The 144,179-nt window shown below is 43.8% G+C and overlaps 4 protein-coding genes and 1 pseudogene across 6 annotated transcripts; 3 read left to right on the forward strand and 2 right to left on the reverse strand.

Moving 5' to 3' along the window:
* The first annotated feature begins 1,828 nt into the window (after positions 1 to 1,828).
* RGS16 (regulator of G protein signaling 16) lies at positions 1,829 to 7,990 on the forward strand. 2 transcript variants are annotated; one of them, XM_012735661.2, is made up of 5 exons: positions 1,829 to 2,002; positions 2,841 to 2,951; positions 3,874 to 3,938; positions 4,219 to 4,385; positions 6,133 to 7,990. In XM_012735661.2, the coding sequence occupies exons 1-5, from the start codon at positions 1,959 to 1,961 to the stop codon at positions 6,352 to 6,354; spliced, it is 609 nt and encodes a 202-aa protein (XP_012591115.2). In that variant the 5' UTR covers positions 1,829 to 1,958; the 3' UTR covers positions 6,355 to 7,990. The 2 variants fall into 2 exon arrangements, with proteins under 2 accessions (XP_012591115.2, XP_012591124.2); XM_012735670.2 differs by having other exon boundaries at positions 3,877 to 3,938.
* Positions 7,991 to 15,632: 7,642 nt separating this feature from the next.
* On the forward strand, positions 15,633 to 33,093 carry RNASEL (ribonuclease L). 2 transcript variants are annotated; one of them, XM_012735644.3, is made up of 7 exons: positions 15,637 to 15,785; positions 22,860 to 24,476; positions 26,782 to 26,867; positions 28,142 to 28,347; positions 28,668 to 28,800; positions 31,075 to 31,211; positions 31,895 to 33,093. In XM_012735644.3, the coding sequence occupies exons 2-7, from the start codon at positions 22,997 to 22,999 to the stop codon at positions 32,091 to 32,093; spliced, it is 2,241 nt and encodes a 746-aa protein (XP_012591098.2). In that variant the 5' UTR covers positions 15,637 to 15,785; positions 22,860 to 22,996; the 3' UTR covers positions 32,094 to 33,093. The 2 variants fall into 2 exon arrangements, with proteins under 2 accessions (XP_012591104.2, XP_012591098.2); XM_012735650.2 differs by lacking the exons at positions 31,075 to 31,211; positions 31,895 to 33,093 and adding an exon at positions 29,873 to 31,068 and having other exon boundaries at positions 15,633 to 15,785.
* A 13,240-nt stretch (positions 33,094 to 46,333) lies between these two features.
* Positions 46,334 to 111,239, reverse strand: RGSL1 (regulator of G protein signaling like 1). Its single transcript, XM_075996997.1, has 22 exons — positions 111,227 to 111,239; positions 108,865 to 108,947; positions 105,407 to 105,481; positions 104,021 to 104,150; positions 96,332 to 96,436; positions 95,161 to 95,322; positions 93,029 to 93,996; positions 87,464 to 87,526; positions 86,625 to 86,847; positions 83,595 to 83,702; positions 77,557 to 77,662; positions 72,381 to 72,574; positions 70,757 to 70,874; positions 69,311 to 69,428; positions 67,339 to 67,465; positions 57,437 to 57,614; positions 52,821 to 52,959; positions 52,454 to 52,578; positions 50,528 to 50,637; positions 48,467 to 48,559; positions 47,306 to 47,372; positions 46,334 to 46,373 (listed from the first exon to the last, which is right to left on the reverse strand). The coding sequence occupies exons 1-22, from the start codon at positions 111,237 to 111,239 to the stop codon at positions 46,334 to 46,336; spliced, it is 3,345 nt and encodes a 1,114-aa protein (XP_075853112.1).
* A 1,562-nt stretch (positions 111,240 to 112,801) lies between these two features.
* LOC105855560 (RNA-binding protein EWS-like) lies at positions 112,802 to 114,518 on the forward strand (annotated as a pseudogene).
* A 3,795-nt stretch (positions 114,519 to 118,313) lies between these two features.
* On the reverse strand, positions 118,314 to 119,096 carry LOC105854967 (transmembrane epididymal protein 1A-like). Its single transcript, XM_012735613.2, has one exon. It carries the CDS (start codon positions 119,094 to 119,096, stop codon positions 118,314 to 118,316), a length of 783 nt encoding a protein of 260 aa, XP_012591067.2.
* Positions 119,097 to 144,179: the final 25,083 nt, after the last annotated feature.

Here is a 144,179-nt window from a genome sequence, read left to right on the forward strand (position 1 = left end):
CAAACTCCTGGGCTCAAGCGATCCTTCTGCCTCAGCCTCCCGAGTAGCTGGGACTACAGGCATAAGCCACCACTCCCGGCTAATTTTTTGTTACTATTTTTAATTGACTGGCTAATTTTTTTTCTATTTTTAGTAGCGACGGGGTCTCGCTCTTACTCAGGCTGGTCTCGAACTCCTGACCTCAAGCGATCCTCCCGCCTCAGCCTCCCAGAGTGCCAGGATTACAGGTGTGAGCCTCCCTGCCCAGCCTGTTTTTCTTTATTGTCTAGTAATGCCAGGATCCCCATTAATTAGAATGAGAAGCTAACATTTACTGGCTGCTGATTATGTGTTGAGCACTGTTCTCACTTTACATGTCATCGCGGATGCTGTAGCATGCCCTGCAGATCCCCTCTTTGGGACTGCGGCTGTCATCTCCCAGCGTGTTGTCTGCTATAGGCTCTCTCCAGGAGTCACTCTTGACAAAGGGAGCTGCCCGGCTTAAGGTTAGGCCATCTTTTGGGGGCAGCTGCTTCAGCACTAAGGCCGGTCTCCATGCTTCAAAGGGAGGCGGCTCTGAAAGGCCAGCTGTGCCCCAGAGCATCCATCCTCTGGGGCCGGCTGGGTCTCTGTTGAAATGGCACAGCCTTCAGCTCCTCCCTGTGCCCAAGCCTGATTGCTTTCCCTCCCTCTCAGTTCCAAGAACTCTCCCTGCATGCAAGTCTCTGCCTCAGAGTCTGTTTCCTGGGGAACTTAAACTGAGCATTTACTTACTTAATCCTCACAACGACATTATGAAAAAAGTGAATCAGTGTTCTCTTCCTAGAGACCAGGAAATTGAGGCATGGAAAGGGTAAGAGGTTTGCCACGGTCTCCCATCAGTAACTGGCAGAGCCATGACTTCAAACCTGAGAATCTAGCTCCAGACCCTGTGCTCTTAACCTCACATGCACCTCTTATTAGCAGTCCCAGGGGGTGCTGGGGGAGCCTCTGTGGGAAGGTGAGGAGGGAGGCAGAGTATTTATAACCTTCATCTCAGAGCTGGCGACCTTGAGCTAGCACCTGCTTAAACCCAGGATCATTCGCCAGCTACAGAGATGGAGGGATTCTAACTTTTTTTTTTTTTTTGGCGGTGGAAAAAAAGCATGGTATATTGATATTTGAATTCTGGCACCAACACTTACTGATTGGATATATTTAAGCAATTGATTTACCTGAGGCTTAGGTTATGCACCCGGCACACAATAGGTGCTCAATAAAATCGTCACCTTCTCCCCATGTCTGCTATTTCCAGCTCTGATCTTGTGCAAGTCTCTTCAGCTTTCTGATTCTCAGTTTCCCTCAACTATAAAATGATGAAGAGGATGCTGAAGAGCTTACTCAGCCCTGTGTACACCGGGGTAGGAGCACCGTAAACGGCGGTAGTTGTCAGTAATCATGACGCCGTTTCGCCGAGTTGCACCCTGTGCTCCTGTCCTTCGCCACCCACCAGGCTCAGATTTCCCTGTGACTGACACCCCGTGAGCCTCCCAGGCCCACCGCCCCCGCGCAAACCCTCCTGACACCGCTGTGTCGGTTTCCTGCTTTTGCTCGAGGTCGGCGGGGATTTTTTCCTACTAAACTGGGTGTGCACGTCCTGTCTCGGAGCCACTTCTCTGTCGCTTCTGCGTCCCCAGGCCGGCGGCGGCGCGGGGGAGGGGGCAGCCCCGCGGGGCTCGGGCCCCAGCCGGGAGCGTCTCGCCCCGCCCCGTCGGGCTCCGGGCCCCGCCTCCGCCCTCCGATTGGTCAGCGGCGACGGCCCGCCCCGCCCCCTCCGAGGGGATAAAAGCCGCCGCAGCGCCGGCTCGGCGCGTGCAGCCTTGCAAACCGTGTCGCGGTCTCCGAGCTCCCCGCCTGCTGCCGCTCCTCGCTTCCTAGCGCTCAGCCCACCGGAGCCCGCCACCATCCTCCCCACGACGTGCTGCCCGGCGCCCGCAGCCATGTGCCGCACGCTGGCCGCCTTCCCCACCACCTGCCTGGAGAGGTAAGAGCAGCTTGTCCCGCTGCCCGGAGAAAGAGTCCAAGTCCCACCAACTCTTAGACAGTGCGGCTGGCGGTTTGGGAGCCAGAGTGGGCAGGGGGATGGGGCGCTAGAGACTTGAGTGGAGAAGTAAGAGGCCAACTGGGTGCCCCGTGCTCAGATACCTGGGGCAAAGAGAAGGGAAGCAGGGGGCCGGCTTCTTGCTGCTGTCCCCATCCTCTGACAAACTGACGTCTTTCTCAGTGACCTGCTGAAGACCTGGCCGCAGGAAGACCAGGTTGGCATCTCCAGGCAGAACTGAGTGTGTCTGTTTCTTAAGCACTCGGCTTTCATTCCACAGCCCAGAGCTTGGAGCATGGCCTCTTCTGCCCCTGGGAAGGCAGGGAGATGTTTTTTTGGGGTCCCACTGGTGAGGGTGTACCCACTTCCCAAGGGGAACAGCTTCCAGTCCTTACTGGAGCTGGTGGCTGGGGATGAGAAGGTAAAAATGAAGCAGGACTCAGTTTCCACACAGTTCCAGAAATACTCCTGACAAGGCTAGAGGATGATGGTCTGCCCTCTGCTAATTCAACAGGCACAAAGACACACCTGTGTGACTTAAGTAGGAAAACGCCTATCTACGTAGTGCCGAAAACTCAGGAAGTGTAAGATCTACCAAGGCACAGCTCAAAAATTGCTTTTGTTGCTTGGGGGTTGATGATACTAGTGAGAGAAGCAGGGTTTGGGCCTTGGGAAGTTGGGGTGGTCCCAGCCAGAGCTCTCCTGGGACCCCATAGACTTCTGCACACTGGCACTGCTGAGTAAACAGAGAGTCCCTTCATGCTCATGATTTGTCTTTCAGAGCCAAAGAGTTCAAGACACGCCTGGGCATCTTTCTCCACAAATCAGAGGTGGGCTCTGATACTGGGAGTGTTGGCAAGTTGGAGTGGGGCAGCAAACACAGCAAAGCCGGGTAAGTTCTGCCGACCAGCCCAGGGCTTCTAAAGGGGAGTGAGCCAGATCTAGGAAAGGAGTCATGAGAAGGAAAATACAAGGAGAAAATAAAGCATGCTAGGCGGACCTTGGCGACCCCTTCCTGGAGGTTTTAGTGGGACGAGTTGCCGGTCTGCTGTGGCTGCTTGGTTCATGGGTGAGTGGGTAGGTGGCTCCAGGGCTCTAAGTTCACCAGCAGATGATGGCACACAGGACATGAACGTCTAGTTACCAGAGTCCCATCTGGAGATGTCATTGCAAAGGCATCCAGGGGTAGGACAGGGTCCAAGATTTGAAGTTTTATTAATGACTCCACTTCCATTAGCATACCCCCTGCCTAGAAGCCCTTTCATATTGAGCACAAAGGGGGGCCAGGCTCTGGGCTTATGGGTAGGTATAATATCTATTTATGAGGCTCTTATTTCCTTAGGGAGGTATACAGAACAAAGTTCTGAGAGTCAAAGGAATAGAAGCAATTTTTGGACAGAGAAGAGACAGCTTTAGAGATATTGACTGAGCACTAAAGGGTCCTAGGCTTCAGTTTCTGGTTGCGGAATTGTCTTCTAGAACTACGGTCTCCAACCCTTGGGCCACGGCTGCACATCACCACCTGTGCTCCGCACCCCCCCCCCACCCCACAGTCCATGGAAAAATTGTCTTCCATGAAACTGGTCCCTGATGCCAAAAAGCTTGGGGACCACTGTTCTAGAAAACACCACTGCTGACTCTAACCCCAACGAAGAGTTTGAGGAGTCAGCTTCAGAAATCACCAAGCAAGCCTTTGTGTGAATTACGCAGCTTCAGGGTTCTGGCTAGGATTCGTGCTATGCTTTGGTTTGTTGATTTTTTTTTTTAATTGTAAAATCTTGGCTTACTCTTTTTCTTTCTTCTTCTTTTTTTAGTAGAAATTTTTCAGAAGATGTGCTGGGGTGGAAAGAGTCGTTCGACCTGCTGCTGAGCAGTAAAAGTGAGTAGGAGCCTGTTGTGTCTGTCTGTGGGTGGCACGTGTGTACTCATGTGCTTTGCAGCCAGCCAGGGATGCTGAAAGCATGAGCAAATAATAGTATAGTGGTAACAATAATGATCCCCTGCTGTGCCAGCCTCTATTAGAATACAAAGGCCGGTCCTCGTGCAAGAAAATGATGTTCTAAAAATACAGCCATTAACTGCAATAGCTGTCCTTTCTTCTGTTATTCCCTGCTGTCCCCGAGTCTGACCTGTTTCCTCCCCTCTCTCCACCACTGCAGATGGGGTGGCTGCCTTCCACGCTTTCCTGAAGACAGAGTTCAGCGAGGAGAACCTGGAGTTCTGGCTGGCCTGTGAGGAGTTCAAGAAGATCCGATCGGCCACCAAGCTGGCCTCCAGGGCTCAGCGGATCTTTGAGGAGTTCATTTGCAGCGAAGCCCCTAAAGAGGTGAGAGCCCAGTATGTTCCAGGAGTCTTCCAGACCCTGCCTGCTCCTTCCCCGCTGAGAGTCAGGAACAATGGGGAGTGAACAGGGAAGGACCGGGTTGGAAGTAGAGTGGCATTATTTGGCACAGGGGCTAGCGGGCTTCTGTGGCCAGAGACTAGGAAGGCCAGGCTCTGTGCCACTCCTGGGTTCTGTTACCCTCAGACTTACTACGGGGCGAGAGATAGGTTGACAGGATTGGGGGCTTCTGTCCATACCCACCTTTGTAAAGCTTTTTAGAAGTTCAGCCCACTTGCCAGCTGGGTAGACAAGGTCATCATGGGGATGTTATGTAACCTGGCTGGGTCCCCTGGCTTACCTGCTGCAGGCCTGCAGGTCTGTGTCCGGGAACGCTTTAGCAAGTCAGCTTTTCCTCCCGCTGCCTCCGCACGCCAGCGGCATTTGATAAGCACGGCGCCACCTGGTGGAGAGAGGAAAGTAATGACTTGCTTTTGTACTTTTGTATTTTGTTTCCTGACCATTGTTATTTATTCCACCTTATTCCATAAAAATATATCGAGCACCAGTTACGTTCAAGGCACAGTTATAGTCCCTCGGGATATAGCAGTGAACAAAACAAAGTCCCTGCCCTAATGGAACTTGTATACTCTAACGGGAGAAGATGCCCATAGCCCATTAAACAAATGCATGCCTGGTGATGCTCTGATCAAAATAAAGCAGGAAATGAGAGATAAGGAGTACCAGAGGTGTGGCTGGGGAGGAGACGAGGTCTTCCCATTTTATAAAGAGAAGTCAGGAGTGGGCTATTGGATACAGTGACATGGAGCAGAGATATGAAAGAATTAAGGAGGGAAGAACATTCTAACACAGGAAATAGCAAGTGCAAAGGCCAGAGCATGCTGTCATAGTCAAAGGACAGCAAGTGGGCCCCTGTGGAACAGAGTGAGAGCAGGAGGTGAGGTCAGACAGATGACAGAAGGCCAGGTGTGGGCCCAGCATGCACATTGGCTTCTCCTCTGAGAAGACAATAGAGGTGCTACCTATTTTGTTTTGTTTTTTGGGGGGAGCGAGGGGACAGAGTCTCGCTCTGTTGCCCCAGCTAACGTGCAGTAGTGTCATCACAGCATCATAGCTCACAGCAATCCCAAACTCTCCTGGGCTCCAGTGATTCTCCCGCCTCAGCCTCCCGAGTAGCTGGGACTATAGGAACAAACAAGCATGCCTGGCTAATTTTTTTTTTGTAGAGATGGGGTGTTGCTCTTGCTCAGGCTGGTCTCGAACTCCTGAGCTCAAGCGATCCTGCCACCTCGGCCTCCCAGGATGCTAGGATTACAGGCGTGAGCCACTGTGCCTGGCCCTGACTTGGGTTTTAAAGGCGCGCTCTAGCTACTGGGTGGAGAACAGACCACAGGTCATAGAAGTAGCAGAGAGACCAGTTAGGAGGCGGTGGCACAAATCCAGGAGAGAGATGCTGGTGCCTTGCACCAGCATTGCTATGGAAGGGGCGAAAAGTCAGAGGTGAAAACATTCTTAATACATGCTCATGCTAATTCTCAGAGAGTGGAGGACAGACATTGGATGAGATTGGGGACAGGCCCAGATTGGAAAAGCTAGTTACTGATGGACTCAGGACACCCCAGGTTCTTGATGCCCCCCCCTCACCTGCCAGCCTGCCCTCCCTTATCCACCACCAACCCCCCACCCCACTCACCTTCCTCCCCCTCACCGTGTGCTCGCTCTCTGCCCACAGGTGAACATAGACCATGAGACCCGGGAGCTGACGAGGAGCAACCTGCAGGCTGCCACAGCCGCGTGCTTCGACGTGGCTCAGGGGAAAACACGCACCCTAATGGAGAAGGACTCCTACCCACGCTTCCTGAAGTCCCCTGCGTACCGGGACCTGGCTGCCCAAGCCTCGGCTGCCCCCGCCTCGCTGTCTGGCAGCAGCCTGGCTGAGCCCTCACACACCTGAGCCTCCGTGCGTGAGGAGGCCAGCGAGAAGAGAGGTCGAGTCACCCTTCCCTGAGGGGCCGCCCCCGTGTGGGAGGCAGGCTCCGCAAAGCACGTGCAAGAGGACAGTGCAGGACGATGCCGCCCCAGCAGCCTGTTTGGAAAGCACCAGCCTCCCTTCAGATACCGTGGGACCCGACGCCATGTGCCCGAGGAGGAGGTCCCCCGCTCCCGGGCTCTGTGGATTAGGGCTGACGGCAGGGGTGAGGGGCTCTCCAGGGAAAACAATGGGGTGCAGGAGTTAGCGCGTGTCCTCTCCGGGGAAGGAAATGTTCCAGGGTGGCTTAGGAAACATGCGGATAAAGGGAAACTTGGAGAGGGGGAAGACCCACCCAGATCAGCCGTTTGACCTGTTGATCAGTTGTCACATCCTGTTTTCCTAATTCCCAGACAGTCTGGGCAGGGAAGGGATGAGGGTGGGGAGCCTTTCCCCTCTGCCCTCCTCCCCTGCTTCAGGGCTGCCCCAGCATCCCTTAGCCTGTACCTCTTACCACCCTGTGTGTCCAGCTTTGCAATCTTGTCCAGGCCAGCAAGCCCATGGGACTCTTGCCCCAGATGAGATTGTCATAGCTCAGACACCAGCCCGTGTGCGGAGAGCCCTTGAGAGGGGCCATCGTGCTCGTGTGAGATTGCCGCTCCTGGTGCCCTCCCGCAGGTGGCCCTGACCCTGCGTTTGCAGCGGGGTCTGCCTGCAAGCAGGCCCACCCAGGGGCTCCTGCTGGGTGTGGCCTGTCTGGGCTCTGCGCTGTCCTTGAACGTGGGGCCTGTGAGCAGCCGGGGGTGGGGGCAGGGAGGCCCTCGGAGCAGCTGTCCAGCTCTGGAGCCCAGCAGCGAGGAACGAGGGAGAAAAGAATCGTAGGAAACTGATCTCTCAGCAGTTCCTGAAAGTCCTACTGAAATTGAGCCAGTATTTTTTGTGGGTGTGAGAACAGGGAAAAAGAGGTGCCCCAGGATGGAAGGGGAGCCCGTGTTCCTTTCCTGCAGACAGGAGCTGCACCGCCGGGGTGTTGGCAGAGATGGGGCAGGGACCACGGTGGCCCTGGGACAGACTGGAGAAGCTGGGAGTGAAGCTGGGGGAGAGGCTGCTGGGAGGGGCGGGACGGGGGAGTCAGAACCTGCCTGTCACCTCGGGGCATCACCAGCTGCGTCCCAGGGAGCGACCCACAGCTGGGGAGGTGAATGGCCCGGGCCAGCCCCTCACGGCGGCCCATGTCGTCAACACTGTTCTCTGCACTGTGTGCTCCTCCGGGAGAAAACTATTTAAGTATATTGTATTGTTTTGTGCTGATTGTCACGACATATTATTTTTGTTATTGTTGGCGGTGCTGTTGCTGTTATTTATTATTGCGAGTCCGGTTTGCCTCCGTGGAGAAGCACGGCAGGCGCTGCAGCCCGGCTGTCCCTGTCTCCACCAGACTCTACCTCTGAACGCCCGGGACCTCTCAGAGCCTGTCAGGGACTCCTCACTGTTCAAATATTTATTTATTGTTGACAAATGGAGCTGGTTTCCTAGATATGGATGGTGTATGCAGTCACCCTTTCCCTGTTTCAGCATGTTATATTCTTGTAAAATAAAATAAAAAAAGCCTCAAAGAGGACATCCTGTCTCCAAGGGCTGTGTGGTCGGGGGAGGAGGGCAGAGGGAAGTGCTAGGGACAGACTGGGGAGGGGCCCCAGCTCCGGGAATTCCACAGGACAAGGGGGGCAGCTTCAGGGCGGAGGCCGTGCACAGGGGAAAGGAGGGAAGGGGACGGGTTCTCACTGTGGCCGCGTGATGGTGACTTCCCTTAGCTGGCGGCAGCCCAGCTGGGGCCTGGCCTGGGCTCAGCCCACTGTCACTTCAGCGCCCGTCATCCTTTGTCCACCTGGCCGGGACTCGCACGAGGCATCTGTCTGTCTGCAACAGGGAACAGCTTCGTGCCTCTTGGTCAAGTAGCCGGACATGATCGGTTAGGGGGTGACTTCTGTGGCATTTTCACTTTTGTCTGTTTTCAATTTGCATTAGTACTCTTTTATAATTTCATTTAAATCCAAGAAATTATCCTTTTATGATTTTGGAGAGGGCTCTGGGATGAGGTGCACGAAGCCGCTGTGTACAGCAGGTGGCTCCATTCCACGGGCTGAGGGGAGAGGCTGAGCTGTGCTCGAAGGCGCTGGGGATAGCTTTGCAAGCATCAGAATCTGTTCTTCCCCCGCCAATTGCCTGTTGGTTCTCCTTTCTCATCCTACCAATCCCTCTCATTTTCCCCCTTAATAACCACTACTTAAAACAACTCTCTCTTCTTAGGTATATATATGCAGATCTGGAGCCGGCAGAGACTCCTTAAATATTGATCTTTATTTCTCCCCCTATTGTAAAGTGATCAGACTTGAGGAACACTGGGTAGAAAACGCCACAGAATCCCACCCTAAGCCCAGATCTAAGGGATGACTGCGGTGCGTTATGCCGGGAGGGATCCTGAGTTGAAGGGCCTGGGAAGGAAGATGGGGACAAGCACTGTGGCAGGCCCTGACCCCATTTAGTCCTTGAAACGGCTCTGCATCATCCTGGAATAGATGGCAGGGAGGGACATGCCTAGGACAGCCGGTTTGAGAGTGAGTGGCGCAGAGGAGATCTGAACTCGGTTGTGCCATGGGGGTGTCCAGTCTGCAAGAGAGGGGTGGAGGGATGAGACTGATGGGGGAAGAAGGGAGAACCCAGGGATCCAGGAGGGGATCAACACTCTCCCTTTCTTGCGCCTTTTCTTCCATTATTATGCCTTTTAATGTGCATTTATTGAGCGCATTTAATACAAATCAGATCCAAATGGGTGGAGTCCAGCTTCTCGTCCCCAGTGTCCCTGAGACTTCCTCAAAGGAGTTTCTCCTGGTCTCCAATCTGGGCCATCGTGACTGTCTCCCTGGCCTTGCTACCGCTGCCTCTCCCTGCAGCAGCTCATTTTCCACACTGCGCCAGTTTCCGTCCACGAAGCACCCGATCTGAGCCCTTCACAGCCACGTTAAAACCCTTCAGTGGTCCGCTTCGGACTCTAGGCTCGAGTCCAGCTCCTTCCATGACCCACAGGGCTCTCTCTGACCTGCCCAGGTGCCCCTCCGGGCTCACCCCCCGCTCAGACACCTTCACTCTCGGCCTCCTCCTTCCTGCTGTCTGCGTAGCCGCACGCGCTGTGCTCTCTGCGTAGAATGCCCTTTTTTGCTCTCTCTCCCTCTCTCTCTCTCTTTTTTTTTTTTTTTAAATTGAGGGATGTAGGGTGACAAGGAGAATGTCAACTTTCAAAATGCAGCAAAAATATCATCTCCTCCATGAAGCCTTCCCAGACATGGCTGTACAGAGTTCATCGCTTCCGACTTGCGTGATTCCCAGACACACTGTTCTCACTTTGAGGACAGCACGTGTGGACAGTAGCATGTGTCACATGCGCCTTAACTAACGTCTTCCTGGCTCTTTCTCTCCCAATACACTGAGCTCCTCAAGGTCAGGGGCCATAGTACTCGTGTTGGTGAGATGGAGGAACACAGCACAGCACAGCAGCTCCCAGCCCTGGCCGTGCAGTTGCGATTTGGGGTCAGAATCTGGGAATTCGCCTTGGGAAGTTATTGACGTCTGAGTTTCAGTCTTCTCATCTGTAAAATGAGGATAGTAAGAGTGCAGGGAACACTGAATGAAATAGAAGTGTTGGGCACGATGTTGATGGCCCAGAATATTAGCTATTATTATTATTATCTGATTCTCAATACTTACCACAGTGCCTTGTATACAGTCAACATCAGTCAAGAACTAGTTTTTGACTTTTTGAGTAAAATGGCAGAACCAAATTAACTCAGGATTCCAAATCTATTTTCTTTTAAGTAGGGTACAGTTGTTTCAATGCCATATTTTGTCTGATGCCAAGAGCATTCCAGAATTTCAGATGAAGAAATGGAAAGTTGAGGGCATTATGTGAGCCAGTGTAGCGCAGGGACGACAGGATTCACACAAACCCAAATCAGCCAGCGCTGTTGTCTAACAGATACCATTGCCTCGGTAAGACCGGGGAAGGCACCTCAACTCTCACCCTCTACTGCCTCCCTGTGGCCATTTCAGGCAATGCAAGCTTTTTCCTTGGCATTGCTTGACGTTCAATCATATTTAAAGTTTGGCTTCTACCTTTGGAATTATATCCAATGGCTATATTTGTTTTACTGTATTTTTGTTTCTTAATGCACTTCAATAAATGTGAAATTTTAATATAAATGAAAATTATTAACATAGCTGCTAAAACAGCCCAGTGGGCATAGGAGTTAATCCAAGATTTCTTTAGGGGCATGAAATTTCTTTACGGGCATGAAATTACCTTTAAAAATTGAAACTCTTAGGTAAAGAGAAAAAGGTGTCATGGCCTGTTACTTTGCTGGCCTCAAGGTAATTTACTGTCATCGAATCCTTTAAATTGGTTCAGTTATTCGAATCACTTTAAGGAAGAAAAGAAAGATTTGAAATTTAAATAACTGAGGTATGATCCTAAGGGTAAGAGTTGTAAGGCAGTTAGGTGCTGGGTAATGGAGTTTGTGTCTTCATCGTTTAGAAAAGATATCTCTTGACTTACAATGTTGGCGATTTTCAATCTTTGATCAGGAACCTGGAGAATGATTTAATTTAAACTTTGAGAAAAGCAATAATGTGTGGATTAATCTTATATTTGCAATGGGTTCCCACATAAGGGGCAGTTCTGTGCTGGAGAGTAGAATTGCCTAAGCTAATTCCATCTTGCAATTTGAAAGGGCAGCTTCACGGACAGCATGGTGTAACGGTGCGGTTGGCAGGGTCAGAAGTTAGGTAACTGAAGTTAGTCCCATCTCTGCTAGTTGTTAGCTGAGTAATCATCAGCATATTAGTTGACTTCTCAGAGCCTCACTTTTTTTTTGTAACATGCGAATAACAATAATATTGGCTTCATAGGACTTTCCTGATGAGAATGAGAACATTTATGAAAAGGATTTATCATGGTGCTTGACAGTAAGTGTTCAAGAAGTGTATTTCTTGTATTTCTACTTGTATGTGGCAGGCACTGTTCTGCGTACTTCACATATATTAATTTTTGCAATCCTTATAGCATTCCTAGAAGGTAGCTACTATTATTATCCTCTGTGTTTCACAGATGTAGAAATCATGGCCCAGAAAGTTTAGGTAAATTGCCCAAAGAGCTAGCAAGTAGCTGTGTCCATCAGCTATTGCTGCATAGCAAAACATCCCAAACCACTCTCACATTACTGATGTGAGAACATCAATCCTATGCTTGATTCAATGTGACCCCATGACTTCTCACCAAGATCCAAGAAGGGCTTTTGTAAGTAAAATTGCAATTTATTCCTGAGCTTAGAGTAAATCCCTGCAGTCTTAGAGTCTTTCTGGTCAAAGGAAGGAAAAGTTGAGGACATTGCTTAATTCTAACATCTTGGGTGGGGGAAGGATGGAGCCAGAGTGAAGGCGGGAGATGTCCTTACATTTTGCCTTTCCCTTGGTTTCTCTCTCCATGTTCCCAGCCTAGGATTTCCGCCTCCTCCTGGGAAGCTTGATGATTCCTTCTTCAGAGTGTGGACCTCTGGACCCAGCTGGTGATCTGGGTGTCTTTTCGGGCAGATTGATCTCTCCTCCTGCCTGGACAGTAGTCATAGTCCACCTGTCTCTTGGGCCAACCCCTCCTGATTCTCCTGATCCAAGATGGTCTGGGGGTGATTGTGGTTCCTGTGTTGTGCTTGTTCCTCAAACTGACCCCTTCCACATATACATGTCCCTAGGAAGGGGACTGGTGCCAGGTGCCCCTCCTCTTGTGCTTGCTTGTGTGATACGACAACTGTAACTGGCCACCGCAAACAAGGTTTTGAACTAATAAATTGCTGTGTTTCCTTTGTGGGGGGTTAGTTTTTACCCTTTTTGCTGTGACCTTCACCCAGAGTTAAGTTCCCTGTTTAATAACGTGATAGTCATCCACCTCTGTTATTTGTTGCATCTCTGATTCTTGTGTTGATCATTTGAAGTTTTATTACATCTGTGACTATTATTATAAGTCGCCTCAAATCCTTTTTGGGAGTGGGTTTTGAGAGCCATAAAAATGTAATGAACCAGTGCCAGCCTGCCTCTGAAGAATCCGTCAGAAAGATCTGCCGAGGGAACCCAGCCTGGAGTCATTTAAAACTCTCCCGCAGGAAGGCAGTCTCAGGGTGAGTGAGGGAACTGATATTTAATTTTCTAAAATGATTAATTCAGACCAGTTGGATTTTGTTCAAATGGAGCTTGTTCCCATGTACAAAACCATCATCTGCTTTGGAACTATGTCTTAACCCTAAGTATGTAATGGAGAGAAAACAAACAAATAAAAATTTAGGAAAATAGCTCTGGCAGCTAGTCTGTCATGCTCCTACTGAGCAGAAGCAACTCCACAGACTGTCAACAATAATTAGACGAGGCCAGCCTGCGGCCATGGTGGAACGAGACAAAAATGAGGCCACTTCTTGATGAGGCCTGAACATGAGGCAAAGACACAAATGCAAACTCCTCCCTCTCTCGGCTGACAGGAGGGATGGCTGTTTCTTTCCCAGTGACAGCTCTAGCTCCACTCCGCTCCTCCCGATCCCTAGATCATCAGATTGCTCTGCTTCTCGACAGCACCCAATTGAGAACGAACCTCTATTTCCTCATACCCTCCCCAAAATCACCTAAAACGAACCCCAAACCCTGACTCGGTACAAGATTATACACCAAGATTATTAATCTTGATATAACAGGATTACGCCTTGTTATTGTCAATTATACCAAGCCCCCTGACTTCCTCTTATAAGATACTTTGCAGTTCCTGCGGTGGGTTCTCCCTCCCTGGGGTAGGTTAGTGCACCTAACTTTGTTTCGCTACAGGTGTGCTCCTGCCCAGAAGTCTTTACCAAATCACCTGTTCAGGACAAACTAACAGCCACTGCTACTTCTACATGACTGCCCCGCTCTGGGCCACCGTTGGCTCTCAGCGGGGTTATCCATTAGCTCCCTAACTTCCTGCCCAACTTCTGCCTTTGCTTCCAAACTCCAGATTCTTTTTAGGGCAGCACTGATAATGATGCCTTCCCCAAAATAATTCAGATCACGTTACTCCTCTGCCCCCACTCTCCAATGGCTGCCATCTTGTTCAGCGTAGAAGCCAGAGCCCTTACCGTGGGTCCTAAGGCCCTACGTGACCTGGACTTCCTCTTGCCATCTCCCCTCACCCACTCTGCTCCAGCCTCACTGGCCTCCCTGCTGCTCCTGGATCACGCCAGGCATGCTCCCGCCTCAGGGCCTTTGCACTTGCTGTTCCCTCTGATGACTGTGCCTTAGATGCAGACGTTTGCAAAGTTCCTTCTGCATCTTCCCCAAACCGTTGCTCAAATGTCACCTTCTGAAGGAGGCCCTCCCCCCGACAATCCTCATCCTAGCACTTTCAACCTGCCTTATTCTATTTTATTATCCTCTGTAGATTTTTCACCATAAAACATATTATATGATTTATTAACTGTGCTCATCGTCTGGCTTCCGCGAGAATGAAGGCAGGCATCTTTCTCTGTGTTGTTCAGTGACATAGCCCAAACTCCTAGGATAGAGCGAGTTACTTAAGCGTTTTAAGCCTCAGCTTCCTCATCTATAAAATGGGGGAAAAAACAGTACCTACCTCACGAGGACTAGAATATATGATTTAACATATCTAAACTGCTCAGAACAGATCCTGGAGCCGGGAAAAGAGCTATATAAATGTTTGCTATTTTTAACAGCATCGACACACAGCATCATCGTTCTTGCCATTATTATTAGTTCAGGTGGCGAAGTAGCACAGGCCAAGATGTAGAGGCGGGAGGCAGTGTGGCGTGACCGGGAACCGGAGGGTGGCAGTGGCGATGTCCATGCAGGGGAGGGACAGTCGGGGACTCTACCATCACCTGAAGTCATATGGTGGGTTTTCCGTTGTTTATGATCTATTTCCGCCTACTGAGATGCAAGCTCCACGAACTCCACGAAGAACTTGGGTGGTAAATCACCGTATCCCAAGCTTTTAGAACAGTCACTGGTAACACAGTGGGTGCTCCGTAAATATTAATTGAATGAATCATTGGTTAAGGATTTTGAACTTTGTCCTGAAAACCATGGTGAATCAATGATGCAGGATGGAACAGTAGATGAGGGCCAGGAAGCAAATCATCAGTTTCCCAAAATACACAGGTCTAGAGCAGTCATCCCTTTGCAGATGAAAGCAGGGGGCTTGGGGTGGGGACGAGGATGAGGGGAGGCCTCCAGGTGGCAGTGTCATTCGTGGAGATGGAGAAGATGGGAGGAGGGGCAGATTAGGGAGAGACGAGGTTTCTGTTTGGGGCATGTTCAAGTTGTGTGGGTCTGAACTCAACAGAGAGGCGAGAGGGGAGGCCTGGGGGTCAGCACGATGGAAGGGGTGGTAGAGGCCCCGGGTCTGGATGGCATGGTGCAGGTGACCGCCGTGTGCCCGTGCACCACCGGCCAGTCACAGCTCGCTCTGAGCTTTGTCTCCCTGGCGATACTGGACACTCCTTGGGGATGGGAACACCCTCCCTGCGGCGTGAACACCCTCCCTGCGGCGTGCCGCACACAGTACCCGGCAGTGCCGGGCACAACTGCACAGCTCGGTGCTGGGAAGATGGTCAAGAGCAGAGCTTCTACAGCAGAACGGAGCTTCACAGCCAAGTTCCAGGAGAGAACGAGGCTCAACACGGTTAAACCACCTCCCTGAGGTCACGCAGCTAGACAGCTACACGGTCGCAGTGCTGGCTGCAGGAGGGGTGGGAGTGGGGACTCCAGTCTGCCAGTCCCTCCCGTTCTGCCCAGGCCACATCGCCTGGGGGCAGCGAGTCCAGCCAGCTCACATGGCTGGCAGGGCTCTGAGCGCACTTAGCTTGTGCGAGCTAATTCTCATAATTGTCTCATAACTTTTAACTGGGACCGTGCAGCGTGTAAAGCATAGTGTCTGGCACAAAGCAGGTGCCCAATAAGTGTTTACTTTCCCTTCCTGTCTCCTAAGAAGACAGGGGATTTGGCATGACACAGGAAGTACGGAAGAGTGACTGCAAAAAGGCAGAGAGGATCCCCGTGGTCAGATTCGACACTGGCGTTGAGACAGTCGCTCTCCCCGGGGGCGTGCCTGCTTCTGCCCATGTTGGTAACGGCCGTCAGGCTGTGGGTGTGTGGCCACCTGCCCTCCGCTCGCCTTCCTCACTTCCTCTTCCTCCTTCTCCCCCTCCTCCCGGCGGCGCAGCCCGCCCTGCAGGGCAGAGGCAGAGCAAGGACAGGTCCCCTGCTGGGAACAGCCTTCCCGAGTCTCCCGCAGACAAAGGAAGAACACAGGCGGGGGCTGAGTTGAGAAGGTAAGATGGGCAGAAGGAGAACTGGAAAAACTTGGGAAGTCGTTCTGGAAGAATTTCTGGGCTGTGGACCCGGGCATGCTGGGCGTGGAGGACTGGCAGAGTGGAAGCTGAGCTCGGAGCATGGGCTGCCCTGCGGGCCCTTCCGGGAGCCCTGTCCTCCCAGGATCTGTCACAGTCCAACTTTTATTTTTTCAGTCCCTCTGTTTCCAAGGCAACTCTGGTCACAGGAGAAAGCGAAACTAAAAGCAGGACTTGTCTGATGCAGTGCTTTCGCTGGGGTGTCTAGATTCTCCACTCTGATGTTTTGCTCGGTTTCCTTGACTTTCTTTCCTTCTCTGCTCCTTTATGCCAGCTCGTCACATCTGCTCCTAACTGGGACTGTCTATACAGGGAATTGGTTCCAAGATTTCAATGCCTGGTGATCGTGTTTGTGTTGCACAGTTGGTTAGACCTCGGAGGGTCTAATCAATGAACCCCTGAGGCTTTGAAAATGTCGAAGTGGTGAGATTGCTGGAAGAGGGTTGCTTTGTGAATTGTGTAGTAGATGCAGTTATTTACATGTTCAGGTAACAGTTTGGGGCTGTCTGGTGATTGGATTGGATCTATAATTCTCAGATGTGATTGAGGACAGCTGGACTAAATGTATACCTCCAGCTTCCCTATTTGTGTAGTAACTATAGGCATATGAGTGGGGAGAATAAAATTTGTTAAAAATATTTTTCATAATGGGACATAATTAGCCCTACCATTCATTGAGGGCCTAATATTCACAGCACATTGTGATTTAATGCACTTTACACACATGACCATATTCATTGTGGTCCACATTCGAGGAAGCAGAAAATTTTGAGACTCAACAATCTAAAATTATACATCAGGAAGCAACAATATGAAGTTACACAGTGAGGACCGAACTCTGATCTTTTCTGTTGCCCCCAAATTCCTTTCTAATGGGGGACTGGTGAGTCATGCCTACAAATGATAAGATCTCATTAAATAGGTTTTGTTAATCCAATATAATGTGGTTTACTTCCCAACCTGATTCTAGCATTGCATGAAAGATAGATGATCCTTATCTTAACTCCTTTCTGCTGACTCCTGGTCTTTTAGACATAGCCTAACTCTTGCAGCCAATTGTCAACTAAAGAATCCTTAAACCCACCTATGACTTGTAATGACTTGAGATGTCCCACGTTTTCGGGACAAACCAATACATGCTTTCCATGTATTGATTCATGACTTTACCTATAATTCCTGTCTCCCTAAAATGTATAAAACCAAACTGTAACCCAATTACAGGAAGTCCACTTGTTCAAGGCTTCTTGGGTGTGGCTCTGGGTCATAATCCTCAAATCTGGCTCAGAATAAACCTCTTTAAATTATTTTGCAGGGTGTGGCTTCTTTTCTGTTGGCCACAGCCAGGGGCTCAAACTTATATCTTGTTGAAGTCACAGTCCAAGTTCTTTCCACTCCTTGACTCACAATGGAGTTATATCCTGATAAACCCATAGGAAAATATAGTAAGTTGAAAATGCATTTAATATACTAACCTACTGAACGTCATAGCTTAGCCTAGCTTAACCTGAATGTTCTCAGAACACTTACATTAGCCTACAGTTGGACAAAATCATCTAACACAAAGCCTATTTTATAATAAATTGTTGAATATCCCATGTAATTTACTGAATATTATACTGAAAGTGAAAAACAGAATGGTGGCTTAGTTACTCAAAGTATGGTTTCTACTGAATGTGTATTGCTTTCGTACCATCATAAAATCAAAAAAATGTAAGTGGAACCATGGTAAGTTGGGGATCATCTGTATTTGAATAGGGACACACAGTTGTACAAAGAGAATGTGCAGAGTCACTGAACACAGTGATCAACCTTCTTGGTGATATAAGAAATGCAAATGAACAAAATTCATGAAATACATTTTTCCTATTAAATGAGGATTCCCCCCTAGGAGATACCTATTTCTGGTAAAAGTATGTTTATATGACATTGAAAGAAATTTGTGAACATAGATTGAAAATCCTAAATACAATCATATTCTTTTTTTAAAAGTTTTTTAATTTTTTTTATTTCGGCATATTATGGGGGTACAGATTTTAAGGTTTCAATAAATGCCCATTTCCCCCCCTCCCCCCACAAGTCTGAGTCTCCAGCATGACCATCCCCCAGATGGTGCACATCTCACTCATTATATATGTATATACCCGCCCCCCTCCCCCCTGCCCAATACCCTATTACTGCAGTACCTATGTGACCACTTAGGTGCTGTTCAGTTAATACCAATTTGCTGGTGAGTATATGTGGTGCTTGTTTTTCCATTCTTGGGAAACTTCACTTAATAGTATGGGTTCCAGCTCTAACCAGGAAAATATAAGATGTGCTATATCACCATTGTTTCTTAGAGCTGAATAGTACTCCATGGTATACATATACCACATTTATTAATCCATTCTTAGATTGATGGGCACTTGGGCTGTTTCCACAGCCTTGCAATTATGAATTGTGCTGCTATAAACATTTGAGTGCAGGTGTCTTTTTTGTAGAATGTCATTGGATCTTTTGGGTAGATGCCCAGCAATGGGATTGCTGGATCAAATGGTAGATTCACTTGTATCGCTTTAAGGTATCTCCATATTGCTTTCCACAGAGGTTGAACTAATTTGCAGTCCCACCAGCAGTGTAGGAGTATAGAATTTTTTTTATTTCCATCTTGATTTCTTCATTTATGAAGTAATCATTTAGTAGGAGGTTGTTTAATTTCCACATTTTTGTGTAGAAATGTGAGTTTCTGTTAGGGTTGATTTCTACTTTTATTCCACTGTGATCTGAGAAGGTACATGGTATGATTTCTATTTTTTTTAAATTTCTTGAGATTTACTTTGTGTCCTAGGATATGGTCAATCTTAGAGAATGTCCCGTGAGCTGATGGTAAGAATGTATATTCAGTGGATTTGGGGTAGAATGTCCTGTAGATGTCAGTCAGACCCAGTTGTTCCAAGGTTTTGTTTAAGTCCATCATTTCTTTATTAATTTTCTGTTTGGAGGATCTGTCTTGTGCCGTCAGTGGGGTGTTGAAATCTCCGGTGATTATGGAGTTGCTATTAATCCATTTGCTTAGATCCAGTAAGGTTTGCTTTATGAAACTGGGTGCCCCTAAGTTGGGTGCATATATATTTAAAATTGTTATCACTTCTTGTTGAAGTGTGCCCTTCACCATTATATAATGACCCTCTTTATCTTTCACTACTTTTGTTGGTTTAAAAACTAAATCGTCTGAAATTAGAACTGCCATGCCAGCCTTCTTTTGGCTTTCACTTGCCTAGAATACTGATCTCTACCCTTTTACTTTTAGTCTATATGCATGCTTGCAGGTTAGATGTGTTTCCTGAAGACAGCATATACTTGGCCTGTATTTTCTTATCCATTCAGCCAGCCTATGTGTCTTGAGTGGAGAGTTTAAGCCATTCACATTTATTGAGAGAACTGATAGGTAAGGTAGATTACTGTTCATTTTGTTGGGTTGGATGTTGTTGTTTTGATTTCTCTCTTGAGCCATTGTATTATCTGGCCTTTAATCTTTGGGTTTTGGTTGTTTTTATATTTGTGGGTTTTTATTATGGTGTTCCGTGCATAACACTGTTTTGAGTACTTCTTGTAGGGCTGGTCTTGTCTTGGTGAATTCTCTGAGACTTTGCTTGTCTGAGAATGTCTTTATTTCTCCTTCATATATGAAGCTTAGTTTTGTAGGGAATAAGATTCTAGGCGGGGCATTGTTTTGTTTCAGAAGAGTGAGAATGGGGCCCCAGTCTCTCCTTGCTTGTAAAGTCTCATTAGAGAAGTCTGATGTTATTCGAATTGGCTTTCCCTTGTATGTCACTTGCTTCTTTTGTCTTACAGCTCTTAGAAGGGGCTCTTTAGTTGATATTTTGGTCAGTCTGATGACTGCATGTCCTGACGTCTTCCTGTTTGGATTGAATCTCCCAGGGGTCCTCTGAGCTTCTTGAACTTGTATATCGAGATTTTGAGCAAGGCCTGGGAAATTTTCCTCTATTATATCTTCAAATAGCTTGTCCAACCCTTGGGTGTTGTCTTCTTCCCCTTCTGGTAACCCTATGACCCTCACATTAGGTTTCTTCACATAATCCCACATCTCTTGTGGGATTGTGACTTCAACAATCTCTTGTAGGCTTTGCTCTTTTCTCTTGTTTCTCTGCTCTATCTCTGTGATGGTTTTATTTAGTTGGAGGGTGTTATCTTCAATCTCTGAGATTCTTTCTTCTGTTTGATCTACCCTGTTCTTGAGACTTTCCACTGTATTTTGTAGTTCCCTGAATTGATTCTTCATTTCCAGGAGTTCGGTTAAACTTTTCTTCATTGTGTCTATTTCTTTAGTGAACTTTTGTTCTAGGTCCTGGAGGCTTTTTGTGGTTTCTTTGTGTTGGTTATTGAGTTGTTGTTGCAGGTCGGTGAGTGTTCTTATGATCCACATACGAAATTCCTCTTCTTTCATTTTGGTTGCCTGATTTGGGTTGGTGTCCGTTTCTAGGGGGTTGGTGCTCCTCTTTGGGGGTGTGTTTTCCGTTTGGTTCTTCATATTTCCTGAGTTCTTTCGCTGATTTCTTCCCATGTCGATCAGTTGTTGTTTCTTTCCTTTAGGTTATTGTTTGGGTATTCACACGCCTTGTTTAGTTTCTGAGCCGGTAGGTGGTGTCTGTGGGTGAGATTCGACCACTCCCTGTATAATGAGTCAGTGGGTGCCGTGAAAAGGCTGTGCAGGATGCCGTCCCTGTCAGTAGGTGGCGCTTGCTTGGAGGAACAGGCCATGCTGTTGTTTTTGTGTCCTGTTATCAGCTCTTGTTTTGGGCGGACCTGGGTTGGGTAAGCCTGCCCTCAGGCAACACCAATGCCGTTAGCAGGGGTCAAAGTTCTGTTCTCTGCTTCCAGGAAAAGCTGTCAGGGCGGGGCTGGAATGGTCCCGCTCAGCCAGAAAGTCTGCTTGTGGGGGTGGGGCTGTTTGAGACCCTCAGTCTGGAGCAGGCCTCAACTCCGCAGCTACTCCTGGGCCTCTGCCAGCAGGCCAGACCACACGCCACCAGGCCTCCCCGGATTGTGATGCCGGCGGGGAGGTTCCCTGCGCAGAAACGCTGCCTGGGCTGGGCGCAAGGCCTCCCTTTGGTGGGAGGGTTGCCCTCTAGGATGCTGATCTGCCCCTGGAGGCGCACACACCTCAGCAGGCTGTTCACAAATATCCCTTCTGTGCCCCGGGCAATGCTAGACCTCGGTGCACGGGATCTGGTCTGCAGGTCCGACCTCTGGGTCCCAGAGTTCAAACTGTATCCCCACCAGGGAGAGGAGTTCCGGTCCCAATTCACCCACAGGGAGCCCAAGCTGGTTCTATGTCTCTCAGCCTCTGGGTCGGCACCGTTCTCCTGAGAACACGATGCCAGCAGCACCTGGGAGGGCTGGCGGGTAGGAAGCTCACAGTCTGAGTTCCCCTGAGTCAGCTGTAGGGTCCCAAAAGGGAAGGTCCTGTTCCCTGGAGGTGCCTCTGGCTGGTGGCTGTATTGTCTCTCTGGGCAGCCGCGGGTAGGGTTGGCGGAGGGGAGGAGGAGGCAATATGGTGCCTGCTGCACGGCTCAGGTCTGTGCACGTGGAGGTTCCCCGAGGGATTTGGGAGTCTGGTGCCGCGTCCGCTACATGCTCACCACTAGCTGGCGGCGGCCGTCTCTGGGCTGGTGTCCACACATCTCTCCACCCACTGGGGAGCCCACCAGCAGTCCCAAATGCAGGGGAGGGGAAAGGTGATTTATCCACCTACCCTTCCCAATGGTCTCTGGGCTGCTCCAGCGGTCTCAGATTCCAGTTCTCCTCCTTAGCCTCCTCCCGTAGAGTCTCCCAGGATCTCAGGTACCCCTCTTTCTGGCCCTCGTTTGCTGTATACTTGCCTTCTTGCTTCTTTTTTCTAATTTCTGCTAGAATCTGTCTTTTCTGCAGAGACACTCTTTCTGGCGGTGTTTCTCATCCACCATCTTGATCCTCTTATCTACAATCATATTCTTGACCGATCATTCAGTTCTTTGAGGTCTATCATAAGAAGTCTATCATAAGATCTATCATAGAAAAACAAGCTAAAATAAGCTGCAACAATTGCAAAGATATGGAAACAACCCAAGTGCCCATCAATACGTGAGTGGATTAATAAAATGTGGTATATGTATACCATGGAGTTCTACTCAGCCACAAAAAATAATGGTGATCTAGCACCTCTTGTATTGTCCTGGATAGAGCTGGAGCCCATTCTACTAAGCGAAGTATTCCAAGAATGGAAAAATAAGCACCACATGTACTCACCATCAAATTGGTATTAACTGACTTAACTGACCAACACTTCAGTGCATATATAGTAGTAACATTCATCGGGTGTCAGACAGGTGGGAGGAGAGAGGAGGGGATGGTTGTGGTTTGGATGTGGTGTGCACCATCTGGGGGATGGACATGCTTGAAGCTCTGATTTGGTTGGGGCAAAGGCAATTATGTAACCTAAGCATCTGTACCCCTGTAATATGATGAAATAAAAAATTAAAAATAAATAAATAAATAAGCTGCAACATCATTTAGAAATGTTTAAAAATTTGTAATTAAAAAATCTTGTTTAAAGCTTATTTTTAAATATAATAGTAAGTAGGGAAATGAAACAACTGTATTGTGGCATATTGCACAGTCATTAAAATCTTTAAAAATCTTTGTAATAACATAGGAGATCATTTACAGTATGACATTAAATGAAAAAAGCAGGATACAAAGTTGTACAGTATGAGCCCAACTGTTTAAAAAAATGATAGAAATATGCTCAAATATTAACAGTGGCTATTTCTGGGCAGTGGGACTTATAGAGTAATAATTTTCTTATTTTGAATTGACGTATATTCACAATATTCTATAATTTTAAAGTTCTGTAATAAATAAGTAGATATATTCAGAAAAAGTTGCCAGTAAAATTAATTTCTCTGATTCAAGTGTTTTATCCCTGTTACAAAGCACCTCTCTGTCTGTCTCCAGGCGGAATGCCGGAAGACTGAACATGGTTCCTCCTCACGCTGCTGATCCACAGTCAGATAACTGATTAGATCCCAAGCAGATAGTTTTCATTTTCTCAAAGAAAAGGGAGAAAGTTGCAGCCAGTGGCATTTACCATCATGGAGGCCAAGGGTGGTGACAGTGCCCGGGAGGGACCTGCCTCCTCCCGCAGGAGGACGGCCACCATGGAAGACAACCGCTTGTTGATCAAAGCTGTTGAAGAGGAAGATGTCCAGATGGTCCAGCAACTGCTGGAAAGAGGAGCCGATGCCAATTTCCAGGAGGAGTCAGGGGGCTGGACGGCTCTGCACAACGCAGTGCAAGCCTGCAGGGGGGACATCGTGGGCCTTCTGCTCCGCCACGGTGCGGACCCTTGCCTGAGGAAGTGGAACGGGGCCACTCCCTTCATCGTCGCCGCGATCGTGGGAAACGTGCCGCTGCTCGAGCTTTTCCTCTCCAAGGGAGCAGACGTCAACGAGTGTGATTGTAACGGCTTCACGGCCTTCATGGAAGCCGCCCAGTACGGGTGGGTGGAAGCCTTGAGATTCCTGCACGGGCGCGGCGCGGGCGTGAACGCGAGCAGGAAGCCCAAGGTGGGCCAAGAGCGGCTCAGGAAAGGAGGCGCCACGGCGCTCATGGACGCTGCCGAGGAAGGCCGCCTGGAGGTCGTGAGGGTTCTCCTGGATGAGATGGGGGCAGATGTCCACGCCCGCGACAACATGGGCAGAAATGCCTTGATCCACGCCCTTCTGAGCTCCCGCGATGGCAACGTGGAGGCCATTGCGCGCCTCCTGCTGGACCGTGGGGCCGATGTCAACGCCAGGGGAGAAAGGGGGAAGACGCCCCTGATCCTGGCCGTGGAAAAGAGGCGCGTGGCTGTGGTGCAGATGCTTCTGGAGCGAGAGCACATAGAGATCGACGACACAGACAGCGAGGGCAAGACAGCGCTGCTGATTGCCGTGGAGCTCAAGCTGAGCGACATCGCCGGGCTGCTGTGTGCCCGGGGAGCCAGCACAGGCTGTGGGGACCTGGTCACCATAGCCAAGCGGAATTACGACACTCGCCTCGTGAAGCTTCTCGTCTGCCACGGAGCTACGGAGTGTTTTCGCCCTCCTGCTGCGGACTGGAAGCCTCAGAGCTCACGCTGGGGGGCAGCCCTGAAAACGCTCCACCGAATGTACCGCCCTATGATCGGCAAACTCAAGATCTTCATGGACGAAAGTTATAAAGTCGCTGACACTTCTGAAGGGGGCGTCTACCTGGGGATCTACGAGGAGCGAGAGGTAGCTGTGAAGACGTTCTGTGACGGCAGCGTGCGTGCACAGCAAGAAGTCTCCTGTCTGCAAAGCAGCCGAGAGAACAGTAACTTGGTGACATTCTATGGCAGTGAGAGCCGCAGGGGCTGCTTGTACGTGTGCGTCACCCTCTGTGAAGAGACTCTGGAAGCGCGCTTGGCTGCGCACAGAGGGGAAACTGTGGAAAATGAGGAAGACAAGTTTGCCCGAAACGTCCTCCTATCGATATTCCAGGCTGTTCGAGAACTACACTTGTCGTGTGGGTACACTCACCAGGATCTGCAGCCACGGAACATCTTAATAGGTGAGTTCCCAACCCGCAATTCTCCCTTAGAAATTGTAAGGTCTTTGTTTACAAAAGGAAAAGTTTTCCATTGCATAAAGGAAAGGTCTAGAGTAAATGCGGAGTATTCAATTTGAGGATTGTTACACTGAATTCACAGTTACAGTGCAGTCTCTCCTGCTGCCAATTATAACTGAGTTCCCTTACTCCACACGGAGGCTGGTGCACGCCCGCAGAATGCCAGGGTAACCTCATATGGCCTTAGCAAAATAAAAATATGCAGGTATGTCTTGGATGAAACCAGCTCCAGAAATTTGAAGTCCCAAAGAAATCTGCAAGCCAGAGAATCCTACAGGTGAGCTCCTTCAGCCAAGGTGGCAGTAACTGTGAAACTTAATGGCAAAACTGAGGGCAGAATTGAGGATGTCAGGACAAGATGTGACACAGTGAAAACACAGACTCCAAGGCAGAACATGTCAGAATCCACTGGTCCAAGCCAAAAACAAAATAAATGAAAACAGCATTACAGGAAACAAGCAGAGCTGAGTGCAGAGTCCCAGGAAGCAATATGGCACAGTAGAACGAGCCAGGGCTCCAGCCACAGTTAGGGTGGCTTGAAGCCTAGTCCCCACCATTTTGTGCAATATAATAGCTTTGTAACCTCACACAAGTCACTTGATTCTGTGAGCCTCAGTTTCCTCATTTGAGGCTGATAATGCCTCCTTCATAAGGTTTTATATGAGGTCTAAATGCAGCATATTAAGTAGACAAGTCACCTGGTACATCATAGGTGTTCAGGAAAGGCCAGGTGCTTGTCTAAAGGTCTAAGCAGAGTAGATACCTGATCCATAGACATGCACCGAGATTTAAGCTCGGTATAAGGGAACAGGGCAAAAATGCAGGTGCAGGTATATATATATAGAGAGAACAGTATTTAAGGTCCTGGAAGAGAGAAGTAGGCATATATATATATATATATATATATGAATACAACTGGGATCTGGACTTTAGTTTGAGGACAGGTATGACATTCTTTCCTGGTATTTAGCAGTTTTGCTGGGGAGATTGACCAGGGCCAGAAGGTATGTATCGTTCCATAACGTGAAGCAGAGTATTCAAGATTCAGCCAAGGGTGAGATCTCCCCAGTTCTGCTGATCTTGATTCAAGTATCATATAACACGTTCTAAAGAAAAAAATGACTTGTGTATCATCTGTTCTTTGGACTTCCTGGCATCGTTATCCCATTCTAAAGTTTGAACAATAAATAATTGCTTATACTTCTATCTCAATGCGGTGAGCCTCATACATGCTGCAGAACTCAGTGCCTTGCATCAAACCCTTAAAGTGATGGGACAAGAAAAGAGCAGAAGCTCTGACGACCAGTTCCATCCCTCCTGCCTGTTGGCATCAGCAGAAGAAACTCACACAGCACCAGGGAGTCTCAGCTGCAAAGTTGGGCTTAGAGTAAAAAATCATTTAAGATATGTAGGGAGTGCCAATAGCATGAAAGAGATTCATCATTGAGCAGAAGAAGTTACACCCAGGGAAACACAACTAACTGAATGTGCTAGTTTCCTATGGCTGCTGAAACAAGTTGCCACAGCCATGGTAGCTTAAAGCAACAGAAATTTATTCTCTCACAGGAGGCAGAATTGCAAAATCAGTTCCACTGGCCCCAAATCAGGTGTAGGAGGTGGAGGTGCAGGGGAGAGTCTCTTCCTAGCCTCTTCCAGCTTCTGATGACCAGCTTATGGCCACATCAATTTCTGCCTCCATGTTCACATTGCCTTCTTCTCTTCTGTCATCAAAACTCCTTCTGTCTTATTCATGTAAGGGTACTTGTCATTGTGTTATCAGAGTACTGGGACTACAGGCATGCGCCACCATGCCTGGCTAATTTTTTTCTATATATATTAGTTGGCCAATTAATTTCTATTTATAGCAGAGACAGGGTCTCGCTCTTGCTCAAATTGGTTTCGAACTCCTGACCTCGAGCAATCCGCCCACCTCGGCCTCCCAGAGTGCTAGAGTACTTATCAGAGTACTCTGATAATTGCGTTATCAGAGTACTTATCAGACTCACCCTGATAACCCAGAACTTCCTACCCCTTGGCCTGGAAAAAATAAAATAAAAAGTCCTGCTCTTGGCAGAGACCTACTAGATGGAATGAAACAGTACACACGACAAAGTGTTTTGAGGAATAAATAGCAATACAGACGTAAGGTGATGGATTGTATAGGCTGCTACATGTTTATTTAAATCAATTGGCTCTCACATGGTGGAGAATGAATATTTTCAACACGCCTCTGCAAACTGCCCCTTAGATTCTAAGAATGCTGTTCGCCTGGCAGATTTTGATAAGAGCATCAAGTGGGCTGGAGATCCCCAGGAAATCAAGAGAGATCTGGAGGTAATTGCTACAACCTAGCCTGCTTTCTCTTCTTTCTGCTTCTTTATTCGTTCATTGCCTTATTTCCTATGGCCAATTGGAGGACGTTCCTATTTTAACCAGGAATAAAGGAACTTTCGAGACTTTCCCCCGGTCTTGCTCACTGTCCTCACTTCCCTGTAGACCACAGCATTTCCTTGGGCCTCTCCCACAGCAGAGCTTTGAAGATGAAGAGGAGAAGGTGTGACAGCCTGGGCCAGTGTCGAGCTGGCTGTCCCTGTGGCCCCTTTCTGGATCTCTTTGCATCTCTGTCTTCCTCTGCCAGCTACATAAGTAAATGAATTGAGCACGCCATATCTCTTCTCCAAATACTTCCAGGAGGGATTTTCAAAATATGCCCAGGAGTTATTTTTCTGCCTCTGGACAAAATATTAACAAATGAGATTTCTTTTTCCGCCCCATTCAAGCTTGTGGGCTAAGCTCTGAAGAAGGCCGGTTACTAAGGGCCTCTGAGAACACCTGGGATAAGGCCAATTCCCCTCTGGAAAGAGCCTAAGCATGGCCAGAATGGTTCACACCCTGGAACAGCTGTTGCTCCTGACACCAAGACTGGGCTCTGCAGACCAGAACTCCCAGGCTGACTCTGAACCTGCCAGGGCAGTTCTGTCTTGGAGAGTTCCCCAGTGTGCTGAACTTTGAACCCATGGGCAAGAACTCTCCATCCACGTGTCTGGCCTCTTGGGTTGGTGGCTCCCCATTTTGGCTCTTCCCTGATTCTGGCTAGTGTAGAGAGTTCCTAGGAGGGTCTCCTTCCCCGCCATTCCTTCCTGCCTTGTCCCAGCTCCTGGGGCTGTCACTGTGACCCTCCGGTGACCCAGCCAGTCCTGGACTGGCTCCTTTATCTGCTGCCTGATGTAGCCCCAGACTCAAAGACCCAGTTCCCAGACAGGCTCCTGGTATTCCCCTTGTTTAAAGCATTCTCCCTTTCCCCAATTTATCTATAGTCTATACATACATTTGAGGCCCAGCTCAAATCTCTTTTCCTCCGAGCAGTCTGCCCTGACAACTCTGTCCCAGAATTAGCTCTTGCTCTTTGTAAACCTAACCTGTGTGGACCTTGAAGAGCTCTCTGCAGAAATTTGTATCTTTGCTTCCTAATAAGCCTGCAGACTCACTCCCTAAGATTCTTCCTGCCTTCCATTTGCTTATATCCTGCACCGCACCTTCCAGGGTTACCTGAATAGAGAAATAATTCACAAGCACCTTTGGTTCCATCTGTGGCTTTTGGATTCCAGGCCCTTGGACGGCTGGTCCTATATGTGGTAAAGAAGGAAGACATCTCTTTTGAGAAGCTGAAGGCTCAAAGTAATGAAGAGGTGGTTCTACTTTCCCCGGATGAGGAAACTAAGGACCTCATTCGTCTTCTGTTCCACCCTGGGGAAAACAGGAGGGACTGTCTGAGTGACTTGCTGGGTCACCCCTTCTTTTGGACTTGGGAGAGGTAAGCAAAACGTGAGTGGATATCGCAGGAGGTGGATATGGGCAGGGGTCAGGGCTGGGAATGGGCAGACCCAGCCTTCCCTCTCCGCTTGTCATTTACTGGCTGTGTGTCCTGGGAGAGATGACCTAACCTCTCTGGATTCCGGTTTCCTCTTCTGAAGACTGTTGGGGAGAGGGGGAAGACATGCCTACTTCTCCCGTCATGCAGAATTTTTGAAGATATGGTTTGACTACTTGTATTAAAAATCAAAATCTAATAGTTTTCTGTTTCTGGAAAGAGCCGGAAAGATGGAATGATCATGATAATTCTGTCGCCCTCAGCCGCTATAGGACACTTCGGAATGTGGGAAACGAATCCGACATCAAAATGCGAGTTTCTGAAAGTGAGATCCTCCAACTCCTGGAACTTGGACCATATGAACATTCCAAAAGTTTTGCTAGGTGGACTGAAAAGGTATGAAGAATTCCTATAGCCAAGGGGTTTTTCCAGGAATGAGAATCTGTGTAATGTTTTGTGTTAGTTTTTCTAACTTATTTTATACCTTTGGCTGACCAGGGGCTTAAAAAGGTGATCTTTCTTCCTCCCGCTCCCCGACCCAGGCTCCCTTGGCTCTTACAGGTCTCTACTGCTCTTCTAGGGGGCCAGGTCCTCCCTCCGTCCCTGAGACCTGAGTAAATGCCCATTTGCTCTGTGTACCGCAGAGCAGCCCCTGATAGACTGTGATTCAGCCCAGCTCCTAGGATCCACGTGCAGACCTACATTCTACCTTCTGCAAAGAAAAGATGATCTTTCACATTCCCCCTCTTCAAGAGAAGTTCCACCTAACTTGAACTATATACGGTGAAACTCTACAAAATTAATCACCATCTCAATCTCAATTGGTATTATCAGAGCTTTCACTGTTGTTAATTAACAAACATCCATCAAATGCCAGTGAGATGCTAGGCCCAGGTGAGGCCCTGAGCATCCAAAGCAGAATACAGCACAGTCCCTGTGGGGCAGGGAAACCCGCAGAAAGGATGCTGTGTGATGCATGCTGGCCCCCAGGGACACGTGCAAAGGACTGTGGGAGAATCCACAGCCTTTGACTGAAACCAACAGCTTCTCTATCCTAGGCCTGACCTGGGCCTCGGCTTCTCTCATGCCTCTTTGTTTCCAGTTCTCGCGTTGCTTTCCTCCCCTCATTTGTCTCTCGACCACACAGCACTCTCATAGTTGCTGGTTAAGGTCCATTTTCCTCGCTAGCTTGTAAGTTCCATGAGGGCAGAGACTGCCCGTCCTTTAGCCCGTTACTGTGTCCCTGACCTAGAGTAGGTGGTCGTGACCCTTTGCTAAATGAATGTCTCTAAAACCTCAGCCGAAACTGAGACTTGTAGCAATGGATTTGAAACCAGAGCAGATGACAATGACAGCTAACTGTCACGTAGTGCTTGACTATATGGCAGCCGCAGTCCTTAGGACTTTATGTGAGTTGCCACATTCAGTCCTTGTCACATCCTCTGAGACAGTAATCTATGTTTTGCAGATGGGCAAGCTGAAGCACAGACAATTCTTTCAATCACAGAGAGCCAGTGAGGGTGCGACAGGATTTGAAGCTGGGAAGAATGGCTGCAGATGCCGTGTGCTTAAGCTGCCCCGCTGCACAAAGCTGTTAATAGGATGGTGTCCAGCCCACCAGCTCATTTAATTGCGGAGGCAACTGAGACTCGGAGATGGGACCCGAATTACCCGTGGCTGGATGGCCAGAGATGGGCAGAGCTGGGAAGGAAAATCTGTTTTTGTTTGTTTCCCAATTCATTGGGTCTTTCCCCTAAATTTTATTGACTTATATTGAATTTTGATTGACTTCAAGTTTTACCATTTGGTTCCCATTTCAGACTTTGTTTTCTGGTTGATTTTAGCGACCTGCTCATTTTCAGTTCACGTAGTTTTGTCAGCACATGTCTAGAGCCCCAGTTGTCCGGCGTACACAGCCGCATTTGTTCTTGGCCGCCCCATGCTGAGCACATCCGCGCTGGGTGATTCGGCCAGTGGCGACAGCACCATCACTAGTGTCGGTCTGTCACGGGTTACTCTTCCTAAGTGACCCTCTGGCTCCATGGTTGTTGCATCTTGTTCTCTTAGCCCAAACTCTTTCTAAATATGGGAGTCATCTACAAGGATGACAAGCACAGAGAAAGAGGAAGGCCACGTGAGAGAAGTTCCCTGGGGCACTTAGAGGCAAGGGGCCTCTTGGAAACAGACTTTATGAAAACAAAACCAAACAGACGAAAAACAAGCATGCTCACTTTGGCAACGGCTGCCAGGCCTGGGGTCAGTCTGAACAACCCTCTTTAAGGAGGATTATGCGATCAAGTATGAATTTCAAAGGTGGGCCACAAGGATAAAAATACTGTATAGTACAATGAACAAATTTTCTAGGAGAGTAGTCGAAGATGTTTTTAAACCAGGTTTTAATATATTCAAATTTTTATGAAAATAATTTAGTTGAAAAATAAAGACAAAAATTTACAGTTACTAACACTTCCACTCCCAGACACAATTATAGTTAGCATTTTGCTATACAATATTTATTTCATTCTTTGCTCTCTACTAATTTATTTTAGTAATTAGTGGTGATTGCAACATATATTCATTCAACTTTATACTTTGCCTTTTGGTATTCATAGTCCATCAGTATTTATTCTGTATTGCCACCACATTTTTGTGTCACGTTTTGTTTTTCAGATTGATGAATGTGTTATGAAAAAAATGAATTATTTCTATACAAGAAAAAGAAGACTTCTCTACCAGGACACTGTGGGTGATCTGCTAAAGTTCATTAGGAATATAGGAGAACACATTGATGAAGACACGAATAAAGGGTAAGTATTGTTTTCGTTCCTATAAATCATATGTGAAATGAGAATGATTAAAAAATCTAATTCTAAAATCATATCTGCTATGGAAAGAAGAACATTTATTTTGATGAAAGAAAATTAATTCCTCCCCTATGTTTAGAAAAGGGCTATCATTATAGCCTTAAAATTAATGATGAACATGTCCAGCAGGCTCTCATCTTCGTTTTTAGCTTTTGCTAGAAAAAAGGTAAAACGAATTGACCTGAAGCTAGTGAGTTCTTGGGTAAAGTAACACAGAAGACCTGATGGCCGGGGAAAGTGAATGTTGAGTTATAAAAGTCTCAAAATGCCTCATGTTAGTTAAATCAGCTTTTGCTGCCAAAAATGCTAGGGGCAAACTCACAAAAAAACCCTTGCAATTTGGGGTTCTTCTGGATTTTGGAATTGTACATAGGGAATTATGGCATTGTACTATTTCCATTTGGTGAATGGAAAAACTGAAGTTCAGAAAGATAAAATGGCCAAAGCTTGCACAATTATATTAGCTTAAGAACTGAGTCAGGAGATAAGTCTTGCTATGTCAGATTCCAAAGTCCTTATTCATTCTGCTATAGAAACCAAGAGAGCAAAGAGATCTTTGGAGCCATACGCTGTGAAAGGGGAAAGAAAAATTTGAGACTAGCATGCCAAACTGTGTTTTGTTTCAGGATAAAGTCCATATTGGGAGATCCTTCCCGGTATTTTCAGAAGACATTTCCAGATCTGATGATGTATGTCTATACAAAACTACAGAACACAGAATACAGGAAGCATTTCCCTGAAGCCCACAGTCCAAACCAGCCTGAGTGTGACGGAGATGGCGAGGCCAGCGGGCTGGCCAGCCCAGGTGCTGACTTAGTTGTTTGAGTTCAGGGAGCCACTTAATAGCTGAGGAGTCTTTGCTTGGCCAGTTGCAATTCTATGGGCCTCTTAACTTACGCAGTTGCTCGTGAGGGGTGAGTTGGGTAGCCGATGTGTCACTCCCTGCAGAGTGCATGCCACATGTCTGTAACAAAAGCAGTATGTACCCAGACTACACAAGTTCATTTTTTCAGGGAGAGCTTATGCGTGGAACTGGAGGGCATTCTGCCAAGATTCCCTTGTCAATTGCACTGAAGGAGTGAGTGCCTAGGCCCCTAATGCTGACTGTTTTACAGTGATCTCATGTAATCCTCCCAATGACCTTGCAAAACAGCGTTTATTATCCTCATTTAAGAACTGAGGAACCTGAGACTCAGAGTTTGAGCTACTGGCCCAGGATCATACAACTTGTACAGAGCACTGTATAAATGGGTGTGGTGTTATTGTTACCTCAATTAGCAGCCCTGAGCTCTTCTGTTTAATTTCTTTCTTTTTTTGAGATAGAGTTTCACTTTGTTGCCAAGGTTAGAGTGCAGTGGTGTCATCATAGCTCCCTGCAACCTCCCATTCCTAGGTTCAAGGGATCCTCCTGCCTCAGCTTCCTGAGTAGCTGGGACTGCAGGCATGTGCTACCATGCCTGGCCAATTTTTCTATTTTTAGTAGAGATAGGGTCTCACTCTTGCTCAGGCTGGTCTTGAACTCCTGAGCTCAAGCGATCCTCCAGCCTTGGCCTCCCAGAGTGCTAGGATTACAGGCATGAGCCATCACCGCGAGCCCCAGAGCTCTTCTGGGTGATACCCAAAGGAATATACCAATATACCCCAGGAGACTTATTCATTCATTCATTCAATGCTCATTTATTGAGCACCTAGTATACGTCTAGGCACTAGTTGCATGAATCCCATTCCTTCTAGAACCACTTGCACTGGTTTTCCATGACCTTAAGGCAGTAGTTCTCAACTCAAAATTTGTGAAGCATACTCAATAAAGATTTGAATCATTGTATTAAGTCTGATTTTCTTTGAGTGACATTTTCGTGAGTGACTACTACATTAGAGAGTAGTAGTACATACAATGGAAAATACCCAATAAGTGATTCGTGGGTAAGTTGTAAGAAAGGACATCCTGCTCTCTAAAAGTGGAAAGAAGGAGCTATCTTTGGCCCTCTAATAGTTCTGTAACCATGTGGGCCTTGAGTGTCTTTATAGAGAGAGAAGGAAGGCACTGATTGTTTCCCCTGTGCTTGAATTCTCTGAGAGTTCCTGTTGACACTCCATAAATATTTCTCTTTCAGTTGTCATTACCACAGACATTGTATTGAGCAGGAAGCCCATCTCAGGTACTGTGTGCTGGCACGGGGACTCTGTGCTGGGCTTGTCAAACAGAGGTGGCAGTTACACAGAGAGGAGAGGAGCTTGCCCACCCAGAATGCACCAGATGAGCAACACGGGTGTGCTGACAGCAGCAATGAAGCTGCCGCTTACCGCGCACCCACTGCTCTCCAGCGCCCAGTGCTTTCACACATGGCACCCAGCGACACCCACGACGCTGCTGCAAGATGTGCTTATTCTCGTTTTGTGGAAGAGACAACGGATGCTCAGGAAGGACCGGCAAGTTGCCCAAGTTCACACAGGTAGTGAGAGGAAGAGCCAGGATGTGAACCCAGGTCAGGGAGTCACAGCTCCGGGTGTGGTCTCTCTGGAGAGCCGAAGACAGTGCGTCCAGGCAGGCCAGGCCGGCCACCGCTCGGCTGTATCAGGGCTTCCCCCATTCCACGCCATTGACGCCTGGGAGGTCAAGGTCACCAGTGACCTTCACAGTGGCAAATCCACCGGGTCAGTTTTCTGTCTTTATCAACCTCACAGCTAGAGTTTACTCACCTGGTTACTCCCTTGCTCTTGGAGCTGTCTTCAGCATCCTCAAGTCTGCACTCACCTCCTCTTCCTCCCCTTTGGCTGCTTCTCCACGGTGTCCTTGGCCAGCTCCTTCCCTGCTCAGCCTCTAGGCACCGAGTGCCTCCCACCTAACCCTCACGCAGTTCTCTCTGCCCTTTCTCCCTAGATGATCTCCTTGAACACCATGACGACCGTCACCATAAATGGGCAGGTGATACCCAGGCTGGGAAAGTTAGCTTCCACCTCTCAATATTGCCCTCACCCGCCTAACTGCCTCCACAGTACCAGTCTTGTTTGGCTTTTTTCACCTCCCCTTATCCAATCTATTAACAACTCCAGCTGGTTCTCCACCAAAATAGATCCCAAATCTCTCACAACACTTTTCTCCACTGCCGGGCTCAACCCACCATCATCTCTCATTTGGACTGAAACGTGACCCTCGTAACTGACTTTCCTACTTCCAGGCTTGTCCCCCCAGAGTTAATCCTTCTCACAGTGATCTTTAAAAAATGTAAATGAGGTCAGGGCACGTCCCTGCTTAAAGTCCTCCAATGGCTTCCCATCAGTTAGGGGGAAACCCGAACCGCTTACCATCACGTATGTGAACTGGCCAAGCCAACTACATTGCCTTTCGCCAGCCTGTCTTGCAGGCTTAACCTGCATCCACACTGGCCTCATCTCTGTTCCTCGAGCATGCGGAGACCACCGCCTCTTCAAGCCATTGGTTTTGCAGTTCCTTCTGCCTGGAGTTTCATCCTACCAGACTTGGCATGCTAGTTCCTTCTCATATCCTAGAACTCAGCCATAGCGTCACTTCTTTAGATGGGCCTTCCTTATCCAAAGTTGTTCCCAACTCTCATTTTTGTAAATCGTAGCACTACTCACTATCTGAAATTATCAAGTTGACTCGTTCATGTGTTTTTAAAAAGTCTATCCCTTATCATGCTGAGAACCTAAGTTCCATGATGTCAGTGATGCTATCTCTCTTATCCACCATCATATCCTACCCTCGATATCCTGCACAGTGTCCGGAACAAAGCAGGTTTCAATAAATATTTATTGAGTGGAGAAACAAATACTTCTATGATGGCAACATGTCACTGAGTTGTAATTATCTAGTTATAAGCCTGTGTCTTTCTTTAAAATGTGAGCAACTTGAAGGTCAGGATTGTTTCTTTTTCATTGTGTTTGTCACAGAATAAGTGTTCAAGAAACCTGTTGCATTGAGTCAGTTGGTTACTCCTTCCCAGGGAACTCCAGCATATTAATACGGGCCTCTCAAGGAATGAAGAACTTTAAGAGCCTCATAAAAAATATTTGACAGATGGCATTCCAGGCATGATGGCAGGTGGTAGGAAGGGATATTTGGATGCTTTCTGGTATTCCTCATATCATTTTCACCCTTAAAAGCAGCAGCTCATAGGTCCTTCCTGCTCCCTGGCCTGCGGAGCATCAAGAAGTGCTATATGGCCAGGCCGGTGCCATCGTCCTCTTATTTGAGACAAAAGCTCCACCCCACGTGCTCTGCTCAGTAGTGGGTAGCAGCTGCACCTGTCTCTCCAGCTGGCCTGGGAGGGCACAGGTCGCGGCCCGGTGACTCACACGGGGCCCGGCATGTTATAACTGCATGGGAGACACTTCCTGAATTCACTGGAATTGAGTGGAGCCCTTCAGATGGGATTTTTGCAGGGTTTCTGCTGCAGCTGCAGCCTGGGAGAGGGGTAAGCCTTGGAGGTGAGCCTCAGGTAGCTCTCCCGTCCTCCACCCCTTTCCCTTTAGGACGTGGTGGGGTTTCAAGACGCTTTGAGTAAAAGACAGCAGAATCTCTTTCTGAAGGAGACCCTGGGAAATTCAGTTTTCCTTTTTTCTTTTTCCCCCTGTGGAGATTTTTCTCTCAGGATTGCCTAAGTGCCTAGTACGGTGCCTGGCACACGCCACCCGCTCAATTTTACTTGTTGCTGTTCTTAATCACTGCCACGGACTGACTCGTGTCCCTGCCAAATGCGTACAGTGAAGCCCTCGCCACCAATGCGATGGTGTTTGGAGACAGGGCCTTTGGGACGCGGTCACTGCTCTGCTCTTCTCCTGTCATGGGAAACAGAAATGTTAAAGAAAAGAAATGGTGCAAACTGTCATCTCCTCCTTGGTGTTTTTCATTTGTGTAATCTTTAATTGCTTTACACCCTGTTTGCTTAGACTAAGGCCAAAAGGTGGTGCTAACAACAGGGGAGAAGGGGTGGGGAAAAACAGGAGAATTGGATTTTTTGAGGCTCTAGAAAACCATTAACAGGATAAGATGTTAATGATATTTATTTTTATCATTTTTGAGGAATCACAGATAGTAACATTATTATTGGCCACTGATATCGGCCTATAAAAATTTAACACAAGAATCTTGAAGTGATTTGCTGTCTACAGAAGGGGTGAACCCAAAGCAACGAGAAAACACAAACCCGGAGAATTTCATTCTTTCTGCCTGCTGAGAATTCTCTCTTCTCCTTGAGAATTAGGTATTTTTAAAAATATGGATTTTGAAAATTTGAAATCATCAGGTAGGATTTTGTTTTGCTCTTTGTTAACAGAGACCAAATGACAGTGACTCAAAGTAGAAGGTTTCTGTTTCTTGTATATTAAGGCCTTAGCAGTTTAGCAGTCCAGGAAGTAAAAAGTTATGCCCGTGAGTCAGCGAGAGAACAGTGTTTTTCCACCCTTGGTGTTTAAAATACTAGAGACACCTCAGTAAACAAACAGATGGAAATTGCTGCCCTCATGAGGGCTGGCCTGGGGCAGAGGTGAGGTGGGGAAGCAAACAAACATCTAAAAAGATATAGTATGTCAGAAGGTGATAATAGCCGGGAAGAAAGGTAAGGAGGGTAAGGTGTGGGCGTCAGGGGCATAGATTAAATTTACATGTGGTCAGGCTGACCTCATTAAGAGGGAGCCAATTAAGCAAAAAGTAGAAGGAAGTGAGAGTAGGCTCCAGAGATATTTGAGGGAAAGCAAGCAGAGGGCACAGCCAGTTCAAAGGCCCTGGGGCAGGCTCCTGACTGACCTGCTTGAGGAATGCAAAAGTGTGGCACGTCATATACAGAGTGAGCAAAAGAGAAGCAAGTAGAGGGCAAGACAGAGATGAGTCAGGAAACACGGGAGGGAGGGCCCCATGGCAAACATAAGGGTTTGGGCTTTTCTGGAGGGAGGTGGGAAGCCTTAGTGGAGTATGGGCCTGATGTGACTTAAAGTGGCAAACAATCACGCTGGCTTCTCCGTAAATAGACTGCAGAGGGCAAGAGTAAAAAACAGGGAGATCAGTTAGGACACTATTAAATGGTTCATGCAGAATACTCTGGAAGCCTACACTGGGCAGGGGCAGTGAAGTTGACTTCAAGTGGGTCGAGCCAACAGAATTTGCTGACAGAGTGGGCCATGGCATGAGAGAAAGAGAAGCGTCTAGGACAACTGTCAGCATTTTGGCTCGAGTGGCCAGAAAAATGAGGCTGAATGCATAGAGAAAACAGAAAGGCTCTTGGGGAGCAGGTTTGGGGGGGGTCAAGGGTTTCATTTTTGGACGTTGTAGATGCCACATTCCTAGGACACATGTAAAGGGAGACGTCATATAGGGTTGGATGTGCGTGTCAGGAGTTCAGGGGGAGACAGGCTGGGGATAAATTGATGAGTCAGCAAAGGATAGTGTTAAAAGCCTTGTGATGAGAAATGATTATCAAGAGAATGAGAGTAGGAAGAAAGGAAAGGCAGAAAGAGGAAGAGGAGGGCAGGCCATTACTTCCATCGCCTCTGCTTGCGTCCCTTTGGCGGGAACTTAGCAACGAGTCTTTCCCCAGCTGCAAGGGAGGTTGAGGAGTGGGGTTTCTGCCCGGGGAACCAGGGGCCCGGCTGGAACCTAGGCCCTGGCTGAGGGCTCTTTCTCAACTTCCTAGATCCCCGAAAAGGCCCAAGTCCCTTGTTTCGGGCTTCACGTTGACATTTTTTCTTTACTGCTTCCCAAACCACTCTCCAACTAGGCTTCCCCTGGTTCGGGACACCCAGTGTCCTTGGATTCCTGGGCAGGGCACTCATTGCTGTTGGCATAAGCTGGTGTTCCTCAGCCCCCTCCTCTCTTCTGATCGCAGGGCTCTCTAGAAGCCCGCGTTCCCTCGCCTGTCCGCTGTCCCTTCCGCCGTCACCTCACTCCCTGCACCTCGCCTGGCGGCACAGCCTGGCTGTCCCAGAGGCCCGTGGGCTGGCCTGCCTCCTTGCACAGAGGCCTCGTGGGAGGGGATCGTGTCAGCTTGGGAGGTTGTGGCAAGACTTCTGCTGCGATCAGTCCTCCTCTGAGGAAGGAAATTGGGCCACTGGCCCTGCACTCCCCTGAAGAGACCACACTGGTCTCCTGGGGCCAGCCGTGGAGCCCGGGGGCACTGTGCCGTCTTCACAGGGCTCTTTTTACTGCCGAAATCCTCACCAAGAGCAACACGGAGGGCCTGGAGGAGGATGATCAATGTCCGTTATCCCGAGGAATCGGATAGGGTATCTGTAACCTACCCAGTCTGCGCTATGCGGTGTCTACGGCCTGTTGGGAAGGGAGTTGCACGCTCGCTGTCCCGTCATCAACAGCGGGGAAAGGCCTGCCCCAGTGCACAGGAACTTTTTTCTAGACTTTTAAGCTAGATTCATGATATAGCAACTACTTCTTTGAGCCATTACTATGTGCCAGGCATTCTGCTAGATATTTAAAATATATTTTATTTTGGCCAGGCGCGGTGGCTCACGCCTGTAATCCTAGCACTCTGGGTGGCTGAGGCGGGCAGATTGCTCGAGGTCAGGAGTTCGAGACCAGCCTGAGCAAGAGCGAGACCCCGTCTCTACTATAAATAGAAAGAAATTAATTGGCCAACTAATATATATATAGAAAAAATTAGCCGGGCATGGTGGCACGTGCCTGTAGTCCCAGCTACTCGGGAGGCTGAGGCAGGAGGATCGCTTGAGCCCAGGAGTTTGAGGTTTCTGTGAGCTAGGCTGACGCCACAGCACTCACTCCAGCCTGGGCAGCAAAGCGAGACTGTGTCTCAAAAAATAAAATAAAATAAAACATATTTTATTTTATTCTTGGCTTACTATGCAATAAATGCCATCTTCTTAGTTTTGCAGAGGGGGAACCTGAAGTTCAAAAGGGGGAAATATGCACCCCCGCTCACACAACTGGGCAACGGCAGAGTGGGGATTCTACCTCGGTGTCAGTCCAAAGCATGAGCTCCTATCCTCCAAGTTGGGAGGCCTGTTGGGCTCATGCAGGGCGAGATTCCAGTTGGTGATCAGCAACACAGTCCTGAGCGCCTGGGATTTTAGTGGTCTTGGTTAGAGCTGTTCCAGGGTCCTCTCTCATCTCATGGCAGGGATGTTTTGGAGCCAATACCTTACCTTTGTTTCTCTCTCCCCAAGCCATCAGTTATTTTTCAGCAGCCTCCTGACCCGCCTTTGAGACCTGCCTACTGTAGAAAGTGATGAGTATGAAAATACTATGAGGACACTCAATGTTTCACTCACTTGAAAGGTGTGTCCTATGTGTGGTCACAAATGGAAAGATTCTTTTTGGGGAAATCTTGGCTCAAAGTGAGCAGAACATGCTGCCAGAGTGTTGTCTGAGGGAAACGACTTTTGTGAGACTCCAGACCTCGTGAAAAACTTAACTTCTCTCCAAGAGATTTAAAGGCCAGTGGAAAGTAGACAACCCACAAGAGCTATGGAGGTGATGGAGGTGGTGGAGAAGGTAGAGATGGTGCAGGGGGAGGTGATGGAGGCGGTAGTGGTGGTGGAGATGCTGCAGGTGTTTGAGACCAGCCTGAGCAAGAGCAAGAGCAAGACCCTGTCTCTATAAAAAATAGAAACATTAGCCAGGCGTGGTGGTGTGCACCCGTAGTCCCAGCGACTCAGGAGGCTGAGGCAGGAGGAACGCTTGAGCCCAGGAGTTGGAGGTTTGGAGGTTTTAGTGAGCTATGATGAAGCCATTGCACTGTAGCCTGGGTGACAGTGAGACTTTGTCTCAAAAAACAAAACAAAACAAAAAAACCCGACATGCAGCAGCGTTGCTGTTGCACCACTAGTACCCCACTCAGTCTGCGGTCTATATATATGAGTGCACGTGGAACAGACTTCTGTGTACGCCATATCAACTCAACCCTTAGACAGCCCAGGACGGGGCCACAGGAGGCAGGAGTGGAGAAGGGTAATCCTCCCCCTAAAGCAGATCCTCCCATCATCCCTGCCAGGACCCCTGTCCCAACCCTAGTCCCAGCCCCAATATTGGGCATTCAAATTCCCAAGCCTGTCCCATCATTTTTGTTCGTTTATTTTTGTGGGGCAGGGGAGGGTTGCTGGATCAAATATAGGAAGATGTTCAGTTAAATGTGAATTTCAGATAAACAATGATAATCTTTTTAGTATCAGTATTTCCCATGCAATACCTATGCTAAACAAGTATTTGCTGCTTATCTGAAATTTATATGTAACTAAGTTCCTGTATTTTTATTTGCTAAGCCTGGCAGTCCTACATCTCTTCAGCCTTTTGTCCTACCTGTTCTCACCCCTACCTATTCAAGCCCACATTTTGGCACAAACACAATTCTTCAGGAACAATGACCAGTGAAGACTCCCTGATATTCCTCTGCTATTGAAGTGAATTGTTGAGTCTTCGTGAACAGAATTTCAGCGTGACACCAGGAAGTGTCGCAGATTTTGAAGCCGCTTAGCAGGTGTGGAGTCTGGGCTCTCTCCGCCTCTGAAGCCATGCCCACAGAACGAGGCTGACAACTCCTGCCCCTAATTGTCACACAGCAAGTGTGTAATAGAAGGTGGCTGAAATTTTGAAGTCCGTATCTGTTAGGGGCTCAGGGTGTGCATTTAGAGGGTGCAGGAGGAAGTCTTACTGCTTCCTATGAATACTGAATGTATAATACACAGAAATCCTTCAAAGGACTTACGTGTATATTAGGAACTAAATAGATTTTGTGATATCCTGACCACTCAGCCTCCATGGATCGTGTAGCTTGTTGGAGAAAATGCATTTGGAATTTCCCCAGGAATTAATTCTTCAACTGTACTAGTTGGGGTCAACCACTTCCTTCATGTTCTGGGAAGTTTTGGGGAAAAGGTGGAAAAAGGGGAAACGACTCATGTCACCCAACCCCAACTCCATGCCCAGCCTCACGCTGTGCACTTGGCCTGCACTTTCTCAACGTAGTCCCCAAACAACCCTGGGAGATAGACATTATCAGCTCCATTTCATTCACAGATATGGGACCCAGTGAAGTTAGGGATTTGCTGACGATCATGGATTTGCTAAGGAGAGGAGACGGGATTTAAACCCAGCAGGCCTCGTGGAAAAAACGTGAGGTCTGGAGGGAGGGCAGCAGGTCCTCCTGGTCTGGACTCTGGTGATCATGGCAGGCACAGGTGTCAAAGCCACCAGCCTGTGATCTTGACCCAGGATAAGAGGTATTATACCCACTAACCTCTTGGTCTTATACCAGGAAAGTGACCTGGGAGCCTCTGAGGACCAACCCACTGTTTCCCTACGCCCTCGTCCTGAAGAACAGGAGGGCAGGCGCGCAGGTGCTGAATGCGACATCCTTTATTCTGCCTGATGACCTGCAGCCCCGGGTGAGGTGTTGGGGTGAGGACGGGCACCCCAAAGGGCTGCACACACCGGCTGCCCCCTCCTCTGGGCGACACTTGGATCCATTGGAGGCACTCAAAAAGAGGGACAGACATTTTTTCATACTTCTGCAGACAGAGGGGAGACTGCGCGTCACTCTCTGACACGTGTCTGAACAGGCTCTTCTGCCGGCGGAGGCAGATCTCAGTCTCTCGCTCTTTGTCCCTTCCTCCGCCTCTTTCTGTCACTCTGGTCTGAGCGGGTTGTATGAGATTCCTAGAAAATAAAAAGTTCTTGAAGCGTCGAGGATTTATTGGACTACGCAAAAATTTCCTAAAGAAAAGAACATTTGATATTTCTTCTTTACTGTGGTAATCACAATTTTAGCTGATTGCTGAATTGATTTTCCGGTGATAGCACCGTCTACTCGAATTGAACATAAGGTCAGCAGAGGCATAAACTTCACATGCTGTTTTCTCTGCTACACAGTTCACTTATTCGTGCATTCGGTACGCATTTACAGGGCAACATCACCTGCATGTCGCTGCGCTAGGTATGATGAAAAATAGGACTTGGTCTCTTCCCTGCCAATGCAGATAGCCTAGTAGGTGAGGCACATACGTGAACCAGGGCCTCCAGGAGGGGAGAAGCAGTTCTCAGAAGCAAAGAGGAGAGGGCGAGAGGAGAGAGGAGAAGAGCAGGAGGCATGATGATATCGATGTCGCCAGGTGGAGGGGAGCGGGCAGGGCACTGCAGACCATCATGTTGCTGAAGGATGGAATGCATGGGACAGAGAAAGACCTGAACCTGGAAACCTGGGCTGAGGACAAATTGCCAGCGGCCTTGTATATTCCACTGAGGAATTGAGGCTTTTTCAGGCAAAGAAAAGGAATAAGGGTTTTCACACTGAGGAAGGGAACCGGTCAGATCTGATCTGAGTGTGTGGGATAAAGCAGTGTGTGCCGGGTCTGTGTGGGGAGATCAGGAAGAAGAGGTGGCTTCACAGATCTGGTGACAGAGGACCAGGCGTGGGGAAGGCAGTGCCAGTGGGGACAGACAGGAGAGCCTGGATGCGAGCGACACTTCCAAGGCAGGATGGGCAGGACTTCCTGCTTCTGCAGCTGGAATGTTGAATGAGTGCAGGATGACTCTCAGTTTTCCAGCTTGGAAGGCGAGGTTGATCACAGAAAGGGAACACAGGAGCCGGAGCTGGCGTGGGACACGTTAAATGGCTGCGTCCCAATAGGAAATGCAGACTGTATCAGAGGAGAAGCTGGGTGTCATCCCAAGGGGACAGGGTAGGGTAAGAAGTGCGTGCAATAGTGGGCCCTGGGGAGCACGGACATTTAAGGAAAAGCCAGGGGAAGAGTTAAGAAGACTGAGAAGGGATGGTCAGAAATGTGACAAGAGCAAGAAGAAAGTGGTATTCCCAAGGTTCTAGGAGGCAGGAAATCCATCAGAGCCCAGATTCCGAGTTTACACATCCTTTGCTACGCAAGTTGGTCTAAGGACTGGGGTAGGCAGAAGTCGTGCTGGCCACCCAGGGATGTCCACACTCTCATCCCTAGAACCTGTGACCACGTTACTTACACGGCAAAAGAAATCTGCCGCGTGAAATTAAGGTTAAGGACTTTAAAACAGAAACATTATTCTGGATTATCTGGGTGGGCCCTTACGAGGAGCACTAGGAGGCAGAGGATGATGAAGAAGAGGTGGGAGGAAACGGAAGGATGAGAGGGACTCGCCCAGCATTGCTGGCTGAGGAGGTCCTGAGCCAAGGAACTCAGGTGGCCTCCAGCAGGTGGGAGTGGCCGTCAGCTGACAGCCAGGAGGACAGGGGACCTCAGTCCTACAACTGCAAGGACCGAACTCTGAACGAGCAAGGAAACGATCCGCTCCTGCAGCCTCCAGGAGGGAACGCAGCCCTCCTGACACCTTGGTATCAGCCCAGTGACATCCAGGTCTGACTTCTGACCTCCAGAAGTGTGAAATAATAATTTTGTGTTCTTTTAAGCCTCTAAGTTTCTGGTCACTTGTTAGGTAGCAATAGAAAGCTATATGCTAAAGTAGGGGCTAAAGTAGGCCAGTTTCCTTGCCTGGATTTTCTTGGCCTTTTCCTTAGATGTCAGCACCCCTTATGGATCTATTTTGGGGACTCCTCTTCCTCCCCTCCCATATTTTCTGTCCAAGCTAGACGTAGTACCCAAATCTAATTTCAGGGGAAAGGAAAAAATTAAAGAAAAGATTGCAATTTTGGGGGTTGTAAGCCAACCTTGCCCCCAGCTAAGATTTGTTTGACCTGTAGTGTTAGAAAAAATTTAAATTTCTCATTCTTTTTCTTTCTTTCCTTTGTTCCTTTCTTCCTTCCTTCTTTCCCTCCCTCTTTTCCCTCCTTCTCCTGTTTTTTTTCCTAAGTAGATTCTCTGACAACACTGGGTTGGCTGGCTGGAGCTGACTGTCACTTTGAGACTGTCACCCCTTTGAGACATGTTCTCCAATTCACCACGATCTCCACCCGTTCCTGTTGTCTTTCATGGGCTGCTTTACTCATTTATATAACCTGCCTGTGTTCCATAGGTGACTGACTTTGTGACACTAGCTTAAAGCTGGCATTGGAACATGTTAGATCTGGGGTCTCCTAAGGGAGAGAGAAATCAGAAAATACAATCAACAAGACTCAATAAAAGTTCAGATTTTTTTTTCTAATTCAGGATGGTCCTAGTAAGTGTCATGAGGCCTTTTAAATAACACATTTGTGCATGCTTGCACCCCAGCACATCAGTGCACCCATGGGTGCATGTGAAGAGAGAGACAATTAAGAAGTAAGAAGATGGGGCAAAGGTCTCAGTGGCAAATGAGTCAGTTAGACTCTTTCTTTCCTTAAGTAGGGCCCGACTGCTGCCAGCCGTGGGTTCAGCCACGCCCACTCCAGCGCCAGGGCATTTCCGCATGCGACTCTGCATCAGTGTTTCACTGCTCCTCAGGGATCACCCTGCTGCGGGCCCTCCAGCCTCTGCGGTTGCTTGCATGGGGCTCTTGCCCTGTCCCTTTCTCATCAAGCTCTTTCCTGGGACCTCCATTCCAGTAATTGGGCTCTTCTTCATTATTTTCCTGGGATCTCGCTTTAGTCCTGTGCCTGATTTTTAGGAACTGGGATTTGGTTTCATGTCCACCCTTCCATCTATTAATTGGAGTCCCATTCTGAAGCCCTAGCCCTGTTAGGGGAGGACCTTACATACGCTGATCGCTTCCCTTTCTGGGCCTCTCCCGGGGGGCCACGGGGCTCTCCATAGCTCCTTCCTCAGACCTCCTCTAGTGCTATGTCTGCCCACAGCCCCCTGGATCTCCTGCAGTCCCCGCTGTTCAGGAGCCCTGTTCCGACATTACAACCTTTGCCTTCCTTGTGAAAAGTCTGGGAAGTAAAGGATATCAGCATAGCAGGGAACTTTGGCCAGAAATTTGAAAGGATTCTCCCATAAGCTTTCTAGTCCTTCCTTGCTCTGTAACCCTGAGAGATGATGAGCCAACATGTCCTCCATGTTGGAGGGCTCACTGAGGACATTCTTACTGTTATTTTACTCCTGATTTTTTTCAAAGGACAGTAAATGGGCCTAGTCACTTAAAATGATGACAATGGTTTAAGCCTTCAGGTCAAAAATTCTACAAAGAATTTCTTTATCTACTAATTGGCAAATGAACAGAACTCTAGGGAAGTTCTTTCCTAGATTTCTTTCATGCATAAAGAGATGAATAAATGGGCCAATGTGGTGGCTCATGCCTCAAATCCTAGCACTCTGGGAGGCCAAGGTGGGAGGATTGATTGAGGTCAGGAGTTCCAGATCAGCCTGAGCAAGAGCACGGCCTCATCTCTACTAAAAATAGAAAAAATTAGATGGGTGTCATGGCATATGCCTCTAGTCCTACCTACTTGGGAGGCGGGGGCAGGAGGATCACTTGAGCCCAGGAGTTTGAGGTTGCTGTGAGCTACGATCACACCACAGCGCTATGATGGCAACAGAGCGAGACTCTGTCTCAAAAACAAAAAGTTGCATAGATGGTTACTACAGAACAGGAACAGGACAAAGTATAAGAAGTGGTGTGTTCTAGTCCAGAGTCTGTCATTTACTACCTAGAAATCTTTAAAAAGTCATTTACCTTCTCTGTGTGTCAGTCTCCTCATCATTTATTAAAAATAAATGATTTCCGACATGACTGTTCACAGGGTTCTTTTGAGGACAAACTAAGACAATGGGTGGGAGTCATTGTCCAAATGGCAGATCCGAGCATGAAAAGACCCGTTGGTCACTGCTGATGACAACAGCGCCTTGCTCCCTGGAGTGTTCAAACATCTACACCCATTTGTCATGGGAGTCTCCAACAACCCGAGCTGGGGTTTGCACAAGGCCACACAGCCGCAGAGTGGGACCTAGAGCCCAGGTCTCCTGACCCCACCCCTGCGGAAAGACCATCTCCCATGGGACCCCAGGCTCAGGGAGGGCAGAAGTGCTTCCTTCCGTGCCCTGCCCGAGTCTTACCCATCGCAGTCTGCTCCTGCCTTATGTGGGCTTCCGCCCCATCCCCTTCCTGATCATTCCAGGGGCAGATGGTGCCAGCTGTGGGTTTCATTTCTTACCAGAAAAGGTTCTGTCAGTGTCAGGAGGCCTCGGAGAGATGATTTGCTTCTGTTGGGGGCCTGACTTGATTACTTCCTCTCCTTTTTGATGGTGGGTACTCCTTTGTGCCTGAAAGGAGAGAGAACACCAGTTATCACAATGGCGATGAGGTCTCTAAAGCTGTACTCTCTGCTGGTTTGTGGCTGTCATTTCCTTTAGGGGTGGCAACAGCCCAGACTGAAACCTTTTGCCTTCATGATAGGGCTCCTCACATTCTTAGTCTCACTCTCTTCCCCAGGAGCTTGTAGCCTCGGAAGCCAAGCATTGCCTTTCCAGTGTAAAGAGTTCAGAGAACCTGGTTCGTGTTTTAGGCACTGGCACTGGCAAATGACACGTGGGCGGCTCCAGATCTCTGTTGGAAGGACAGGTCTGCAAGCAGATCTGAGAAGGTGAGATGGCTGGCGGGGAAACCAGGCCTGCCATTCTCAGAGGCTGCTATCTGTAACCTTGGCCTTCAAACAACTCTTTGACACTCCTCCGCTGCAGTTTCCATGACTCCTGGGGATTCTCCTACCTTAGCATCAGTCTTACTCTGATGCTTGTGCAGAAGTGAGTTCGGCTAAATCAGATTTTAACAGGCTCACATTCTTTCTGTTCTTATTGCCAACATCCTGCCAAGCAGAAGAACAGCTCCTTTTTCTTTCTCGCCTTGCACCCCTTACTCTGAAGGGCTAGCATATTTGGGAAGCTGGTATTAAAAAATAGTCTGAGACACTCTTCCACCAGCAATAGCATTCTGCTTGAAGGTGGGTCAGGGACTTCAACTTCCTAAAAGTGCCTTCCTAAAAGTTGGGGGTGAGCAAAGACCTTCATAGAGAAACCCCTCCCTCGCTGCCCCAGCTGCAGGCCCCTCTAGAGCCAGCAAGCTCCATTTCCTGGTTCTACATGCCGAGGAGAGTCAGGATGTGTGGCTAGGTCCTGGGAAGTTCATCCCATCTCCCATGGTGCGCTTGGACATAGCAGCTCTGAACCGAAGATGAGGATTTCTGGCTCATGCCTACCCCTGGACAGGATACAGCTGCATGTTAGAAAGCACAAGTCTTGGCTGGGTAAGGTTGGTTGATGAAGCTAAAGACAAATATACAGAGGAAAACTGTGTCAGAACTCATGATACAGAGAGTCACTGGAGGACCTTCAGCCTGGGGAGGACCATCCCAGGAGGGCTTCCAGGCTCACCTCAAAGGAAGGGGTTGGGAAAGGGAAAGCAGGGATGCCCCAGGGATGTTTGGGAGACCTGGTTTGTATGCTGCAGTTATTTTTTGTCCCAGGAGACATAGCGTCTGGATGCAAAGGCCATGATGTCAACCACACAAAGCAAAGGAAGTAAAATAAGGAGACTAGGCCAGATGAACACTAGAATCACAGACTTTAGGACTGTTTGGACCCTATGGATCATGGGCAGTGTTCCATAATGGCCTCCCCCATTAGGTACCAAGGCAACATATCTAAAGGGATAGGTCAGTCAAGGTGGTGTTTCATGCCTATGAGAAGCAGAAAAAGAGTATTCCCAACATCTTCCCCAAGTAGAAGCTGACAAGTGGGGTCGAAAGGAAAGGTTTGTTTGGAGAGAACATTGGAAGCAAAGGCAAGGTTAGTGCTAGGGAGTGGGGTTGACTTTTCAAGGCTGAAAATGGCAAAGAAAAAGAATATAATATGGCCTCACTATGGGCTTCTAGAACCACAGGGTTTGTTACAGGGATGAGCTCAGTGGCAGGAGCCTCCAGGAAGCAAGAGGTATGGGATGGTACTGTTCAAGCCAGCAGTGGTCTCCGTGGTGGTGGTGGGGGGGTACGGAGTAACAACTGGGACATTATGGTGGTCTCTTAATAAAAATCACACATCATGCCTGGAAATGGACAGGGGAGTCAGCAGAGATATGGAAGAAGCTTAAGCCATCTGCCTTCCAGGGGCTATAAAAGAATCAAGAAGATATAATTATTCAGATGAAAGCTGCACACAGAGCTCTGGAAAAAGGTCAGGAGACCCACTTTTTATCCCCACTCTGTCACTCACAAGCTGTGTGATCTTGAGCAAGTCACTTCACATTTCAGGGGTCTCAACCTACTCACGGTCAATAAGGAGATTCGCCAAGCTGGCCTTAGAGTCACCTCGTAATAGAGTAGTGGCCTTTTGCTATCAATGGAGATCCAACTCCAACTCACAATTTGCGGCTGTACTTGTCCCTCCTTCCCGATGTTGAGGCCACAACCACTCAACACCTCTGAGCAAGGTGAACCTTAAGATGACCTGGTCTCCTAGGGAAAGAAGAAGGAGAGCATTAAAAACCCTTGTGGCAACTCTTGATGAAGTCTTTTTGTTTGTTTGTTTTTTTGTTGTTGGCCAATTAATTTGCTTCAATTTTTAGTAGAGACAGGGTCTCCCTCTTGCTCAGGCTGGTTTTGAACTCCTGACCTCAAGTGATCCTCCCACCTCGGCCTCTCAGAGAGCTAGGATTACAGGCTTATGAAATCTTTCTAAGTGAGCCAGAAAGTTCTTGTGTAACATGCCGTAGATTATAGGATGTTACCTAAATCCAAACCTTTGTATCTGAGGTACTATGGTTTGAACGTCCCCTACAAAACTCATGTTGAAATTTAATTGCCAATGAGATGGTATTAAGAAATGGGGCCATCATGAGATGATAAGGCCATGAGGGCTCTGGTTTCATGAATTGATTAATGTCATTGTCACAGGAGTGGGTTTGTTATTTTGAGAGTGTATTGTTATAGAAGCAAGTTTGGCCCTCTCTCATTCTCTTGTTTGCACTCTTCTTGCCCTTCCACCTTTCACCAGGGATGACACAGCACGAGGGCCATCACCGGATGCTGTCACCATGCTTTTGGACTTCCCAGTCTATAGACCCACGAGCCCAATAAACTTGTCTTATAAATTACCCAGTCTCAGGTATTCTGTCATAGCAGCACAAAATTGACTCAGACATAAGATTAGCGGTCTGAGGCTGAGAGAGGGAAGCAACATGCTCGAGGTTCCTCAGCTCACAGTTGCTGACTCTCCAGGCCTGGAGTCCTGATCCCTTAATTCACGGCATCCTGCGTCTCTCTTCCTCATTTTGACATCAGAAAAAACTGGGGGATTTATTTCCTTGGAGCTCAAAAGCTGGGCACTCTTTGGCTACCACTAAAAATACAATATTATAATTTATGGGACCACCATCATACATGTGGTTCGTCATTGACCAAAAAACACCATTAGGTGCTCCATGACTGTGTGTTTTTATATATATTTCTATAAATGTGTATACACATACATGCACATATTTAATTTTTATATTAATTATGTGATATATAAATAATAAATATATAAATCCCTCCTATTTATACTACAGAGATAACCCTATTATTTTAATCTTTATTTCTAAGTCTTTTTATGCTTTCATAGAAATTATGTATGTATAGAAATATACATATCTATCATATTAAAACTGTACTGTATACCCAGATTTTTATGTTTTCAATTAACACTATAAAATACACGCTTCTCAAACGGAGTTTTATGGGGCGAGTGGAAGCAGGCAGTGAAGCGGGTGTCCGCGTCCCGGTGCCCACCGCGCGGATTGCGACAGGCATGCGCAGCAGTGTCCCCACCGCGCGGACTGCGACAGGCATGTGCACCAGTGTCCCCACCGCGCGGACTGTGACAGGCATGCGCAGCAGTGTCCCCACCGCGCGGACTGCGACAGGCATGCGCAGCAGTGTCCCCACCGCGCGGACTGCGACAGGCATGCGCACCAGTGTCCCCACCGCGCGGACTGCGACAGGCATGCGCACCAGTGTCCCCACCGCGCGGACTGCGACAGGCATGCGCACCAGTGTCCCCACCGCGCGGACTGCGACAGGCATGCGCACCAGTGTCCCCACCGCGCGGACTGCGACAGGCATGCGCACCAGTGTCCCCACCGCGCGGACTGCGACAGGCATGCGCACCAGTGTCCCCACCGCACGGACTGCGAGAGGCATGCGCACCAGTGTCCCGGGAGCTGCAGCGGGAGCCGCAAGCGGGTGGGTTGCCCTCTTGCAGGCACCGCTAGCCACAGATGGTACCTACTTTACCCCGAGTGCACCTGCTTCGCGGAGGGCCAGGTTAATGAGCTGTCCTCTGCGCCAGACCCCTGGGGAGTCTCCAAGCTGGACCTTTGGGCCTTCGCTTTCCCTTCCCAAGTCTCAGCTGCTAGAGAACGGGCAGTGGGTCCTGGCGGGGCTCACCTCCACTCGGATGAGGGTACTTGTACGCAGCCTTGGGAGGACTTCTTTTCTCCTTGACCTTCTTGCCCCTGTACTGTAAGTAAGAGCGCTTTGCCTTCCAGGAACAAAACCTACGAGAAGAACGCTTCTGGTCACAGGGGGGGAACCACCAGTGGAGGGGGCTAGAAAACGAACACAGGGGAAACCGGGTGGGGGCCAGCCCTCACAGAGAGTGTGGGGTGTCCAGCAGAGAAGAGGGGAGCATCATCCTGGCCTTGGAGTACCGCCTGTCGGAGGTTCTTCTTTTGAGGCTCCCGCAACGGCCCAGCATGGGTGGTTTGTTGGGATGTCCTTCTGGAACCACTGAATGGAGTCTGTAAAGAATCTGCTGTCCCTGGGCCTGGGGGAGGGTTAACCCCTGGGGGATGTCCGGGCATCAGACTATGAGATCCTTGTGTAACCCCACCTGGTGCAGCCAGGGCATCTGGCTGGTCCCCTCTCAGGTCCGGATCCTTGCTTTCCATCCTGCCCCTTCCTGACAGCCTTGACCCCTCACCCTCTTCCCAACAGGCTTTTCTCTGGAATAGACCCTGGTTCCTCATGAGAACTCAGACTCGTGTAACCCGAGATAATATATGTGAACACAATTTGCACAACTTACATCTCTTTGTAAGTGCGTAGGAAGGCAAGTAAAGAAATAACTGCATGAGGATCAATCAGGGATCCAAAACTTTCCGAAAGTACCTATACTCTTTCTAAACACGTTTAGGAACAGCTGAACACTGACTTAAGCCAGGAGAAGCGTATGTATCTCAGAGCTCCCTGAGTCTCCTAAAGAGAAATTCTCACATTGAATTTCTATATCTTCCTGGTTAGGAGGACTAGAATTAAGTGCTAGATAATGATTAGTGTTCTAAGGGCTAAATTGCTTATCTTAAACTTAGATTTCTGTATTTATTTTAATTCTGCATCAAATAACCTATTATTTTAGGGATTTTAAAATAAAGGTTGGCAATTGGTAAGCAACCTTTATACACTTCTATCTTAATAATCTGATATTTTTTTTGTGGGAGAGGGGAACAACCCCTGAGAGCTGGAATCACATGATAATCTAAGTATCCTGATTAACCTTGTCTGAGAAAATTGCAGTGTCCTCTGGCCCTTACGATCCAAGGTGTTGCCATTTACCCCGTGGAGGATGTGAGCTGCAGCTATGGTAGACTAGCTAGGGTAGGAATAAATAACCAGCTGGGAGAACTTAAGCCAGTCTCGCAGCTCAAACCTTGACAAGACTGCTTAGGAACCAACCAGTGGCCACAGATTGCATTTGATCTGCAGATATTTTGCTTGTTTCATTTTTGCTTTTTGGCCTTTGCAGGTTCCTCACCATGTTTTAGTCTTGAGTTAGTTGCCACATTTGCCACTTTCACCTTGGGAGAGATGACACAGAATTTTGAACTTCTAGCTCCTCTTGAACATTGATATATGTAGCAACTGTGCCCCCTTAGTGGGAATTGTGGGAATTTGGGCATAACAGAGCAAAAACTCTCTCAGCTTCCTTCCTTCATGAGGCTCCTTAAGCACAAGTAGTTGTGTTAACCTTGGCAGCATTTCTTCCAAAGTGGCTGTGGTTTGCCTTTGACCTTAGGTGAGAATCCCAGGCCTGAGAAAACCTCACATACTTGTTCCAAACAAGCACAAGAAGAGGTGAGGTGGGAAACCAGGCATTCTGGTTCCCAGAAAATGGCACTCTCCTGTCCATTTTCTGATTTAGTATTTAGTGTTCTGTGTGAGGAATAGAGAGTAGTGAGGTGGATAAGAAAATACCATCTTAGTTCCCACACAAAACTGGAAACTATGAAACAAAGGGTTAGAGGAAAAGAGAAAACTCTCTAGAAGGCTGTGTTTTTAACCTGATGTGACATTCATCGAATAAGAGATAGTTACCTTTTCCAGAAGTACATGACAATGGGGAAGATAGCCATGATAGACGGGTGGAAGATGTTGCGATCCAGATGGCCCTCTGCGATGGCAATAAGGATGGCGTCCTTCTGGGACTCAGTGATATTCACCTACCCACAGAGCGGGAGCCTGTTACTGGCAGAGGCTCCAGGGAAGGCAGAAAACCTCTCTTGGCCCCCAGGACCCTTAAGACCACTTCCTTTCCAAAAAGGAGAAGCTTTTCATGGGGTTGCTAAATAAAGGACATCTAATTGGTCCAGTACTTAGGAGTCATCTGACAATTAGCTTTCAGGGTCCCTGTGTGGGAAATGCTTTTGGCTAAAGGACAGAGTGGAGTGGAAGTCCCCCTTACCCTCAGCTTTGGAGGGATGTCAGAATGCAGGAAGAGCTTCATAATAATGTTCATTTTGGACCGCATTAGGACCACATCATTCTCATTGTATGCTCGGTTGACCTGCAGCATGTGAGCCGAACTCACCAACTCGTTAAATCTAAAAAAGAGGTGTTAGGCAGGAAAACAGCAAGGAGAAAATGAAAGCAGTGACTATATAGGGCACCTGGGCCAGGCTTCTTTCTAGCCTAAAAAAGGCAGGGCCAGTTCTGGGCCAGGTTGTGTCTTCATTCATTCAGTTATAATTTATCCACGGGCAAATACTGAGCACCTACCACATGCCAGATAACATGTTAAGTGTGACTTCAGGTGCATTTCTTCACCACAAATGCCCTCATTTATCCTACCCTCCGCTTCTTTACCCATTCTGGCCCTGTAGCATTTTCGCCTCTGCTGACTTCAAGGCCTATGGCATTTCTTGCTCTTTCTTCTTCTGTGATGACCTGAGGTAAGCCCTGAGATGCAGGTAGGCACCACTCATATAGAACATTTTAGGCAATAGGAGGAGGTTTAGACTTTACTCCAGTGGTAATCAGAAGGCACTGGAACATTTTAGGCAGGAGAGTGATATAGGTTGGGTTACATTTTTAATAGGCTACTCTAGTTGCTATTCAAAAAATAGTTTGTAGAGGGCAAGCGAAGAAGCAGAGGTGAGGTAGTGGGAATTGCAGCAGCAGCAGGTGAGGCTGTTCACTCTGACTGCCATCTCTCTCTGCTCCCCTTGCCTCCCCTTTACATATTTTATTAACTGACTAATCCCTACTTACTCTCCAAAATTCAGCTTAGGTGACCTGTCTCCCAAGAAACCATACCTGAGAACCTTCAGTTGTCTAAATGCACTTCCTGTGCCTGATTCTCCTATAGTACCTTATCATCCTGAGACACTTTCTAACTTTTATTTGTGTCTGCCATCCCCGTTAGTTTGTGAGATATTGAAGAATAGAGAGCATGTCTTAGTTGGTTTTTGTATCTCCAGTATCAAATTCAGTGTCCAATAAAAAGTAAGCAATAAAAATAATTGAAAAACCTTTAGCTCAACTAAGAAAAAAGAGAGAAAACCCAAATAAATAAAATCAGAAAGAAAAAAGGAGATATAACACTGAGACCACAGAAATGCAAAGAATAATTGGAGACTATTATGAACTATACTCCAACAAATTGGAAAACCTAGAAGAAATAGATAAATTCCTGGACACATACAACCTACCAAGATTAAACCATGAAGAAATATAAAACCCAAGCAAAAGAATAACAAATAACAAGATCAAAACTATTACAAAAAGTCTCCCATCAAAGAAAAGCCCAGGACCTGATGGCTTCACTGCTGAATTCTAACAAACATTTAATCAAGAACTAATACCAATTCTACTCAAACTATTTTATCAAACTAAGGAGGAGGAACTACTTCAAACCTCATTCTACCAGGCTAGCATTACCCTGATACCAACCAGATAAAGACATAACAAAAAAAAAAAGGAAACTATGGGTCAATATCACTGATGAACATAGATGCAAAAATTCTCAACAAAATACTAGCAAACTGAGTTCAATAACACATTAACCATGATCAAGTGGGATTCATCCCAGGGATGCAAAGATGATTTAACATAGGCAAATCAATAAACATGTTATATCACGTTAATAGAACCAAGAACAAAAACCATATGATCATATCAATAGATGCTGAAAAGGCATTCAATAAAATTCGACATCCCCATGTAATAAAAACCCTCGCTCAATAAACAGGTATAGAAGGACCAGGCCATGAAATAATAAAGGCCATATATGACAAAACCACAGCCAACATCATACTGAACAGGGAAAAATTGAGAGCCTTTCCTCTAAGATCTGTAATAGACTCACTGTCACCACTCTTATTCAATGTAGCACTGGAAGTCCTGGCCAGAACAATTAGGTGAGAAATAAAGGGCATCCAAACTGGAAAGGAAGAAGTCAAATTAGCCTTGTTCATTGGTGACTTGGTATTATATTCAGAAAATCCTAAAGACTTCACCAAAAAACTGTTAGAACTTATAAATGAATTCTGTAAAGTTGCAGGATACAAAATCAACATACAAAAATCATTGGCATTATGTATGCCAATGATGAACAATCTGAAAAAAAAAACAAACTAAGAAAGCAATCTCATTTATAATAGCTACAAAGAACATAAAATACCTAGGAATTAATTTAATCAAAGAAGGATTTACATAAGGAAAATATTAATGAAAGAAATCGAAGAGGACACACACAAAAATAAAAAGATATTTAATGCTCATGGATTGGAAGAATTGTTAAAATGTCAATACTATTCTAAGTAATTTATCAATTCAATGCAAGCCCTATCAAAATTCCAATGACATTCTTCAAATAAATAGGAAAGACAATTCTAAAATGTATATGGAACCACAAAAGACCCAGAATAGCCAAAGCCATCCTGAGCAAAAACCAAAAAACAAAACCACATATCTGGAGGTATCATGCTACCTGACTTTGAAATATACTATAAAGCTATAGTAAGCAAACAAACATAGCACTGGCATAAAAACAGATAAATAGACCAAGAGAACAAAATAGAGAACCTGATATAATTCCATACGTTTACAGTCATCTTATTTTTGACACAGGTGTCAAGAACACACAATGAGAAAGGACAGTCTCATCAATACATGATGCTGGGAAAACTAGATATCCATATGCAGAAGAATGAAACTAGACCCCTATCTCTCGTCATATACAAAAATCAAATCCAAATGGTTTAAAGACTTAAATCTAAAACCTGAAACTATGAAACTATTAGAAGGAAACATAGGGGAAACATTCCCAGACACTGGTTTGGGAAAAGAATTTTTGTATAAAAAATGTAGGCAACAAAAGCAAAAATAGACAAATGGGATCACATCAAGCTAAAAACCTGCACAGCAAAGGAAACAATCAACAGAGTAGACAACTCATAGACTGGGAGAAAATATTTGCAGACTCTCCATCCAGCAAGGGATTAATAACTAGAATATATAAGGAGCTCAAATAGCTCAATAGCACAAAAACAAATAATCCAATTTAAAAATGGGCAAAACATCTGAATAGACATTTTTCAAGAGAAGACATACAAATAACCAACAGGTATAGTTAAAAATGCTCAATTCTCTCTCTCTCTCTCTGAAGATCATAAATCATAAGAGAAATACAAATCAAAACTACAAGGAGATATCATCTCACTCCAGTTAAAAGACTGACAATGACAAATGTTGGTGAGGATGTGGAGAAAGGGGAATCATTGTACGCTGTTGGTGGGAATGTAAATTAGTGCAGCCACTGTGGAAAATAGTATGGTGGTTCTTCAAAAAACTGAATATAGAACTACTATATGATCCAGCAATCCCAATACTGAGTATACATTCAAAGGAAAGGAAATCAGAATATGGAGGAACTATCTGCATTCCCATGTTTATTGCAGCACTATTCAAAATGAATCAATCTAAGTGCACATCAGTGGATGAATGGAAAAAGAAAATGTGTATATATACACAATGGAATATTATTCAGCTATAAAAAAGAATGAAATACTGTCATTTGCAGTAACATGGATAGAACTTGAGGTTGTTGTATTAAGTGAAATAAGCCAAGCACAGAAAGACAAATATCACATGTTCTCACTCAGGTGTGGGAGCTAAAACAGTGGATCTTATGAAGATAGAGAGTAAATTGGTGGTTATCAGAGTCCAAGAAAGGTAGAGGGAAGATGGAGATTAAGAGAGTTTGATAAATGGGTAAAAATATACAGTTAAATAAAAGAAATAATACCTCTTGATAATCCTATGAAAGAATAAAAAAAAAAAAAAGAAATAAGACCTAATGTTCGATAGATCAATAAGGTGACTATAGTTAACAATAATCTACTGTATATTTCTAAATAGCTAGAAGAGAATATGTTTTTAGCACAAAGAAAAATAAAAAATTTAAGGTGATGGATATCCTATTATTCTGATTTTATATTTACACATTATATGAATGTATCAAAATATTACTTGTACCATGAAAATATATACATCTATTATGTACAATTAAGAAAAAATTAATAGATAGCGCTTTGAGTACAACTTATATAAGAAAAATATATGGACCTTTAATTGTAGATTGACTTTGGCTTTATATCAAAAGGCTGACAAGTGAATTGAGTATAAATTAATACATTTTAACTTAAAAATACCTGTTTAACATCATATGCACGTAACTTTTATTATCATTCTTGGCTTTAACTGAAGAACTATTGGTCCAATAGTGCTATATAAGAGGATTTCTTTCATATTTATAAATAAGGGAGAAAAAATGCTCCACTTCCTGAGAATAAGTAGTGCATTTCAACATTGGAAACTCCAGAATACTGAAGAGCTTTTAGGACCCAAAGAAAAGAATGGTGGAAATTGATAGAGTGGCAGCATTCAGTAGAATTTTTAGAAGGAGACCCCTGCTTGGCAGGCCTGAAATCACTGTGCCTCTTACAGCACAAGCCAGTCTTTGCTGGGCAGCACTACGGAATGAAAAGCCACGAGACGTAAGAGAGGTGGGAAACTTACTTCTCCATTTCAGAAAAGAAATATAAATCATTGACTGCAAAGTTAACGATGATGACCCTGTGGCCATATATGCGGCGCTTTATAAGGTTGGCGTCTCCATTCTCTTGTTCTGTATTCCGGACATTTGTGCCGGTTGGGACTGGACGTCCTGGTGTGTTGGATGGCGATGTGGAGAAATCTGAGAGAGAAAGAGGAAGGAATTACAGTCCGGTTTGATCAAGTCACTCTTAAGGCTGTAGCCTTCAACCTGGGCATAACAAAAATGAAGACAGGAAACTGTGGGCCCACCATTTGGGCCTGTTGAAATAGTCCACTCCCTACTATTGGGCTCAGCCTTTTACTTAGATTTGGAGGACTGCTGAAAAAGCCATCTGCTCAGATGGCATGACAACACAGAAAAAAAAAATAAATAATCAACTGAGCAATGAAGGGGATGTTTTCCTGCTACTTGTCTAATGGAAAGATAATCGCACTGCAGTTATGCCAATCCCTAAGGTTTCTGCAGAGACTGTGAAAACTGAATATGCAGATGTGACACTCAATATGGAGTGTGTGGTTCTAAGGATGCTTATTCAATATTTATTGGGGAAGTAATTTAGGAGTATACTGGGAAAGCACACAAAGAAAAAGCCAAAGCATCAAGAGTAAAGAAGTTTATTAAAGAAACTGTGGGTAGAAAGCCAGAGTGGAAAAGAGATAGGAATGAGTAAAGAGGATCATAGAAGGTTCTGGAAGATTTAGATTGTATGTCAGAAAAATAAGATACTTATTTTAGAAAGTTTCTTGACTAGGATATATCCAAAGAAATTTATCCATAGGGATTCAGGTCAGAGAAAAGAAGAGTTTGGGGCTGGCCCTGATAAGTAGACCCTGGTTAATTGGCCTGGCTTAGTTTAAGAAAATTATTTAATCAAGCTCTAGAATTTACCATTCTTCCTGCAAATCTTTATTTTGGAGTCCTGTTCAGAAATTGTTGATGTGGGATTCCTTTTGGCACCATGTTATAATATGTAGGCTAAGAGGGCAACTACACAACTCCATAAATATCTATGACTTGTTATATCTCAGACCTTGTGCTAGGCCCTAGGATTACCACACTGAATAAGACATAGGTCCTTGCCCTACTATCTTTCAATCTCTCTCTGTTTCTCTCTTTGACTTGAGTTTGAAGGATGAAAGAATCAGGATAACAGTAGAAATTGATATAATAATGGCTAGGAATTTTAGGAACAGAGGGTGCTAAGTCCATGATGTGGGTTAATAGTGAGATCCAGTCATATTTGACTTCTTCCTCTTTCCACATCCAATTAGTCACTAAATCTGTTGATTCTATTTTCTAACTATATTTCAGGTATACCCATTATTTGCCTTATTTGCATCTACAGTTGTCCAAAGCATCATCATCTTTCACTTGACTTACTATAAAAACCAGATAACTGTTCTCAGGGTCAGGACTAGGGTAAGGTGACTGAGGTGCTAGGACATAAACTTTAAGGCAGCACTCACTCTCAAAGGGGTACCAGTGCAGAGCTGGCATTTGCATGGCCCTGAGAGTTGGTGCCTCCTTAGCTTTTGTGCCTTACGTGCCTCACTTGCCTTACCCTAGTTCCAGCCCTGCCTGTTCTTCCTCCACTTAAGTTTGTTTCCTTGCAGTACATTCTCTACATTAGGATGATGATTCCAAAACACAAATTGGATATTGTTACAACTCTGATAAAACTTTTTAAAGGACTTTCACTTCTGTCCAAGATAGGGTATCAGGGACTTGACCAGTATCCTCCTGCCTAAAACAATAAAAAAAAATCAGACAAAATATATGAAACAATTGTTTTTAAGACACTGAATATCAGAGGATTAAGGAAAGTGATCACTGAGATTTGGGGAAAAAATGAGGTGGGCCCTATTCTTGCCCCACTTTATCACCTTGGGAAAGGGTCCAGTCTACAGCCCAGGGAGAGAAAACCCAGACAAAGTGTGGTGGACTCTCTGAATTGAAGAGAAGGAGCTGAGAGTACAGAGAGTCCAATGTGACTAGAGTCACAGGACAGAATTCAAAAAGGAGAGAGACAATTCTGGGAATCAGCAGAGAGGCTTCTCAAGTATCAGCAGCGTCCAGACCAGCTCAGGCATGTAAGGAAACTCCCCAAAGCCAGAAGGAGGGTAGATCATCTGAAAGCATTAGAGAATAGTCTTTGGTGCTCACACAGAGCCAGCAAATAGTGCCTGTTTTCACCAGAAGCTGGAAAAACTCATAATTCAGGAGGAATTTGGTAGAATACCCAAAAAGGTTTTATTTCAGTAGTGGAGAATAGCCCTACGGAGAACATGGCTCTGGATCCACCTAACAAGTTATAAAAGCAAGATCCAATAAAAGAAAAAAATGAAACCATTTTCAAGTAACTTAACTGTATCCCAGAACAAAGTCCAGATATATTTTATAGAAATACAAAAATATCCAATACCTAAAAAGATAAAATTCACAATTCCTGGCAACCAAAGATTTACATACACTGAAAGAAGCAAGGAAACATGACCCATAGTGAGAAGCATAGTTGATCAGTGTAGTTGACCTAGAACTGACATAAATATTAGAGTTAGAAGATAAGAACATTCAAATAGTTATTGTAACTGTATCCTATATTTTAAAAAAATCAAGTAGAGACATAGGAGATATTTAAAAACCCACTGAAAGTAAACTTCTGGAGATGAAAACTACAATGACTAAGATGAAAAATACACTGAAAGGGAATAATGGTGAATTAGATATGTCTAAAGAAAAGATTAGTGAACTTGACATAACAATGGAAACTATCATAAATAAAGCATACAGAGTAAAAAAGTATCTGAGAAAACTGAAGCATATCAGTGAACTGTCTGAAAACTTTATTTGGACAAAATGCATGTAATTGGAGTCCATAAAATGGTGACAGAGAGTATTTAGAGAAATAATAACCTAAAATACATACGATGAAAACTACAACCACATAGATCCAAAAAGCTCAACAAACTCAAAGTACAAGAAACATAAAGAAAACCTCACCAAAACATATCGTAATCAAAATTTTCAGAACTAATAATAAAGAAAAAAGTCTTAAAAGCAAAGAAAGAACAACATATTACATATAGAGGAACAAAGATAAAGATCACATCAGATTTCTTGCTGGAAACAATGCAAGAAAGCAGATAGTCCCACATCTTTAAAGCATTAAAAGGTAAAAATCTGTCCATCTAGATTTCTATACTCATGAAAATATCTTTTAAAGATGAAAGCAAAGATACTTTTAGACACACAAAAGATGAAATAATTCATCACTGGCAAATTGCATTACAAGAAATGTTAAAGGAAGTCCTTTAGGCAGAAGAAAAATGTTATCAGAGGAAAATACAAATCTACACAAAGAAATGAAGACTAGCACAAATGGTGGCTTAATGGTAACTATAAATAAAATATATAAATTTTTTAGTTATTTAAATCTCTCTAAAAATTAATTGTATATTTAAACAAAAATAATAACAGTGTGTTGTGGGATTTAAAATATATGTATAAATAAAATGTATGGAAATAATATTATATAGGCCATGAGGGGAAAAATGAAAATATACTATTTTAAGGTTCTTATACTACAGGTTGAATATCCTTTATCTGAAATACTTGGGATCAGAAGTGTTTTTGGATTTTGGATTTTTAAAATATCTACATATACACAATGAGATATCTTAGGGATGGGACTCAAATCTAAGCATGAAATTCATTTATGATTCATATACCCTTTATACACACAGCCTGGAGGTAATTTTATTTTTTCCTTGGGAATAAATTGTGTGTTATGCATATGTGTTTTGACTGCAACCCATCACATAAGATTTGGTGTGGAATTTTCAATTTGTGGCATCATATCAGTGCTCAAAAAGTTTTAGATTTTGGAGCATTTTGGATTGTTGGATTAGGGATGTTCAACCTGTATATGCAAAGTGATACAACAGCACTTGAAGGTAGACTGTGCTACCATGTTTCCCTGAAAATAAGACCTACCCAATAAGCCCTAGCAGGATTTCTAAGTATTTGCGCAATAGAAGCCCTACCCCGAAAATAAGACCTAGTGATGGGCGTGGCTACTCAGCGTATCTGCACAACCCACACACTTCATCGATGAGCGGTAAAGAAGACGAGCAGCCCTTCTCATCTGCCCCATCATGACAGCTACTATCCGTGCTACTATCCCAGAGGTGACCGGAAAGGTGCAGGCTGCTCCACCAACAAGGTTGGCTCCCCTTGTAATGTCCCGGCCATCCTGTGCATGCTGCAAGCTGAGGCTTTGAGGGGAAAATAACACATCCCCTGAAAATAAGCCCTAGGGTGTCTTCTTGAGGAAAAAATTAATATAAGACCCTGTCTTATTTTCGGGGAAACATGGTAAGTTAAAGATGTTTACTATGAACCATAAATCAACCAATAAAATAACAAAATAAAGAGTAATTGCTAATAAGACAACAAAGGAGATAAAATGGAATCGTAAAAAATATTCAGTCCAAACAAAGGCAGCAAAAGAAGGAAAAGAAGAGTAAGTACAGATAGGGTAAATAGAAAACAAGTAGTAAGATAGACTTAAACCTAACCATATCAGTAATCACATAAAATGTAAATGATCTAAATATCCTTATTAAAAGGCTTTAGGTTGTCAGGTTTTTTTTTTTTTTTTTTTTTTTAAGCAAGACCCAACTACATGCTGGCTATAAGAAAAGCACTTTAAATGTAAGGCACAAATAGGTTATAAATGAAGGAATGGAAAAATATATGCATGGTAAAACTAATCTAAAGAAATATGGAGTGACTATTTTATTTTATTTTATAATATTGACTATTTTAATATCAAAGTAAATTTAGAGGAAGGACTATTACCAAAGATAAAGAAGATTTTTTCATAATAATAAATGGGTCAATTAATAGGAGAACATAACACTCCTAAATGCTCATGACCCTCACAACAGAGCTTCAAAATATATAAAGTAAAAATTGATATAACTACAAGGAGAAATAGATAAATCCACAATTATGATTAGATATTTCAATATCCTTTTCTAAAAAATTAATAGCACAAGTAGACTCAAACAACATTATCAGTCAAAATGATCTAACTTTAGAATACTACACTCTCCAATGGCAGAATATGTATGTTTTCCAAGTGCACATGGAAGATTTACAAAGAAAGACCATATTTTGGGCTATAAAATGTGTCAATAAATTTAAAGGGAGTGAGCTCATATAAAGCATGTTCTGTAACTACAATGGAATTAAATTGGAAACAAAAGGAAGATATCTGGTAAATCCATGTTTAGTTTTTATTTGAAAACTAAATAACATACTTTTAGATAACCCATGAGTCAAGGAAGATATCAAAAGGACAATTAGAAAATATTTTGAACTGAATGTAAGTGAAAATACAACCCATCTGAATGTGCAGGATGTCATTAATTTGAGAGAACAACAAAATTGGAATACTTACACCACTTCTTTCCAAACTTTACTATGATGCTATAGTGATCAAGATAGTATCAATGTAAAGATAGACACACATGTCAATGAAACAGAAATATAGAGCACATAAATAGACCCAATTCATATTTGACTATAAAGCTTCTAGAAGAAAATACAGGGGAAAATCTTATTAACCTTGGGTTAGGCAAAGATTCTTAAATAAGGCACAAGGTGCACAAACCTTAGAAGAAAAAACTGATAAAATGAACTTCACCAAAACTAAAAACTTCTCCTCTTCAAAAGACACTGTTAAGAAAATAAAAAAGCAAGCTACCAACTGGGAGAAAATATTGGCAAAACATGTATCCGTCAAAGAATGTAACCAGATTATATAAAGAATTCATATAACTCAATAACAAGATGACAAATAAATCAATTTTTAAAATGGGCAGGAGATTTGGACAGATATTTCACTAAAAATTATAGTATTGGATGGCAAGCAAGCACATGAACAGATGCTCAACACCGTTAGTCATTAGTTAAAATATAAATTGAACTATAATGAGATGGAGTTACATGAACTCTCGAATGGCTAAAATAAAAAAGACTGGTAATACCAAATGTTGGTGAGGATGGTGAGCAACTGAAACTTTTTTACAGTGATGGTGAAAATGCAAAAATGGTACAGCCACTTTGGAAAACGGCCTGTCAATTTCTTATAAAGTTAACATACACTTACCACATAACCCAGCAATTCCGTTCCTAGGTATTTACCCAAGAGAAGTAGCATGCATCCACACAAAGACTTGTACTTTAATATTCATAGAAGCTTTATGCATAATAGCTTCAAAGTGGAAACAACCCACATTATCTATCAATTGGTGAGTGCATAAATCAGGTGTGGGGAACCTGTGGCCTTAAGGCCACATGTGGCCTTCTAAGGTCCTTAAGTGCAGTCTTTTGACTGAATCCAAATTTTACCAGACAAATGCTTTTATTTTTATTAATACATTTTTGTTCATCTTTTTATTCTGTTTTTAAAGCGAACATATTTAAAATACCAAAGAATAAAATAAATTTCAATGAAATAATCCTCCCAGATTGACCAGCACAATTAGAACATTAGCAAGCTATAAGGGCTAAATCGACAGCTGCTACACTCATAATTTAGTTCTGTTAATAACTTCCCCTGCCTGACTGGCACCACTACTGCACGAGGCTGGTTGGTGAGAGTTTATGGGGGTCAAGAATGCTAGTCGGTTATCAGCTTTTGACAATGGTACACTGTGTTTCTGTTTGAGGTGGAATTTGTGAGTAGTTGCACAGTTACACAGTGTTTTTTAATTCTCTTTGCTTAACAGACAGAATTATGTCATCATGTCAAAGAAGACCAAGAGAATGCTGAAGAACACAGATTTTTTTTTACTGAGGATTGGGAATTGCACTATTACCTTGTTTCTGCTAAAGATAAGATGATTTGCTTGCTTTGTGATACTGCAACATCAATGTTAAGGAAATTCAATGCTCATCAGCCTTTTAACATGCATAAGGACCACAAATATTTTAAATTAGAGGGAGAAGCACTAAACGTTGTAATGCAGAAATTAAAAGATGAAAAGCAAAAGCAAAGACAGTTCTTTCAAGCAGCAATAAGACCTGGAAAGAATGCCACTGAAGCAACTTATAAAGTAGCTTATGTACTGGGAAAAAAGGGAAGCCATTCAGTGATGTAGAAATTGTGAAAGAATGCATTGTTGAAGTTGTTGGATGTTTAGACTCCAATAATGTTTCAAAGTACAAGCAACTGCCTCTTTCAAGGCAAACCATAACTGATAGGCGGTATGAATTAGCCTTTAACTTAACAGAACAACTTCATACGATACTTCAAAAGGAAAATATATATTATTCACTCACTTTGGATGAATCAACTGATACTACTGACTTGGCACAGGTTTTACACTTTGTTCAGGTCATAACAAGATTTCCTTTGCTATGAAGTGTTACTTGCTTTGGGCACTCTTGCCAACAGAACACAGGGAATAGATATCTTCAACAACTTTCAAGGTAAATGTTGTGAAGTTGGACTGAGTTTTTGGTTAATTTAGTGTGTGTATGTACAGACAGTGCACCTTCCATGACAGGAAAACATGAAGAATTTATTGCACAGATTGAAATAAAAAGTATTAACAGATCCAGATGCTCTCATTGCTTTTCATTGTTCTTGCATCAACAAAATATCTGCGTTAAAGCTACTATTTTAAGTGCACAAGTTATAAGTATTGTTAACTATATTCATGCAAATGCAACACGGTATTGTCAGTTTTGTAACATGCTGAAGTTGAATGATGAGGTATTCAGTGTGGATTTGCCATGTCATTCTAAATTGTGTTGGCTATTGCAGGGACAGGTGTTGGCCACATTTTATCTCTATGAGGACAAATAGTTAAATTTTATTTATTTATTAATTTTTTTTTTTTGAGACAGAGTCTCACTTTGTTGCCTAGGCTAGAGTGAGTGCCATGGCGTCAGCCTAGCTCACAGCAACCTCAAACTCCTGGCTCAAGCAATCCTTCTGCCTCAGCCTCCCAAGTAGCTGAGACTACAGGCATGCGCCACCATGCCCGGCTAATTTTTTTCTATATGTATTAGTTGGCCAATTAATTTCTTTCTATTTATAGTAGAGACGGGGTCTCGCTCTTGCTCAGGCTGGTTTCGAACTCCTGACCTCGAGCAATCCGCCCTCCTCGGCCTCCCAGAGAGCTAGGATTACAGGCGTGAGCCACCTCGCCCGGCCGAATTTTATGAAGAACAGAATCAGCAACGTGAATTATTGAAAGAAGATTTCTATAAGAATGTAGTATTTCTGAGTGATATCATGCCAAATCAAAACGACTTGAATATTTCTTTGCGAGGTAAAACTAAGTCTATATATGATATGTGGCTAAAAATTCAAGCATTTCGAAAATAGCTATCATTTTTCAAAACACTTCTTCAAAAGGAAATTTCAGATGAACATTTTCCCCAGTTAGTGAAGGTCATTGATGATCAATATGATACATGTGAATCATTTGAAGAATACACAGCTGTTATAGACCTAGTAATCGGAGAATACAATGAATTCACTGACTTGGAGAATCATGACATCACACTCAAATTGGCATTTTGGCCTCACCTAGTTGACATCACCAAGGCACCTAAAGAACTACAGATGGAATTGATTGATCTCTGAGAAGATGAAATTTTAAAGTAATTGTTTGATGCTAAGAAAGATCCAATTGAAATATGGAATAATGCCTTCGGCAGCATGCCCCCAAAATGCTTTCTTATTTTTCAACCACTTATTGCTGCAAATCTGCATTCTCCTACCTAACTCAAATCAAGATGCCCTGAAGGTCACAAATGGCTGATACCCATCTAGAGGATCAACTGAAACCACGGACCTCCATGCTGCAACCAAATATTCAAATGCTTTCCAACAAAGAGCACACACAACAAAGTCATTAAAAGATTAGTTAATTTAAAAATTAACAAATAGTTTTCATTTTTTTTGAAATTATTAAGTACATAGTAGTTAGACTTTTTTGCAAAATAATGTACATTTTTAAGTATATCTGATTGAAGTTTCTTGAATGTGACTTTATTACAGCTAAATGAATGCAAACTTCCAACATGAAAGGGTTCCCTAGTAAATAAATTATGATATGGGACAATGGAATACTACCCAGTAATAAAAAAGAATGAATTACTGATACATACACTACTGTATCTCCAGTGCCTGCCATGTAGTAGATTCTCCAAAAACGTGCTGAGTGAGTGAATTAATGAGTAAAGCAGTTGAATAAATCCATACAATGGACACTTTATGGCAGTCAAAAAAACAAGGCAGATATATGTATACTGACATAAAATGATGTCCAAGATACATTATTTAGTAAAAAAAAAAGCAAGTTATGAATAGAGCATATGGTGTCAATTTTATGGGAAAAAATAAATATTAAGATATATATAGAAAAATAGTCATGAAGTAGGTTTACAAAGCATTAACAAATTTCTCTCTTGAGGGATTTTCACTTCCACACCATATATTCCTGTAATTTTTATTACCTCTTTATTAAAAGTGTGTATTAATTATTAATTATAAGCAGAAAAATTTTAAAATAATTTTTAAAGACAAAATCAAACAACAGAAGGAGATAGTTTTGTAAAATGTGAGATCTCATGGTGCCTTATTAGATTAGACATTCTCTAGGGGTCCCTGAGCAAAGGAAAGCTACTGGGCTTGGCTTTGCAAGCCCTGGGGTTTTTGCTAGGCTCTAGGCTGCCACAGGCATGACATAAATCAATAAGCTTTGCAGCTTCTTATCTGGGCTAACCCTGGTGGCTAAAATATCAACAGGGAATGGTAGTAAACAGGGAAATGACTTACTTTCTCTGTGTTGCAGTTCCAGGTGAAGATAGTCTTCCAATTCCTGGCGCTTACTAGGATTCAACATAAATCTGCGGTACTTGCAAAAGCTCCTGATAAAGCTGGTTATTTTCAGCCAGCCCCTCTTCTGGGGAAAGAAAGAGGAATGTGACACATTCGTTAATATAGCTGCTGTTCACTGAGAGTGTACTATGTACCAAAACTTGGCTTTCATTACATTTCATACTCACAACACCTCTCTAAAGGAACAATCTTTAGTTCCAATTTAAAAGTGAGAAAACTCAGAGCAGAGAGCTTGTAAACCTGCCCCAGATTAAGTAGCTGATGGGTGGAAGATTCTGGCTCCAACCAGGCATAGCTGGGGCCATTGCCCATGTTCCTTCTACCACAATCTTTCAGCAGTGAAGATCTGAGATGCCACAATTGGGAGGGAAAGTGTGAGAGAGAAAAACAGGGAGGAACAGAGGACAGAAATAAGTGCAATTCACAAGAAAGGAATAGTGGCTCAGACAGATTTTGAAATGTTGAAGAAATAAGAAAAAGAGCAAAAGCATTTCTAAGCATTAAAATATATATAAAATTACATGCACCTACTCATACACACACACGCAAATGCATTTTATGTTTCTTCATCTGTTTCTTAATATGTACCCAGTGGCCAATTTCCAGTTTATTTGCCCCTCATGAAATTGACATTTAGAGCCAGAAAGAGTCTTGTTGATTAACTAGCTCAGTTGTCTCAGTCTATAGAGAGGGACCTCAATGTAAGCATGGCTTTAGACAGCCAGCAGGGAAGTACAAAAAGCACTGATTTGGGGTCAGAAACTTTGAGTATGGAGCCTGGCTTCTAATTGTGTAATTTGGGTGAATTTACTTAACCTGTGTCTCAATATCTCTGTGTGTAATATAGAAACCTTCCGATTGCAGTGTGGCTTTGTGATTACATACGGAAACCCCACTGCAGTGCTTGACACAAAGGAGGCATTAAGTATGTGTTGGTTTTCTTTTCTCTTATCTAAGAGCAACCAGAAGGCCTGAAATTAAAACAAAGCGCCCTGGTTCTGGGTACAGTATTCTTTCTAATATTCTGTGTGATAATTCATGGTGCCCCGACATGGAGTTGATTCATATATGAAGAAAATACAGAGGAGAAAGGAGAGAACAACACACTTTCATCCCTGGAGTATTGGATCAATGGGTTTAGGTTTTATTTTTAGAAATATCTTAGTATCATCTCTGAAGTCAAGTAGAGCTGGGCTCAAATTTTTCTGATATTAACCAACTCTAAAACACACTGAGCAAGTGATTATTTAAGGACACATGTATTTTTGTTTTTTCAAACCATATGAGGATACTTTCCTGAGAAACATTCCCGACTCCTCTTTCTTCCTTCTTTTTCTCCTCCTGTGGGAGAAAGAATGAGCTAGATAATTGGTGAATTTGAAAGAAGGAAGTGGACACGCTCTGTTCTCAGCCCTTTGGGATCTGCTTGTCTGTAGGTCGCTTCTTTCGGGTCCGCCCCTTTTCATACGGTAGGAGACTCACCCTGGCATGGGGGGCCCCGAGTTGTTCCTCATGCCAGTGGCTATCTGTGTAAGTTAGTCTAATTTGGATGCAGAGAGAATCAGCAAACCACTTTGTCTCACTGCCAATCCATGTCCTCCAAACTAGCTTTTGGCAGTAAAAAAAAAAAACCTGACATTTCATTCTCCACATATCCAACCTATTACTCCATTGCTTCTAATGACAGGCAGAGAAGAGAGGGACTTCCTCAAATTCCCAGGGCAACAATTTCTCTGAGCCTCAGATTCCCCCTTTGCAAAATAAGGATAGAAAAAACCTACCCTCTAAGAGTAGTTGTTTTGGTGATTAAACAGGCTAACAGTGAAAATCTTTTGTATGGTAGACAATGCCTAGACCACTGTGGTTTTCTTGTCTCTGCTATCTTGTTTTCACTTTCTTCCTCACTGACCTGGGAGACTTGTTGGTGAACTGTTGTTGTCTTCGAGGGCTTCCTGGGTGAAGCAGTTTGTGTATGAGGTTCCACCTCTGGAAGGCGAGGTGGAAACAGTTCTTGGTAATCTTTAAACCTGCCAGAAGGAGACTGATAATATCAAATAAGGCAAAAACCTGGTACATAAAAGATAGCAGTCAAGGTAAACCTACCTCAGCTTTTGGAGGAAGTTTCAGTGGAAATCAGGGAACGGTAAAATAATAAAAAATATTCTTCTTGCTATGTCAATCCTTTGTTAATGTCAGCCTTTCCTTCCTGATCAATACTGTATTGTTCCTTATTAAGGCCAATGAAGAGAAATGTGTGTGTGTGTGTGTGTGTGTGTGTGTGTGTGTGTGTGTGTGTGCATAGTTAGGTTCAGGATAAGTTTGTCTTCTTCACAGAGGCTTGTTGAGAAATATGATTGAGGAATTAATGAAACGTGGCTCATAAAATCATTATTCTATTGTATAACCCAATATTACTATATTAAATACAGAAACAGGAGTTTGCAGGGTTTTGCCCTGAAGGAATGTGTGGACTCAATGGTTCACTTATTAGAGGCTTCTATCATGGGAGCGCTCTCAAATCTCCGGTAGGGATGTTTTACAGGAAGGCTTTCCGGTATCTCAAAATCTATGAGCTTCTCTATGTCTTGAAAGACAAGACAAGGCAAATATGGCCCACAGGATGGGAGCCGGAGACAATGTGTACACTTTGCCTAGAGATGCGCCCCAGTGGTTATACACAACCTGTTTATTAGAGATGGGCTTCCAGCTCTCTCATGTCTGTCTACCTTTAAGTCCACCATAACTAATCAAAGAAATACAGAGTCACTATACCTCTTTTGTTATACCTTTGTTAATTGACAACTACCTCTTATAACTTAGAAGTTAGCCCCTGAAAGACTTTGTACGTGTTTGTTCACCTAGATAGATTAGAAGCCCCTTGAGAGGACTTTTGACCCTAACCCACTACCTGTATCCCCTAGCAACTGCATTCCCTGATATGCAAATATGTTACCCTGGCAACTGGTAATTGATGTCTGTGATTATAAACACCTGTGTGAATCTAACCACATTGCTGGTGTTTATGGAGATACACCAGTCTCCTAAGTACTCCTGCTGTGTTATATCTGATCTTTTTATGTATATATAAAACTATAAACTGTACCTTAGTCTCTGTGTATTCTTTTATTTCTCTCTGTTGCCTATCAATTTCCTTATTCTCTGTGGCAACCCCTATCTTAGGGACTTGGCTCCGTGGGGAGAAGTAGCTAATCTCTCGGGCCTGCCTCAACTACTCCCCTGCAGAGGCTCTGGCGATGAGCTATGGAAATAGATTATGAGACCCTTGATTCATATGATTTTCAGAAGCCAGTGAGCAACTCCAGAGAGAATCCTTGCCTTCGCTGAGCACACTCACCACTTTTCTTCCAGCGATCTCATGACATAGCCCTGGAGCATCAGCAGCATGGTCGTGGTGATTTGACGCATGTGAGCGGTTTCTTTGACCATAGGGACGTCGCACTGCAGCATTTCTTCTAAAAAATGCAAGAGGGAGAGAAAATTTTTGAAGTAGCTGATGTGATGTTTTTTTCATCCTAGAGTCTCACAGCCCCCTATTCTCAATCTGGCTGGACTCCGAGCCCGCCATAATTTGTTTGAAAATCTCCAAAGTGTATTTGGAATGTTATGGGCAAGTGTATTTGTAGATCAAATACTCTCCTGGTTTAGTTCCACTCAAATTTCAAAGATGAGTTCCTAAGGGGAAAGAAAGTTTTAAAGGACTCATTTCTAAAGTTGGTTTGAAATTTTTGATTTAGGGGAAGAGCAGAAGACTGAAGGATTGAAGTTAAATTGCTTGAGCAGATGAGGCATCCAAGATTACAAATGAGTATCACATGGGCAATATGGTTCTCCAGGGTGTTCAGAGACTGTTGTGTTCATTAATGAGACTTGAAAACGAATCAAGGCTAGGATCTGGGTACTCCTCTTTCTCTTTTTTATTTATTTACTTTTTTTCCTGTTTTTTTTTTATTTCAGCATATTATGGGGGTACAGATTTTAAAGTTTCAATAAATGCCCATTCCCCCCCCCACAAGTCTGAGTCGCCTGCATGACCATCCCCCAGATGGTGCACATCTCACTCATCTCTTATAGCTCATTCAAAATGATGTGCAGAGCTACACATTCTGAGACTCAACAAATAAATATTCCTACAAATAAAGATTTGCTAATTTTCCCTCTTTCTTTATTCATAAAATTTATACCCTTATCTTGGTCTAACACAAGCAGAAACCAAACACGCAATAACTCTATCTGTCCACTTGTGGCAAAAGAGGAAGCTCTATCTTCATTGCTTTGCTATAGATTTCTTTGCCCCCACGATGCACTCATGCTCACCCACTTTTGTTTTCATCTAGAATTTAAAGTTAGTACTTTACTTGCAACTTCTGCTTTTGGCCAAGATGAATTTAGATGGGCTATATTTACTGTCCTGCCTTAGGCAAGAAAATAAGACACAACTTATGAAAGATTTTCCAGCCTACGGTTCTCCTTCCCAGTACAGCTCTCTGCAAAATCCATGGGAGGCGGACACTCCACCTTTGCATAGAGCTAACCCTCGCTTTTGTGTCTTACTCCAGCCTAGTTGGTTTGATGGTCAAATGGCTTGAATGGGATTCAAGTTCCACCAGTTGAACAAGTTAACTTCTCTGTGTTTCACTTTCTTTATTAGTAAAATGGAACTATTTATCCATATATTACAGAGATGAAATAACAGTCTACTTTGATAATTAAATAAAATTAATCAGAGGATGTATGGGAAAGTATCTTGCACTTGGCTTCTTTTATTAGTATTAAGATTTTGGATTTATTATTGTTGTTCTCTGCTTTCACCACCCCTCTTAATCTTTGTCTCAATACTCATGTCACCACTGCTCTGTCCTGCTCCCTCTGGGGTCTCACATGAGTCCAGCTATTTCCCAGACTATTTTCCCAAGACACTAAAGGGAGAAGGAAACAGGACTAGGAGAAGGGATGCATACCAGGAGAGAGTTTGCCATGGAAGAAAGTCCTGGTTAAATTTTCCATAAGAGACTTATGAATCCTTTCATTGGTTTCAGTGCTGATCTTGTGTGTGGCTATCAGGAATTGCAACGGGCTTTCAGCCTTCCGTTCTCTGAGGAACTCCCTGAAATACTCCAAGTGCTGTGCATTTAGGAGGACTTCTGCCAAGTTTCTGGAAAACAAGAAAGTATCTTTGGTAGAAAGACAGGGATAATGACTGGATTCTGTTCCAGTTAGGGAATGGGGGAGGGCATCTCCCAGGCTATAGGACCTTTACCCATGTGTGAGATAAATTGGTTAAATCTGTGTATATCTTTGGAGATAAACTTGAATTTTTATGTGTCTTCCTTAAGCTTGGTCCAGTCATTTGACAACCCCAGTGGAGGAGGGGATATTGTATTTTAAAGGGGATAATGCTTTTCAGAGGAACTCTCTTTTACATTATGGATTCAAAACAACTCCTAATTGGCAGTCATTTCTTTGAGGTAAAGGATGACAAATCAGCAGTTATTGACTAACATTTCTAAATTTCCTTTGCTGATTTCTTCTTTCACTGCTCCTTGAATATAAGTATCCCTAATATTTCATCCTCAAACCTCTGTCCTTTTGCCTTATGATTTTACGAGTAATCCATGCCTCCTCTATGTTTTTAATTTTCATTGATATAAGGAAGTGATTTCAAATGTCATTGATATGGTAAAACTATGGTAAAACTATATTAAATATCTGTGGTTCCTATCAGCTTTACTTTGAAATTTCAGCTGACCACCGAACCTCATCTTTATGTCATAGTTATTATTTAAACCTTTCTGCACATATTCACTTGTCCAACTTGTTCTTCCTTTATATACTTATTTCATTAAGTATGTTAGATATAGGTTTTTAATAGATGCCCTTTATCAGGATAAGACAGTTCCCTTTTATGCTAAATATATTGAGAGTTTTTATCATAAATGTGTGATGGATATTGTAAAAGGCTTTTTCTACAACTAGGATAATCATGTGAGTTTCCTCTCCTTATTTTACTGATATGGTATATTATATTAATTGATTTTGGGATGTTAAGCCAATCTTGCATTCTCAAGATAAACTCTACTTGGTCATGTTATACAATCTTTTCTATACGTTATTGAATTTGGTTTGCTAATATTTTGTTGCGAATTTTACATCTAGTAAAAAAGAGAGTATTGATTCTTGGCTTTCTTTTCTTATAATGTGTTTGTCTGGCTTTGGCATCAGGATAATATGGGCCTCCTAGGACAGGTTAGCAAGTGTTCCTTCTTCTTTTCCTCAAAGAGTTCATAGATTATGGATAGTATTTATTCTTTAAATATTTCAGAGAATTCTCCAGTGAAGCCATTTGTGTCTGGGCTTTTCTACATGAGAAAATTTTAGATAATTCAATTTCTTTTCTTATTAAAGATTTATTCACATTTTCTACTTCTCCTTCCATAGGATTCAGTAATTTGGATATTCCAGAAATTTATCTATTGCATATAAGTGTCTAATTTGTTTCTTGCATCTCCTTGTAATCTTATTAATTTCTGTAGAGTCAGTAGTTATATCTCTTCTTTCAGTCCTGATTTTGGTTATCTGTGTCATCTCATTTTTTTTTTTCACTTGGTCAGTATAGCACACAGTTTATCAATTTTGTTGATCTTTACAAAAGAACAACTTGTTTTCATGGATTTTCTCTATTTTTCACTTTACTTTATTCATTTACACTCTTAATAGTTATTATTTATTCCCCTGACTTTAATTTGAATATATCATCCCACCATCTTTGGTCTCTGTTGTTTCTGATGTGAAGTAAATGTTAATCTCATTGCAGTTCCCTTGATTGTGATGAGTCTTTTTCCTCCTGTAGCACTCAAAATTTTTCTCTTAGTTTTTCAACAGTTTAACAATGATGTGTATTAGGTGTGGGTCTCTATGAGTTTCTTCTACTTGGAGTTCATTATATAAGCATATATTCATATGTCTTGAATAAGGGCTTTAATCAAATTAAAGGATTTTAGGAAGGATTAAAGGAATTTAGGAAGTAGCCAACCACTATACATTCAAGAATATTTTCTGCCCCTCTCTCTCTTTTCTCTCCTTCTGAAAGTCCCATTACTTGTGTGCACCTCAGGTCTCTGATGTTCTGTGAATGGTTCTTTTTTTTTTTTCTTCCGACTGGATAACTGTTGAGCTATCTTCAAGCTCACTAATTCTTTTGTTATCTCAAATTTGCTGTTGATTCTCTCTAGTGAATTTTTCATTTCAGTTATTGTACTTTTTAACTTCAGATTTTTATTTGGTTTTATTTTATAATTTCTATCGCATTACTGATATTCTCTAATGGATTAATCATTGTCATCTTGCTTTTCTTTACTTTTTTAAACATGGTTTTCTTTAGTTTGTAGAACATGCTGCTTGGAAGTCATTGGTGAGTCCAATATCTCAGTCATATTCAGAAAGAGTTTCTATTGTCTTCTTTTTTTTTCTCCCTGTGTATGAACCATACTTTCCTGGGACTTGCTTGCTTGCTTATTTTTTTTTGTAGGTATCATAATATTTTGATTTAAAGAAGACATTTTGGATAATATGTTATAGCCATTTTGGAGCATGATTCCACACCCCACCAAAGGTGTGAGAGGTGAAAGGTGTGGATCCTGCTTTAGCCTTCTACAAGTGGCTATCCAGTTTTCCCAGCACCATTTATTGAAAAGGGATTCTTTTCCCCTGTGTATGTTTTTGTCTGCTTTGTCAAAAATTAGATGGCTATATGAGGATAGTTTTATATCAGGATTCTCAGATCTGTTCTACTGGTCAATATTTCTATTTTTGTGCCAATACCAGATTGATTTAATTACTACAGCTTTGTAATATAGTTTGATATCTGGCATACTAATACCTCCCATTATGTTTTTGTTGCCTCAGTAGTTTTATTGTTTGGGGTCTTACATTTAGGTCTTTGATCCATTTGAGTTGATTATTGTATAGGTTGAGAGATAGGATACTAGTTTTAAGTCTTTGATCCATTTTGAGTTGAATTTTGTATAGGGTGAGATTTGGGGTTATAGTTTCATTCTTCTGCATATGGATAATGAGTTTTCCCATCATCATTTACTGAAAAGATTATCCTTTCCTCAGTAAGTATTCTTGGCACCTTTGTCAAAAAAAACAGTTGGCTATTGATAGGTGTATTAATTTCTGGGTTCTCTATTCTGTTTCATTGGTCTATGTGTCTGTTTTTATATCAGTACATGCTGTTTTTGTTACTATAGCTTATAGTATATTTTGAAGTCTGGTAGTGTAATACCTCCAACTTTGTTCTTTTTGTTGAGTATGACTTTGGCTATTTGGGGTCTTTTATGGTTCCATACAGATTTTAGGATTTTTTTCTATTATATTTCTGTGAAGAATGTCATTGGTATTTTGATGGGTGTTGCATTGAATCTGTAGATTGCTTTGGGTAGTATATTTCCAAGTATTTGAATACTACCTTTATATTAATGAGTTATTATTATCTTTGTGTCATTTCTTCCGCTTGTGGGTAGAATTTACCCTATCCACAAAATGTTCCCATTTCTTTCCAATTAAATTCCTACATGTAGTTCAGGGCCCTTTTGGATATTCTAACTTTTCATAATCCTCACTCAAAATTTTTTTCTCCTTCTACAATACTCTCATAGTATAATAATTTTAGCCAATATTTTATCATAACATTTAAAGGTTAGCCTTGTGTTTTATTTAGTTATGTATTAGATTAAGGGCAAAGACTACATTTTATTTTATATCATTAGCACCCACAGAATGTCTGAGACACAGAATATAATCAATAACTGTTTATTACATTGAATGAAGGCTATAGACAAGGTTTAAGAAAATTGCAACTGTAGTAATCCCTAGGCCATTCTGTTGTGGTCTTAACTGAAGTCATGAAACTGGACTATACAACCCTGCATATGTCCTCTAGAATTTTATGATCTTATGAATATGTGATTTAGAAAAGTCTTCTGTGATATTCATGCTCAACTAAATTGAAAAATAGGTATTTCTATAGACATAGAGGAGAACAGTGAGTAGTACCAATGGGAACAGCAAAAGGAATAAATAATTGAACCTCAGGGAGTAATTTCAGTTACTTGAAGGGGAGGAGGAGGAAGATCTATCTAGAGTGTTTAGAAGAGACAGAAGACTTGTCACCCTCAATTAATCTTATCAGTAACTGAAAACATTTTTGTGAGAGTGTTTTTCTATGAAAAATATTCTGCCAGAGACTTTGGCTACCAAATTTGTATGTACTACTATATTATTATCATTTAGAAGAGGACCTTTCATATAGCTAGCCATTAACAGATAATAACTGAATAAAAATGAATAAATGATTGGATGAATGGCATAGCTTATAAGAACATTACAGTCAAGTCAAAAAGGCAGAAAACATACCTAAAAAGTAAAGAGCAGTAAAAAGTAGTACATAGTAAGTGCTTGGTATTATACTTTAGAGATTTAGAGTTTTAGAGGAGAAAGAAGTCAGAGCAAACATAACATTTGGAGAACTTGTTACTTATAGATGACACTTATGCTGTAGTACATAGAAAGAAAGGTGGGCGGGCAACCCTGGAAGAAAAGGCCACAGGGTCCTTGCCTGGTCATGGGAGACTGATGCTCAGATTGGCTATAAGGGGAGAAGGACGTGCAGTAAGGAGCCAGTTAGGAGAGTACCACATTAGTACATAATCCAGAAAACACAAACAGGCAAGGATATGTGTACAAAGATATTTATTGTGATACTATTTATAGCAATAAAAAACTAAAGACTATTAAATGTCTTTAGTTGGTATGTCTAACCATACCCAAGAGTATGGCTAAATAAGTTATGCTACATCCATAATATGGAAGGTGGTAGATCTATACATACTGACATGAAAAAATGTCCATGATAGTTTAAGTTAGAAAATTTATTGTATAATATAGATTGCATGGTGCCAATTTTAGAAAGTAAATAATGATTTAAAATACCAAGTGTGCCTCTGAATATATGTATAACATATAGAAGATGGTCTGAAAACCTACACACAGAAAGATAATTCAGAATGGGACATGTTGAGATTTTAGAAAAGCTTATTCCTAGAGATATTGCTGTAGCCAGATTCTGTATCTTACCTGGGTCTAAGTGAGGGCTTCCTTAAAGTGCTTCTTCTGGAGGGGGGCAATTTCGTTTGTGAGGGTACGTGTTTCTTTGGCTCCTTGATAAATTCTAGTGAAAAATCTTTAAAAAATCATAAATATGGGGAAACACCATGTTAGAAGGAACATAAAGGTACAAAGTGGCCAAGACATTTATCAGACATTAAGTTCATGTGGAAAAACTACTGTCCCTCTCAATAGATGCAGAAAAAGCATTTGACAAAATCCAACACAATTTTATGATAAAAACTCTTAAAACTAGGCATAGATGGGACATACTTTAAAATTATTAAGGTCATATACAATAAACTCACAACCAATATCATACTGAACTGGGAAAAGTTGAAAGCATTCCCATTTAGAACTAGAACCAGACAAGGTTGCCCACTATTTCTACTTCTTCTATTCAACATAGTGCTGGGATTCCTTGCCAGAGCAATCAGATAAGAGAGGACATGCGATACCTTTCACTATAGCATCAAAGAAAATTAAATATTTAGGAATATATTTAATGAAGGAGGTCAGAGATCTATATAGGGAGAACTACAAAACACTGAGAAAAGAAATCGCAGAAGGTGTAAACAGATGGAAAAACCTACTATGCTCATGGATTGGCAGAATCAATATTGCTAAAATGTCCATACTACCTAAAGTCATCTACAGAATTAATGCATTCCCTATCAAAATACTATCATCATTCTTTAAAGATCTAGAAAAAATAATTCTATACTTCGTATGGAACCAGAGAAGATCTCATATAGCCAAAGTGATCTTAAGCAAAAAGAACAAACTGGGAGACATCAGTCTACCAGACTTCAAGCTTTACTACAAGGCTATAGTAATCAAAACAGCACAGCACTAACTAGCACAAGAACAGAGATATAGACCTTTGGAACAGGACCGAGAACCCAGATATAAAACCACCCTCATATTGTCATCTAATCTTCAATAAAGCAGACAAAAAGATACATTGAGGAAAAGAATCTGTATTCAATAAATGGTGCTGGGAAAACTGGATATCCACATGCAGAAGATTGAAACTGGATCCCCACCTCTCACCTCTCACAAAAATCAACTCATGATGGGTAATAGACTTAAACCTAAGGCATGAAACTGTAAGAATTCTAGAAGAAAATGTTGGGAAAACTATTATAGATATTGGCTTAGGGAAAGAATTTATGAAAATCCCCAAAGCAATCACAGTGGCAACAAAAATAAATGGGAACTGATCAAATTAAAAAGCTTCTGCACAGCCATGGAAACTATCATTAGAGTGAATAGACAACCTACAGAATGGGATAATATATTTGCATTCTACATATCCAATAAAGGGCTGATGACGAGAATCTATATGGAACTTAAGAAAATTAACAAGAAAAAATCAAACAACCCCATCAATAAATGGGCAAAGGACATGAAAAGGAACTTTTCAAAAGAAGACAGAACAATGGCCAGCAAACATATAAAAAAGTGCTCAACATCTCTAATCATTAGGGAAATGCAGATAAAAACCACAGTGAGATATCACCTAACTCCAGTGAGAATGCCTTTATCAAAAAGTCCCAAAACAATAAATTCTGGCATGGATATGGAGAGACTGGAACACTCTTACACTGCTGGTGGGACTGAAAATTAGTATAACCCCTGTGGAAAGTAATTTGGGGTATCTCAAAGAGCTAAAAATAGAAGTACCATTTGATGCAGCAATCCCAGTACTAGGCATCTACCCAAAGGAAAAAAAGACATTCTATAATAAAGACACCTGCACTCAAATGTTTATGGCAGCACAATTCACAATTGCAAAGATGTGGAAACAACCCAAGTGCCCATCAGTACATGAGTGGATTAATAAAAGGTGGTATATGTATACCATGGAGTGTTACTCAGCCATAAAAAATGACGAACTACCTCTTGTATTATCCTTGATGAAGCTGGAGCTCATTCTTCTAAGTGAAATATTATAAGAATGGAAAAACAAACACCACATGTACTCACCATCAAGTTGGTACTAATCCATCAAAACTTATGTGCTCATGTGGAACACTCATCGGGTGTCGGGCAGGTGGGTGGGGGGGAGGAGGGAATGGGCAAACTCACACCTAACGGGTTCAGTATGCTCTGTCTGGGGGATGAGCATGCTTGTAGCTCTGACTTGGGCAGTGCAAAGACAATTTATATAACCAAAGCATTTGTACCTCTGTAATGTTCTGAAATTTATAAAAACCGGTATGGAGATTTCTCAAAGTTTTCTATAAGTTAGTTGTTATTTTCAGGATATATATACTCTATCTCTCTTCAATTCCTACCATAAGTTAGGACCAAAAACAGCTCACATTGATGTGGGATGGACAACATATATAGTTACTGTGTTGCCCATTACTGCATTAACTGTCCTGCCCTCTGTCATAATATAATCCAATGGAACCTGAACCATCTAGATATTCTCCAGAACATTATTAATACATTGTCACACACTATCAACAATATTATATAAATTGTACAAGAAGAACAGGAATGCTAAATATTTTGGAAGCCTTGGTAAGATGCATGTTCTCCAAAGGTAAATAAATTCTACCAACATTGAGGAGTCTACCATATCAGTAAAGATTTTAGAATGTAGTGATCTGGTGCATACGTGGACATCTGCTCCAAAATAAAAGACAAATATTACATCTTGCATCTCCCATGATTAAGAAGGAAGCATAACACCTGATAGAATTCTTTGTGTTCTAGAGACAGCATATTTCACCTTTTAAAATACTTCTCTGTACCATATAAGGCTGTCAGCTTTTAGAAGGACCCAGAGTAGGAAAATATTCTTGCAGCAGTTCTAGGCTCTGGTGTTAATAGCCCAGCCATTTAGCCATACCATACAACAGATCCCATGCTCTTAGAAGTATCAGTAGTGTTATAGGTGATGTTTGGAGTTTATGGCAAACCTGAAAAGGAGATTTATGAAATGGATCCCTAAGGTTCTAGAATAAGGCCATGTCATCTGCAGCAGAAAACCACATTGTTCAAAAAGTACTAAGATGTGCTACTGAGCCATGGTAAAGCCAGAGAGCCCGTCCATACGATATCAAGTGAGCATGCTACAGACCTGACCATCCTAAGCTGGGTTCCTCAAGACCACCAAGTCATAGGTGGCCCAACAGTAATCCATCATAAAATGGAAATGGCACATCTGGAATTAGGCACAAGCAGGGCCAGAAGGCACAAGAAACTGCCCAAGCAGGTAATCGGGACACCCATGCCATCTACCACTGTGGCACTGCCGCTGCACTCTCATCACATGTGTGGCTGCTCACACTGATGACCAGCTGACAGAAAAGGAGAAAGGCTGAACTTACTTCATGAGTGGACAGCTCAATATGTGTGTGAAAATTAAAAATACTAAAGCTCCTCTCAGTGGTGATTATGAAAGATAATGGTAAAGGCAAATCTCCCCCGATGGGTAGAACTTTGGGAGTGCACCTGTGCATTCACCGTGTGGAAGAGAAGTGGCCGGAAATAAGAATATACACATACTCATGGGCAGTGGTGAATGGCCTGGCTTGTAAGCCAAGGGCTTGGAAGAAGAAATCTAGAGTACTAGGGACAAGAAGATCTGGGGAGACATACTTGGATAGATCTATGAAAGTAAGCATGAAGTGTGAAGATTTTGGTATTGTATCTTAAAGCTCACCAAAGAACAGCTACTATGAAAGAGGCATTAAACAACTGCAAACAAAATGACTGCCAGTTGATGCCAGCAAGTCTCTGTCATAAGCCACTATACTCAATGAGCTCATTGACAGAACATCTAGTTGGCAAGAATGGAGGCAAGGTATGGACCCAACAGCATGGGCCCCACACTCACCAAGACTGAGTTAGCTACCACGGCTGCCAAACATTCAACTTGTCAGCAACAGAAACAAATGCAGAGCACCACAATACATTAAGATCCCTAATAAAAAGACTTGATGGCATATTGATTACACTGAATCCCTTCCACTCTGGAAGGGGTAGATATTCATCTTAACTAGAACTAATATGTATTCCTACCTGCAAGATCTTAGTCCATATCACTCTCTGGGGGCTTACGAGTATTTGATCCCTGAATGGGATCTCCATACCATTATCTTTGCTCAAGGGATACATTTATAGCTCAGGAGGTGTGGCAGTGGCCAATAGGTCCCACGATGGTGAGATCTACTGGTTCTATTACCACTGACAGCTGCTGGCTTGGTAGAGTGACGGAGCCACTTTTTGAAGGGATAGCTGTGAAACCAGCTTGGAGCTACCAGAATACTGGGGGAAAATGATACCTTGGAAAAATGGGGTATCATCCTCCAGGATAAGTTGAAGACCATTATGAAGCACTGTGTCCCCAGTAGTAGAATACATGGGCCTGGGAACCAAGGAATGAAAGCAAAAATGTTCCATTTGCCATCAGTGTCAGTGACCAACTTAGGGAAATTTGTCATCCTCACAACTTTAAGTTCTGTAGGTCTAGACCAGGGCTGTCCAATAGAAATATAATGTGAGTCACATATATAAGTTTAAATTTTCTAGTAGTCACACTTAGAAAGCTAAAAGGAAAAGGGTGAAATTAATTTTAATTACATTTTATTTAACACATATGTATGTGCCAGTTACACTTCAAGTGCCCAATGGCCACATGGGCTAGTGCCTCCTGTATTAGATAGGATCCTGGTCCCAGAGGCAGAATGCCTCCACCAGGGGACACAGTGGGTGCTCAGTCACTTTAAGCTCCTTATGCCAAGAAGCCAACAGGCAAGCAGAGGAATCACTGTATCAGTGGGGTAATTGACCTTAATCATCAGATCATGAGTTACATAGCAGGGGTTGTGGAAAATTTACTTGCCACTCACTTGCCAAAATCCTTGGCCCAATTTTGATGATAAATTGAGATGTGAAGCAGCCACACTCTGAAAGTCATGATGACCAGGGGCTCAGATAACCTCAGGGATGAGAGCATAGGTCATCCTGCCTGGTAAGCCCCCAAGACCAGCAGAGGTACTAGCTGAGCATAAGGGGAATCTAGGATGGGGACCAGAGGCGGGAGAAGTGGAATATTAGGGTCTCCAGAAAAGGTGTAGTAATGTGGGCCAGCCTTTCTCGAATAAGTTGCCCAGGAAAAGAAACCAACCCAATTCCTGGAGGAGCTGCCCCAAGACGGGGTAAAACTTCTACACAAAGCAAGTAAACAGGAGTGTGTGCTACTGGGCGCTACCCAGACCCGCTCTTCAGGACCAAAGCACTCATTTCTCCAGCTTCCTGGAGTGTTGGCTGCTGGTAGCTCAAAGCTGAGGCCCTCTCTGGGAGTTGCCTCAGCCAAAGGAGACTGCCAGACCCAAGATCATATCTGCCCTAGGGGGCATCCCTTGGCTCACTGAGGGACAATGTGGAAGGGCCATCGAACTCCAGAGTCTCCCATGGGATCTGCTGAGGCCTGTTGTGACTGCTTCACAGTTAAGCATGCACATCTGCCCAATCTTCCCTCCCTCACTACCTTGTAGACAGCATTCCCAAGAACACTCCCTAACCAACATCCGTGCACAAGTCTCAGTCTCCAGGAAACTGAGCAGAAGATGAATCCACATTACTTAAAACCCAGCACTGTACAATGCATCCATGTAACACAAACATTTGTACTTCCTTAATATTTTGAAATTAAAGAAACCCAAGAGTGATAACTAGATAAGAAAGTAGAGATGAATAATCTTTAACCATCATCATCTTAATTCATTCATGATTGCATTTCATTTTCATGATGCCTTTCTGTGGCTCTCTAGGAGAAAAAAAGACAAAGTCTCTGTACTGTAAAGATGGCTATTAAAAAAAATACCAAAAAACCTCAAAAAAGACATAGTCATTACTCCTTAACCATCGCTCCATTTCACACAAAGCAAAATTCCTGTTTTGACTTATGCTTCTTGAGTTTAGAGATTCTCTCTTAGATTTGGAAAAACCCCGTTGCTTCAAATCTATCCCTGTGTTTAAATACTTGCCTACTGGGGGTGCTTTCTCACAATATGTTTTGTAGTCATCACTTATCTTCTCTATGGCCATCTTTGGATTCTTAAAGCAGAGTTCCGAAAAGGACATTTTGCTCATATCTGTGAAGTAAGGACCAACAGAGAGAGAGAGAGTCTAGTTGTCTGGGCTGGGTGTGGTGGCTCACATCTATAATCCCAGCTGCTCATGTCTAGTTGTCTACTCTGGGTTCAAAGATTAATATACCTTTTATCCACAATGACGACAGTGAAACAAAAAAACGAAGATAAAATATTATATAAAAATATTAAAATAAAAAGAATAAATTAAAAAAAATAAGATTAATATACCTTTGTTGAAGGTATTGCCTTTAAATGTTACTTAAGTAGGATAGTAGTGTTTTAATGGCATATTTCCATAAAGAATACAAGTTCCCTGAGCCAAATTATAAGCAAGGCAATATGGCTTCCTCTCCCCTCCAGAATGACAGGATTATGCCCTTCTTAGGGAAAACTGACCCATGGAGATTTTCTGCATGAGGAATGTTAGGGAAACAAAGATATGACTTGCAAGAGCTACTAATTGTTAATTCATATATAAGAAGCAACTCACACAAATGAATGCTGACCCCTTCAAAACAACCATCTGTTATGGGGAGAGTTGTAAATGTATTTCAAACATTCTACTATTGCTTCAAAGAATTTGATGTACCTAAGAATAATACAATGGCAAGTAATATGCTATGTCATTTTCTCTTTCTTGGCTCTGCTTTGGGGATTAATTTCAGAATCAACAGCTTATATAACTGAATATCATCAATACTTGCAAATCATTGGCATTTGGGGATGGATTTTTTTTTCCTAGAAACAGCCATATATCATTTTTAGTTATGTGTGATGAACTGAGAGGGAATACCTTTTTGTATCCAAACTGTGGTGGGTCCAATAAGGCTGAGCTAGTAAGAGAAGTTTTAGCTATGTTCTGGGCACTAGAAGCAGAGTAGCAGCACCTTGCCTCCTACCATGGTGAAGATATTCATTTGTGTTGTGAGTTCTGGATTTGGAGCATAACCAATTGCACGGAGTTCTCCCGGAACTCTCCAGGCGGTGCAGTACCTCCTGAAGGCGTACTGTTGGAGTCAAGGGGAAATGCTAGGCTGTGAACCCGTGAATGTCAATTACCCTTATGTAAGCATCATTGTCATCAGTGCCATTGGCATCATTGTCATCGTTACCATCATCATCATGATCGTTGTCACCGTCATCATCGTGTGTCAGGCAGGGGACTCTGGCCATCAGTGATAAGAGCACTGGATTGTTTCTGCAAAGGATCCAGGACCATCCTCCATGGAGAATCCCTGTCCCTCCCCTCAACACTGAGGCCTGAGTGGAAGCACCAGCCCACCTGGGAGTCAGGGCCCTGGGTTGGACAAATTCAAAGAAGGCCCTTTATCAGGCCAGATTTGTGCTCCAAAAAAGCCATGACAGAGGAAGTCATCATGTGTGTTGAGGGGAGGGACAGGGAGTCTCCATGGAGGATGGTTCACATTCTTCCTGGCTCCACCTGCCACTGCATGACCACCAAAAATCATGCCTGTCACCCAGTATGTGTATGGTGAAATTTAACAGCCACCCTGTCTTCTACTTTTGCCTTGATTTCCTTGGAAAGGTTCAAGAATGCTCAGGTTTGAGAGAGAAGGTGAAAAAGAGGGCCGGTTCATGCAAGATTTAAATAACTCATGCCCAAGCATGGCCCTGAGGGGTGAGCACCCAGGGCATCTTGTTTTTCATGTTAGGATACATGTTAAAGTTTTTTTAGTTGAGTGTTACAGTTTTTGGTGATCTAACAAGTACCATTTATTGAGCATGTGCTTTTTGTGTAAATACGTTACCTCTAATCCTCTCAACGTTATTGCAAAGTAGGGGCAGTAATCCCCATTCTATAGACAAAGAAATGAGGTTCAGAGAGATGCAGTAACTTGCCCAAGCTCATAAAGCAAGTGGTGAGTGGTACAACTGAGTTTTTAAAGTATTTGCTTACTCCTTCTCTTAGTGTTTTTCAAAGTGTAGGTCATGATGCATTAGTATTCCAGAAAATAAATTAATTGAGTCATTGTTAGCTTTTATAACATGAAATAGGATAGAATAGAGAGTGTTAGAGTATATCATCTTACGTAACAAGGGCAAGTATTGCTTTGTGAATTTTTTTTCCAAATATATGTGCACACATATACACAGGCATATGTTTAAAGAATCATAAGGCCAAATGTATTTATTGTGGATTGAAGTTTGAAGAACAGGCAGTGCTCCAAATGCTTCAGTATAATTAAAGCAGTATGATCTATTTGGATGATAATGGCTGACATTTATACTATTGAACATTTACTATTGCCAAACATTGTGTTAATAGCTTTCGTACATGATCTCAGTTCACCTTTAGAGCAAGCCTGTTCTCATTACTATTTCAAGATGAGAAAAGTGTAGTTTAAAGAGAGGTTGAATATATTCTCAAATATACACAGTCAATAGTAGAGCAAGGATATAACCCCAGACTTCTGGGACTGCTAGCAGAGCCTTGTGCTTTGTGCTAATTACTTCTCTCCACTGCCTGGGTGGGCTGGTGTGTTACGTTAGGGAAGAGGATGGCTGTTAAAAATATATTCACAGAAATGCCCTTGGGCCTGATTCTGGGGAGGTGTGGTGGAACATGCTTATCAGATGCACGAAATGAAATATTTAGCATTAACTGTGGTGATGCTTGTCTGGCCAAATTGAGTCTTCTGGCTCCCTCATATCCAGCAGGGGGCGCTGCAGTTAGTCTGTCTGCATTCCAGTCCCACTCTGCTACATCCTGGGTGACCTCGGGAAGGTCACATCCTCTCTGTGCCTCAGTTACTTAGTACTTACCTAAAAGATGATTTTGAAGATCAAATAAAGTAATCTTTGCATGGCACTATGCTGATGCACAGTAAATAATCAGCAGATATTAATATTTCCCAGTTGCTTATATATACGGGTCAAAAAAATTCCAGTGACTGCTCTTACCGACTAGAAACACTGGAGACAACAGCTCTACCTGGAGAGACCCTCCTTGTCTCAGGTCTTCGGTAGCTATCTTTTGCCAGTGCATAGAATCCATTTCCTCCATGCTAGCCAAAGCCTGGCTTAACTCCAGAGATTTCTGAATCCTCTTATAAAGAAGGGCATTCTCTTCTTTGGTTATGGAGTCTCTTTTATGCCACTTGGCACTGACGAGCTTGTGCTGAGTCTAAGAGAAGGGAATGGGGGAAAGACAGAATTTGTTGCAGTAACTAGACTAGAAGCAACAGTTTTGGGATAATTCAGTCCTTCTTGCCTCCTTGTCACATGGACTTACACTGATTGTTTTCACTGGATAGAGCTGGAACCCATTCTACTAAGTGATGTATCTCAAGAATGGAAAAACAAGCACCACATGTACTCACCAGCAAATTGGTATTAACGGATCAACACTTAAGTGGACATATAGGAATAACATTTATCGGGTGTTGGGCGGGGGGCATGAGCAATATACATAACCTTAACATTTGTACCCCCATAATATGCTGAAATAAAAAAAAAAGAGAGAGAGAGAACCATTGCTCCTTTACATACCGACCCTGCTTCCTCTTCTAATCAAACCTATTTTCTATAAGGTAGAAATTTTATATGATTGTGACTTCTTCAAAGTCAGCTTATGCACTGAGTCCTTTTTTTTTTGAACATCAGGGACCATGTCAATCTCTAGTTGCCTCCAGGAAAATAAAAGTTTCATTTACTTTAATGAATAAGGCTTCTAACATAGCAATTACTCTCTCTTCTGTCCTCAACCTCATGATTTCCTCCCAACTCAAAGTCCCTCCTACTGTAAAAACGAGAAACCAGTAGTCCTCTTCTTTCAGGAATTCATCATACCAGGGGCCGAGCATCTGAAATATAAACACAGCACAAGCATCATTAGCTGCATGCTCAGGTTGCTGCATCTTCTCTGCTTGTGTTCACCTGGGAGCAGAGTGAGCTGTAGACTCTCTAACCTGGAGACCCAATGGAAGAGCAACCATTAGCTATGACCAACCAGGAGGCATTCTTTTATCTCTCTGAATACGGCAGCTCACACAGCCTCTCTCCAAGTTTTAGAGAATAGCAATAGGCCGGGCACAGTGGCTCACGCCTGTAATCCTAGCACTCCGGGAGGCCGAGGTGGGGGGATCGTTTGAGCTCAGGAGTTCGAGACCAGCCTGAGCAAGAGCGAGACCCCATCTCTACTAAAAATAGAAAGAAATTAATCGGCCAACTAAAAATATATAGAAAAAAATTAGCCAGGCATGGTGGCGCATGCCTATAGTCCCAGCTCTTGGGAGGCTGAGGCAGGAGGATTGCTTGAGCCCAGGAGTTGGAGGTTGCTGTGAGCTAGGCTAACACCATGACATTCTAGCATAGGCAATAGAGTGAGGCTCTGAAGAAAGAGAGGAAGGAAGGAAGGAAGGAAGGAAGGGAGGGAGGGAGGGAGGGAGGGAGGAAAGAAAGAATAGCAATAAATATTTAAGCAGAGAGGTATCAAGTAATTTACAGGACAAGTACTTGACATCCTCATATTACTTCATTCCTTTCCACAGAGCATCTCATTGAAAACCATGCATCTCTTTTTGGTATATCTTTTATCTCCCACTGAAAGACCTTATGCGTTTGTGAAGAACATTTCATTATATTACATTAAAACAAAAACTCAACAACAAAACCTGTGAGTTAGTGCTTAGCCAGATTTATTTATCCATACTCTCACTTTCATTCATTCATTTATTTGACGAATGTTTTCCGAGTGCCTCCTGCATGCTAGCCACCATGCGAGCTGCTGGCAATACAGAGATCAGGGTGCTACAAGCATCGTTCCAAGGAGCTCACCTGCCAGCATGAGGAATAGCATATGACACATGCTGTGACAGAGGTATTAACAAGGTTCTCTGGGAGCAGAGAGAAGGGAACAATTATTTCTGACCGAGTTATGGAAATCCAGGAAAAATTCATACAGGCAACGAGATTTAATCTAGGGTTTGCATCATGCATAAATAGGAGCTCACTATAAGGAAGCTGAATAAAGGGCATTCCATGCAGTGAGAAAAGTTTAAGCAAAGGCATAGAGGTGGGCTAGGACACGTTTGAGAATGAAGATTACTGCAGTGTGGATGAAATGTAGCATTCATGGGAAGATTGTAGGAATGGGGGGAGTGGCAAGAGATGAGGCAGAGAAGGTTGGTTGGGACTCTACACGGAGCACATGAATGCCTTGTTAAGTAATCTGAGCATTATTTTGAAAGCAATGAGTTGCCAATAGTAATCTTTAAGGGATGTAAGATTGTCTTCACAAACCGCCCTAGTCGAGCTGCCAAAAAGTGAGTTGAATGGTATGAATGTTAGCAGCTTTATCAAATCTCCTGAGCTCCTAGGAAACTGGAGGGAAATATATTCCTGAGAGAATTCAGTTCAATGATTGAATCCTAGCAATATGTAATGTAATATATTGTTATTCACTAATGGATAACTCCAAATACATATATTAAATGTGAATAATAAAAAGCATGTGTGAAATGAGTACCCTATTAACACCCCTTTTGGTTTAAGAGATTTATGACTCTATCTAATAATTAATGAATAAGAAATCAAATTGATTTCTTAAGAAACAATGTTTCTTTGAACATTTTCTGTTAAAAGAAATAATCGAGGCCGGGCGTGGTAGCTCACACCTGTACTCCTAGCACTCTAGGAGGCCGAGACGGGTGGATCGCTCAAGGTGAGGAGTTTGAGACCAGCCTGAGCAAAAGCAAGACCCTCATCTCTACTAAATATAGAAAGAAATTAGCTGGAGAACTAAAACTATATATATAAAAAATCAGCTGGGCATGGTGGCACATGTCTATAGTCCCAGCTACTCAGGAGGGTGAGGCAGGAGGATTGCTTGGGCCCAGGAGTTTGAGATTGCTGTGAGCTAGGCTGATGCCATGGCACTCACTCTAGCCTGGGCAACAGAGTGAGACTCTGTCTCAAAAAAAAAAAAAAAAAAAATCAGATTTTTACCAAAATATAACAGTATCTAAAAACCCTATTATTGATATTTGTTACAATGTATTAGGATTTTCTTCAGAACTGAGCTTGTATATCACTCAAGAAACCCCTCTCGTCCCTCCTCAGAGCAGTGTGTAATGCAGTAGATCAAGGATCCGCAAGCTTCTTCTGTAAAATATCAGATAGCAAATACAGCTGTGTGGGCTATCTGGTCTCTGTTGCAAGTACTCAACTATGTGGCTGCAGGACTTGACAACACATAAACAAATGGGCGTGGCTGTGTTCCAATAAACTTTATTTATGGACACTAAAAATTGAATTTCATATAATATCCATGTGTCATGATATATTCTTTGATATTTTTCTACCATTGAAAAAATATAAAACCATTCTTAGCTTGCTGGCCATACAAATCCAGGTGGGAAGCTGGATTTAGCTCCCAGACTGTAGTTTGCTAACCTTGCAACAGATCGAGCAGGAATCTGGTCATTGGCGCAGCACTTGTCAGTAAACAGCAGTGAGAACTTAGCTTTGTTCCTGCTTCTGTACAGTAGAGGGGAGGATGAGAGAACCTCTAAGGCCCTGTCTTATTCCGAGGTTCTATGAATCTGATAAAGGGTCAAAGAGAAGGAACATTTGTGTACCTACTCCTTATCAGACACTGTACTTACTACTGTCTTTTCCTTATAGTGATGAGGGCTCACTCTGTCTCCCAGGCTGGAGTGTAGTGGCCTGATCATGGCTCACTGTAGCCTCAAACTCTTAGACTCAAATGATCTTCCCACCTCAGCCTCTCAAGTAGCTGGGACTAAGGCACGCACCACCACACTAGGGTAATTCTTTTAATTTCTTGTAGAGATAAGGTCTTATGTTGCCCAAGCTGGTCTTGAACTCCTGGCCTCAAGTGATCCTCCTGCCTTGGCCTCCCAAAGTGCTGGGATTATAGGTGTGAGCCACCCCATCTGGCCTGTATAGTGTCTTTGTTTGAGGCAGCCATTGTCATCCCACATGCAAGGATCAGAGTGAGTGACATCGGCAAGATGGACGACTAGAAGACCCTAGCACTCGTTCCCCTCAAAAGATAGCCAAAACAGTAAATTAGCAAGTATGTTTTGGAGAAAATAATTAAAGTCATTTCCCCGGGAAGTCACACAGGCTTCCCGGGGAAATGACGCCTTGGCCGCGTGAAACAGTCACACCGCTCTGTGCCTGAGCCCAGTTGGTACCTGGCCTCCTGGGGAAGCAATTCCTTGGCCACCCAGAGCAGCCATGTCTCCCTTGGCTATCCAGAATGGCCATGCACCCCAGTGCCTAAGCTGAGGCAGTGCCCGCCATCGCAGGGAAATGGTGCCTGGGCTGTCCTCCCGGGCCTGAGCTGAAGTGACACGTTACCTCCTGGGAATCAGGGTCACGTCTGAGCTGGGCAGCTACATGTCCCAGGGCTGAGCTGAGGTAGTAGCCCCGGTCCCTGGTAGTGGCTGAGCTAAGACACCCCAGCCTAAAGGCCAAACAAATCTAATATCCTGCTTCCCTGGAGCTAGACTAGCCCCTAGAGTCTGAGCTGCTGAGACACTCCCTTCTCAGGAAGAGCAGCCATTGCACTGCTGCTCTTGGCCCCACAGGGCCCAAGCAATAGCTGTGCACCACCGTTCTGGGGCACTTGCCGCTGCTGCACCTGGCCTCACGGAGTCTGGGGGATACTTCTGAGCCCCACTGTCCCGGGGCCTAGAGTCACCGCTGCACAGTGCCTCACCCCCAGGGACCCAAGTGGCCACTGGAACTTTTTGGCTCAGGTTCCCAAATTGCAGCCATGCCTTGTTCTCTGGGCCCGAAGCTCCAGGCTTCCCAGGGGAATGACGCCTTTGCCACCTTCCCCCAGGGGCAGAATGATAGCTATTAACACAACACAGCACCCTGGGCCTGAGCTGTCCACAGGTGACTCAGAGTCACAGATCCTGGCTCTGTGGGCAGCCTACATCCAACTCTCTTACAGAGGGCAAATCTGCATCTCAAGACGCAGGTGCCACCATAGTTTCATGAGACCCTGAACCTAAGACCTCAGCCTCACAGCTGCTCCAAGCACCTGCACCTGGAAGCCACTGCTACTATATCTGTTGTAGGCTGTGTCAGACCTGACACCAAGAGGGGTCCCTTTGGCTAAGTCTCCCCATTGTGAGGAAAATGGGAATAGGAGGATTCCCCAAAACCCATGACACCATGGACATTAACCACTTGGGCCACTACTGGCCTTGACATAAGCTTCTACAGGTCGGGTCACTGACACACATGCAGTTACTGCTGACATTGAACGCAGCTGAAGAAGCTGTATGGAGGCTATATCACTGTATATACCAGGAAACAGAATCACAACATCCTTCCCAGCTAGTACACTAAGACCCAAGTCTTTCTATATGAAAGCCACTCTAAAAAGTTTGAGAGAGGCAATTGTTCCACCAGATGCACAGATGACATCAGTGCATCTGGTGGAACAAGAGAAATATGAAAAAGGAAGTAAACATAACACCAGCAAAGGAACATAATAACTCTCTAGTAACAGACCCCAAGGAAAGGGAATCAACAAATGATTGGAAAAAGAATTCAAAATAAAGAGAGAATTCTAAAAACACCAAGAGAAAAGATCAAGTCACATATAAGGGAATCTTCATTAGACTAACAGATTTCTCAGCAGAAACCTTACAGGCCAGAAGGAAATAGGATGAAATAGTCAAAGTGCTGAAAGAAAAAAATTTCCAGCCAAAAATAATATACCCACCAAAGAAATCCTTCAGAATGAAGGAAAAATAAAGTCTTTCTCAAACAAGCAAAAACGGAGAAAATTTATCACCACTAAACTGGCCTACCAGAAATATGCAAGGAAATCTTACATCTGGAAGAGGATGACAATAATCACCATCATGAAACCATGCAAAAATATAAAACACAGTGGCAAGTCAAATACATAAAGGAGAAAGAGAAAAGAAGCAAACCTTATTATTAGAGAAAACCACCAAACTTGATGGCTAGACTAGCAAAGGGACACCCTGCTTTTCAATATTTAGTATTTATAACAGAAATTTTTTAAGTTCCCTGTTAGAATACCCTGAAGTTCATGATTTGGGGAGACTGCATGTAAGGAGGAAGTGAAAAAGGAATAGATATTGACAAGTCCTCACCTATTCTACTTCAGAGTTTTGGCAGGTTTGGGGGAAATTGCAAATTTTGTGCCTTAAAATATCAACTCTTTGATATGTGAAGGTTTATGTGGGTAATTATGTCTTTAACTTAGTCAGTATAAATGATCAGGTAGCATTTTTGGTCAGTCTTGACCTAATCTGCCAGATACTAACCCACTCCTGTGAGACATGGCCTACCTGGCAGATCTCCTTCTGGGCTTTGGGAATCCAGGGGTTCACAGTCCCAGAAGGCAGCACTTCCTTCAGGCCCTTAATGATTTGGGATTTGAGTGGTAAGCGTGGACCGATCTGCTCATTCAGGTAGAGCTCACAGATTCTGTTACCCAGCATGTGACGAAATATGGCATCCCCGTTCTTCCGGTTATTCATCAGAACACTGAGGAAATGGTGCAGGTCCTGCCAGAGGTCCAGAAGTCGGATCTCCACTTTCAAATCCAGCTGCTTCAGGTGGTTCCGGAAAGGATTCCCCGCATAGGCATCAGCACACAAGGCCCAGTGGGTGTACCCGATGGAGAGGTTTTGCCTCATGGCCTTCTTCATAGTTTGATGGGAGGAATAATTGATGATGGGGGTGGCAGTCCTCAGGTCGGTGGAGAACTTCGTCTCAAAGAGGCCCTCCATGTGGAGGTGACTCTTGGCTTTCTTCTTCATGCGGCACTTCCTGGCACAGTGACTGTCCTTTCCCAGGGGGCTGACTGCTCTCTCCTTTGAAGACGCCACTTTTAGGGAGGGCGCTTGTATAACCTCCTTCTCTTGAGGACACATCTCCTGTGGGGCCATGATGTTGGAGTCTGGCTCAACGTCCATGTCCAGAGACCAAGAGCCAGAATCTATCAGTTGCCAAATCTTTCTCTTGGCTTTCCTGCTCGAGTACCGCTTCTGAAAGTGGAGGGATGCCTTGATGGTCATGTTCAGAGGGAGCCCCCCTGCGTGGGTGCAGCAAATGCTGTACAGGCGAGTCTCATACTCCTGCATCAGACTGTGGCACGCTTCCTCCTTGGCCATGGCCATCTTGGCGTGGGTGTAAAAGTTGGGAAGCCAATAGCTCTGGAGTTTGAACAGAGCTACTTTCTGCATGTGGCTCAGGGTCTCCCTCCTGGTGGTTGACTGGTTAGGATGCCAGATGGAGAGGTTCAGCAGGGACTCTGGAAAAAATACAGAGAGATAAAGGGTGAGAATGATGTGATGATGACAATGATGATGATGTTGGAGAGGTTTGTAAACTTTTCCAAATGTCTTTGTGTATAGCATTTCATGTCTTTGTGTATAGCAGTTCCTGTCTTTGTGTATAGCATTTCCTGTCTTTGTGTATAGCATTTCCTGTCTTTGTGTATAGCATTTCATGTCTTTGTGTATAGCATTTCCTGTCTTTGTGTATAGCAATTCCTCACACAATCCTGGACTGTGGACAGGTGAAATATACAGTGGACACATGGTAAGCATTTTCTCCATACACAGTGACCCCTTTCCATGATTACCTTCCTCCTTTCCCATAAAAATAAGCCATTTTATGTTATTATTTGAGTTACTTTTTACACTATTGAATGCTATTGTAAAGAAGAGCAATAAGCACAAGAAAAAATGAGACACCAATCCATGTCTGGAGGAAAGGATTTGGACTGGATAATTTGAAGGTGTCTTTACTACCTCTGATTTTAACATAATCAATTCTCAATTACCTATATGAGTAGAGAAGAGTGTGAGTAGTTCCACACAGCGGATTAGGAGTGCCTCCTCATTTAATGAACAAACAAACAGATACAGATCAGTCTTATTCTTGAGAGAAGGGGTTGGCAAACTTTTTATGTAAAGGGTCAAATGGTAAATATTTTGGCTTTGTAAATCATATACAATTTCTGTTGTGTAATCTTCTTCCTCTATTTTTTTTTGCCATTTAAAAATGTAAAAAACATTCTTAGCTCATAGCCCACATGTACTGCATTTGACCTGTGGGCTACAGTTTATTCTAGAGAATCCCATTTACAAAAATAAAAGGACAGAGCTATGCAGGTTCAGAAGGTGCAGTTGCTTTTCAATCACTCTGTCTCAATTCCTTTTCCCTCCTTCCAGCCAAACTTCACTGGCAGGTAATATCTCAGGAAGAGGCAAGTAACAGCCTAAGGGCAACTGATCTCTTTCAACCCTCCCCTGGTTAAGAAGGGTTGGGGTTCCCAATGGCATCCCTGAGGGATCGAAGATGGAGAGAGTGGCAGTCTGCAAAGCAAGAGACTGAGGGTTATTAGATGCTGGATTGATTTTTTTGGAATGTCCCCAAGGATTTCACTTCAAATATGCTTTATAATTCTTACTGATGTTCATGTTGCAGAGAGTTACCACCCTGGAACCCTCCTGCAGATGGGTGGCCTTTAGCACGAGCAGGAGGGACAGGTAGTAGTCTCTCACTTCCAGGTCCAGCTCATCTATGCTCAGGATCTTCTCGGCAAGGATCCAGAAATCCACCAACTCTTCACCTACAGAGCAGACAGGGTAGACACAGAGCTGCACCTGAATCTGGCCCCTTTGGTGGTTGCAGCTGGTGAATCAGCCGGCGTCCTCCCCCAGGCTGTTTTACTATATCAGATCTCACCGTTAGTCACTTCTTTGGGTTAAGGCATCATCTCCAGAAAAGTTCTAACGTGGGGGAGGATGGGAGGCATGGGGAGAAAGAACTTAACGCGTACGGATCCTTTGTGACTTTTTGTTACTCTTGTTATATAGACTCTCACTTTAGGGAAAACTGCAAAACTGAGGAAGGATCATGAGACATTTGAATTTTGCCCAGAAAAGTATCTGAGGAAAAAGAACTTTTCCTAGATCATAGACCCAGAGCAGCCTGCAGAAGGACCCTTGAGCCAAAAGATGCCAAAGACTACAATTCCCTTTTTTACAATTTTGCCAGGGCCAAACTCTGAGTGGCAAAATGAAAGATATAGTGTGTCCAGTTCTCCCCTACCTGCTTCCTGGAGACCCAGGATTTCACCCTTAAAACTAGGGCTTGTCCCTAGACGAAACCCAACATTGCTGGGCTGGAGTGTCAGCCAGCGCCGGTGGCCAGCCTCGCAGCACCCAGCAACTACTGGACCCAGTAGAACAGAAAGCGGTGGTTCCAACACTTTTGCTACGGGGATTTATTTACTTGTTCCTCAACCATCTCCCCACCATAGTCACAGCTATATGAAGCAGAAACTTATGGCTCCTGTCATCTTTGTGTCCCAACCCACCAGCACAGTGGCTGCCACACAGTGGTGCTCTGCAGTTATTGTTAGATGAATGAATGAATGAATGAATGAATGAAAGGGACTCTGATTGCTTTTGCCTTAACCTACGCTGTGGACCTCAGTTTTCAAAGATTTTTATCCAGACATTATTAAGCATTAAAATATTCGCCATAGGCACACATAACTGCCAACCGGGGCTCCAGGGCCACTTGGAAACTGTTCAGAACTTGCACAGGCCCCAGGAACAACCCCGGCAACCCACCTGCACTGCCCTTGAGGTAGGAGCAGAAGCGCCACATCCCTCCGACCCCGCCGATGCACTTCTGGAGCAGCCACTCGTCCGCCTTTTTCCATCTCATCATCTTGGCTGCCAGGAGAAGCCACAGTGAGATAGAGAGAACGATCCCTGCCCTGAGCACGCGCTCAGCCTTGGCTGCAGCCAGGCCACCATGCGTGCAGCGTGGGTGAGGACAAACGGGGGCCAGCTCCCTGAGGTGGGTCCCAGCCACGGGGCGCTTTCGAAGCTGGGCACCAGACCATCTCCTCCTATGTGTCTAGTGACACGAGAGGGGCACGCACACAGTCAGCAGCTCAAAATACCTTCCAACCAGAGCCCCATCCATTCTACCGACCCCACGTGACGGTGATTTTGCCTTTAGTGTGCATGTCAGTCCAACTTTATACACATGTGTATATATACATATATACACATATACACACACATATTTTGAAGGAGGGTAGTTGAAGCAGGTGATTTGTTACAACATTTTATTCCACAAATGCTCCTGAATCTTAACTTTGTTTGGAGTGGGACATGTTAATTTCCTTTGGTTAGTGGGCTAAAAGTTACTAATTGAACCCTAGATGGAAATTTTTTATTCATTCATTCTTTCAATAAATATTTAGTACATGCCTACTAAGTTCCATGTTCCATTCTAGGTGCTGGGGATACATGAGCAAACAGAACAAAAATCCCTGCCCTCAAGGAGCTTATCTTCTTGTGAAGGAGACAGACAATAAACAATAAGCATAATAAATAATTACATCATCTAGTAAGTTTGAAGGTTATAAGCACTATAGAAGAAAGAAAAAGCAGAGCTGGGTGAAGGAAATTGGGAATGCTGGGGGCCAGGATTGGATGAATGGATAGGATATAGTTTTAAATAGGGTCATCAGAGCAGCCTTCATGGACGAGGTGAGATTTGCACAAAGATTTGGGGATGTGAGAGAGGGAGCCACATGCACATGTAGAGGAAGAGCATTCCAGGTAGAGGAAAAAGCCAGTGCAAAGCCTTGACGTGGAGACGTGTCCAGCATGTTTGGGGAACTGCAGGGAGGCCAGCATGGCTGAAATGGAGTGAGTGGGGCGGGGCCGGGGGAAATGGGGTCCCGGATATGAGCCCAGGTCTCTAGGAAGTTGAAGGTCACTGTAAGACTGTTGGATTTCTCACTGAGATGGGAGCCATCGGTGGTGTAGGGGTGAGGAGGAGCGGGGCAGACAGTGAACAGAGGAGTGACATGGCCTGAATTCCATTTTTTCCCAATATTTTTTGTCATGGTAAAATACACATAACATAAAATGTACCATCTTAGTTATTTTTATGTGTACAGTTCAGTGGCATGAAACACATTAATAATGTTGTTCAACCATCATGACCACCCATCTCCAAAATTCTTTTCATCTGGCAAAACCGAAACTCATTAAACCCATGAAGCAATAACTCCCCACTGTCCTCTCCTCCCAGCCCCAGGCAGCCAACATTCCACTTCCTTTCTCTGTGACTGTTCTAAGTACTTCATATAAATGGAACTCTACAGCGTTTGTCTTTTTGTGACTGGCTTATTTCAGTTAGGATAATGTCCTCAAGTTTCATTCATGTTGTACCATTTGTCACAATTTCCTTTTTAAGGCTGAATAATATTCTATTCTGTGTCTGTACCCATGTTGCTTATCTATTGTGAAGAATGCTGCTGTGAACATGGGTGTTCAAATACCTCTTTGAGACTCTGCTTTCAATTCTTTCGAGCATATACCCAAAACTTGAATTGCTGGATCATATGGTAATCCTATTTTTAATTTTAAAGAAAACACTCTGGTGTTTTCCACAGTGGCTGTCCTGTTCACAGTTCCACCAACAGTGAAAAAGGGTTCCAAGTGCTCCATATCCTCACCAACACTTGTTATTTTATTTTTTGATAGGACACATCTTAATGGATGTGTGGTGGCATCTCATTTTAGTTTTGATTTGCATTTCTCTAATGACTAGCAATGTTGAGTATCTCCTCATATGCTACTGGCCATTCGTATATCTTCTTTGGAGAAATATCTATTCAAGCCCTTTCCTTATTTTTTGAATCATGTTGTTTGTTTTACGTTGTTGAGTTTTAGGAGTTCTCCATATATTCTGAATGTCAATCCTTTATCAGATATATGATTTTAAAATATTTCTTCTACTCCGTGGGTTGTCTTTTTACTTTTTACTATCTTTTGATGCACAAATTTTAAAAATTTTTATGAAGTCCAAATTTTTTTTTTGTTACTGCTGCCTTTGGTGTCATAGTGAAGATATCACTGCCAAATCCAATGTAGTGAAGATTTTGCTCTATGTTATCTTATATGTTTTATAGTTTTAGGTCTTATACTTAAGTCTTTGATCTATATTGAGTAAATTTTTGTATATGGTGTTATCTAAAGGTCCAATTTTATTCTTTGACATGTGGATATGTTTTCTTTTTTTGAGAGAGAGAGTCTCACTGTCACCCCAGCTAGAGTGCAGTGGCGTCATCATAGCTCACAGCAACCTCAAACTCCTGGGCTCAAGCGATCCTCCTGCCTCAGCCCCCTGAGTAGCTGTAACTACAGGCATGTGCCACCATGCCCAGCTAATTTTTCTATTTTTAGTAGTGACAGGTTCTCACTCTTGCTCAGGCTGGTCTCGAACTCCTGACCTCAAGTGATCCTCCTGCCTCAACCTCCCAGAATGCTAGGATTACAGATATGAGCCACTGCACCAAGCCCCCCCTTTCATTTTTATTTTAATAATTTGTAGTCTTTTTAGTAATATTTTCTCTCTTTATTTCTTAGTCTATATAGCTAAAATTTTGTTTATTATGTTAATCTTTTCAAAGAACCAACTTTTGTTTTCATTGATTTTCTCTCTTGTTTCCCTATTCTTTATTTCATTGATATTTGTTCTCATTTCTTTCCTTCTGCTAGCTTTGGGTTTAGTTTGTTCTGTTTTTCCTAACTCCTAATGTTATAAAGTTATTTTGTTTATTTGAGATAGTTCTTTTTTTAATGTAAGCATTTGTAGCTATAAAGTTTCCCCTTAGAACTACTTTCACTGTATCCCATAAGTTTTGGTATGTTCTGTTTTCATTTTCATTCATCTCTAAATATTTTTTAATTTCCCTTGTGATTTCTTCTTTGATCTATTTTTCGCAAAAGATTGTGTTCTTTAGTTTCCACAATTTTGTGAAATTTTCAGTTTTCCTTCTGGTATTTATTTTTAACTGTATTCTATTATGCTAAGAAAAGATACACTGTATGATATATTCTAAAATCTACTGAGATTTAATTTATGGCCTAACATACTGTATGCTGGAAAATGTCCCATGTGTACCTGAGATGAATGTGTATGCTGTTGTTGGTAAGAGAGTGTTCTGTATATATCTTTTAGACATAGTTGGTTTATTGTATTGTTTAAGTCCTCTATTTCCTCACTTATCTTCTTTCTTATCATTCTGTTCATTATTAAGAGTGGAGTATTGAAATCTCCAATTATTATTGTAGAATTGTCTATTTTTCCCTCACTTTTGTAGGGTTTTGCTTTATGTATTTTTTTTTATTTCGGCATATTATGGGGGTACAGATTTTAAGGTTTCAATAAATGCCCATTTCCCCCCCTCTCCCCAAAAGTCTGAGTCTCCAGCATGACCATCCCCCAGATGGTGCACATCTCACTCACTATGTATGTATATACCCGCCCCCCTCCCCCCTCCCACCTGCCCAATACCCTATTACTGTAGTACCTATGTGTCCACTTAGGTGCTACTCAGTTAATACCAGTTTGCTGGAGAATATATCTGGTGCTTGTTTTTCCATTCTTGGGATACTTCACTTAGTAGTATGGGTTCCAGCTCTAACCAGGAAAATATAAGATATGCTATATCACCGTTGTTTCTTAGAGCTGAATAGTACTCCATGGTATACATATACCACATCTTATTAATCCATTCTTGGATTGATGGGCACTTGGGCTGCTTTATGTATTTTGATGGCCTATCATCAGTTGTGTGAATGCTTATAATTGTTATATCTTCTTGCTGTGTCAGATCTTGCACTAATGTATAATGTTTCTTTTTGTCTCTTATAAACTAATTAAAATTTAAAGACTATTTTGTCTCGTATTATTATAAGCATCCCTGGTCTCTTTTGGTTATTTATTGCATGGACTATTTTTTTCTATCCACCTACTTTCAGTTAATTTGTGTGTTTGGATCTAAAGTGAGCCTCTTGTAGACAAGATATAATTGGATCTTGTTTTTAAATTTATTCTGCCAGTTGCTATGTTTTGATTGAAAAGTTTTATCCATTTACATTAAAAGTAATTACTAATAAGAAGAGATTTATGTAATTTTGCTATTTTTTTCTATACGCCTTATAGGTTTTTAGTTCTTCACTACCAGGATCACTGTCTTCTTTTGTGTTTAATTTTTTGTAGTAAAACATTTAAATTCCTTTCTCATTTCGTTTTGTATAAATTATATAGCTATTTTCTTTGCAGTTACCATGGGGATTACATTTAACATTATAAGTTTATAACACTCTAAATTGAATTTATACCAGCTGAACTTCAATAACACACACAAAAAACCTTTGCTCCTTTAACAGCTCCATCTCTACCCCTTTTGGGTGGTGATCTCACAAAATTACATTCTTGTATATCGCATGCCCCAAAACATAAACTAATAACTTATTAACACATATTAGTCTCTTAAATCATGTGCAAAACAAAACATAATGTGCAGTTACAAACCAAAGTTACAATAATACTAATTTTAGACTAATAATTGTTCTTTTAAAAATGTATTAGTCTCGGCCGGGCGCTGTGGCTCACGCCTGTAATCCTAGCTCTCTGGGAGGCCGAGGCGGGCGGATTGCTCAAGGTCAGGAGTTCAAAACCAGCTGAGCAAGAGCGAGACCCCGTCTCTACTATAAATAGAAAGAAATTAATTGGCCAACTGATATATATATAAAAAATTTGCCGGGCATGGTGGCGCATGCCTGTAGTCCCAGCTACTCGGGAGGCTGAGGCAGAAGGATCACTCGAGCCCAGGAGTTTGAGGTTGCTGTGAGCTAGGCTGACGCCACGGCACTCACTCTAGCCTGGACAACAAAGCGAGACTCTGTCTCAAAAAAAAAAAAAAAAAAATGTATTAGTCTCTTAATCATGTAAAAACAAAAAGTACAGCTATGAACTGTTGATACAATCATACTAGCTTATATAATTGCCTATTTCTTTACTTTTATTGAGTTATTTACTTCTTCATATTGCTTTATTTATTATATTATATTTTATTTTATTTTTGAGACAGAGTCTCACTGTGTTCCCCAGGCTAGAGTGCCATGGCATCAGCCTAGCTCACAGCAACCTCAAAGCCCTGGGCTCAAGCAATCCTCACTGACCTCCTGAGTAGCTGGGACTACAGGCATGCACCACCATGCCCAGCTAATTTTTTCTATATATATTAGTTGGCCAATTAATTTCTTTCTATTTGTAGTAGAGATGGGGTCTCGCTCTTGCTCAGGCTGGTTTCGAACTCCTGACCTCGAGCAATCCACCCACCTCGGCCTCCCAGAGTGCTAGGATTGCAGGCGTGAGCCACCATGCCTGGCCTCTTCATGTTGCTTTAAGTTACTGTCCAGTGTTCCTTTCATTTCACACTGCAGGTCTCTCTGAAGCATTTGCTGTAGGGCAACTCCCTTGGCTTTTGTTTATCTGGAAATATCTTAATTTTGCACTTACTTTAGAAAGTCAGTTTTGCTGAATATAGGATTCTTGGTTGATTTTTTTTGTCTTTTAGGACTTTGAATATATCAGCATACTATCTCCTGGACTCCAAGGTTTCTGATGAGAAATCTGCTTATAATCTTATAAGAATCCCTTGTAAAGTGGTGAGTTGCTTCTATCTTACTGTGTTTAACATTCTTTCTCTGTCTTTGGTTTCAAGAGTTTGACTATAATGTGTCTTGGTGTGGATCTCTTTGAGTTCTTCTTGCTTGGAGTTCATTGAACTTCTTTGATGTTTATATTTATGTCTTTCATCAAATTTGGGAAATTTTCAGGCATTATTGCTTCAGATATTCTCTTTGTCCCTTTCTCTCTCTTCTCTCCTTCTGGCATTTCCATAATGTGCATGCCGGTGTGGTTGATGGTGTTTCATAGGTCCCTTTTTGCTCTGTTCACTTTTCTTCTATCTTTTTTCTTTCTGTTCCTCAGATTTTATAATTTCCACTGCCCTATCTTTGGGTTCACCAATTCTTTCTTCTGCCTTTTCTAATCTGCCTTTGAATCCTTCTAGTAAATTTTTTCATTTCAGTGATTGTACTTTTCATGTCTGAAATTTCTTTTGGGGATTTTTTTTAGATTTTCTCTTTATTGATATTTCTATTTATTTCATATATCACTTTCTAGACTTTCTTCATCTTTCTTTAGTTCTTTGATCATCTTTAAGGCAGTTGTTTTAAAGTCTTTGTCTAGCAGATCTGCTATCAGATCTTTCTCAGGGACAGTTTCTTTCAATTTTTTTCTCCCTTTAAATGAGCCATACTTTCCCGTTTCTTTGTGTGCTTTGTGATTTTCTTGTTAAGAACTAGACATTTGAATCTAATGATGTGATAACTCTGGAAATCATATCTTTCTCTTTCCCCAGAGTTTGATATGTTTTGTTATTTTTCTTAGTTTTTTTTTATTATTGTAGGCTGTCTCTGTGCCAAAGATTGGTCTGAGGTATAAACTTAGGTCTTCTCAGGTCTTTTCGGAGCCTCAACCTTTCCCTAGGCATAGGTGGTCACTTTCTTATTTTCCCCATATATGCAGTTGATGTTGAATGCCCTAGTCCTTTATGTCTGCCTCCCAAAATAAAAAAAGAGAAAAATGAAGAGGAAGAAGATGTCATCTCTATAAATTCCCTAGTAATCACTTCAGCCAGATGGGGAGGGCTTGCAACAGTGCAGAGGTACAACAACAATGGCCGCCCATCTCTTTATACCTCTGTGATCAGAAGCACAACCCCAAATCACAGCACAGATCCTCAATATTTGGAAGGCAAGGTCCCTTTTGGCCACCCTGGCTCCTGTAAGCTGTTCTGGGAACACATGCACAGCTGCCTCCCATGGGACTAGAGTTGGGGGTAGGTAGTTGCCATTGTGCAAAGAGCTGAAATTGAATGAGATTAACTGCAATTTGCTGTCTAAGACTTCTTCTGGAAGTTGCAAACTTCAATAGATTCCATAGTTCCAAAATAGTTACATCATACAGATTCTGCCAGCACAATTGGTGAAAAATAATGGTGGTTTAAGCAAGATCATAGTAATGAAGATAGTGATATTTGTTTGATTCGGATACACTTTAGGCAATTTTAGCTTGTTCTGTGGCTACTATTAACTCTCATTTCTGGCTACAGGGAGATAAATATCTCAGCCCATATGATTTTTGCATATTGCCTTAGGTACCAATTTTTCAGGCTAAGATTTCACCTATGGCCATAACATGGGTTAGGCTACCTGCATATCTACAAATGTAGCCAGTATTTTCACCTTACTATGGGACCAACAGTCAAAACATCATTATGCATTGTGGCTTCCTATATTTCTACACACACATACACACACACCCACACACACGCACACACGCACACACGTGCGCGTGCACTACCCAATGCTTACCTCCTTCTGGGGACTTAATGAAACTGATAAGCTCCTGACAGAGAATATAATGGAAACACAAGTTTGTTTTACAGAAGAAAGGTAACCGGTATTTTTCCAACCACGTCAATAATCCTTTGTACTTGGCAACCTAGAGTCAAAACAAAATAAAAACAGAGAAGATAAATGGAACTGAACTGCTAAGAAATACCTTAGTAAGGGGCAATAAATCATTTCCCATTTCAGTATTGGCCAGAAGGAGAGGTGTGTGGTTTAAAAATATCTAAGAGGAGCAGAGATACCTTCTCAGGCTCCCAAAGAAAGCTTTTTATTAGGAAATAAAAAGCTTGATCTTCCATCAAAAATTCTTCCTTATTCCTGGGTGAAGTCATTAAAGAAAAAAATGTAAGCCTTGATTGAGAGAAAAGAAGCAGAAGAGATTTGGGCCTGTGGTGTCAGGTCATAACATTCTTCAAGTTGCTTCTTTGTCCACCCTCTCATAATTTCCTGCAAGCCCCTAACCCATATCAATTGCATGCCATGTACAAAAACACACAAAGATTCACCTGATTTACAATACCAGCTAGATGGATCCTGAGAGATCAAGCCACCAGAGAAGGGAGAAAAAAATTAAAAATTTTTAAGTTTCAGGGTTATCCTAGAGAGATCACATATAAGAGTCAGAGTAAGGCATGTCTTCTCAGCTCTGCAGAACACAAACTCTGCTGTGTGGACGTAGTGACCTTTCCGATCCCATATGACACTAACAGGACATGGGGAAGCCATTGGTAGGTCTAAGGTCTACACAGTGGAAAAAGAGAACAGGAAGCAGAAAAAAGGAGAGGACAAAGACAATAGATAAGAAAAAGGGGGGGAAGGCATAAAAAAGGAAAAGACTGGGAGAAAACCATGCCTCTGGAGGAGAATCGTCCAGCAGTCATTAGAAACTGCAGGGGGCGTCTTACCTTGATCTACATCTGATGATGCATATCTGGTAATAACTATGTGGTCCCTGGGCTGCCACTTCCTATCCTACGCCATGGCAGACATTGCCAATCGATTCCCAGACTCTTTCTTGCTTAGATGTACCCTCAAGGTTCTTCTCAGGACAGCACCCCAAGCAACTACTAGCCAACAGTCACAGCGGATGTGAGAGATGAATCCCATTTGCTAACTACATGGACCGGAATACAAAGGAAAGAATTCCCCAGCAATTGCTTGCCCGATAGGCAAAAACATAAAAAAGAAAGAAAGAAAAGAAATGTCTAACTGGCTTGATGCCAGTTGTTCGGAGTTTCTTCCATAGTCACTTTCTGGACTTCCTCTCCTTCTCCTCCCAATTCACATTTCAAATACAGCTCCCTCTGCCTCCACCCCAAACCCTCACCACTCAAGAACTTTACTCACCAAGTTATAAGGCAATTCTGGCCACAAGCTCCATTGTGAATTTTCAACAGTGTAAAATGGTGTTTGACCAAAAACCTGCAAAAGAAAGCTAGGAAACAGCCAAGGGGGTAGGGTTTCTCTTCATGCATATGGCACAGTCCATTGCAGCCACAGGAAAAGAGAGGTTCCACTGCTTTCCTATTTCAGGGGACATTAATTCTCAAATTTATTCTACTGTATCAACTTTCCCTGCACAAAAACACCCTAAATAGGCTGAATTGCAAAATTTGTTTATCTTTTGGCTCCACCCTGCCCTGATCTGGGAGCTACCTCACTTGTGTGCAAAGGCCAAGGCCCAGGATAATGGAACACACTTAGTTGGTGTATTCATTATTCACTTTCTCCATGGACTTAGAGAGTGGAAGCAAAGGTGTAAAACCTTTTCCTAGTGAGAAATAGCTTTGGATGTACCTAACCTCTTGAACTGAAGAAAATAGGACTGAAGATGTGAGGATTAGGGGTACAAATTACATATGGAGGCATTAAGAGAGTCTAAAATTAATAGGTAATTCTAGGCCGGGCACCACGCCTGTAATCCTAGCACTCTGGGAGGCCAAGGTGGGAGGCTCGCTTGAGGTCAGGAGTGTGAGACCAGCCTGAGCAAGAGCGAGACCCCGTCTCTACTAAAAATAGAAAGAAATTAGCTGGACAACTAAAATACATATAGAAAAAAAATTAGCTGGGCATAGTGGTGCATGCCTGCAGTCCCAGCTACTCGGGAGGCTGAGGCAGTAGGATCGCTTGAGCCCAGGAGATTGAGGTTGCCGTGAGCTAGGCCAACGCCATGGCACTCTAGCCGGGCAACAGAGTGAGACTCTGTCTCAAAAATAAATAAATAAATAAATAATAGGTAATTCTAGGCTACTGTACTCTTTTGTTGAAAAAGGACTGTCACCAAGGCAACCAGCTTTGCAGCTGATGGGAAAGGGCTTCTCTGTTTATAGGTATCTAAGCTTAAGCAGTCTCACCCCAGGCACCAAAATGTCTTCAAAGTGTCCCAGAAAACCAGAGTGGCGGAAAACCAGAGTGTCTGAAGCTCCAACTCCTAGCTGAGCTCTCAGCACATCGTGTCAGTCTGACCCTCTCCCCGCCTCAGGACTAGCAGCCCCAAACTTCGGTCATTCTGTGCCCCTGTGAGGTGCCAAAGGAAGGTGATGGTGCTGCCCTCGTTTTATAAACACCAGTCTCTAAAGGAGATTCAGCCCACAGGGATCCCGCTCTGTAAACTGACTGGAGTGCTCAACAGGAAATGCTGCTCGCTCTCTCTCTCTCTCTCTCTCTCCCCCTCCCCTCTGTCTGTCTGTCTGTCTCTCTCTCTCTCTCTCCCCCCCCCCCCCCCGTCTGTCTCTCTTGATAGACCACAGCTGCCTAAATGACCAATACTTCCTGATACTCTTGGCTGGAATCCCCCTTCCCACATCGCTCTCTGTTTCTAGAACATTACTGTGAGCTGTTTAAATTGTGTTGGTGGACTGGCTTTGGAAGCCTCCATCAAGGCGGTGGAAAGGCGATGGTCAGAGGGAGGAGCACGCGGGAGGCCCCCACGCTCGGAGAGGCCCCTTCCTCCCTCCTGCGTTAGTCCTGTTGGCTGGCGCCACCTTCCACCCAAGCGCCCAGGCCTGCTGCCCTTGGTTCTTTCCTGTCACCACCCCTCCTCCCATCCAAACAGCGACAAAGTCCTATATTTTGTTTTGTTGACAATCTCTCCTATGTGCCCCATCTTCTTTCTCCTTTTCCCTTTCGACCCTCATCGCTTCCCACCTAGGCTACTGAAATCACGTCCTACCTGTTTTCCCTTCTTCCATCAAGGTCAACTGCCACCCAACCCATTGGCCAGAACTCTACAGAATAATTTCCTTAAATGAAAGCCTGATCATGTTGCTCCTTTACTGAGAACACTTCAATGACTCTCTGTCACCTCCAGAGTGACATCCAAACTCCTGAGCATGGGCTGCCTGACCTCTGGGCCTTGGCTCAGCTCACCTGCGCAGCTTATCTCCTACTTGGTCTTAGTTTTGCAATGTTTTCCACAGCCTTACTGGCTACCTACAGATTCCCCCAAAGTGTCATAGGTGTCCTTGGTGTATTTTCTTTCTTCATTCGGTCTGTCTGTCAGGCTTTTTGCCTCTCTTGCTATTCATTTCCTAGTCTTTTCCTCCTACTTCTTTATCTACTCTCTTCTCCTCACCTTCTTCCCCCAGTTAATTGCTAAATACCTACTTCTCTTTCAAGACTTGGCTTGTGTAAGCCTTTCCTGGCTCTTCCAGGTAGGGGTGGCCTCTCTCTACTGTGTACTGTATCTCTACTGCCTCCTAGAAAGTTCTGTCATGTCACTCATACCTTGAACCCCAGTCTCTCACATTCAGCTGGGAATTCCTTAGGGACAAAAATGATGTCATTACTATGTGTGTCTCCAATAGGAAGCCCAGAGCCTGGCACATAATAACCACCCACTAACTATTCATGGGATAATGTAGAGTGTCTTTTTCCCACTTATCTGAAATTTCTTCTGTTCATAGGTGACATCCCATGGAAGTGTGCATTGAGATGAGCCACAATTTATAAGCTCCTGCATTAAAATGTCACCAAAGATTTAAACCAAAAATGATTCAGAATAAGTCTAGGTTTAGATATTGGTTTAAGACTTCAATATTTTGATGTTTGAGAGTTTTTAACTTGCGTAGATTGAGGAAATACATAGTTTTTGTTCCAGTCTACAACTCAACAATTGCTAAGTGCTAAACTACCTGGTAAAAGGAGTAGATTAGAATAAACAATCCTCAGTCCTAGCCCTGCAGGAATTCGTAATATCAAAATCACACACACACACACACACACACACACACACATGCACACATGCACACATGCACGTAACACCAGAGAGTTGCAAAGTGCCATGGGGCACAGAGGCCGGGAGAAATCCAATCAGGAGGTTCCAGTTGTGAGGCCCTAAGAATTCCTTATGAAGAATAGAATTTAAGCAGAGATTTGAAGAATGGTTAAGACTTTGGTAGGTGGAACTATGAGACAGGCATTCCAGGTAGAAAAAAAAAAATAGCCCAAGGAGAGGTTCAGAGCTGGGGGAATACCAGGTGTACCCAGTGAGGATAGAGCTACCGTCACTAGAGCACTAGGGAGGCGTCAGCAGAGGGTGTGATGAGAAATAACTTCGAATGGGCAAAGGCAACTAAGGAGGCTGGGATTTAGGGCTTGATGACACCAACAACGGGAATCTCCTGGAGATTTATAGGTGGTTCTGGTTCATATTTATTTGCTCCAATTGAAAGTTTTTGATTTGAATAGAAATTTAGTAAGAAAACAAAATAACAACAACAACAACAAAAAAAGGCAGTCAGTTCAGTGGGATTCTCTATTCAGCTGTTAATAAAATATTTGGATTTAAGTCTGAGAATGCTTACCGGAAGCGAAAGAAATGTGTTGAAAAAATCGGCAAAGATTTCATCCTCTAGCAGAATTATAAGATTAGTAGAACCAATTATCTCTATGTGGAGAGAAAAAAGAAACATGAGCCAGGATTGCATTCGGGCTGAGAAAACGAAGCCACTGAACAGGCCATTTCACATAGCCTGAGCTCAGCATTACAGGCCTGTAAGACAGTGGTCCCCGACCTCTTGGCACCAGGGATGGTTTTCATGGGAGACAGTTTCTCCACAGACTGGGGAGTGGAGGGACGGTTTCGGGACGCAGTTACTTTTCAGACAGCAAAGGCAGAAATTTACATTTATTCCAGTCAAGCTTCAACTTGTTAGTTTGGGCCCAACTGACAAGAGCTTTCTTAAATGTTGATTTAGTCATACAACATATTTATTTCTTCCCTCAGGTCTGATCATTGTGCTGCCCGAGTTAATCCAAGGAAGTCAATGTTGAATGTCATAAAGCAAGCCTAGAGACCCCAGGTGAACTAGGGGACTCCTTTATATTTACACTGTGCTCTTTTGAGCACAATATTCAACTGGTGAATAATAAGTGAGTTGTTTTATCAATGGCCCAACATTTCTCCATCATATCTGAGGTTCACGATGAAAGACTGTAAAATTGGGTCTAAATATTATACCCGAGGCCTGCCTCTCTGTCTAGTCAAGCAACTGATAATGACGGTAAGTGCCACTCACTGTCACTACAGTGCAGTTATAACCTAAAAAAAGAAACTAAACAATCGCCTCCATCATTTTTTCTGATGACACCAGGTGATTAATGGCTTCATATACGAGAAATAGAAAAGGAAGCACAGACAATCAAACACTGTTGTGAGTAACAGAGCTTGTGTTGTTGCTTGCCCTCTGTGACACTGGACAGCAAGAGAATGTTCTTGTCAGGCTGTAATGGCAGAACCTACCACAATGGTAGAATTCATCACTACCTCTTTGCACCATCATGTCCCTCTTCCACTATTATAATTAACAAGTCAAATTGCTAAACAAGAAAAAAAAAAGATACCTGCACTTGAATGTTTGTAGCAGAACAATTCACAATTGCTAAGATGTGGAATCAACCCAAGTGCCCATCAATACATGAGTGGAGTAATAAAATGTGGTATATGTACACCATGGACTACTACTCAGCCATAAAAATGAATGCCTTTTGTGGCAATTTGGATGGAACTGGAGACCAGTATCCTAAGTGAAGTATCTAAAGAATGGAGGAACAAACACCACATGTACTCTCTACTAAGTTGGAACTAACCGATGAGCACACATGTGCACAGAGGGAAGTCAAACTCGGTGTAAATTAACCAGTGGGGAGGGGAAGGAGAAGATCCTTGAAAACCTACCTAATGGGCACAATGAACAATATCTGAGTGACTGGCACTCTTATAACCATGACTCAAACTTTATAAAAGGTATTCATGTAACCAAAGTTATTTGTACTCCATAAATAATACTTTGAAATTTAAAAATAGTCAAATTGCTTTCATCCATTGATATATCTGTCTTCCTCACCAGACTGAGCTTTGTGAGAGTAGGGACTTTGTTTTTTTCATCTTTCTTCCCCTAGGCTCTAAAAGTGTTTGCACAATGTCTAAGTTCTATAAATGTTGAATGAATTATTCTTTCAAGAGATGATCTTTTGGGCTTCAATCTTTTGGGCTTTTGTTGGATTGGTTGTCATTCGTAGAGTCTAACATGGATTTGTTGAATAAGTACATCACTGCGTCCATCTGACTACAAAACAGTGGGATTTGGGAGGAATTTCCCAAGTGAGTGTTTTCCATAGCTACACACACTGCTGGTGACAAGGGGCTTGACGGCGACAGGGCTTGTCGTTGACAAGACAGTCTTGAGGTGTAGGAACAAGGCTCTACACGTGCTTCCCTTCCCCATCCTACTTCTCCCTTCCTATTTTTCCACTCTTACCTGTTCTACCATCAAACTTCCTAATAATCTGGGAAGACTTTCAGCACTCACTCCACACCATAATAATATTGACTTGGCAACAAGAGAAGTCACTGGATAATCCCAAATGACACACCAGCCTTCTCCCTGGAGGAGGTAAGGCTCATGATGGGCCCATCTACACTGTACTTCCTCCCTCTTGCCTTAATTGTCTTATGAATAAAGTCCTGTCCTATCCTTAAAGATCTGGTGGCAGAAGGTAAGAGGAAGGGGAAGAAGGAGACACAGATGGAAAGCGAAGGGCACAAATAATAGGAAAGTCCCATGTTGTCTCCCTGAATGACTCAGACCTATTCACGATTGGGAAGTGAGCGGTTTGCCTTATTTGAGGGACTCAAAGCCTTGAAGACATCTCTCCCAGACTCACCAGCGTTGCTCATGTTGCCATGCTCTTCCTGACACAGGGATTGGTTAGGAGCAGAATTAGCCCCGGTCAACAGAACCCTGCTCCCTGTGGACACATAATGACACTGCCTCTAAGGGGTTCTAGATTCTTTCGGGCAATGGCCTCCTTATTTTTAGTGTAGATCTTAATCTGAAGCTGAGTCTTCATCTGATCTACTGGATCCCCTTGAACATACTAGATTCTTCCTATAATGAAACCTTTAGTCCCTAATCTTTCATGTGCACTGACTGGTTCATTGCTTCATCCTCTCCCACCCTAGGGTAACTTTTGCATCGCTAAACTCACATCCCCAAAGTCTTGCAAACGATTACATTTGACGTAATTTTAATAAGTAATATCTCCTGAATATTCTGTCCATGTAAAACATCAGCATCCAAAAGGCTTGGATCCCCCTTCTCTGAAGGATTATCAGGCACCTGGTTTTCTCATTAAACAATTCTTCATTTCTTTTGTCCTCTTCTGGTAGGAAGTGCATATTAAGATGAAAGACCAACAGCCCTATAAACCTTAATAATTTAGCCAAGAATTAGTAAGAGAAGAGTTCTTCAGTGTCACATCCAGGAGAGGGTTTAAAGAATTTGAAAGTCCTGGGATTGTTTGGAAGCATATATAATATAATGTCTTTAAAAACCTTGTTGTCCCAGGGAAAGAAAAAGAAAGTTGGAACTGCCAATAAAATATCACATTTGAAAAAGTGTTATGCTTTTTCTAGTATAGGTAAAAACTAAATACTGTATTTTAGAGTGATTGCAGGGAGGAGGGATTCTTCTTGATGTTTTATGTATCCCCAGATGAATTTGTAGCTTACCATATTTCTTCAATCTATTATCAAATACCACATTCATTAGTTAGTGCAACATACACATCTTAACCACTTTGGTCTGGTGCTCACTGGCCGCGAAACCTTGCCCACAGCCGGCACTCATACGACAGTTTGCGCTGTGCATTGACGACGGATCCGTTTTGCTCTTCTGTGATGAGGAAAGCTTGAAAGCACTGAAAGCTTGTTTTACTGTACAGGCAGCTTTACTTGTGATGTAAATCAGAATGGGTAACATATACATATATGTTTTCATTACGTTATTTTTAAATGTTCACAATTTTATTTTGATAAATGAAAAATTAGAAAAGTCGTATCAGGGCTGTCGGCTACAGTCGAGGCTGGGCTGTGCGCGTTCATCTGTGGCTGTCGACTACAGTCGACGCTCGTACTGGAGTGGTTAAGAGAGTTCAAGGTGAAGCTCTGGATGGTTCAGTAATGTCATATTATTCCTCGGATTATCACCTCTCTTTGGAAAAAGGCTATCACCACCTCAGCAAAAGAAATAGAGTTGTCGTCGTCTCTTCTTAAAATAATGGCATATACGGTAGTGATATACACCCACCTTCCTTAAGACAGTATGCTTTCAGGCTGTCTTCCATCAAGCTGTGCGCAGCTACTGTCTAGTCCTAGTTACTGCCTCGCTCGCTTCCCCGTAGCTCGAAAAGGCTGCTTATTGGAGCCATTAACAGCCAAAAAGGAGTTGCTCTAAGATTGGTAAGGATGAAAAGCCAATGTCGAGGGAGACGCACGTTGAGAGAATGAGGAGGAAGGATAGAAAATGGCGTGCACGGATTACAGTACCTACAGCCAAGCTGCAGCCCAGCAGGGCTACAGCGCTTACACCACCCAGCCCACTCAAGGATATGCACAGACCACCCAGGCATATGGGCAGCAAAGCTATGGAACCTACGGACAGCCCACTGAGGTCAGCTATACCCAAGCTCAGACCACTGCGATCTATGGGCAGACTGCCTATGCGACTTCTTATGGACAGCCTCCCACTGGTTATACTACTCCAACTGCCCCCCAGGCGTACAGCCAGCCTGTCCAGGGGTATGGCACTGGTGCTTATGATACCACCACTGCTACAGTCACCACCACCCAGGCCTCCTATGCAGCTCAGTCTGCATATGGCATTCGGCCTGCTTACCCAGCCTATGGGCAGCAGCCAGCAGTTACCGCACCTACAAGACCTCAAGACGGTAACAAGCCTGCTGAGACTAGTCAGCCTCAGTCTACCACAGGGGGATGCAACCAACCCAGCCTAGGATACGGCCAGAGTAACTACAGTTATCCCCAGGTACCTGGGAACTACCCCATGCAGCCAGTCACTGCACCTCCATCCTACCCTCCTACCAGCTATTCCTCTACACAGCCGACTAGTTATGATCAGAGGAGTTACTCTCAGCAGAACACCTATGGGCGGCCGAGCAGCTATGGACAGCAGAGTAGCTACGGTCAACAAAGCAGCTATGGGCAGCAGCCTCCCCCTAGTTACCCCCCCAAGTTGGATCCTACAGCCAGGCTCCAAGTCAATATAGCCAACAGAGCAGCAGCTACGGGCAGCAGAGTTCATTCCGACAGGACCCCCCCAGTAGCATGGGTGTTTACGGGCAGGAGCCTGGAGGATTTTCCGGACCAGGAGAGAACCGGAGCATGTGTGGCCCTGATAACCGGGGCAGGGGAAGAGGGGGATTTGATCGTGGAGGCGTGAGCAGAGGTGGGCGGGGAGGAGGACGTGGTGGAATGGGCACTGGAGAGTGAGGTGGCTTCAATAAGCCTGGCGGACCCATGGACAAAGGACCAGATCTTGATCTAGGCCCGCCTGTAGATCCGGATGAAGACTCTGACAACAGTGCAATTTATGTGCAAGGAATAAATGACAATGTGACTCTAGATGATGGGGCAGACTTCTTTAAGCAATGTGTGGTTGTTAAGATGAACAAGGGAACTGGGCAACCCATGATCCACATCTACCTGGACAAGGAAACGGGAAAGCCTAAAGGTGACGCCACAGTGTCCTATGAAGACCCACCAACTGCCAAGGCTGCCGTGGAGTGGTTTGATGGGAAAGACTTTCAAGGGAGCAAACTTAAAGTCTCTCTTGCTCGGAAGAAGCCTCCAATGAACAGTATGCAGGGTGGTATGCCACCCTGTGAGGGCAGAGGAGTGCCACCGCCACTCTGTGGAGCTCCAGGAGGCCGAGGAGGTCCTGGGGGCCCCATGGGTCGCATGGGAGGCTGTGGAGGACATAGAGAAGGTTTCCCTCCAAGGGGGCCCCGAGGTTCTCGAGGGAACCCCTCTGGAGGAGGCAATGTCTCCACTGTGCCACTACTGCTAGCATCACCACTATTGAGTATTTGTTGTCACAAGAGCCACCATGCACAATCTCTCTTGCTACTGAGCTTTCGAGTCACTTCCCCAAGATGAAAGTTCTGATTGCTGAGTCTAGGACAGGTGTCCATATCCTTGCTGTCAGGCCCAGGAGAGGGACTGTCTGGCCCCCTCTGGTGTCCACAGTGGGAAACAGTCCCTTCAAGACTCACAATGATGTTCACCCCACTTAGGAAGAGTGGTCAGAGACAGAGTGGCCGAGAGTTTTTTTGAGATATACATTTTTTTTAAGAGCAGCTATTTACTTTTTTATTATTATTTCAGAATAGTATAACTTTGACTCGAGCAGTAACAAAAGCAATCCATTCACACATATTTCTATATCAATTGAATTCTTTGCTTATTCATGTCCACACATCTAAGTAACAGAAAAGAGACCTACATGACATTTACTGGATGCCTGGACAGTACTTGCTTTTGTGTCTTTCCTGCTCTCCTCCCCATCCCTCCTGAATTGGTCCTTCAAGTGAATCTGCCATCTGATCGAGCAATCCCATTGCTGGGCATCTACCCAAAAGATCCAATGACACTCTACAAAAAGGACACCTGCACTCGGATGTTTATAGCAGCACAATTCATAATTGCAAGGTTGTGGAAACAGCCCAAGTGCCCATCAATCCAAGAATGGATTAATAAAATGTGCTATATGTATACCATGGAGTACTATTCAGCTCTAAGAAACAACGGTGATATAGCACATCTTATATTTTCCTGGTTAGAGCTGGAACCCATACTACTAAGTGAAGTATCCCAAGAATGGAAAAACAAGCACCACATATACTCACCAGCAAACTGGTATTAACTGAGCAGCACCTAAGTGGACACATAGGTACTGCAGTAATAGGGTATTGGGCAGGTGGGAGGGGGGCGGGTATATACATATATAATGAGTGAGATGTGCACCACCTGGGCGATGGTCATGCTGGAGACTCAGACTTGTGGGGGGAAAGGGAAAAGGGCATTTATTGAAACCTTAAAATCTGTACCCCCATAATATGCTGAAAAAAAAAAAAAGACCAAATTGGGACTAAGAACCCTTTCCAGGCTCCTGTGAGATGGTGCCCTCTGGTGGATGGTGTGAAGATTACACTTGTCTCCCCAAAACTCTACTCTTGTCATTTGGATGTTTTGTTTTTCCCTAAACCTATCTTCCGTTTGCTTTACTTTCCAAAGAGGTTAGGGTTACTGTCAGAGTGCACATGCCTACTGTGTCGGGAGGAGTACAGAAAGGCCGTCATCATCCACACAGTGGCCACATCTTTCCACCATATCAGGCTTAGCTGCGATTCTTTGTGCCATTGTGGGGCCCTGCTAACATGTATTGTTTTACCTAGAAGACATGTGTTGTGAGATGTAATAGTATTTGAAGGCATTCATTTGCTATCAGAGATGAGTTTACCAGGATTTAACAGGGGTTCAAAAGTATTCAAAACATCAAAACAGGACAGATCTAATGGCTAACAAGTGGTTTTATTATCTCTTCAACCTTCATCTTTGTAGAGATAATATCTTGAAATACTAATATTGGGCTTTGATTTTCAACCCTCGCAGAGGACTTTTCCTCTATTTCATCAAAGATATTGTTTGCATCAGGACGAGGTCAGATTATAATAGCAAAACAAAAACAAAAAACAAAAAGTCAATTTTTAGGTTAAAAATCCAAACTATGCTCTTAATATCCTAAAAGAGGAGGTCTGAGCGAAACAGAAAACGGAGTTCTAGCACCTCAACAGGACAGGGTGCAGCAGAAAAGCAGACTGCCCCCCACTCCGACCTCCAGGGCACTGCAGGGTTCCCCGAGCTGGAGTAGCTGCAAGGCTGGGCCAAGGCCTGAAAAGATATCCAAGGTCGTGGGTGAGAAACAAGGGGACGGAACCCAGAGGTGGCAAACAGGACACGGCACAGCTCCACTGGTCCCCAGGAGCAAGGAGAAGCGTGGGAGCTGAACTATGCCTGAGGCATATTTTATTTTCACACTAGGGACACCTGTTCATCTCCCACAGGAAGCAGCGTTGGTGCCTGACCATCCCGCTGATGCAGGGTGTAGCCTGCGGTGGAATCTGCTTTTTGGTAACACGCTGAGCATCCCACACTCCATGCCATCCCACATTCTTTTTTTTTTTTTTTTTTGAGACAGAGTCTCACTTTGTTGCCCAGGCTAGAGTGAGTGCCGTGGCGTCAGCCTAGCTCACAGCAACCTCAAACTCCTGGGCTCAAGCGATCCTCCTGCCTCAGCCTCCCGAGTAGCTGGGACTACAGGCATGCGCCACCATGCCCGGCTAATTTTTTCTATATATATTAGTTGGCCAATTAATTTCTTTCTATTTATAGTAGAGACGGGGTCTCACTCTTGTTCAGGTTGGTTTCGAACTCCTGAGATCCAACGATCTGCCCGCCTTGGCCTCCCAGAGAGCTAGGATTACAGGCGTGAGCCACAGCGCCGGGCCCATCCCACATTCTGAGATGTGGCTGAGCTCCTGCTAAACGACACTGGGAGGCGCCACCCTCGCGCCCCACACAATAACTCAGAATCTCGCCAGCCGCTAAAAGCTGAGGGTGATGGTCCTTGGTAATCAGACAACAACCCACCACTGCTGTACTTTAACTTTTGAATAAGAAAATGAACAAGGAAGAGTAGAGCCCAAACCAAAGGCTACCTCTAGTTCTCCTAGAAACTAGAAGAATAAAGGAAAAAAGAAGGATGACGACCCTCTAGAATCCCAGCCCCTACCCCACTCTGTCCTAACTTGATGTTTTAGTCTCAGGAGTGAGGTAAGCTTGACAGATTCTCCACATGCCGGAGCAGGTGGGGGAGAAGCAAAAAGCGTGCAACACTTGCTGCAAGTCCCTAACCCCCCTGTCATACCCCACTATAGCATTATGTGACAAAGATAAATGTCTGGCTACCTTAAGCCACTTTCTTAACCCTTTTGAGTTTTAGAACCTCACTGATACAATAGTTGTGAGGATTTAAAAAGAAAAGTGCACAGAATAAACAAGCCATTGGATTTTATTATACGTGAAAACCAGAAAGGAGTGGGTCCAAGTGGGTCTACTATGTGGAAATAAATTCAGATGAGTCAGAAGAAGGATCTGACAGCTGCTACGTTCAGGGAGACATGGCCAAAGAAACTCTGGAAACAGACAAGCCCTCCAAACCCTCTATGAGCAGGGTGTCGGTCTGTTCCATAAACCCAGCAGAGGAAGTTGCCTTTAAGGATTTGACTTTCTGTTTAATAAATCACAAAGTAATCAGAGGAAAAAAAAAATCAAGAACAGTTCTATGAGTTCTGCATACTCAAAATGACAGTCTGGACTTAGTATGAGCATTGTTGTGATCCAGAACAAGAAAGGGTGAGGAGGTGGTTATTATGATGGGTAAATTATTATGTACTAAATATGGCTGGTGGTCCCCACTGTATATGGTGGGTGAGCGATATTTATAAACGGCCCAAAGTCAAGGATATAGTAAATTTATTTGAACGTTCTCATGGGAGGAAGGGGAGGGAGGCAGAGAGGCGCAGGGCAAGCAGATCTCAGTTGCTGGAGTTGGGGTAGGGAGGGCAACAGGCAGGAAGCTGCGAGTGAAGGTCATAGTTGCACTCCTCTTTTGTTTCATTCGCCTTCCCTCTGCACCCTGCTCAGCAAGCGAGACTGAGAGAAGCCAGAAGGGGATGGAGTGTGCCCAACCCAGCAGAGTCTGGTGGCCCACGGTGAGACACCTCTGAAGGAAGGACACCCTGTCATCTCTGACAGCTCCACCTCCCACAGCTCATCCAGACATCCTGGAGTGTGCAGGCAACAGGGAACCATCCGGGGGCACATTCTGGTTCAAGCATTAACAAAAATGTAACAATACCACAAAATGGAGAAGCCGTAGATCCAGATCATCAAAATGGCACTGAAGACCACATGCCAGCAGAAGAAGGTGGTGACAAAAGCAATGTCATTTTCATCATCATCCCTCCATTCATAGCCAGAGATGGGTTTGTACACCGTAAAGGCTATCTGAATCAGCCAAGAGCCCATGATCATATACAAAAAGGCCTTCATCATCCAGAGCAGTGGCATGTTGGGAGCCCACAGCTCTGCGATCACCACCAGCATCAGCAGGAACATGGCCTGGGTGAACAGTATGTGAGACTGCAGCTCCACTCCTTCTATGTCCTTCATGTGAGACAGCATCAGGGGCAGGATGGTAAATATGCCCAGGGCTTGGACACTTTGCTCCAGAGCAGCACACCTCTGGGGCAGCAGGTTCTGGCTCACCACGTCTACACACCCACTCATGAAGATGGTCATGTAGAAAGTGAGATGCTGCCACGGTTTGGGATACACAAAGTCTCTCCGATGATATATCTTGGTGATAAGTACAAACTGTGTAGGAATGCTATGCAACTCTTGGGCTACTAAAATGCAGGTGCTCAGTATCTTCACCAACCCCACATAATATATTTGCCGGAGCCTTGCCCATCTTCCGTTTTTCCAGGGACGCCGTGGCGGGTACTGGACAAGGGCATTGCATACCAAGGCCCTGGAGACCAGTCGTGCATGGTAAAGTCCATAGAAGAAGAAAGACAGCCCAGGGAACAGATGGCCCTCAAAGCCTCCCATGGAAGTGAAGGTAGGTCTGACCAAAGGCAGAAGCAAAAAGCTCAGGAATGGCCATTAACTTAGAGCCACTTCAGGCTCTAGAGCATGGAAGGAGCCTCTTGAAGCCTACTTATATCCTCTGTTCAGCCCACTGATCCACATACAGAAGGGAAATGGTTTTGGAGGAAGCCCAAACTTATGGTAGGGTGGGTGTCATGGTTTCCGTTCTAGTCTTCTGCTCTGGTTCATTGATAACCAGCTAATCTTTGACAAACAATGAAATAAGCATATTATCCAGCACAACGCCTGGGCATCTGTCACTCAGAGACTGTGCTAGAGGCCCTCCTGCCTCTCCTCTCACTGTCCTTGACCCTATTGCTACCTTCCTTACTTCCCTCCTGTCTTAGTCTGTCAGACTCTATAACAAAATGCCATAAACTTGTGGATTATAAATCATATAAATGTATTTCTCATAGTTCTGGAGGCTGGGAAGTCCAAGATTAGGGTGTCAGCAGAATCAGTGCCTGGTGAGGGTCCACTTTCTCATAAATGATGCTTTCTTGCTGTGTCCCCATGTGGTGGGAGTGGCAAGGCAGCCCTCTGGGGCCTCTTTTATAAGGGCACTAATCCCATTTAGGGGGACACTGCCCTCATAACCTAATCACCTCCCAAAGGCCCCTCCTCCTAATACCATAATCTTGGGGGTTAGGATTTCAACATGAGTTTTGGAAGACATAAACTTTCTGACCATAGCACCTCCCAAATTCACAGAACATAAGGAAGAACCCAGAGAAAGCATGGAGGATATACAATGCAGGGTTTATCCCTTAAGATTCTTCATATAGGACTTTGTACAAACACTAAGTATAAATGTATTCTCCTAGGTATAAATAGTTTTAAGAAGCACAAATAAACATGACAAGTCCTCAATTATTCTGACATAATTTGAGGATTGCCAGAAAAATGTTCACTCCTAAGAATCTCTCTTCTGCAGATCTCCAGAGATAACTGAGATGCCACCTTCTGAGATTGCTTCCTTTGGGTTACAGCAGTGTTCTTCCAAGTTAAAGTGAAGATGAACAGGTTCTACCCAGAAATACCAATTCAAAATTTCTTGGAGTAGTGTTTTGCAATAAACATTTCAATGAATACTTCCAGGTAATTCTTATGCAGGTAATGTGTCCTGCATATAAGACACCACCTAAATGTTCAGAAGACTGAGTAAAATGTAAGTACTGGTGAGAAGGAGAGCCCATTAAGCTAGTAACTTAGTGTGAATTTGCCACCAAATATTTTCTCTAATGGAATAAGCATTAGAATGTAATGGTCATGGGGGAGGGGGATGGCAAGGGCAAAATATGTAACCTTAACAATATTTGTACCCCCATAATATGAGGAAATAAAAAGGGAAAAAAAGAGAAAACAACCTTATATTTCATTTAAAATAATTTAAAAACAACTCCTATAACCTTTCAACAATTAAAAAAATATATGTAATTGTACATTTTTTTTTACAGAGTGGGTTTTTAAGAATTTTCTTGAGGAGCTTTCAAACATGCTCAGAAAATAAAAACTAGATGAAAACATCAATGGAAAAAAGAAAAAAGAATGTAATGGTCATGTCAGCCAACCAAGTACAGGAAATGTCTCTAATTTCCTCATATAGATCCTACAGATTTCCATTTTGGATTATTTGTTAGTAAATTGTCTTTTGTTGTGCTATGAATGGATCTACCATTTTATTTTATAATTATTATTGATATAAGAAACTAAAATTTTATGTTGACCTTCATATTAATTATCTTGTTGCATTGTCATACTGTTCTTACTATTCTTCAAATGATTTTATATAATCATATTATGGGAATAGTTCAGCTCAACTTTCTCTGTCTCATGTGCTCGCTGTGTGATGACTTCCACTGTGGGGTGACCCTCACCACATGGTGGCGACATGCTCTTGGACTTCCCAGCCACTAGAACTGTGAGCCAAATAGGTGTCTGTTCTTTATAAATTACCCAGTCTGTGATATTTTATTTATAGCAACAGAAAACAGACTAAGTAAGACACTAAGTAAACTTTCTGGTCAGTTCCTTCCACTTTATCCCCACCCACTGCCCTTGTTCAGGTATCATCAACTCTGCTTCATTACTGAAACATCTCTCAACTAGGTCCTGCTCAGAATTTATCCTTCCCCCTGTGAGCCCCTCACCCCCCACCCCACTTCCTGCCATCTCAGCTATAACAGTATTCCCATACTGCTCAAAGCACGTGTTTGCAAAACATGTGAGGCAGTCCAGCAGACAGAGCCGCAGACAGAAGTGGAACCTCTGGTTTAAATGTGGTCATGTTTCTCCAGTCTCACCTCAAGAAGCAGGGAGGCCGGGTCTACATGCTGAAGAAATTGACCCTATGGGACAACAGCCCTGCTCAGCACATCCTGCTTGGTTCCCCCCAGACAACAAAAATTCATGATACCAAGTCACCATCAAGAAATGCTTCAAAGTGCTCATGACCAAGCAATTATGCCCTATCCTCTGAGGGTCCCTTAAATTTCATGTCTCTTCTGCCACCTGCTACCCCTCAGAGACTTTATAACCAAACTCTCCAATCTGGGAGCTGGAAGCCTGCTTACCAGCCATGCCCTGTGGAATCCAGTCTCCTTGTGACCTTTGATCATGCTTGTGTGAGGCAATCATGGTAGCAGCCACCAGAAGGGGAACAAGTTTGACTCTTTCTTTTCATATTTTAAATTACTTCCAGGTTATTAAAGATAAAATGATTTGAAAGAAAACAATCACATACTTGCATACAAAAGGAACACCCCAGAAACCTTCACCTGCTCCGTTGCAATTCAACAAACATGTATTAACCACTTACAATCAGCCAGACTCTGCTAAAAGCTGGTTTTACAAAGATAACTAAAACATGTCACCTGCCCTTAAGGAACTCAAAAGTAGTACCTTGCCACTCCAAGTGTGGTCTGTAGCCACCCGTCTCAGCATCCCCTGGGAGTTTGCTAGCAACGTAGAATCCCAGGCCCCATCCCAGACCTACAGAACCCGAACCTGCATTTTACCACGATCCCCAGTTAATGTGTATGCACATGAAGTTTAGAAGTATTGGTCTAGTAGAAAAGATTCAACTAAAGCCATCTTGGATTAAATTTTATGATGGTAGTATAAACAAAGTAAGGCGGGAACATGGAGGAGGTTGTGGTTTGTGCTGGTGGGGAGGAGGTCAGGAAGATCCTTGCAGAGCAGTAGACATTTGTGTTGAGATTTAAGTGGAACAGGCTGACAACTTGGGGGTGGGGAGCAGGTGAGGGTAGGGGCTCCTGGTGGGGGTGGGAGGTGGGCTTCCTGGAGAGTCAGACTACAACAGACTGGAACAAAGGTCTTTCCAGAGCTCCGAATCTCACCCTGGGGTGGACGGCCCCGCCCTGCGTGTAGGTGCTGCACTCTCCTTGGCACCGACCTGGATGAGGACAGGGAGTCTCTCGTGACCCCTGTCACCAGACCTCCACACATGGAGCAGATTGGTGCATGGACAGGGAGGGGGCTCTTCCCAACCCCTGCTCCCTGGTGACCCTTCAGGCATGAGGGGCTGATGTTTGCAGTCAGCAAAGGATGCCGAGTCTCAGATCTCGTGCCAGGACACCTGGCCCCTGGCAGCAGCTCTGCAGAGCGACCTTGGTAGGAAGTAGATGCACAGATTCACATGGATTCCCGGCAGCCCGAACGGCCTGTGGGCAGAGGGCTTGTGAGGGAAGTTGCCTCCAGAGAGAGTAGAGAAGTGATGAAAACTAACGGGAAGGGGATTAGGGCAGGGACCTAGCTGCGTGACCGTAAGGGAGTCTTTGGGCCTCAGCTGTAAAATGAGGACAGACCAGATGATTCCCAAGCCCTTTCTAACCTTGATAGCCTGGGATTCTGGCACCTTCCAGACAATTTTAGAAAGGTTACCATTTTCCCCTTTCTCAAACTACTTTGATCCTCTTGGAATTTACTTTCCAGCGGCAAAATGAAACATTCTTCTTGGGGACACAATCTCCACTCAAATCACAAGCGCAGCATCTGGGTTGGATTGTCGTCCGGGTTACAGCTAGGGGGAAGAGTGATTAATGATGAAATAGATACTAAACATCCACTATGCGTTTTGTTGTTAGCTGAGTGGAGGACCAAAGAAGTAGAAGCTTCCGTTCTGGCCAAAAATGTTCTCACATATATTTGGAGAAATATGACATACATTAGTAAAGAAGAAAGCAGTATATAATTCCATAATAAAATGTTGTATTAATCATAACTGTTCTCATTTCACAGCGCTAAACACTTTTTAAAAATTACTTCATTTTTTTCCTTATAAATCTATGAGGTAAGAAATCATTTCGAATGTTTTTGGCTATACATAATAGAAAAACCTTGATTTGACTTTTTTTTTTGAGACAGAGTCTCACTCCGTTGCCTGGGCTAAAGTGCCGTGGCGTCAGCCTTGCTCACAGCAACCTCAAACTCCTGGGCTCAAGCGATCCTCCTGCCTCAGCCTCCCAAGTAGCTGGGACTATAGGCATGTGCCATTATGCCCGGCTAATTCATATATATATATAATATATATATATGTGTGTATATATATATATAATATATATATATATGTGTGTATATATATATATATATATATATAAGTTGTCCAGCTAATTTCTTTCTAATTTTTAGTAGAGACGGAGTCTTACTCTTGCTCAGGGTGGTCTTGAAGTCCTGAGCTCAAATGATCCTTCCGCCTCGGCCTCCCAGAGTGCTAGGATTAGAGGCGTGAGCCACTACGCCTGGCCAGATTTCACTGGTTTAAGCTGTAAAAAAAATCTATTTTTTCACTTAATGAGAACTCTAAAGGTAGCACAGCACCCAAGATGGTCTCCTAAACTCTCTCAGACTGTTCTAGTACATTCTTGGGGTGCCACTCTCCCATCATGCGTGCATGTCAGCTGACACTCCCTGGTATGGACTGTCTATTATGGTTTAAATTGTATCCCTCCAGTATTCATATGTTGAAGCCTCCAGAACCTCAGAATATATATTATTTGCAAAGAAGGCCATTGCAGATATAATTATCTAAGCTGAGATGAGGTCACATTGGAGCAGGGTGGGCCCCTAATCCAATATGGCTGCTATCCTTACATGAGAGAATTTGGAAGCAGACACGGTACAGGCAGAACGCCATGTAAAAGTGAAGGCAGAGGTCTGGGTGGTGTTTCTATAAGCCAAGGAACGTCAAAGATTGCCAGGAAACCACCAGAAGCCAGGGGAGAGGCTTGGAGTTGATTCCCCCTCAAGCCTTCAGACAGAAACGATCCTGCTGACTCCTTGACTAGAAGCCTGGCCTCCAGAGTGGCGAGAGGACGCATTTCTGTTGACTGAGCCGCTTAGTTTGTGGTACTTCGTCACCGGCAGCCCCAGGGCACTTGCACAGGTTCCTGTGAATCTGATTATGAACTACTTTAGCTGCAGTTGCTTTTTCCTTCAGCAGCCTCATTTGCTTCTGCTGGGTCCCGCTGGATTTTATTAATCCAGTACCAGATTTTACACTAATATCTTGGTTTGGAATTCCTGCACCCCTGACCTAGAGTAGTGTGAATTTGGAGAGCTTTCAGATTCCCATGGGAGCCTTGTTTTATTTTCTACCCTGAACTTCTAGCAGAGTGCAGTCTCCTTGCTCTCTCTTAAGCTGGCGGGAGGGGTTTGTTCAGTTTCCCTTCTACTGAAGGGGCCACAATTCCAAACTTCCACATGCAGAAATCTGTGTTTTAGTTCCTTAGGGCTGTATCCCCTGCCCCTCTATTGGCAAGAAAACCCCAGCTATTAGCACATGCGGCTATGAGCCCAGTTCACCCTGCCTGCCATGAGTGGGGCTTCTAGCTGTGAGTCACATTTTATATTTTATCATCCGGGGATTTGGATTTTCTTCTTTAGATCTTTTTTTTTAATGTCTTATTTATTTTACTCAGCATGTCTTTCCCTGCGGGGGTGGCAGGTGGGGATTAGATCTGTCTGCCATGTTGCTGAAAATGGAGTCGGTATTAAAAAGCAGCCCATTTTCTAGAGAAAGTAAAGACATCTGTGCTGAGCAGTCCACATCTGGGTGAGGGCTCCGCTTTCTTCTCAGCGCCTGGTCCAGCCAACCCACTGGACACACATGTGAACAGGGAGGGGTGTCCCACCTTCTGGAAAGAGCTACTTCCGGGGGCTGCAGTTCCTCCACAGGAAGGTCCTTAGTGTGTGTGACCCTCTTCCCTCCCTCATCCCTTCCTGTCAGGGACCTTCAACACTCTGGAAAAATCAGAGAACATCGCTGTGCTGGGAACTGAAAAGGATTTCCATTCCTCCTCACCTGAGGGGGACAGACAGAAAGGAGCCAAGTAGGGAAAATCCAAACTACTTAAGTCAGGGTCAGAGCATCAGAAATGTCCCACTAAACCCATAATCCGTGTTAATGATCACAATTAGGAGGACCTGCCCACTCTCTTTAGCATTATTTCCATCATGAGCTAAAGGTACCCACATCCATTAAGAGGCAGCCCAGTTCTTCAGATGAAGGAAGCAGTGGAGGGTCCGCTACTTCACAGCCCTCCTAGAACCTGCAGTTCCCCCTAGTCGGTCTCAGCAATCCCACCCGCATCCACAAGATTCAGTACTGTGACGTCTCAGCCAGCTGGTTAGCCTGCCCAAGATGCTCCAGGATAGCCTGTGTTACTGAATGTGCCTCTGAGAGAGGAAACTTGAGTTTCCCATCAAGACAAGTGAGATCTTCTATGTTACTCGGAGCAATAACATGCAGTCATTAGGGTTTGAAAGCTGACCCAGCTGCGTCAAAATAACTCACAGTTATTAGGGTCAGTTTGAAAGCTGACCAGGGGTATCAAAATAACTTACATAATTTAAGCAGCCATAAGAATCAACATCTTGGCGATGTGAAGAGCTTAGCGATCAGCCAAGAGAGGACATAACCCTTTTTCCTGGGCTCCTGCCTATGCAGATGTAAAAATTAAACATAAACAGTTTCACACTCTCTGGACAGAAGTCACTCACTTCTGAAATGAAAATAGAACTGGCTTCAACCCCCAAGACTGTCAGGAAATGGACTCTTTGTCATGCACTGACTCATCTCCCCCTCCTTCAACAACCACAGGAGGGCGAATGACTATGGTAAAACCTCTTGAACAGCCATTCTCAGAAAGGGGAGAGGCTCCTCGAATAGTTCTCATGCTGTTGCTATGGTAACAAGCTCCCCACCCCTCCCCCATTCCCCTCCACCTCTCGCCCTCATCCTCCAGGGGGACAGGCTGTATGTCCCTGGTGCCACAGCCCAGTGAGACAGAGGCTGCCACAGCCTAGTCCCTGCTCAAGCCAGCAGGGGCTTTGGAAGGAGGACAGTTCTCTGAGTGACCTCAGACACAGTTGCCCTTGCATGAGCCCTAGGGCCTTGTCCCTTCCACTCCATCCTACCGGCTCCTACTGTCCCCTCTGAGGTCCTGCTCAGAAGGAGTGATTTCACTTACTTCCAGCAAAACCCTTGGTCTCCTCCTGCCATTCCCAACCCCCAGATGTCTTCCAGGGCTGGACTGCTGCTTGCTTTATAAGCTCTTAAAGCCCCAAATGTTCACCCTGACCCTTTTTCCTTCAATAGTTTTGAGTACCATACCGCCAGAAAAGGCTCACATTTTAGGAATAAAAACAGAGCTGCCCACCTTCCTGGGAGACAAGAAGGATCCAGACTTCAAGAACACAAAGGCCTATCTACTTGCCACCCTTGAAGTGTAGCCAGGGCAATACTTTTCATTCCTTCCTTCCTTCTTTTTTTTTTTTTAGTTTTATACTGATTTTTTATTAATTTTTTTCAAATATCATATATAATATACTGTGCCACTTAGTGTTATTTGATGGTATAATAGCCATTTTGCCCAGCTTTTATTTATTTATTGAAATATCTTATTCATTTATTTTTCCTTTTAATTTTATTTCACAGGTAACAGTTGTATGTATTTATGGGATACAGAGTATTATTTCAATACACGTATGCAATGTATAATAATCAAATTAGAGTAATTAGCATATCCATCGTCTCAAACATTTATCATTTCTTTGTGCTAAGAACATTCAGAATTCTCTCTTCTAGCCTTTTGAGACTATATAATAAATTATATTAATAGTAACCATATTTACTGTATAGCGCTGCAAAACACTAGAACGCATCCCTCCTATCTACTTGTAATCTGTTTTCTAAATATTAGAGAAAGGGGGACTTCTACTACAAGAGGGACACATAAAAGTTAAAAGTTCCAGAGAGTCTTCCTGATACACTGAAAAACAAAATTCAAGTTAAGTGTTTGGTGACTCACTCTATCATACCAAAAGTTAGGTAAGATGACTTTGAGATATGACCTTTCTGTTAGTCCTGTGAGCCTAATAATATTTACACACACGAATTGCTCTTTAGTGACAATAAAATCTCAGTTTATCTGCCATTAAATTGTTTTAGGAAACTGCAATTAAAATAGGGGTTTTTTTCCCTCATTTTTTGGAACCACTTTAGAGGTGAATATCATTAAAATGCCTTGAAACAGGCCGGGCGCTGTGGCTCACGCCTGTAATCCTAGCTCTTGGGAGGCCGAGGCGGGCGGATTGCTCAAGGTCAGGAGTTCGAAACCAGCCTGAGCAAGAGCGAGACCCCGTCTCTACTATAAATAGAAAGAAATTAATTGGCTAACTAACATATCTAGAAAAACAATTAGCTGGGCATGGTGGCTCATGCCTGTAGTCCCAGCTACTCGGGAGGCTGAGGCAGGAGGATTGAGGAGCCCAGGAGTTTGAGGTTGCTGTGAGTTAGGCTGACATCACGGCACTCACTGTAGCCTGGGCAACAAAGTGAGACTCTGTCTCAAAAAAAAAAAAAAAAAAAAGAAAAGAAAAGAAAAAAAAAACAAACAGGTTTATTTGAAAAGAAAAAAAAAAAAGAAAAGAAGTTAATAATCTGATAGAAAGCTGTCATTTTGAGCTGCCGATAGATCCCAAAGTCACCAGTTTACAGATATTTTCTTTGCCTGTTCATTTCCTCCAGCCACGGACCTGTCCAACCTCCCAGTATCAACAGCCCCACGACCAGAATATTGAGTCATAATCTAAAGGATTCAGAAATAACAGCACCTCCGTTAGAGATTTCCCTACAACCTGGACCATGTAAACAAAACAGGACCGTCAGAGGGGACTGTGGCCTGGGGCTGAGTGGGCTCCACCAGGCAGGCCTGGTAAGTTTAGGCCAAAAAGCGTCACTGCTGCTCCCCACGATTCTCCACTTGCTCCATCATTTATTGACTGGCCAGAACTGTGTGGCATTTAAAAAAATTAACGCCAGTAATACGCATTCTTCTTATGCAACCAACAGTGTAGATAGCTAATCCTTGCACCAAGCGACACTCCTATTTGACAGATGAAGTAAGCAAGGTTCAGCGAGTAGTGCCTGGCTTTCCTGGCTTTCCGCAGAAACAGTCTGTTTTAAAGCCAGCATCAAATGCACTCACTCAGGACGACTCTTACTCTCCTCACTCCACCCTTAATTGCCTAAAGTGAGCTTCTACTTACCACTAGTTTTATCTCCAGGTTTTTATTCACCGAATTGCCCTACCTTAGGGAAAAAACTGAAGGATGGAGTTAGCATGAAAATATGCACTTCTCATTACATGGCCATGAGTCGTAACCTGCCTAACTCCAGCACTTGGAACAGAGAAGCACAGCAAAGAGTCTGAAAAACACAACTAGCGCTAGGTTCCCATTGCGTTCCTGACTGCTCAAGACCTCTTGCTCGCTGTTGATTCACATAGCCATCATGAACGTCACAATCTGGCCTTTCGGGTCTCCTATCCACTGCCTCTCGTCACAATCTGGCCTTTCGGGTCTCCTATCCACTGCCTCTCCGGGTCTCTCTATTCAAGCCTTTTGGTTCCCCCCTCCCCAGATCTCCCCTCCCATTCCCCCAAATTCCTCCCATCTCTGTGTTAAGCTCATGCTTGCAACAGCCTATCATTTCTGTGTCCCTGCTCTGACACTATCATTTCTTTTAAAACTGGAAAGAAAAGACCGAAAGAAGGCTTTCCTGACTACCCCATCCCTGCCATGCTTTTAACTAGCACTTTCTTAGTAGGCGACAATGACCTGCACTTCCCTCCAGGGGCTCAGAAAGCCCCTCTCTGGCCAGCACTTACTGAGCCCTTCCTGTGTGCTCAGCACTCCCTGCTTTGCATACCCCCCATTTCTCTGCTCCCCTGCACTGAAAATCTCCTCCAATAAGCTGTTTATCCTCCTGTCTCAATTCCTGTCCTCTCCTGCTGTTTGGAACTAACTTCAAACAAACTCATGACCCCACCTCTCCACTGAAATTGTTCTTTTCAAGGTCAACAATGATTTCTATGCTGGTAAATCCAATGGTCAATTTTTAATCCTCTTCTTCATTAACCTCTCAACTATGTTAGATACAAGCATCTGACTACATTTTATTTTCTTTTAATGAAGACGCTTTATTTAAGAGAAGTAAGGTAATATTCAATGAAATATATTTCTTTGTATTTGATCTTATGAAATAAAGGCTGAATAAGTACATTTTGATATATGCACAAAATCACCATTATTGTGTCAGCTACAAATGTAATCTGGTATGAGTATGGTGATTCAAACAACTAGTATTGCTGCTAGCAATGTATTTTTTCCCCAATGGTCAATAACTTTTGATAAAATTCTGAACAAAACAAAGTACAATATTCCTTTGATTTAAATGATTTAATATTAAGTGTATTAAGCTGTACTAAGAATACTTTGTAAAGTGGAGATAGGGCCTAGGCTCAAATAATATTTTTTTCTACTTAAGTGAATGCCTCCCAGGACATTCAAAACTTGTGTGGGACGTGCAGTAATTCATTTTGCTTGATACTGTCCCATACATTGTGAAATACCTACTCTCCCTGGCATCTCAAACTTTAAATGCCCCAGCTAAACTCCTGGTCTCTCCCCCAAATCCGCTTCCTCCTGAATCCTTTTGCCATCTCAAATGAAAATTCATCTTTCCATTTCCTTAGGCTAAAAACCTTGGTGTCATTGTTGCTGTTGCTCTCTTCTATAGACACATCTAATGGATCTCTAAATCCTCTTGACACCACCTTCAACAAACATAAAATCTGACCACCTTTCGCCACCCTCACCTCTCTTCCTGGTCCATGCCGCCATCATCACCCATGTGGAGAATGGCCACAGCCTCCTCACTGTCTCCCCGCTTCCTTCCTGACCCTCTAGAGTCTAACACAGCACCCAAAGTTATCTTATTTAAACTTAGATCTGATTGTCACTTCTCTGCTCCAAATTCCCCAGTGACTTCATTCTCACTGAGAGCAAACACCAAAGCCCTGTGGTCTCCAGCCCCTCTGCCTCTCTCCGTCCTGGTCCCCCCTAGTCTCTCCCTTGTTCCCTGTGCCCAGGCACATGGGCTTCCTTTCTGAACCCCAGAGATATGCATTTAACAGGTACCTAAAACTGGACTCCTGATCTTTTCCCTAAAACACGTTAAGCAAGCTCCTGCCTCGGCGGGCCTTTGCACTTACTATTCCTGCTCTTGAACAATTCTTCCTAAACTATCTGCGTGACTCACTAGCAGCTCACTGTTTCCAGGCCTCTGCTCCAATGTCACCATTATCACATAGGCCTTCACTGATGACCTGTTTAAAATTAGCAGTCCCCCGCATGCCTGGCACATCTTACTCCCTTTCTGTGCCTCATGTCTCTCTCTAGCTTTACTGGCATTTAACATGACACATACACATTGCTTGCTTGTCTTTTATTATCTATCTCCTCCCTCTGAAATGTCATTACTGTGTTTGCTGAATGAATGCATCGACCCATATAATCTTCATGGCATACTCCTACAATTCCAAAAGTAAAATTTTAAGTAGTCTCTAATCACTGAACTGCCCAGAACGTGTTTGGAGGGACAGGATTGGACAGGATTGAATGCCATGAAATGAATACCAGATAAACCTGAAGCCAGGAAGCCTGGGTTATGTCACCTGCTAGTGGACTGCTGGGTAAGATCATTGCCACTGTTATTTCATTTGTTAAACGAGTACAAAGAGCAAATTTCTCACCCATCCCATGGGTTGTGGTGAGCTCTGCAAACTGTAAAGCACTGTGAAAATTTAAGTTTTATGGTTTTTTTCTTTAAAATGTACTCCATTTTTCATTCCCACTGCCACAATGACAGCCGCTATGGTCTTGATCTCCAAGCACCGCTGTGCCTGTGCTTTACTGCACGCCTGTCTTGGCCCTGTGTGCCCTGTCTGCATTAGGTGCCTTTGCCACACTGATGCCATCAGCCAGCTCAGATCTCCTTCTCTGCAGAGGCTTCCAGGTCCTAAGATGGAATTTCTTTCCCATTCTCTTATTCCATTTGAAATGCTACTTATATTTAAGATATACAACGTGATGTTTTGTTATACATATATACAGTGAAATGATTACAGTCAAGCAATTTTATTTTTTTCTGAGACAGAGTCTCATTCTGTTGCCCGGGCTACAGTGCCGTGGCATCAGCCTAGCTCACAGCAACCTCCAACTCCTGGGCTCAAGTGATCCTTCTGCCTCAGCCCCCCGAGTAGCTGGGACTACAGGCATGCGCCACCATGCCCGGCTAATTTTTTCTATTTTTAGTTGTTTGGCTAATTTCTTTCTATTTTTAGTAGAGACAGGGTCTCACTCTTGCTCAGGCTGGTCTCGAACTCCTGAGCTCTAGCAATCCTCCCACCTCGGCCTCCCAGAGTGCCAGGATTACAGGTGTGAGCCACTGCATGGCCCAGTCAAGCAGATTAACATATCCATCTTCTCACATAGTTACCTTTTTGTGTGCGTGCGGTAAAAGTACTTAAAATCTACTCCTAGCAAATTTCCAGAACACAATACTATCAGCCATTGTCCTCAGTGCTGTACATTAGATCTCTAGAACTCATCTTACATAACTGAAACTGTGAACCTTTGACTTTCATCTCCCATTTCGGCCCCACCTCCCACCCCTCCAGCCCTGGTAACCACCTTTCTACTCTCTTGCTACATGTTCGAGTTTTGTTTTTGTTTTCTTTTTTCTTTTTTTTTTTTAGATTCCACATGAAAGTGACATCTTGCAGTATTTTTCTTTCTGTGTCTGGCTTATTTCACTTAGCATAATGTCCTCTACGTTTGTCCATGTTGTCAAAAATTGCAAGCTGTCCTTTATTAAGGCTGAGTAATATTCTGTTGAATCCCACTCCACGGATTCGGGTGTTCTCTTTGGCAGTCCTGCATACATGCTGCGGCAGCTCCACTGGGATCGAGGGTGGGACTTCCCACCAACAGTTTCACCCCCAGCCTTTGAGGCCCCTGCTGAAACTCAGAGACAAAAGGATAAGCTACAATTAAGATCTTGTTTCAAGTGTTTGTTGAATACCAAAAATGGAAACTGGCAAGATGCAGCTCCAAAGGAGCCATGTCCAGGAAACCAACGTTGCTAAGAACAAAGCATCTGCCAAATTCTTAAGCTCCTTGTGGAAAAGTCTTCAACCAGAAGACTGGGGAAGCGGGGAAGGAAACGTCTTTGAAAAAACAGTTCTTTGGGTATCTGGATGTGGCAGGACACTTGGAAAGACAACCATGCCACCAGTGAGTTTGTAACAAGGAAGGAACGGGGGAACAGTCAGCCTGGAGATTTCAGTCCAGAACTTATTCTACCCAGGACACTTTTATGACATAAGGGGACTGTCCCTGCTGGGGGCTGCCTGCGGCAATCCTAAATTTCCTTATGTAAACATTAGTATTCACTCTAGCCTGGGCAACAAAGCAAGACTCTGTCTCAAAAAAAAACAAAAACAAAATAGGCCGGGTGCGGTGGCTCACGCCTGTAATCCTAGCTCTCTGGGAGGCTGAGGCGGGCGGATTGCTCAAGGTCAGGAGTTCAAAACCATCCTGAGCAAGAGCAAGACCCTGTCTCTACTATAAATAGAAAGAAATTAATTGGCCAACTGATATATACATAAAAAATTAGCTGGGCATGGTGGCGCATGCCTGTAGTCCCAGCTACTCGGGAGGCTGAGGCAGCAGGATTGCTTGAGTCCAGGAGTTTGAGGTTGCTGTGAGCTAGGCTGACACCACGACACTCACTCTAGCCTGGGCAACAAAGCGAGACTCTGTCTCAAAAAAAAAAAAAAAATTAGTATTGATCTTCAGCTCCTCTTTTTTTTTTTTTTTTTTTTTTTTTTTTACCAAAACTCCATATTCTGGTAGAAATTCTTGGGGGTCTGCTTCTCACCAGCTTAGGGAATAAAGGAGAGAAACAGAGAAACAGGTGTGAGAGACACTATCCACCATTATTTGAGCACAGACAATGATCTACATCTTCTGCCTATTATAATACAAACCCTCTGATATTTACGATTTTCTGAGATGTAGATAGAACTAGCTCCATTTTACTTATGGGGAAAATGAGGCTAAAGTTGATTGAGAGATTTTCCCATGAGAACACAGATAGAAGAAACAGGGTAGGTACAACTTATGTTCCTAGAACATTCCCTGGACTTTCTTGCCAGTGCTCACACTATGTGCTCCACTAAATGAGCACTGCTCACCTCCTCAGATCCCCCAGGTCTTAAAAGGGCAGCTCCCATCCTACTTCCTGCATACAGCTGGCCCAGTTCCCTCCAGGGAGGAAGCAATTGTGCCTTCTTCTATCACATGGGATTTTGCACCTCTTTTATGACATGCCGCCCCGCTCCTAAAGTGGCCACTTGTGTACATCTTATTTCCTCTACTAGAATGTAAAATCCTTCAGGGCAGTGACTGTCTTACTCACCTAGGTATTCCCCGAAGCATTTAATAGAAGCCTTAGGGCAAGTTTCTTGCTCACAGCAGGTGTTTGACACGTGTTTGCTGAGCGAGAAACACAGAGGCATTGCAAAAGATGAAATCTCAGGTATTCTGGTAACGCGGCCCCTGTTTGCTGCTCAGATGAACAAGATCTGAGGGTTTTCTGTCATCAAAAGCAAACTCTGGCCGGCTGCCAGAGGGCATCTACCCCATCCTGGCTTCTGCTTCAAAGTTTCCCCTAAGTCCCAGCCGCAGCCCTCTTGATCTTTCCCTGTTTGCTCATTAAAGTTAATTTGGGACATGAAAAGATCCAGGACTGAATATTTCATTAAGGTCAGGTCTCCTTAATGCAGCAACTGCAGGCAAAACAGGTAAAAACAGGGCAGAGGCTCCGAGTATGAGGCTAGTGAACGTGGCACCTGTTTAGACCTCAGCTCCTCTGCTCATGGACTGACTTCTTCGGTCAGCTTTGGGGATGCTAAGAGTATCAAGGGAAGCCGATTATGTCTCTTTTTGGAGATATTTGGAGTCTCCAAGGAGCTCCGCAGCTCTCTTTCTTGGGGGATTAAGGAAATGACAATTTATGTAAAAAGTCTTGTCCAGAATCCTAGGTGTGGACTAAAACACTTAGTATTAATATCGGCTACCATTATCTACTTTCTTACTATGTGATGAGTGTTTTTATATGAATTATCTCTTTGAATCCAAACAATAACCCTCTGAAGTGATACTATAGGCTTCACACTACAAATGAGGAAAATGGCGCTTAGAGAAGTTATTGGACTGAGCTCTTATAACTATCAAATGGTGGAAAACACAACAAAGTTGAGATTCCAATCGTGGGGCAGAGTATTCCTAGAGTCCATACTACTAACCAGCTTACCCTGTTGTTTCTTAGGATATCTCGAAATGTTCTAGTCTTTCTCAGCAGGCAGAAAAGACACTAACCAATCGCTACTGCATTGGGTGCTGCTGCTCTGAGTGAGGCACCAGTGAAGTGAAGCCTTGATTTTAATTAAACCTCATATAGAAAAAGTGCCTTTATTTGAGGAGCAAAAGAACAAAGGCTGCCACACGAATTGGTGCTATGAGAAATCAAGGTCAACCTTGCCTATGTGGCATGTCAAGGTTCACTGGAATTCGCTGGGGTTGTCTGTAAAGTTTTACAAAGCTGGAGCTGGAGGGGTGGGAAAAGTTGGAGGATACAAAGACAGTAATGTGTCATCAATTTCTAGCTCCTCCAACTTTCAATTACAGGAGACCTATCTTCGTCTTAGAGGAAATTCTGATTATAGCAAATGTAAGTTATTCATTCCTATAAATTTTTTTAGAGGAAGAACAGAGATCCAAAATACATCAATAAGTCTCCAATACACCAATGATCTCAATAAATTTAAGTATCTTAAGCTCCTTTATCAAGGTAACAGAGATTTTTAGAACAGGTTCAACTACAAAGTCAAACTATACACTAATAGTATTGAAAAGACACATGTTTGAAACAATGAGGTACAAAAAGTTTGAAACATAGACATTAAATTATATTAGAAAGAATAGTAATCCTAGCACTCTGAGAGGCCAAGGCAGGCGGATTGCTCTAGGTTAGGAGTTCGAAATCAGCCTGAGCAAGAGCGAGATCCCGTCTCTACTATAAATAGAAAGAAATTAATTGGCCAACTAATATATATAGAAAAAATTAGCCGGGCATGATGGTGCATGCCTGTAGTCCCAGCTACTCAGGAGGCTGAGGCAGGAGGATTGCTTGAGCCCAGGAATTTGAGGTTGCTGTGAGCTAGGTTGACGCCATGGCACTCACTCTAGCCTGGGCAACAAAGTGAGACTCTGACTCATAAAAAAAGAAAAAAAGAAAAAACAATAAGAAAGCAGGTGCTGTAATGCTAATATCAGACAAAGGAAAACTAAAGGTGAGAAGCATTAACAGTTAAGAGGGACAAAGATTATATTCAGTTTGTCAAGAAGATATAACATTTATGAATCTTAATACATTGACAATGTGGCATTATATATATATTGATGCATTATAAATATATGCATAAAATAAATACTGACAGAAAGAAAATGAGAAATGTACAACCCAGAGCCGTAGCCAAAGAGCATAACACTCATTTCAGAAAAAATCATATCATATGAAAAAAATAAGAATATAGAAGATTTGAATACTGCTTAAGGGACAAATGAAGAAAAACAATACATTCCAGAAAAAAAAAAGCAGAAATAACATCAACATAAAAAAATAGTAAAAGGAAAAAATAAAACACAACTTGGAAATTAAAAGACTCTTCTAGATAACTTTTGGGTTAAAGAGAAAATACAAATAGAAGTGGAAAAGCTATTAAAAAGTGGATGATAATTCCGTATGTCTAAGCCTGTAGGATGTGGAAGTGGACTCAGAAGAAGTCTCTTCCCAGCCCCACGGGGTTACCATGAAGGGGTGGCTGAGGTCCATGCTCACGTCGCCATTCCCCCAAGCCTTCAGACTCCTTAAACAAGAGTGGCTTCATCTAATACAGTAGCCTCTAGCCCCATGTGCTAAATTTAAATTAATTAAAATAAAATAAAACTTAAAATTCAGTTTCTTAGTTGCACTGGCCACATTTTTAAGTGCTCCGTAGCCGCAGGTAGCTAGAAGTGATTGTATTGGACAGCACCCATTACAGAAAATCCCACCATTGCAGAAAGTTCTATTTGACAGTGCTTCTCTGGAGTTTGCCAGGGAAATTCCAGTCTGTTAATTCCACCGACTCCAGGCCACTACTGAGTTCCAGTTTCAACTGGCCATCCTAACAGACTGTATATCACTTCTATTTGCTCAAGCTAACATATTAAATCCAGAATCTTGGGAAAATAAGCTTATATTGATAAATATGGCTCAAACAAGTCTTCAGTTTCACTTTACATGCTCCACTCATTTAAAAATCATGCAAATCCATGCTCCCCGAACTCTGGCCAGAACTGATTGTTGATAAGGTCTTATAATTGTTTTGCCATATTGATTTCCTCTCCCACCTCAGATCAGGTCCTGTACAACCTTATCTGGACCTACTCTTGTTACAGTCCTGGAGGTCATCAGAGAGGTAGGCGTGGACCCCAGAGAGACTGGCACCCCCTTGGATGGCACTTGCTTGGGTACCGTTAGCAAAAAGTGCTTAGTCAGAGGAAGGCGTTCTCTCTAGTAGGAAGAGGGATTTCCTCAATCAGAAAAAGAGGTTCTAGGAAACTGGGGAGCTCAAAGTTCTCGGCCTCACCTGTTTCCCCCTCCCATATGTCAGGGTCCCACTCCTTCTCCCACTTGCCCTTGACTTAGCCTTAGAGACGGGCAGAGGCAAGCAAATAATTGTCTTTGCCACTGTACCGGCCATGCAAAACAGCATTTGATGAAATTCTTCTCTGCTCTGCAACTCTAAGAAGTGAGGAATTCCTTTGAACTTGGCATAAAGGCCTTTTCATTTTCCACCCGTCTTCTGAATTGAGCGTGTAAGGCTTTCAATTTTCTTTTCCACTCCGTATACTTTTTTTGGGGCAGCATTGTCCAATACAACTTTCTGCTGTGATGCAAACATCGTGATCTATGCTGTCCTGTAACATGGTAGTCTAGCCACATGTGGCTATTGTGCACTTGAAATGTGGCTAGAGTGACTGAAGAACTGAATTTAAAATTTTATTTCATTTTAATCAATCTTAAGTTGAATGTAAATAGCCACATGCGGTTAGTGGTGACAAGGACTGCACAGCTCTAGGGCACCAAAAGGAGTCAGCTGACCCCAACATTGTTATAATCACTATTGTCATCGTGTCATCACTTTGCCAAAGCCACTTCCTCTCTCAACCCCCATCCCCTCCATGTGCACTTCAATCCATACAATGATTGTGCGAGAAATTGTGATGCCACCATATGTTAAATGAAATATCTCCTTTTTCCTGGCAAGGAGGTTATCCATACATTTTTCAAATACTTGAGCAACCTAGTCCCAACATCCCACCTTGAGGGCCAGTCCTGAGGCCCCTCTTAATATCAGTGAGTGTACCAATCATTGATCCAGAATTGTGCACTCATAGGGGGTAAAACTGTTAGGTGGTAACTAAAGGAGCCATGTAAAATCATGCTGGCAGGAATGCTAACACACCCCAGGGTTGACAACTGTGAAGCACCGGTCCCGGTACCTAGATGTGAGAGGGAGCTCTGGCTACAGGAGCCGGGGCCCTCTGTAGACAATGCAACCAACCTGCCGCCACCCAGCAGAGAGGGAGCCCAGGAATGAGCACGTTGGCCCCACTCTCCTCCTGTTCACCAGCCTCCTTCCTACGCCTTCCATCCGCAAACCCAACTGGAAGCCAGAGTGCGACAAAGCTCACTATTGCCGTCCGTAAAGCTCAGCCTGCAGGGGTGTCGAGGACGGGATAGGGTGGAGGGTGGGTTCTGGAGTAGCAAACAAAATAGTCCTCACACCTCTCCTCCAAGTACTGAGTCTGGCCAGACAAGGCCTAGACTCTGATGCGCCACAAAAATGTCACCTGTGAGTTCTTCAGTCGGCCCCTGGGCACACGGCTGGCCTCCCCTCTCCCGGAGCTCTTTCCCAATGAACTAAGATGAGTTACAAACATTGATGATGATGAAGACAATGGCAATTGAGGCAACCAAGGGAGACAGAGTAAAAGGTGCTTTGAAAGAACCTTACACGAAAACTTAGGCTCAAACACAGCAACTGGCAGTCTTCTAGGACGTGTCTAGGAATGACTCTAACCTTGTACCTCCCCCGCAGGTAGCTCTTGTCACTAAAACACTCTAAAAGGCATTCTACACACCACTCAGCATGACATTCCCTAATTCTAAATAATTCTTTAATCATATATATCCCTGTACATTTCCTGTGTGTGTGTGTGCTATGCTTTTAACTACATTGTAAGCTCTGTGAGGACAAGACAATGTCACCACAATTAGTAAATTCATGTTTACTGGATCTTGGAAACCTTACTCACTGGAGCATTTCATGATACCAGACTAGTGGCAGTGGCTGTGCCTGGGGACCCCCAGGAATGTGGGGTGGTGGCGGTAGGTAAACATCTGGGGGAGTCCCACCTCGGAGAAGCCAGGCCAGGAAGGACCCCCATGGGCTCCCCTGGTCTGGCTGAGTTTCCCCACGAAACAGCTTCCCAGGTACTCCGTGTCCGCAGACTGGAGCTGTCTGCCCGTTTTGCTAATCATCCACCGCCTTTGGCTCCTTGCTCGGCTGCTGGTGGGCAGTGTCTGGTTTGGGGTGGGCGATTCCTATCTTCAAAGTCTGGGATCAGGATGCCCATGTTTCGGTGAACAGCGTGTACCCTTGATGTCTGGCCAGGGAGGAGGACCAAACATGCCAGAGGGGACGTTGTGTGGGGCTACTTGTCCCGCATCTGTGCCACTTTCAACTTCGAACACTGGTGCTCCTGTGTTCACTTCTGCCTCCTGCTGTGACCGCTGACGCCCCCATCCCAGCTGCCGGGAGTGCTCAGGAGGTAGAGTTAAGTGCGGTGGTAAGGAGGTGAATGGCATCTCCCTGTCTCCTCCGCTGTGTGCCAAGACCCGAGGCACTAGAAGTAGTGTTACCTGTGAACTAATGCAGCCCTTTTTCACACCCTCAGTTGTCCTAGGTAGCCCGGGTCCCGCAGAAGCATGCACCGGCTCCGCGCTGATGGGCAGCGCTCAGCGGAGCACAGGACTGTGCTGCACGAGGGGCCGCTCTTCCTCAGGGCAGCTCAATGATCCCCCACAGCGAAGGCAAGAACCAAAGAGAACACCACGGATTTCTCCTCCCTGGGCCACCGAGTCACAGCGTCACGCTCACAGCTTCCCTTCCTACCTCCTCTCCCTGAGCATTCAGCTCTTTGAAGGTTTCTGGATGTTTTGACCACTAGCTAAACAGGGAAAAGGGTGAGGTGATCAACACCCCCTTCTATGCAACAACCCTGTGCTTCTCCCCCACCCACCCAGCCCCCAAGTTAGAGAACACACATGTCAAAAGTCTTTCCTTTCTCTAATAGCAAAATTTTTTTTAAGTTTCTTTTTATTTATTTATTTACTTTTTCCAAATTCTGTGGGTACAAATATTGTTAGGGTTACATATCTTGCCCATTCTCCCCTCCCCATCCCGCTCTGCCAGAGCTTCAAGCGTGTCCAGTCTTCAAGTGGTTCGCCCTGCACTCACCATGAAAGTGTGTACCCTTCCCCTTCTCCCCCCTTCCACCTGTTCACCTCCCATTAACAAAATTTTTTTTTTTTGACATTTTGGTTACAGTGTGTTTCTTTGCTTCTCTTTAAAAAGGGATAGAGGTAATCCTTTCCCCCCTACAATGCTCATTACATCCTTATGATGTGGGTCTCCCCACCTCAGATCCCTGTTGAACACTACAATTATTTGAACACCATAGTTTTAGGCTGTCAGTACCAATTTGATGGGGAGAAATTGAAGCTCTGCTAATCAGGAGAAAACTGAGACTGGAATACTGATCTCTCTATTTCCGGTCAATTTTTTGTTTTCCATTTTAAAAACTAACCTTCTTGGCCGGGCGCTGTGGCTCACGCCTGTAATCCTAGCTCTTGGGAGGCCGAGGCGGGCGGATTGCTCAAGGTCAGGAGTTCAAAACCAGCCTGAGCAAGAGCGAGACCCCGTCTCTACTTTAAATAGAAAGAAATTAATTGGCCAACTGATATATATATATAAAAATTAGCCGGGCATGGTGGCTCATGCCTGTAGTCCCAGCTACTCGGGAGGCTGAGGCAGAAGGATCTCTCGAGCCCAGGAGTTTGAGGTTGCTGTGAGCTAGGCTGACGCCATGGCACTCACTCTAGCCTGGGCAACAAAGCGAGACTCTGTCTCAAAAAAAAAAAACTAACCTTCCTGAAGCTGAGTTTCTACAACAAAATGTTAACAATGGTTAATGTCAGGTTATGAGATTATAAGTGCTTACTTTTCTCTCATTTTTTGCTTGTGTATTTTCCCCCAAATTTTCCTATAAAGGTTATGTACTAGTTTTGCATAATTTTGGGGTGAACTCTCTGCTCTAACAAACGAATGCAATAGTTTCAATTCCTTAACTAGAAAAAGTTAATTTCTTGCCCATATACAGTCCAACATGAGTGATTCTGATCAGAGTATAGGTCCCACAAGAAGTAATCCAGGAAACCTATTCTTACATCTTGGGGCTCTTCCATCTTTAACAACATATGACATTTAAGCAAGCTGAGATGTTCTGTATATAGAAAGCCAGAAGAAAGGAAAGTAGCGTGGAAGAGTTGTGAGGGAGAATTTTATGAGTGAGACCAGAAAGTTTTATATATCACTTTCATTCATCCACTGGCTAGAGCTATGTTGCAAGGCTGCATCTAGCTGCAAGGCAGGATGGGAAATGTAGTCTCTTGGTACACAAAAGAAGAAAAAGAAATGAATTCTGTTCATTGCTAGCCAGTCTATGCCACACTTGTATTAAAAAAAGAAAAAGAAAGTTGAAGTTTAAACGGGATAAGGAAGGGAAGTCTCTTCCTTAAGCTGTCTCTCCAATAGCATTTTCACATTTAAATCCCCACTCTCCCTCTGGCAAAAGATGGTCTCTAGAATTTTCCTGATATAGTTGTGTGTTGCTTAAGGACAAAGATACATCTGAGAAATGCATCCTTAGGCAATTTCATTGTTGTGCAAACATTTTAGAGTGTACTTACACAAACCTACAGGGTATAGCCTACTACACACCTAGGCTACATAGCCTATTGCTCCCAGGCTACAAACCTGTACAGCATGTTATTGTACTGAATACCATAGGCAATTGGAATGCAAAGGTAATATTTGTGTATGTAAACACAGAAAAGTACAGTAAAAATATGGTATAAAAGATTAAAACTGGTACATGTGTATAGGGCACTTACCGTGAATGGAGTCTGCAGGACTGCACGTTGTTCTGGGTGAGTCAGTGGGTGGGCAGGGAATGAACATGAGAGCCTAGGACATGACTGCACGGTTCCATACAACTGGCTGTGCGGTAGGTTTGTTTACCCAGTGTCATCACAAACATGTGAGTAATGCATTCTGCTACGACATTAAGATGGCGATGATGTCACTAGATAATAGGAATTTTCTGGCTCTATTATAATCTTATGGGACCACAGTTGTATATATGGTCCATTATTGACTGAAATGTCATTACGTGGGGCATGATTATATTCACTAGGTGCAGGAAATACTTGGATGGCATGAGATTAAGTGAGTAGATACTTGGCCGGGAGTGAGGGCTCAGAGGCAGTGCTGTGACCCGGGTGTCAGCTCTCCTCCTCCCCACGGGGGGCGCTGTCAGCACACAGGAACTGCCTCTCTGCCCCACGGCACTGCTTGTAGAGTGAGCACAGAGAATTATACAGAAGACTGAATCACCAAGGCTCCCATGCTGAGGAACTTCCTCCTCTCCCCTCAGCCTCCTACTCCAGGTTCCCTCTGCAGTATGCTCAGAGCCATTTGTGTGCCCAGGGATGTCTCACACTCCCTATAATTTCTTCTCCATCATACTCTCTAAATGAAGAATTTCATATATTTTGACTATTAACTCCTTACCAGACATATGGTATTTTAGTCCATTTTCTGTTGCTTACAACGGAATACTTGAGACTGGGTAATTTATAAAGAAAAGGAATATACTCCTTATAGTTAATGGAGGCTGGGAAGTCCAATATTGAGGGGCTGCATCTGCTCAGAGCTTTCTTACTGGTGGGGACTCCCTGCAGAGTCCTGAATTGGTACAGGGCAACATATGTCAAGGGGGCTGTGTGTGATAGCTCAAGTCACTCTTTTTCTTCTTATAAAGCCACCAGTCTCACAGTCAATAAGCCATTAATTCACTAACCCATTAATCCATCAATCCATAAATGGATTGGATTAATCCATTCATAAAGACAGAGTCCTCATGCCCAATCACCTCTTAAAGGTTCTAGCTCTCAATACCGCCACATTGGGGAATAAATTTCAACATGTGTTTTAGAATGGACAAATATTGAAACAATAGCAGATAGTTTGCAAATATTTTTTCCCATCCTGTAGGTTGCTTTTTCTTTTTGTTGATTGCTTCTTTTGCTGCACAGAAACTTTTTAACTTGATATAGTCCCACTTGTTTATTTTTGTTTTTGTCACCTGTGCTTTTGGTGTCATATCTAAAAAAATCATTGCCAAGACCAATGTCAAGGAGCTTTCCCCCTAAGTTTTCCTATAGTAGTTATGATTTCAGGTCTTATATTTAAGTCTTTGATATATTTTGATTTAATTTTTGTATATGGTGTAAGATGAGGGTCCAGTTTCATTTGTTTGCACATGGATATCCACTTTTCCTGAAGCCATTTATTGAAGAGACTATCTTGGGTACAATCCCTCCTATGCAGCTGTCTATCACCCAGTGTCTAGGATTCTTTGTGCCTCTATGTGTTAGACACATAGCACATGATAATTAAAGAGAGAATAAAGTTGAGGAGCTCATTCACATTGAAATATAAGCAGCTCATTGGATTTATTGGTCTTAATATAGCTGCATTTTAATAAGAAATTACACCTTAACATCCCAAAATTGACCTCAAAAGGTAGCTTTTCAGGTTTTTCTACTGTCCAGTGGAAAGAGAATTGGGGGCAGGTGAGCAGCTTTCTAAATCTGTTACAAAAAAATGAAGAGGCCAAGTAAGAACTCAGTATCTATACATATGAACACACACCCAAATGTTTATGAAAGTCTATGTCCAGGAAGAATATATTTGCTCTCAGTGTATGACCTAAGATATGAGTAAGGAGTCTTAAAGGATGCACAAAAATTTGTGGGTAACCTGGGCCTTCTCTGAATAATCTCCATGCTCAGGCACCTCTACCCTTCTCCTCTGCACACTGGATAGGAGCAGAAGGAAGCAAGCCATGAGAGAGAGGGAGAAGGGTGACCAGAAGCTCCTCAAGGGTCCCAAAGCACATATTCCCACAGGTGCATGCTAAAAAGTACTTACTTTCCTCCCTTAAAGTTAGTTAGTTCCCAGTGTGCTACAATGGAATGGAACAATGAGACCCACTTCACCAACAGCCTAGGCTCCTATCCAGAACTTTTCATTGTGTGGGAGAGCAGTGGGTAAAGGGAGATGATAAAAGTAGGTAGAAGTTAGCTCTGTATATATAGCC

Source organism: Microcebus murinus, chromosome 23, assembly GCF_040939455.1.
Source record: "Microcebus murinus isolate Inina chromosome 23, M.murinus_Inina_mat1.0, whole genome shotgun sequence".
In the NCBI taxonomy this organism is placed as follows: Eukaryota; Metazoa; Chordata; class Mammalia; order Primates; family Cheirogaleidae; genus Microcebus; species Microcebus murinus.

Coding starts and splice junctions, on each gene's coding strand:
- RGS16 (XM_012735661.2), top strand. CDS start 1,959: ATGTGCCGCACGCTGGCCGCCTTCCCCACCACCTGCCTGGAGAG. Junction 2,952..3,873: donor AGCAAACACAGCAAAGCCGG/GTAAGTTCTGCC, acceptor TTCTTTTTTTAG/TAGAAATTTTTCAGAAGATG. Junction 3,939..4,218: donor CCTGCTGCTGAGCAGTAAAA/GTGAGTAGGAGC, acceptor CCACCACTGCAG/ATGGGGTGGCTGCCTTCCAC.
- RNASEL (XM_012735644.3), top strand. CDS start 22,997: ATGGAGGCCAAGGGTGGTGACAGTGCCCGGGAGGGACCTGCCTCCTCC. Junction 26,868..28,141: donor AAATCAAGAGAGATCTGGAG/GTAATTGCTACA, acceptor TTTGGATTCCAG/GCCCTTGGACGGCTGGTCCT. Junction 31,212..31,894: donor GATGAAGACACGAATAAAGG/GTAAGTATTGTT, acceptor GTTTTGTTTCAG/GATAAAGTCCATATTGGGAG.
- RGSL1 (XM_075996997.1), bottom strand. Junction 86,848..87,463: donor ACTGGTTTCTCGTTTTTACA/GTAGGAGGGACT, acceptor CCCTTCTCTTAG/ACTCAGCACAAGCTCGTCAG. Junction 77,663..83,594: donor TGAGAAAGCACCCCCAGTAG/GCAAGTATTTAA, acceptor GATTTTTTAAAG/ATTTTTCACTAGAATTTATC.
- LOC105854967 (XM_012735613.2), bottom strand. CDS start 119,096: ATGGGAGGCTTTGAGGGCCATCTGTTCCCTGGGCTGTCTTTCTTCTTC.